Source organism: Crotalus tigris, unplaced genomic scaffold, assembly GCF_016545835.1.
Source record: "Crotalus tigris isolate CLP2741 ecotype Arizona unplaced genomic scaffold, ASM1654583v1 scf7180000017596.1218436, whole genome shotgun sequence".
Lineage (NCBI taxonomy): Eukaryota > Metazoa > Chordata > Lepidosauria > Squamata > Viperidae > Crotalus > Crotalus tigris.
This window is the reverse complement of record NW_024096501.1, coordinates 1,095,554-1,218,436: the sequence shown is the minus strand read 5'-3', so window position 1 is coordinate 1,218,436 and position 122,883 is coordinate 1,095,554. Positions and strand designations below refer to the sequence as shown.

The 122,883-nt window shown below is 41.9% G+C and overlaps 1 protein-coding gene across 1 annotated transcript; it reads right to left on the bottom strand.

Annotated features, from left to right (window-relative positions):
• Positions 1-5,163: 5,163 nt before the first annotated feature.
• Positions 5,164-70,262, bottom strand: KLF12 (Kruppel like factor 12). The gene is made up of 3 exons (XM_039365907.1): positions 70,088-70,262; positions 25,220-25,757; positions 5,164-5,363 (listed from the first exon to the last, which is right to left on the bottom strand). Exons 1-3 carry the CDS (start codon positions 70,241-70,243, stop codon positions 5,224-5,226), a joined length of 834 nt encoding a protein of 277 aa, XP_039221841.1. The 5' UTR covers positions 70,244-70,262; the 3' UTR covers positions 5,164-5,223.
• Positions 70,263-122,883: the final 52,621 nt, after the last annotated feature.

The following is a 122,883-nucleotide window of genomic DNA, read 5'->3' as shown; positions in this document are numbered from 1 at the left end:
CCCATGTATTTTACCAGGAAACATAGAAAGGGCAGCCTAGAAAAGTCAGTGCCCTCCTAACCATACCCAAGCACTCCGAGTTTGTTGGCGATGTCCATCTTGCTCTAGGAGTTCATGGTGACGTAACCCTAACCCTAAGTGGAATTTTCCTCCAATGGGATTTTCCCATGTATTTTACCAGAAAACATAGATAGGGCAGCCTAAAAAAGTCAGTGGCCTCCTAACCGTACCCAAGCACTCCGAGTTTGTTGGTGATGTCCATCTTGCTCTAGGAGTTCATGGTGACGTAACCCTATCGCTAATTGGAATTTTCCTCCATTTGGGTTTTCCCATGTATTTTACCAGGAAACATAAATAGGGCAGCCTAGAAAAGTCAGTGCCCTCTTAACCATACCCAAGCACTCCGAGTTTGTTGGCGATGTCCATCTTGCTCTAGGAGTTCATGGTGACGTAACCCTATCCCTAATTGGAATTTTCCTCCATTGGGGTTTTCCCATGTATTTTACCAGGAAACATAAATAGGGCAGCCTAGAAAAGTCCGTGCCCTCCTAACCATACCCAAGCACTCCGAGTTTGTTGGCGATGTCCATTTTGCTCTGAGAGTTCACGGTGACGTAACCCTAACCCTAAGTTGAATTTTCCTCCAATGGGATTTTCCCATGTATTTTACCAGGAAACATACATAGGGCACCCTAGAAAAGTCAGTGCCCTCCTAACCATACCCAAGCACTCCGAGTTTGTTGGCAATGTCCATATTGCTCTAGGAGTTCATGGTGATGTAACCCTAACCCTAATTGGAATTTTCCTCCATTGGGATTTTCCCATGTATTTTACCAGGAAACATAGATAAGGCGGCCTAGAAAAGTCAGTGCCCTCCTAACCATACCCAAGCACTCCTAGTTTGTTGGCGATGTCCATTTTGCTCTAAGAGTTCACAGTGACGTAACCCTAACCCTAATTGGAATTTTCCTCCATTGGGATTTTCCCATGTATTTTACCAGGAAACATAGATAGGGCCGGCTAGAAAAGTCAGTGCCCTCCTAACCATACCCAAGCACTCCTAGTTTGTTGCGATGTCCATTTTGCTCTAAGAGTTCCAGTGACGTACCCCCACTAACCTAATTGAATTTTCGTCCAATGGGGATTTTTCCCATGTATTTACCAGGAAACCTAGAAAGGGCAGCCTAGGAAAAGTCAGTGCCCTCCTAACCATAGACAAGCACTCCGAGTTAGTTGTCGATGTCCATTTTGCTGTAGGAGTTCACGGTGACGTAACCCTAACCCTAAGTGGAATTTTCCTACAATGGGATTTTCCCATGTATTTTACCAGGAAACCTAGAAAGGGCAGCCTAGAAAAGTCAGTGCCCTCCTAACCATACCCACGCACACCTAGTTTGTTGTCGATGTCCATTTTGCTCTAGGAGTTCACGGTGACGTAACCCTAAGTGGAATTTTCCTCCAATGAGATTTTCCCATGTATTTTACCAGGAAACATAGGGCAGCCTAGAAAAGTCAGTGCCCTCCTAACGATACCCGAGAACTCCGAGTTTGTTGGCGATGTCCATTTTCCTCTAGGAGTTCATGGAGACGTAACCCTAACCCTAAGTGGAATTTTCCTCCAATGGGATTTTCCCATGAATTTTACCAGGAAACATACATAGGGCAGCCTAGAAAAGTCAGTGCCCTCCTAACCTTACCCAAGCACTCCGAGTTTCTTGGTGATGTCCATTTTGCACTAGGAGTTCACGGTGACGTAACCCTAACCCACAGGTCGGCAACCTGCGGCTCCGGAGCCGCATGCGGCTCTTTGAGCCTTCCCCAGTGGCTCCCAGCCTCCTCTGCCTTTGCAGAGAGAGACAGAGACAGAGAGGCAATTGCGCTTCCCTGCCTCTCTCTCTCTCTCTCTCTCTCTCTCTCTCTCTCTCTCTCTCTCTCTCTGTGTGTGTGTGTGTGTGTGTGTAAAAGATTGCACTCACAGTGTTCTCCGAGGAGCTGAAAAGCTTTCTGGACGGAGCTCCTCCCTTTGCTGCGTCTCTGCAGGAAGCAGGAAGCAGGAAGGGCAGGAGAGAGCTAGCTAGCCCAGCTAGGCTGACTCAGGAATTCTGGGAGTTGAAGTCCATGAGTCATAAAAGAGACGAGGTTGCCTACCCTGATCTTGTTGGACAACAGTGTGAAGCTTTCCAGGTGAGCAGCAGATAGGAGAGAGAGAAAGAGAGAGAGAGAGAGAGGGAGGGAGGGAGAGAGAGAGAGAGAGAGAGAGAGGAAAGAGAGAGAGAGAGAAAGAAAAAGAGTGGGGTAAGAGGAGTGGCAGGCCGACCAAGGGCAGATAGAGAGGGAGCGAGAGAGAGAGACAGAGACAGAGAGAGACCCTTTTGACATCTAAAATGAAGATAACACTGCATATATCCTTTTTTTACCTGTATGTGTATGTGTATGTATGTGTATATATATGTGTGTGTGTATACATACATACATACACACACACACACACACACACACACACACACACACACACACCTATAATAAAGGTAAAAAAGGATATATGCAGTATTATCTTCATTTTAGATATCAAAAGGATTTCGCAGCTCCCGGTGTTTTGTTTTTGGTGGGAAACAGGTCCAAGTGGCTCTTTGAGTGTTTTGGGTTGCCTACCCCTGCTCTAGATCAGTGTTTCTCAACCTTGACAATTTTAAGGCATGTGGACTTCAACTCCCAGAATTCCACAGCCAGCATTGCTGGATTTCTGGGAGTTGAAGTCCACATGCCTTAAAATTGTCAAGGTTGAGAAACACTGCTCTATATTCGTATTGATTTTCAGCAGACACATTCCTGCCTTTGTTCCTTGAGGAATATTTGTTAGCATAAGCGTTTTAATGTCTGTGATCATGCACTGAATTAAACACACATGCAAGGCAAGAGGAGGTCATCCATAGTTCAGCAGTATTGCATGCTGATGCATAAGAATAGCTATTTTTAAACTAGGAAGGAAACACGAAAAAGCGATTCCACAGATGGGGAAGTCGAAGAGGCAGAAAACGGCACTTGGAGAAATTTAATTCTATCCAGTTCTCTGCAGAGTTTTGTTGATATATAGCCACATGTCATCATAACTCTTAGCAGTTCGCCACAATTACCAAGTACAATATTTCAGCTTTCACCATTCTTTGTGCTTTTCGTGAGCTTCTTCAAGTCCTATGTTTAGTTGATTTGGATTCTCTCTATCACAAAACATGGTTTATTAAGAGGTTTTCCAACTTTTTTTAAGCTGTGGAACCCCCTGATCAACATTTTAGCTGCTAAGACCATGTTAGTCCTGGATTTTGTCCAGCTCTGATTTAGAGACTCCGCTCCAAGATCTGGCTGTCAAGTTCACCTTCATTCCTAAAGACATATCTTGGAGAAAGACACCTTCACCCTGTGTAACGACAAGAAGGCAGGCCAAACTAGCATGGCTGATGATCCTAGCAAAAGCACCCAGAACTGGCGCAGCAGTTAGAGTGCAGTACTCCAGGCCACTTTAGCTGACTGTGTTCAGCAGGTCAGTGGTTCAAATCTTACCGGCTCAAGGTTGACTCAGCCTTCCATCCTTCCGGGGTAGGTAAAATGAGGACCCAGATTGTTGGGGGCAATGTAAATATATATATACATTGCTTACTGGTGTACACCGCTTAGAGAGTGCTTGCACTTAAAAAGCGGTATATAAGTCTCATAAATAAATAAATAAATTTAATTAACTTTATTTATACTTCCACTTTCTTACCACCTTCGTGTATTCCAGTGATGGTGAACCTTTTAGAGACTGAGTGCCCAAACTGCAACCCAAAACCCACTTATTTATCGCTGGGTGCCAGGTGGGTGTGGCCCACTGGGTGGGTGTGGCTGTGGTGATCATGGCAGACTGGGTGGGTGTGGCCAAGGTGGGTATGGTCACCTCAATGTTGCTCGTGGGGAGGGACACCTGTGGGGGCCGGGCAGGGCTGGGGGAGATCCAGGGGGTCTCTGGCAGGTGGTGGGCAGGAGGCTTGTCCTTCGGGGTGAGGTGAGGCAGGGCAGGGGTGTCATTATTGGAGGGCAAGGCAAGGCAGGGGCCGGGGCGGCTACTGCCTGACACCATCGCCCCCCACACACAGAGGCCAGCGAGTGCATGGGGGCCAACTGTCTGTCAGCAGCCACAGCCTGCTGGCCCCTCAACCAGTACACTCTGGGGCTCCGCAGCCTGCCACCAGCAGTTTAGAGAAGTGCCCACAGAGAGGGCTCTGAGTTGTGCCTCTGGCACGCGTGCCATAGGTTCGACACCACTGGTGTATTCCTTCAAGATACTGAGAAGTTGATTTTTCATGGGACTGATTTTTGATGTCACAAACAAGCAAAAATTCAATTCTCTGCCCACTCACAAAGCATTACACAGAACCCCCCAAATATAGGCAATCCTCATCTGTTTGACTGAACAGAAAGGGTGTGTGAGAGAAAGAGAGTTAACACACTTGCAGACAAAACTATCCTCTACTGATTTTAACAGTTTTTCAAAACCAGATGGGTGCTGACCAAACAAACAGAGATGAAAGGAGCTAGAAATTGCCTAAGCAACTATGACTATTTTGTCTGCTTCAAAGACTCATTTTGGCTTGCTCAATACAAGATGGTTAAAAGAAATCAGACTTAAGTGCAAAGCAGTACAAAACGTCCCTAATAATCTCTTATTATTGTGTTCAGAAAGGTCTCTTTTCTTTTCTGCTACTAAAATAAGCTGATGGTAAATCAGTGTTTGAAGCCTCCCTGAGTATTTGCACTATCTATCGAGCAGGAACTATGGATAAGACTTCAAGAAAGAATGGACTTCCTTTGCAATGAATCCAATCAATTGCTCAGACAGATGCACAGAAAAATCTTCTCCCCAACCGACAAGTGCAATTTTGAAAAAGCCTTTGTATTCTGGAAAAGTTACATTTCATTTCCAATAAACAACTCAAAACAAAGAAGAAGAAAGAAATAAACCCAGAATGTTTCCTTGCAAAGCAGAATAAAAAGGATCCACCAGAAGACACTTTTAAGTCGGTCCAGACAATAAAGACTTCTTTAAAACACAGTATCTTCAATTGAGTTTCCTCTGTCATCTTAGCTAACCCCACCTCTAACCAAGCCCGGCCAATCAGAAATTGGCTGTCTAGTAAATGCCACATGATGAGGTCTTCCCACCTTGACATCAGCCTGGAGACTCCATACTTACTCTTGAACTGCTCTGGCTATTGAGAGGGCTGTGGATCCAGTCTCATTCACACTATCCAAAGTCACATTGGGCAGGTCATCATCATCACTGTCACTTTTAATCTGTCTGGGAGACAGGCCACGAGGGTCCATTTGTGCTGGGAATAAGGAGACACAATTGGTTAATTACAGCAACTGTGACATTAATATCACTCTGCAACAACATTTGGATGGGCATGGTCCTTCTGTTCTGCATATGCCATCAATGTATTTCTTATTCTTGTTTAGATCTCAAGAACAGCTCCCAAGAATTTATTAAAAGGACACATAGTTTAAACAATGAAGTGTGTGTGTGTGTGTGTGTCTATAGCCATAAGTTACAATCTACTCCAGGGTTTCACAATCTCAGCATTGACAATATTATGATCTAGATCAGGGGTCTCCAAACTTGGCAAGTTTAAGACTTGTGGACTTATGATCTAGATCAGGGGTCTCCAAACTTGGCAAGTTTAAGACTTGTGGACTTCAACCCCCAGAATTCCCCACCTTCACACTTCAAACGTTTCATTGGCTGAAATTTGGGAATCAGAGAAACAACACCCTGGAATTTGTTGTCAGACATTAATAAGAAAAATTAGGTGGACATAGAGGCAAATGACCTATATAAGACCAGTTACCTACCCAGTGCTATATGGAATGATGAGATTTATCTCTGTTCTCCAGTAACAAGCTGAGATCCATTAAATCAGAGTGGTTCCATATTGCAAAATAGCTTAACAATCTATAAACTTTGCACAAATGAAGCTGCTAGTGCCTGTGTGGCAGTGCTACTGCAAGTGGGGTGAAGCTCACCAGCTATTCCTGGGGTCTGGTGGCCAACAGGCCACGGACCAGTACCGGGCCACAGACCATAGGTTGGGGACCCCTGCCTTAGACCATTTCAGACAAGACGCTATCCAATCTCTTCTTCAAAACCTCAAGCGATGCAGCACCCATAACGTCTGGAGGCAAGCTGTTCCACTGGTTTATTGTTCTCACTGTTGGGAAGTTTCTCCTTAATTCCAGGTTGCTTCTCTCCTGGATTAGTTTCCATCCATTGTTTCTTGTCTTTCCTTCTGGTGCTTTGGAAAATAATTTGACCCCCTCTTCTTTGTGGCAGCCCCTCAAATACTGGATTACTGCTATCATGTCACCCCTAGTCCTTCTTTTCTCTGGACTGGCCAAACCCAAATCCTGCAACCGTTCTTCACATATTAAATATTAATATTTAATAAATATTAAATTTAATTAATATGAAACAACCAGGCTACCTTTCCAGTAAGGGGGGGGGATGACTTCAGGATCAGGAAGTGGCCCAACACAATGGCTGCAACACCCACCTGAGGGGTATCACTTTCTACTGTGCCTCAGAGAGGAGGTAACAGACTTCACTCAAGTGACTGATATGTTAATACAGTGTTTCTCAACCTTGACAATTTTAAGGCATGTGGACTTCAACTCCCAGAATTCCACAGCCAGCATTGCTGGCTGTGGAATTCTGGGAATTGAAGTCGACATGCCTTAAAATTGTCAAGGTTGAGAAACACTGTGTTAACACATCTGCAATCAGACAAAAATGTGTGCAGGTCCACAATAGTAGTTGCACAATGCAAATATTCAAGCCACACAAATATTAGAGTAGTTGATCTAAATAATGAATCAGTCACCCTGCAAAGGGTCAAAAAAAATTCTAGAAGTTGAACGTCAGACTTTGACTCAGTGTTCCTATTTCTCTTTCCTTTGTCAACTCTTAGCATAATGTGCTCCTCCGTAAGCACTATCAAATAGCAAATCCTGAGTCCTCCCCCCCCCATTTTTAGCAAATATCTAAATGGCATGGAATGAGACTCTAAGCAGCAAAGTTTGTGCGTCATTCTCACGGCATGTCACTGCTGCCTTGGAATTAAAACACAACAAACAAACAAATAAAAATGTCCTGTCTTTTTGTTAAGTGTCTAAACCAGCTGTCTACAAATGCAACTGCTCCTCCTGTTCTTGAGCAAATCCTCAATCTGAGATCCTCTCTCTGTTTAATTGATGAAGATAATAATATTGAAGGGGTAAATGGTGTGGTTCCCAGAAAGCCTGTCTATTTGGGTAGAAAAATACAACTGATATACATAAGGGGGAGGAAACAGGAGAAAAAGCTTCATAACAGTTCCTCAAAGCTGTGATGAAGATTTGGTAAGGAGGGTTACCCTTGGGACAACACAAAGGGGATGCAGTGGTCTAGCATAGGGGTCCTCAACCCCCAGTCTATGGACTGGTAAAGGGCCGTGGCATGCCAGTAACCGGACTGCACAAACAAGCAAAGCCCCATCAGCAGGATACAGGCAGCACACAAAACCACGCACTCTCCGGTCCATGGAAAAAGCTCTCTCCATGGAACTAGTCCCTGGTGCCCAAAAGGTAGGGGACCTCTGGTCTAGCATATAAGACAGTGGAGTGGTCAACCAAAAGGTTGGCAGTTCGAGACCTAAGTACATCTATGCGACAGGGTTGAGCTCCCATTTTTTTTTTATCTAGCTCCTGTCAACCTAGTAGTTCAAAATCATGAAAATGAAAATAGATAAATAGGTATCACTTCAATGGGAAGTGCACCTCGGCATATAGTCATGCTGGCTGCATGACCACAGAAGCATCTTTGGACAATTCTGTCTTCCTAAGCTAGGAAATGGAGATGAGTCATACATGACTCACACAGAAACTTTTACCTTTTCAAAACAACAGAAAGAAGCCTCAATTGTAACTAAAAACTCCCTCTGTGTTTGCTTTTCTCCCCAATATTTTATCCTGGGTTTCTGTCACTTGAGAACATCAGATAGCTATCTTAAAACTCAGCTCTTACTTAGAAGGAAAAAATTTCCCACCAAGCCAACCTTGAAGGTTAAAACTTACATTTTAAAGACAATCTCAATATTTTTTTTAATAGGTTGGGTCAATAATGTCAATTACCTAAACTAACCTCCAAACAAATCATGGATTTTTAGATTTGTTGGGGTTTCCCCCCCCCATGTCCTATTGTGGAATGTGGTTAGAAACCCTTGATTCATAGCAAGATGAGGGCATCAATTTTCAATATTCTGTTAGCAAATTAAAGACAAAGAGCAACCTTTAGCATTGAGGTCTGTTTGCAAACAATATTCCATCAACTTCATCATTTAGCTGTGACTTCAAAATGGCAGCTATATTATCTTGCCCTTTCCGAATTATGCAACTAATTATGCAGTAAGCTTGTTAATGCTGCAGGATTATCATTTCTTGGACCTGAATGCTGAATATTAACCTTCTGTGGTTCAGAAAGAAAGGGAGAAAAGAAGAAAATTGCTGGGAGGTTCTGGCACAACTCTAATGTTGTGCTGTGTGAACAGGAGTCTACTTCAGATGTTACAGTATGTAAGAGCAACCTTAGCCACTTTGAGATGTGTGGACTTCAATTCCTAGAATTCCCCACATTGAGGTTTACATATCCCCAAGTGGCCAAGATTGAAAAATACTGTCCCAAAGCTTCTAATGGAATGGCCCCACCAAAGAAGACCAAGTTCTTCATGGTTCTCCTAAAGAGAATGACCAGGTAGAACACAGAACATCAGAGTGGAAGGTAACTTAGAGGTCTTCTAGTCCAACCCCTTACTCAAGCAGGAGATCCTATACCATTTCAGATAAAATGGCTGTTCAGTCTCTTCTTAAAGGCCCCCAGTGATGGAGCACCCACAACTTTTGAAGGTGAAGTTTTGAGGTACATTGGGGCTGTCCTATTTAGGAGGGGAGGGGAAGCAAGGAGAAAGAAGGAGAATGATTGACCTATGAAAAGCACATCAGGAAAAAAAATTCAGTGCTGGAAGAATCTCAGATGGCTTCATGATTTGTCTTCTGTTGGATGTTTTGTGAGAAAGTTCTCATCCTCATAAAAATTTCTAACCAGTTAGTGCTCCAGAATAGGTAGACAGCAGCAGACTCTGGATCAGACACTTTTGCGTGGGACCTCCATAGCTAATATTCTACACATGAAGAATCTTGAGAAGATGGCCACATTTCTAGTTTTCCTTGCACAGCTTTTTAAATCTTCTCCATCTGGCTGGGAATTCAAATTCTGGTCAAACTTCCCCAGTCTATAAGTTGGCTGAGGCAGCTTTTTGTGAACAATGTTCCGTGCCACACAGCCTGGGCACAATGCTTCCTGCTTGCTGTGCTCTTCAGTTCCTCTGCCTTAAACTCTGGCTTATGTCTTGCCATATTCCTTCTGCACTTTAGTGCCCCCTTTGCCCCTTTCAGATCTCCTACTAATAGGAGGACCGTATGCCTGCTTATTTACAAAGAAGATTCTCTGTAAATGTAAACACTCTGTCCAGGCCGAATTCCAAATTGTCAGGGTTTAAGATGCAGATAGAAAAAAAAAATTGGAATGCAACATTGTCTGGATGCATTATTTGGGTGGACTTGGGAAGAAAAAAAATTGCATCACTTCTCATTCATTTTTGTTTTTTGAATTTATTTTTCATTTAGCCTCATTAAAGGTAAAAGGGTCTAAAGGCTTAGTAGCTAAAGATGCTGAGTTTGTCAGCTGAAAAGCTGACAGCCCAGTTTTGAAACCTGAGTGCCACATGACAGCGTGAGTTCCTGTTTCTTGGTTCAGCTCCTGCCCACCTAGCAGTTCTAAAGCATGTAAATCTGAGTAGATAAATAAGTGCCAGTTTGGTGGGAAGGTAACAGCATTCTGTGTGCCTTGGTGTATTAGTCTGCCATCCACATGACTATGGAATATGTCTTTGGATAACGCTGGGTCTCAGCTAAGAAATAAAGATGAGCATGGACATGACAGGACAGGGGAAACTTTACCTTTACCGGTGCCTGCTTATTCACAAAGAAGATTCTTTTTAAATGTAAACACTGTGTCCAGAGAGAATTACAAAATCTATCCAAATAGTCAGGGTTTAAGAAGTAGGAAGAAAAATAAAATCAGAGTACATTATTTGGGTGGCTTTGGGAAGAACAGAAATTGCATCAGTTCTCACTCATTTTTGGGGATTTATGTTTGGTTTACTAATGTCTTATTCTATGAAGCCCTTCAGGTTTGAGAAACAGCACACATGTGGTATGTACAATATGTATGTATGTGTGGAGAGAGCATATTTTTTTTAAAAAAATGCAGACCGTATAATATGCAACACATTGGTAAACAACATTCTCCCCACAGCATCCTCTTTTTAAAAATTTCAAACGTGGCAATCACAAATACCTTCAGGACCAACTCTGATTTTACAGAGCCTGTAGAAACATCACCCTAAATTCATATGCATCTCTCACAGCTGTATCCAAGTATAATATAAATCTTGCTGCTTTCCTCTTTGGAACCCATGATGTTCTCTGGGGCGGGGGAAGACTCCGAGGTATTTTGTAGACTTTAAAATCACATCTATTGACTTGAGCAGAACAATAGGCTTGTTCCATGCATAGCTTGCTAGATCAAGTAGAAAATGGCAATTTTTGCATGGCTGTGCTGCTCTCCCTCTCCCCCCCCCCCTCTCTCTGTGTGTATGTGATTAGGTGGCACATAATGTGTAAATACACACAATCTCCTACTGTAGTGCAAATTAAAAAAAATGGGTGGGGCAGCTGATAAGGGATTAGGGATTACCATTTATCATGCTTCAGATTCCTTAGCTCAAAGTGCTGTGCAGATGGTTCTGTTTGCAAAGTTCTTTGAAAGTTGTTTTAGTGAACAAAGGTGAAGAGGTCTTGCTCCCTACATACTACTGAAGCAATTATCCTAGTTGCATGCCCAAACACACACACACACACAACACACACAAACAAACACCCTGCTGAGAAAGCTTACCAAACTGCTGTTATATTGCACTCCATAATTTGTACCTGAGTTGCATCTCAAACTGTTTACATGACAAAGGGGAAACTGTAAAGGAGGCAGAGATTATAACCCATAAACACAGATCTGAGACCTGGATGATAACAGTCAAACAAACCGATCAGCCTAAGATTTTAAATAACCAATAGCCACATAAACAACTCAACCTAAAACACAATGATTTCATCTTCAGTAAAAACCCAAAGTTTAAATTGCTGACAGGTTTTGATCTTAATTCCAGCTGAGGTCCTAGCGGAGATCAGAAAAGTTGCCAATTTCTGTAGCTCTGCTTGCCAGAAATTCCTCAGACAAAGCATATTAAAAAGCTCCGAATCCTGCAGAATTGGAAATTCTAACTTTTCCATCCCAAAATGAGTTACTTGTGGAGATGGAAGAAAGTGTGTTGGGAGAGTGGGGATATCTCTGGATTTTAGGTGAGCAGGTTTCTAGCAGGTACAAGCAAGAAATAAAAACATTAATCTAAACAATTATCCAAATCAATGTATGAACGGGGAGAAAAATAACAGCATTTGCTTCTACTAAAATTATTAAGTAAACTTTTTTCTGATTATTTTTTTTTTTGCCAAAGTGAGCAGCTTGAAGAATCTTGAATTTTTAATACAGCTTAACAGGTTTGAAAGTTAATGTAAAGTGTTTTTTCTAATGACTTCCCAAGTAGGAAGGTATTAAGTATTAAGGGAGGCATTAAGTATTAAGAAAGGTGTTAAGTATTAAGGAAGGTACTAATCAAAGACAGGTCCAACCTAGAACTAAGGAGGAATTTTCTGACAGTGAGAGCAATCAACCAGTAGAACAGCTTGCCTTTAGAAGTTGTGGGTGCCCCATCGCTGGACGGTTTTAGGACTGGACATGGTATAGGGCAGGGGTAGACAACCTTGGCTCTTTTATGACTCGTGGATTTCAACTCCCAGAATTCCTGAGCCAGCATGGCTCAGCATGGAAACCTCTCCCTTTCCCCTCAGCATGGCTGAGTCAGGAATTCTGGGAGTTGAAGTCCATGAGTCTTATAAAAGAGCAAAGGTTGCCTACCCCTGGTATAGGGTCTCCTGCATGAAATGGTGTGAAATGGTACAGGGTCTGCTGCTTGAGCAGTGGTTTGGACTAGAAGACCTACAAGATCTTTTCTAACTCTGATATTCTATGTTCTGTTCTAAGTGATATGTTTTGACCAAGTGATGGGACCAGAACATCATATTTCAGGGACTTCATATGCACAGGTTTTTCTTTTCTTACGTTAGGATCAGGTCAAGATGATCTAGCTGTGCCTCTGATTTATTCTGATGTATCATTCTGCATTGGTCAACCTGGTGCCAGCAGACAGCCCATGTGCCAAATTGAATGGGATTGTTCTCTTGCCCCTTTACAGCCCTGAGCGATACCCATTTCCTCCACTGGGACGCAGACCTCCTATGAAAAAGGTCAATGATATCCTTCTAAAACTCTCCAAATTGTGGCCATTACAATATTTTACATTTGCCAGTTCTACTTTCCAAAGAAGCGCTTCCTAGATTCATCTGTACTGGCTGACCCTGTACATTGAGAGAAATTAGAACTTCACTTTCTATTTGATGTGTGGCCAGGGTGCCTTTCATTGTGCTTTTTTACTCTTCCTGCACTCCTTTTCTTCTGAACAGAATAATAGAGTTGAAAGGGACCTTGGAGGTCTTCTAGTCCAATCCCCTGCTCAGGCTGGAAACCCTAAACCAAAGGTCACCAACCTTTCTCGGTTGGCAGACCGGAGGGAAAGGGAGGGGAAGTATTTTAAACATGCGCATGCATGGGGCTCTGTGCATGTGCATGATGCAAATGGGGCAGAGCTAGCGCCTATGTGATACTCACTAGCCCTGCCCTGTTCTTGCACAGTGCAATGCCCCATTTCTGCACCCCATGGCGGTGCCCGTTTTTGCACCCCGCAAAAACAGCAGCCCATTTTCACGCCCTGTGCGGTGTCATCCTGTTTTTGCATGGCAGTGTCCCGTTTTCACATGTGGCAGCACAGTAGCATCCCATTTTCGTGTTCTGCGGCACACTGGTGTCACATTTTCATGCCCCGAGACATGGCAGTGGCCCGGTTTTGTGTGCTGCAGTGCAGTGGCAGCCCATTTTTGTGCCCTGTGGCATGGTATCCTATTTGAGCACTCCACGGCTGCAGAGCTAGCATGAGTAGGGGTGTGTGTGCACTGGCCAGCCTGTCCTGTGGCCAAGACAAATGGTTGCCCAATCTCTTCTTTAAAACCTCCAGTGTTGGAGCACCCATAACTTTTGGAGGCAAGTCATTCCACTGATTACATGTTCTCACTGTTAGAAAATTTCTTCTTAGTTCTAAGTTGGATCTCTCCTTGATTAGTTTCCATCCATTGTTTCTTGTTTTGCCTTCTAGTTCTTTGGAGAATAGGCTGACTCCCTCTTCTTTGTGGCAACCCCTGAGATATTGGAACACTGCTATTCTGTCACTTATTTTCATTAAACTAGAAATACCTAATTCTTGCAACCATTCTTCGTATGTTTTAGTCTTCAGTTCCCTAATCATCTTTGTTGCTCTTCTCTGCACTCTTTCTAGAGTCTCAATATTTATATATATTTATATATATCACATGATCTTGATTCGATCCCTTTGTTAATGCAGCCTAGGATTGCATTGCTGTTCTAGTTTTGGCAGCTGCAGGACTTTTGACATGGTAAAAAAAAATCTACCTTCCTAAAATCCAAGGAATCCCTCATTTCTAAGAGGAAAAATTCAAGCATTCCAGAGCAATTGTTTCCTATCTCTGGAAAATGTCCCCCATATCTCCTTAGCTGGATAGTTGCTCATAGATTGCACCAGTGACAATACCTTCATTCATTCTTCCTTTTATTTTAACCTTGATTCTCCAAGAATCCCATCCCATCATCTCCTTGGATGTCTGGGGTAAGTGTGGGCCTTTTTTCCTAACACAGAACACAAGTCTCCATCAGCATTTCTATTGCTTTTGTTTCCTTGTAAGTTGGTTCTCAAGTCGGTCATCATTAGCTCAGACCCCGTTTCAGCTGTTTCTCCTCAATGTACATACTTCTTTTCACCACACCATATTTGCCAACCTCATGTTCACTGCATTGTCATTGTTTTGAATTCTATTTTGTCCCCTTCTCGTTTTAACACCTATAATTGACGTGGGATTACATTACCTCGGTTCTATACTCCAGAATATTTATGAAGTTAAAAAACACAGATCCCTAGTGGGCTCCATTGTTTATACCTTTCTACATTACCAAGAGGGGAAAAAATACATGTGAAAATTTTAAACATCTACCTTTAATCCTCCATAATGGATTGTGCCTGTGATATTTATACATGATATAAATATCAATAAGCTACCTTGTGAAATGACACTGAAGTTTCTAATTAAGCTACTAATAAGCAGATTCAGCTGACAGAACATGATGAACTGGCTATGCATAATTGGATTTTTCTACTCTCCCAGCACCATCCTTGGAGTGGTCTGCACACTCCTGATTGGTGTTCTTCCAACAGCATCCAATCTTTTCCACTACTACTTTTATGGGTAGTAAGAAAAGGATATGCTGGAGGACACAGGAGTCTGCTGGAGAACACAGGAGTTCTGCCAGCATTGCTTTTATGACTTCCAAGGTCCCTCTCAGTAGGTGAGCCCAAATATTTTGGGGATGCAGAGGTGATTAGGAGAAGAAGTGGCAGAACCTGGTGGAGGAGTCAAGAGAGAAATCAGCCTAGAGTCTTGACATAGCCACAAATGGGCTGAATCCAACCCCTCTTGAATTCCAGTGATCCATATTTAACACCAAGTAGTGCTAACTATTAGTTGAACAGTTTTCTGTGCATATGCATGGTTAGTAATAAATTAATTTAATTGAAACTTCATGTGTGATTTGATATTTTTCACCAGAGAAGTATAGGACAAAAAAAAGCACTTTTATCTTGTAAACACCCCATTCTCTCCTCCCCCAAATGGACACCTGCCTCACTCTTTGGGGGATATGGTCTCATGCAATGCCACCCTTGGCAATCAGGGTGTCAGGCCATTAGGTGATAAGTGACACTTCCTAGTACTGCTCTTTCCATGGTATTTTTTTGAATGGTCAAATGTTTGCAAAATTTAGGATAAGAACATAAAAGTCAGAAGCCTAAAGCTAAGATGTCACAGGAAGAAATTAACTGAGGCAAAAGAAGAGTTTTCCTAAATCACTCTTATTGCCTCATCCATTTTCAGCTAAGAGACAGCAGATTCAAGCTCACCTACACAGCTTGCAAAAAGAGATTTCTGGGAAATATTCATGCCTATAAGTACAGCCTTACATTGTACACAGATACAGAAGGAAACATCAAAGCAATTCTGGAGCCAAATTAAAAGTGTTGTGAAACATGAACCCCTGGCTGGAACCCGCAGCTCTGATGCTACCTTCACTTTCTCCCATCTCCATATACTGAACATCAATCACGACCAAGGACTGTTGTCACTTTGTGGAGCTCTGCTATAGCTCTGGCCCCTATCACTGGCTATTGATGTCAGGAACTGAGTAAGGAAAGTCATATCAGGTGAGACACCAATAAAGTTGGAAGGGGGTAGCATTATAAAGATCTAGGATGTGTAAATCCTCAGAGGAATGCTTTGCTGACCATCTGAACAGAAGTATCTTCTGGGGATGTTTCTCCTTCAAGAAGACCACAGAACTTTTTGAGATGATTGTGCTGAGGATGGCAGCTCTGCTGTTGGAGAAGATTTGGAGAGAGAATTCATGAAACCCCTCTGAAAGAAGGATGAAGCAACAAGCTGCTCTACTTAACACAGCCTGGGTTCAAGAACTGCAAATTAGCCCACTGCACTTTATCTTCATAGCGTGTATAAACCTGGTTTCTGCAGATAGTTTCTAGTTCAGAATAATGTACCTGCCAAGAACACCAAATAGGTCAGGTTTAAGACTATCTTAAGGGCCAAAATCAAAAACCCCTCTAGTCTCAGTTGTTTTATGTGTGATTAATGCAAAGATTCTGAGAAATCTTTTATCTAGAGAAAATTATCCTTTGGACATACTCCTCAGGCAAGCAGAGACCAGCTGTCCACTCAGTCTGGTCCTCTAGCCCAGCTTGTCTTTTCTCTTTTCATACCTCCCTCAGGGTTTAATTCTCTTTCTACAGCAGATAAAGTGGGAAAACTGAGGCAGGCTATGCCATGGCTACCTTCCTATCCCTTGACTCGCCACTATTGCAGAATTTCTTTCAACTTATCTGCTTTTTAGTAGGAGAGCACAACATAATAAAAGATACCAAATGATGGAAGAGAGGAGACTCCTTAATTTCAGAAGCAGAAGATGGCTTTGCTCAGAATGAGTGGAGGAACCTTACCTTTAAGAAAGGAAGAAGGGGACGTTATAAATGGGCTGCACAGATCTATACAGTCAGTAGGTGGCAGAAAAGGGATCCCGAGCAGATCTTTGGTGCCATCTGGTGGTCAGCTAACTCTACAACTACAAATCTAACCCTAACCTGGCAACATAGGTTTTTTATATTCTAGGCCAGCCATAACCTTTTATATATTTCTTGTATCACAATTTCCAGCATTTTGTTCACTCTCAGTGGAACTTCTGGGATTTGTAGTATTACATCCCTCCTCCCACCCTCTCCAGTAGACAAAGCTTTGGCATTTAGGTTATAAAGGACAAAAATACTATTTTTTTCCCTGTTTTCAGAGAAAAGAATTCTGTTCAGGAATACTTATTTCAGATTTCTTTTTCAAAAAATTGAAAGTGTCCCTCTCTTTTTATATATACTTCTCTTCAATCCTCTGGGTATTATTAAAAATTAAGATAAACAGCTTTGATTTGTATTTGGATAGTTTGATTAATCTTTGAGCTTGCAAGTTTTTCAGATATCCACTAAAGTTATCATGAATAGGATTTACAACCTATGGGAAATCTTCTATTTCTTGCACTGAGAAAATAATGAGAGGAGACATTCTATAAAGTGCTTGGGCTATTTTTTCCTCACTAAATTAATAATGGCAGTATTGGAGTACTAATCAAGAACTAAGCACAAGAGGAAAAGTATAACCAGAAAAGGAGGCTGCTTCAATGGTGAACACTCATTATCCACAATATCTTGGAGATAGTCTGCTGGGGTCCATCCACAAACAGTGGGTTTCAGTTTAACTGCAATGGTTGAACTTCTTGAGAAGATCTTGAGAACTTCACCCTTTTATCCTCAGGCTATATTCCTCATCTATAGAAAGGAAATAATTATTCTCTGAATAATTTTTATACAGAGAAAACTTTTAAATGATAATTTATTTCATATAGTAGATTGAAAAGAAAGCAATATTTGCCCAAGGACCTTTATTTGGAAGACAGAAGATCCATCTTGTAGTTCTTAGAATCCAGATATAATAGGAAGCTGCTTAACCCATTGAGAATCTCCATAGGCATTTTGCTTAACCAGTTCTTGGGCAACATCTCCAGATCATTCCATTGGTCTCATTTATGTAATTATGGAATCCAAAGCAACTTAGGAAGGTGATAGGATGCCCACCTCTTAAGGTGCTGCATTAATATAACCACTGCCCTAGGAAATTCCATGATACATGCAAGTATGAATGATCCCTCAAAAACCACACTTTCCAAAGAAAAGTTTCATACCACCTCAGACACATGAACAACAATGCTTTCAGCTACAAAAAAAAATGTGTAAATTGTACAAAGCATGGCAAAAATTGTTCTGCAGACCTAGATACATTATTGTCTCCTGTTGATCTGCAGAAAATCTAAGGACATTCAAACCATTAATTGAGCACTTCCCCCCCCCCCTTAGATCTTCAAGCAGGACTACACTCTAAGTAGCTCTGTCTTGCCATGGGTGAGTTTTTAGGTAGGACTTGATCTCTCAGCAAAAATCAGTAGAATAAGCTCTGGAATATAGAAACAAAGTAAGGTACTCCCAAACCTTGAATGTTAAAATTAGCATGACTGTGGTGAATCAGATATGATGAATGCTAATGAACTTAAGGCATCAAAATGCTTAATACATCATTATGGACATCACTAACAGCCATTGTGGATGATTAATTCTCACAAACTGCCTCGGCATTACCAAATAGAATGGAAGCAAATCTTATCCAGGAGTTCTTCTGATGAAATTCAAGATGTTAATTATCAGCTTTAAACCTTAAATGGCACGGGGAAAGTTTATTTGCAGGGCTGCCTCTCCTTGAAGATATTTGGCTATCCTACCAGGTCAGAAGGGAATGGTGGTGGCCAACTTGCTGAAGCCAATTCTCCACAGCCAACTCATCATGGCCAACTTGCCATGGGACATCTCACTGCAGAACAGTTTAACAATTCTATTTAATTATTTAAAATAATTTTTAAAAAGAGGTGGCCATGGCGAGTTGGCTACGGTGAATTGTCATAGACCCGGTCAGACAAGGGAGATGCACTCAAGATCCCTTCCCTTAAATATTGTTATCTGTTGGGACTTCAGAGATACACAACCAGGGAGGGAGGGAGGGAGGGAGGGAGGGAGGGAGGGAGGGAGGGAGGGAGGAAGGAAGGAAGGAAGGAAGGAAGGAAGGAAGGAAGGAAGGAAGGAAGGAAGGAAGGAAGGAAGGAAGGAAGGAAGGAAGATGCAAAACAGAAGGCTCTAAAATTTTATTTCAGAAGTATGCCCCAAAGATGGAGAAGAATGACATTCTTCATCATCAGAGTGCTCACGCAGGTGTTTAATATCTACTTTCCCTAAACTGATAGATCCACCCTATGACACAAAAGTACATGTTTTTCTGAACTAGCAACCAATTTCATTCTTAAATCTTGGAATCTCTATGCATTCTTCCACTCAGATCTCCAACCAGGCTGATGGACTTCCTTTTGGCTGTGATATCAGAGAAACAATCTGCTTCCCTGCATTTTTCTCTTTGTTCATTCAGAAGGGATGAGTAAGATGGTGCTTTCTGGGCATTGTTCCTAAAATTCCTCAATGCTGGTCAGTTGTAATTCAGGTAACATTGATTGGGATGAGGCTCTGGGCCCACCAGTTGGCAAGGAAAGGGTATCCATGCTTAACCACCTACCTAGGCAAAATCTGATCTGCTCGTGAGCCAATAAAGCTTCTCTGCTTGGATGTCAGGCCAGATGGTGTCTTAATAAGCTAGGAGATCTTTGCCAAGGTTGAACTTCCAAAATAAGAAAAAAAAGGTTGAGCTCATCACTATGATGAGTTTTTATCCAAGAAGATATCTGAATTAAAAACCTCAATAAATACATAATTCTAAGAACTAAAATTCACTTCATTGTCTTTTAAGAAACTATGATGTAGGGTCTTGGAACCCTGAGGTCCTTGAGAACTTTATAAAGGCCACCTAAATTAAAAGATAAGCTTAGTAACCAAGATACCGAGAAAATAGACAGATACCATACTTGCAGCTCAAAAGAAGAATACTGGATAGACTAGTATGGAAGGCTCTTTGACTTTATATGTTGCTAGTGACTCTTTCTCCCTCTACTCCCCCTCAGCTTAACCAGTATCTTAACAAAATCTTTGAAGCATTCAAATTATGCATCCAAATTCCCCATATGCACAGGTCCCTCTGTATTCAAATCGAGATTGGACATTTTCTGGAAGTTAAGCAGTGCAAATCCATTACTTTAGCACAGAACAAAAAAATATACCATCACTTTGGTAGTAAATTTCTTGGTCTTCTTCATTTTTTCACCAAGAAAATAAAGGCAGAATTTTATTACTAGGCTCAGAGGGATAATGCAGAAAAAAGGATAAAATTAATGTTCTTTGCAACCCATTCTGCCAGGAGTCCCTGAGGAGCATAGCAGATTAAGATCATAATAAACAGACAAACATTTCCTTAAAATATCTACAAAGAGAGACAAAGTATCCTGACTAAACTCAGTGAGAGTAGATGCCATGCTGAGGTACAACTAATATAACGTGTGAGAGATCAGGTGCTTTGGAGACACGCAAACAACATCTCTTTTATCATCCTCTTTTCTTTGTTAAGACTCCTTCTGTTACTTTGTAGAGTGTGTCCACGCATGCCCCTTAACTCCCAAACATTTAGATTAATAGAATTAATCAATGAAATCTTCCAAAGTGAGGAAAATGGGTAGCCGTTGACTATACTAGAGAAGATTTTGATCAAATATTTCGGGAGAGAGGGAAGAGATATAAGAGCAGAGATTAAGGTATAAGAGCTCCATCACTGGACAGCCACCTGTCTGAAATGGTATAGAGTCTCCTGTTCAAGCAAGGGGTTGGACTAGAACAGTGATGGTGAACCTTTTAGAGACTGAGTGCCCCAAAACTGCCCCTGCCCCCTCTCTGCCCCCCACCCACCCACAGAGCCACCCACTGCCTCCATGGCCCACCGCAGATCACCCAGGCGGGCCAGCAGCACCATGGCAGCCATGCCCTCCGCCCATGCCCCGCAGCATCATCTGTGTGTGACAGGACACAAGGGTGGAGTCTTATCCCCACTGCCCGGCTGCCATGTCCTTGGCTGCGCTGCTCTGCACAGGCCGCGCTGGGGGGTGACTATCCTCCAGGGGGACTGCTGGTGAGGAGGGACTGCGGGGGGAGGCGAGGCTGGGGTGACGGCACGCGTGCCCACAGAGAGGGCTCTGAGTGCCACCCCTGGCACGTGTGCCATAGGTTCGCCACCACTGAACTAGACGAACTCCAAGGTCCCTTCCAGCTATATTTTGATTCTGATCTTCTTATAGCCGAAAAATGTGTGCAGCTTTTCTTTGTGCTTCAACATGGAGAAAAGACTCAGAGCTTTCTTCCCTTCCCTTCTTCTTTTTTTTTTCTTACTGAATGTCACGATGAATGATCTTGCTCTTAGGAAAATGGTTGACAATCACCAATCAAAGTTTAAATCAAAAGCAGCTTGCTTCAGAACGGGGAGAAAAAACGCTCAATTTATTCCATAAAACTTTATGTACACAGCAGCAATGGCCGTGAACTTAATGGCCATAATACCGTGTCTACCGAATAATTTTTATTACAATTTATAGCAAGATTACACATACTCTAGTTTTCAGGCCTTTATGGAGATTTAACAGGACATTGCAGCTTAGCAATGTGCTCTGGTGCAACCTCCGAAAAGAGGGCTCAGCCCCTAGGCCAGTGGTTCTCAACCTTTCTAATGCCGTGACCTCATAATACAGTTCCCCATGTTGTGGTGACCCCCAAGTGGGTGTGGCCAGCAATAAGAGGGAGTAGGACAGCTAGGAAAAAGGGAAAAAAATGGCGGACAGCGTGGTTTGGCGACCCCCGTGAAATGGTCGTTCGACCCCAAATGGGGTCCCGACCCACAGGTTGAGAACCACTGCCCTAGGCTTACATTTTGTCACTTTCCACCTTAGCCTTCTGAAATTCAGGACATCATCCATATCCTTCTCTCCATCAGCCTGCATTTGCAGTACCTCTGAACCAAGGCATTGTTTGTAGATGTCCTGGGTTCCTATCAGCCATAAAGACACATAGAAAAAGGATAGCCTACACATAATTCAAACACACATCTACGGAGATCATTTTTACTCCACAAAAATCTGAAGCCTTTTTCATTTTGAGTGGAATACTGCTGAATTCACACTTATTTACAGGAAGCTGAATTCTTGAGAGTGTCAAGACCTAAATCACATCAAGTATCTAATTTATAACCGATTCACCCTGGAACATAAAGCAAAGCCAGAGGGAAGAAAAGCAATTACAGCTTTGAGCAGCACACGATGTAGGGACTCAACGTGCAGCTTTTCAGCCAAGACTTTCCTAAAAATATCTAACAAAAACCTGGCTGCTTTTTCTGTCTCTAAGACTTGCAGATATTTTGTCAGCTGAAGTCACTCCCAGTTCTCAAAGCTAATCTTTGTGAGTATCGCCACCACAAGTGCGAGATTAGTAAACATTCTGTGACATCACATCATCTGGGCCAATAGGGATCACTTCCCCTTTTATGGAACTAAGTCTTTAGCCCAGATGTATGATCTGCCTCAAAAGAGTTTCCGAAGTGTCAAATGCAAATGAGAAGAACATGACTGTGCTGGTTATATTTCTGTTCCCTTGGGAGAAGCTCATATAGATGCCTATAAAAGGCTACAATAGAAAAAAAGATTAGCCAAGGTCTCAATATAAATTGAATATCTGTGGATGGCAGTCAGAATGCAAAGTTTATCCTGGGGAAAATAAAATTTCAGAGGGTCTTCTAGAGGTAAACACTGGCCTTTAAGAGGCATGCCTGTGATCAGAACTTTTGCATTTAAGAGGAACTAAGAAAATTCAGACTTGAGTCTTCATTCAGCTCATGGGATAATTTTGGACAAATTCTAATGGGATGTCACAGCGTACCGGTGATCTCAACACAAATGTTCTACTGCCCATTATAAAGTCAGGATTATACATCCAGAGACCAGAAGGAATTAAAATAATCTTTGCACATTATAGAGTTGCACTTCACAAAGACATCCAGGAATTGAAAAGGAAAATAAATTCTGAAGATTTAGGAATATGTTTACAAAATTCACAACTAGTAGTAGAAGCAAGAGCAGCAGTACATAATTATCATCACAGTGAAAATTAATGTGAAGGCAAATGAAAAATAACTTCAAGATTGTTACATATACCTTTTGTTTTGGTGGATACTCTTAGAGCAGATTTGTATCTCCCCTTTTCTTGGGAGTGCTGGATTTTATTGAAAAATATAGCAAGAAATCATGGTTGAAATTACTTTATTTTCTACTCCTGGATGGTGCTCACAGTGAGAAAAAATAAAGAAAGGTATGGAAATATACTTCTGAATTTCTATATATACCAGGAAGGAAGGAAGGAAGGAAGGAAGGAAGGAAGGAAGGAAGGAAGGAAGGAAGGAAGGAAGGAAGGAAGGAAGGAAGGAAGGAAGGAAGATCTAATAAAGCACAAGGAAGAAGCAGGATCTAATAAAAAACCTCTAACAGCAATCCAAAGGTGCTTTTTCCAAAAGGCAATTGGATCTTCTTGGTTTGTTTCTTCTTAGAAAATGTTTTGCTTCTCATCCAAGAAGCTCTTTGGGTGAGAAGGAAAACATTTTCAAAGAGGAAAAAAACCCCAAGAAAGCCCAGTTGCCTTTTGGAAAAAAGCAGCTGTGGCACAATCGTGACCTGGATGATTGAGAATCTCCATAGATTCTTAGAGCGACACATCTGGAATCACATCAAAACCAGCAGGCCTACAAATGTCTTACTTCAATGTTCATCTATTTTGTGAAACACAGAAATGTTCAATAAAATGTCCATCTGATTTTTCTCCTAACATCTGGTGGACTGCATACTGTACATGTGTAAGTCCTTTCTGTAATGGTAAAGCAGATAAAGGCTGTACGTTCAGATCTCCTTGTTCCGTTCTAGAATCCGCTAAGCCAGTCTCAGAATTCCGTATTCTCCCTGTCATTTGGTGTTTTCCTACCCAGGTGAAGGATCTGACATCATTAGTTACCATGTTAGATTTGGTCAAATGTTCAAAACTGTTGAAGTCATTTTGATTATTATTATTATTTGCTGCTTAGACAATAGGCCTAAATTTCCATCTTCAAACCTGATGACAATTCCTTCCATCTACCAGGCAATTTTAAAAGATATTCCACAGGCATTCTACACCAAGTGCATGGTGACATTGTGGTGTAAACTCCACACTTCTATTCTTGCAGCAAACACATTTGGCCTCCCCACTCTTCCAATAGAGGGGCGGTGCAAGGGCTCGGTGGTTAAGACACTGGGCTTATCACCGGCAAGCCACTAGCCCAGGTTTGAGTCCCAAATACCACATGATGGGTGAGCTCCTGTCCTTGCCCCAGCTCCTGCCAACACAGCAGTTTGAAAGCAAGTAGATAAATAGGTACCACTTCAGTGGGAAAGTAACTCCGTGTTTCATCGCATGCTCTGTACTGCGGCATGATGTCATGCTGGCCACAGGATTGCGAAAATGTCTTTGGACAGTGCTGGCTCAATGATCTAGAAACAGAGACGAGCACTGCCCCTAAAATTGGCTATGACTAGCAGAGTAAAACTTGCTTACACTCCCACTATTCCGAAAGTACTGCTAATCACAATTTATTTCTTATAAAGACTACATTGTGACCAGGCATGCACATGCATTTTCTTACAACAATTCTCACCACAAACCTGTAAGATAAATCAATTCTATTAGCCCCAATGTAGAGGCAAGAAGGTGGCGCAGCAGTTAGAGTGCAGTACTGCAGGCCACTTTAGCTGACTGTGTTCAGCAGGTCAGCGGTTCAAATCTCACCGGCTCAAGGTTGACTCAGCCTTCCATCCTTCCGAGGTAGGTAAAATGAGGACCCAGATTGTTGGGGGCAATGTAAATATATATATACATTGCTTACTGGTGTACACCGCTTAGAGAGTGCTTGCACTTAAAGCGGTATATAAGTCTCATAAATAAATAAAGAAAGGCACAAGCCAGGAATTTATCTAAAGCACCAAGGGAATTCATAGCAATGGCAGCACATGAATTCAAAAAATTCCACTTGGAAACCGAGTTATAAATACTCTGGTAGATCATCTGTGTGGCTCATTAGCTAGTCTCTCCAATAACTGGCTCAAAGAGCAGTTAATACACATTCATCTTTGGTTGGTGAACAAAATTGAGAATCAAGAACAAAACTGAATAAAAAGATGGAGGAAGGAGGATATGGCTGAAAAATCGATCTTCCTTATACTTCTTGGAGGACCCTGACTACGTTGAGATTTGGAGTGCCTAAATATAAAACTAATATACTCAAGTGGAGGCTCTTAGTGGATAACAACACACTACAGTATGTGAATGTGTAGAAACCCAGAGCCTGGCCCATCTGCTGGTATGTCAGTTACTATCAGAAACATGGACTGATAATGACTTATTTGCGGCCAATAACAAAGCCAAGAAGGTGGCTTCACTCTGACAGCTTAAAGTTGATCTAGACATGGAAGAAGAAGACTCTTTGGTTGGTTTTCAAATCATGAGTAAATGGGAATGATTCAGGAGGCTTTCTTCCATTGTGCTTCTCTAGAAGCCTATTTTGTAAGAGATCTTCTTACCTTTGATATGACTTCTCCCATCCTCTAGTACTGGTACTACTATAGTGTTATTGACATTCCCTGGTGATCTCACCGCAGTGTAGACCACCGGTACCGACTGCACCACCACAGGAATGCGGTGGACGTGACTCATTTTGTTGGTCTGTAGGTTCATGGGGCTGGAAGGTGGAACTGGGTGGATTATGTGCAAAAACTGCTGCCCTCCAACACCCGAGGCAGATGCCACAAGCGGACCTGGAGTTAATACTGATGGTGCCGATGCTGCTGATGCCACCGAGGTTATCACCGTTGGGGACGAAGCTGGCCGACTAGAAGACGTTGAAGTGGAAGAGGGGGACAGCGCAGAGGCTGTGATGGATACTGGTGAAGATGAGGTGGCAAGAGGGGAGGATCGTGCTTTGTTGATGGACAAGTCCACCGGCTCCGTCTGCGTCTGGAAATGATCCGTGCACAAGGCATCTTCTTCTGGATCTGCCTTCATGGTGTTCAGCAAGAGGGGCACGGCTTCCATATCTGGGTAGTTATGAACGTTGGGAGACTGTGGAGAGAAAAAGAAGGAAAACAGGTCATCCCACCTGAACAAGCTTGGGAGATATCAGAACATTTGGTCACCGTGACACACCTTATATGTTTTTGCCAACTGAAGCTGTGAGCCATTATTTTTCAACTTTGCGTCTTCTCCGTTTCAACAGAAGCTTAATTCACAAGTAACCAGAAATCTTAAGCCGTTACTACAGAGAGTCCTCAACTCATGACAATGGAGCCCAACTTTTCTGTTGCTAAACAAGACAGTTAGGTAAATTTTGCCCCATTTTTATGACCTGTCTTGCCACAATTGTTAAATGAATCACTGCAGTTGATAAGTGAACCTGGCTTCCCCACTGACTTTTCTTGTCAGACAGTCGCAATAGGGGATCACATGACCCTGAGACACGGCAACCATCATAAATATATGCCAAGCAGTTGCCAAGCATCTGAAGTTTGATCATGTGACAATGGGGATGCTGCAACAGTTATAAGTGTAAAAAAAGGTCATAAGTCACTTTTTTCAGTGGCCTTGTACCTCAGAACAGGGGTTCCCAACCCCTGGTCCGTGGACTGGCACTGAGCCATGGCATGCCAGAAACCGGTCCGCTCAAACAAGCAAAGCCCCATCCGCATGATGCAGGCAGCAGGCAGCACACAAAACCACGCCCCCTCTGGTCCTCAGAAAATCTTTCTCCACAGAACCGGTGCCTGGTGCCCAAAGTTTAGGGACCTCTGCCTTAGAATGGCTACTGAAGGAACTGATGTAAGTCAATACATTTTTTTGCACAGAGAAGTCTCAAATGATCTGAAATTACTGCAGTGCTAGGAACTAGAAGACCTTCAAGGTCCCTTCCAGCTCTATTCTGATTATTATTATTATGGATCATCGCACAGTCAGCCAGATGTTCAGACTGGATTTGGCATTTTGTCTACCTATCGAGTCCTTACCCAGGACCTGGGATAGGCAGACGTGGATGTTTGATGGTATTACAGATATTGTTGCAGGATGGAAGCAGTTCCTAGTAAGGCCGCCTTTTGCAATTGACTAATACTGAATTTGTCAATGCCAATGGGGTTCGAGTGGTGCTCCAGTTGTTTTGGGATTGCACCCAAGGAGCCTATGACTATTGGTACTACCCTTGCTTGCTTTTGCCACAGTCTTTCTATTTCTATTTGTAGGTCTTTGTATTTTGTTATCTTCTCCAGTTCTTTCTATTATTATTTTAATTTAACTATCTTTAAAGTCATGTTATGCTTCTTATTGTCCTGTAGGTTTACAGCCCAGGCCTTGTTATCTAGATCTCTAAAATTCTCTGCAGCTCCACTGAATATGAGACTCATTTTACTTTCACTCCGATCTGACCAGCCTATTGAAGCGGAATCACTTTGTCCTGTTCAGGATGAGGCCAATCCCTTATTTGATATTGCAGCTGTTGAGCGTCCACCCAAGGCAAATGCTTTGCAAGTTGGAAAGAAAGAAATCTGGGACCAGGTTTTCATTAGAGAAAAATGCAATGAAGGCGTCAATCACAAACCACTTAAATTGTCTGGCCTTGTCCTCTGCACAACCCAAAGCTTACCTCAAAAATGTCAGTAAAAATGACAGTCAGAGGTGGAAGGAGATAGGGATGGGCCCTTTAGCTTTCACATCAGGGATGTAGCAAATTTCATTGCCTAAGCCCAATGAATGTCTATGGAGATTGTCAATCATCCAGGCCATAGTTGTCCCAAAGGTGTTTTTTCCAAAAGGCAACCAGACTTTCTTGCTTTTTTCCCCCTTAAAAATCTTTCACTTCTCATCCAAAAAACGTCTTCAGTTTTGTAGAAGCTTTTTTTGGATGAGAAGAGAAACATTTCCAAAGAAAAAGAACAAGAAAGTCCAGTTGCCTTTTGAAAAGCACCTTTGGGACAATTATGACCTGGATGATTGAGAATCTCCATAGGCATTCATGAACTAAGATGCAATGAAGGGAGTTTATCCAACCCAAAAAATGGACAGGAAGACAGAAGAGTGGTTCAGAAGAATTGACAAAGTATGGTTTTATATCATGATGGAGGACTGGAAATCAGAATTTGTAAATACTCAAAGTACTATCCCACATTCTGGCACGGAGCACAGGACCTTTCTTCAACCTCAGCTTCCCAGATACCCACCAAACATCTGAAAACCAAATCCAATAAATTCCAGATGTGTTATGTCTTATTTCCTTAGGATAAAGCAAAGATGCTATGTACAATGAGAGAATCAAATGCTTCATCAGGAAACTTCCCCTTTTGCTAAGAAATCTGGGGAGAGGGAGAAGAATGATGATCCTATTTCTTTGCTCCCTGAGTGGAGCAAATTGTCAGGAGAAGAAAAGGCAGGTTTCATAAATTATCATTATTGGGTCAAAAATGAAGATGAGCACATCAGCTGTATCTGCAACTAGACAGATTTAAGCCCGGCTCCCCAGAGACCCAGCTGCAGTTACTTTTCATGTTGACATATGCTTCTGATGTCCAAATTACTTTGCAGTGCAAATTAGTACTGTCAAACCTGAATATATTACAAATTAAAGGGGAGAAATTTATACTTCCTTTTTGCCTACATCGAAAATAATATCTTAACTTTGAGTATACACATAATTGCATATTACAGAGTTGAAATTTTAATGGGATAAAGCCGAAAGCCGTGAAATGCAGCTATTTGACCAAAATGATTTAGTGGCTCACGAATTGGCTTCAATAAATCAAGCTCTTTATGACCCAACAAGATACAATATGATTACTTTCAAAGGAAAGCAGAGATGAAAGGCGGTAGCTTGCATTTGGCATGATGACTTGATGGTCTAAGGGCTTCCTGACCTACCGTTTTCTGGGAAGGTGATCCTCCTGCTTGCCCGGGGTCTCTTTTGTGGGCTGGATCTTGCCCATCATGAGAAAAAACATATACCAGATACATTTTTGCATGGCTTAAATGGAGCTGATGTATCCAGTAGACACTCTGTCAATTCCTTCCAAATTTGGCATGCCAACCTTGCAGTGATGTGAGCGGTATCTGCTCAAACCTCAGCTGCAGCCCAGACAGTGGAGCCCACTCACAGCAGGAGCAACTAGGACTTTCAGAAATTCCTATTCCAGCATCCAGAAGCCATATGTCTCTATGCTAAGTCTTAAATCAGCTATCCAATAAAGAAAGCCTGCACTTCAATATGACTTGTATGATTTATTAGCTAATTATAAATTGGATTTGCCTCCCCAACACATGCTACTTGTACATAACCGTAGAGGATTGAGCCAAGTATCCTATAATCTGCTATTGTCTGCTAAATTAGCACATTAAAAAAAAAAAAAGAATGCTGGTTTGCTGATGCTTCTTGGTGCATTTGGAAAAGTATTATTATTTGTCCTTGGGTCATTTCCATCTGAATGTCGGTTGCTAATGACCTTGACTTGGCTTCCATAATGTTATCTGCCAACTGCTGGCCATGGTCTCATCCTTCTGTTTGCTTAAGAGCCAAGAAGAAATGTCCAAGGAGAGCCTGAAGAATTGGATAAGAAGGGGGAATCATCCAAGCATCCAAGAAAGATGATCCGGGGAGTAGACAGGAAGCAAGAAGATATGATTTTCTATCACAAGGAAGCATGGCATTATACGGTTTCAACCCCACAGCCAAGAAGCTTGGTTTTGCACACAGGTCCTTAGTGGCTGGCAATTAAAATGACACTTTGATGCAGTTTCATTCTCTAAGAAAGGAAGCTGCAATTTTAATCCCTTCAGACTGCAGTTTTATCAACTAATGTTTCAGTGGATTAATTGACAGGATAATTTAAGCCATCAAGGGCAACTTTAAATTAGAGAAGTGAGAGAAAATGGTAACTTAATTTATTGAAGCTATTACGTTGTGTTTTTATAACACAGATAATTTTTTCTATAATAAATAAGTGATGGCTTATCTTCATACTGAAATAATACATTTATCTCACTCTGCAGTCAATGCCTTAACAAAAAAAAATCTTAGTATCATTTTTGCATCTTACCAATGTTTTGGTAAGATGCAAAAATATGGAAATTGCAACCCTTCTCGAAACTTGTTGAATTTACAGATGTTGTCAATTCAGCTTTAAATGCTGAATTGGAGTTCCTTCTACAATACAAAAAGATGGATGGATTTAAATGAATTTTAATTGATCAGCCATGTTCTTATAGCCAATTAATGAACAATTTTTGTTCCAGTTGTAGAGAAATCTCAGAGCTGTTACATAAAAATTCATCTCATGCTCAGTTCTGATTTTCAAGAATCATAAATCTTACACTGAGGCACCTAGAATCATTGTCGATTGGATATTTATTGATGAAACACTCAAACCTTTGAAACCACCAGTTCAGTTCATTCCCATGGCAAAGAAACGACAGCCACAGAAGGATATATTTGTCACTGCAATCAAGAAATCACCACATGTGACCTCTCCCTCTTTCTCTTCTCTTCCAGAGATATGGAATAGTACCTCTGAAGGATGTCAGGCCTCTTGAATAGCTTCTACATCAATGTGACAACAGTCCTATCACCCAGTCTTCTTGGAAGCCATCTTGAAATTCACGTGAAATTTAATAAGACTCCTGATTGAAAGATTACGAACGAGACTAGATTTTATCTTAATAGCAATTGTTCCTGGATGAACCTCACCAAAGAAATTACTAACTGTGATCAGTGAATAAGGAGGTCCAGCAGATGGTTTCTGGGAAATGTCATCATTAATCTAAAAGACAGGTGTTTGATTGTTCTTCCAGCAAGCATCCACCATTCTAGTCTGACATCTCAAGAACGGCACCTCCATGGGGCCCTACCAGATTTCTGGCTACCCTTGGTTTTCCATCTGGGAAATAAAGCAAAAATAAAAGAAATGCTGCAAAAGCAAAGATCAGCCTCTAGCATTATCTTTATTTCTTTAGATAAAACACACTGAGAGAAGAAAAACCACTGGACACAATTCTTTTGAAATGCTACAAAATGTTTATAGGTAGTCCTCAAATTACAACGGTTTGTTTGGTGAGCATTCGAAGTCACAACAGCACTGAAAAAAGTGACTTTGGGGCATTTTTCACATTTACACCTGTTGTAGCATTCCCACAGTCACAGGGTCAAAATTCAAATGCTTGGCAACTGGCTCATATTTATGACCGTTGCATTGTCCCAAGGTCATGTAATCCTCTTTGTCAACCTTCTGACAAGCAAAGTCAATGGGGAAGCCAGTTTCACTTAACAACCAAGTTACTAACTTAACAATGGCAGTGATTCACGTACCAACTGTAGCAAGAAAGGTGTAACATGGAGCAAAACTCTGTTAATAACTGTCTCACTTAGAAAAGGAAATTTTGGGCTTAAGTCAAGGACTACCTATATATGTATCTCAATCAGTGATATATCTTTGCACCATTCAAAATGTGAGCATCCTGCATTCATGCAATGCACAGGACTCAGCCCAAGCCTGTGAAAGACCTTCCATAAGCTGGAGGTTTTGCACACACATGTCCCTGAGAATTACATTTATCTAAACCCCATTAGATTTGCAGAGAGCTCTTCCAGAACAAAAAACACATCAGCTAAATTGCTTATGTTTGTCAACATGTTTGGTGGGAAAGGAAGCTAGGAGGTCAAGTCCTTCTCAACCCTAAGAGATATAGAGTAGGCTCATTTGGCCTGTGTTGAAATCTGTCTCATCCCCAATCATCCCCAGAACAAGTGACAATGGAGAACAAGCAAAGAAGCAACAGCATAGAAATGGAAGATACATGCAACTGATATAAAATGTAATATCTAATGTGCCCCAAAGCATAATCTAGATTTTATCAGCACAGGAATTTCAAAGATCATTAAAGACTTGAAAGAACAGCATGGATAGCACCTGGCACTGAAAAAAAAACCCATAGCAATAGAATTGATGCTCCAGAAATTAGGATGCTGCTACATAAAAAGTTCTCTCGCTGATCTCAAGAGACAGACTGAGATTAACTTGCTTAGTGAATTCAGTTAGGCCAGGGATGTCAAACTGCTGACATGCGGGTTGGATGCATCATAGCGAAACTGCACCCATCCCATTGCCAGCAATGGCAAAAAAGTCACGATACATCATGACATGTCACGTGACGTTGAAAGTTTGACATCCCTGAGTTAGGCATTCATACATCTGGGCTTGAAGATCAACCAAGGTCAAACCAGGTCTTTCCTTCTAGAGAAGTCCTTCACAGATGCTGTCCTTGTCCTAGTCCCCCTCCCCATGGTATACCCTCATGGCTAATAGAAAGAATAATTAGCCTTGAAAGATGCGGCTAGTGCTAAGCCTATCTGAGAATTTAGGAGATCTGAAGAATTCCCAAGTAGGCTTAGCAAGAGCCGCTAATTTTCTCTATTGGAGAATAAACTCTAAAACTAGGCCTAAGAGAATAGTCTATTCTGAGTTAAGACTATCTGAAGTGCTGGACAACTGTCAGGGAGACATGAAAAAAGACCTGTTCTGAAGGACTTTTCCAAAACCTCAGTATCACACATGCCTCATGTAGGAGTTCATCTGAGAGCCAAGTTCTTCGGGTTGGAGATGTCAGCTATGTCAACTCCCAACAACCACTCAACTGCAAAGTCATGAAACAAAGAGCAATGAAATGGCTGAAAACTAGACAGAGTGGGTAGCAGCAGCAGTAGGCTTTAGCTATGGCTACAGATATTTTAACTTAATTTCTATAAGCCATCATGATTCTGTTTGGATTTAGCAACAAATAAAGCCAAATGAACACCTTGGTATTAAGTAGAAGAGGGAGAATGATGCCCTCACACTAAAGGAGATGGCATCAAAGGCTTTATGAGTCTTCAGTCTCTTTTGCAGCGAAGTTTCTTATCAATCACAATATGCCAAGAAAGGAGAGACGTTTTCTGGTTGAAGCTCAAGCCATGAATGAAGTTGTGGCTCTGAATTTTACTGCCCAATCCTGGTCTGTTAGCATGACATATGATCTGGCCGTCAGCTCCCCAAATGTAAAAGGCAGCCCACCACTGCCTAAATTTTCCTTGCTCCTTGATATCTGACAGTCAAGAAGAGATTGCTACTCAGGTTTACTCTGAGTCTTGGTTGACCTGCAAATTTTTAGTGGGAGACGTTCAGATGAATTTTTTTCCAGGAAATCACACTGGGATCACACCCTTCAGGTGTTGAACATGTGTACAGCAGCCATTTCAGTGAGTCCACCGTGCAACTACAGTAAAAGGCACTACGTTTGGAACAACAGCCTCAGGTATTAATTCTGTTTTCATGGAAGATCTTCCTGGTACCAAGTACCAAGATAGATAGAATGAAACATAAATGAAAAGTCCATACAAGATCCATGAAATGTAATATATTTATGCCTAGAAAATTATGCATTTAGACAACACAGAGTGCATTTATCAGGAAATATGTTAATAAATCCAGCAATGTTTTTTTTTTTCACTTCAGACCATTCTTGTTTTGGAAAACTTAGTCAAGCAATAAACATTTATGCAGAAGAAGACAGCGATGTGGCTTCACTCTCGGCCTGCTCTCATGGCATAGCAACAATTTTGCGGTCATGGCATAGCAACAATTTTGCGGAATGATTAATTTCTTTTTATCGCTACCAAAAGGGATGGACACATTCAATCTGCAGGAGAAAAAAAACACTTCTTTTTTTTTCAGATAAATTGAGTGTCCATGCAACTAGCACCTTGCTTTCGAGATCAGGGGGAGACTGCCTTGTAAATGGTTACACAAACAGCACAGAGATGCTTTTAATATTTTTCTGCCTACACATTAACGCTTGTAAACAAGCTGCTTTTACAGATAATGAAACGAGCAGGAGGACCTAACATGAGTCGAGCAAAATACGCCAACAATCCTGACACAAGGATCTTTCGGTATATCTTTCAGCACATTGATTTATTCTGCTGATTTATTAACTGTATTTGTAGTCTTCCTTTTCATGTAGGTTGTTGCTGAAATGGAAGGTCACCCAGCGAGCTCTGTAGCCTCACCAGTGCAAGTCCTACACCTTAACCACAACATTATCCCAACTTTATAGGATGTTTGCGAACAGGAAAAATTCACATATACCTCTGACAAACACGGACTCTACAATGATAAAGAGTCTTGGACCAGTGGTGATTAAGCATCTGGAGGTGCTTAAACCAACCTCACAAATGAGCAAAGAAAGTCTGGTTCATATAGATGGCCACCACTGGCTCACATAAAATCCACTAAACCAGGGATCTTCAAATTTGGCTCTTTTATGACTTGTGGACTTCAACTCCCAGAATTCCTCAGCCAGACAAGTCATAAAAGGGCCAAGTTTGAAGACCCCTGCACTAAACTGTCTAATTAAACTTAAAAAGAGCCATGATCCCTGAGACATTGTAGACTTGAGCTACCTTGTTCTCCTGTGTTTTGCTGAACCTCAAATGTTATTTTGTGAATAAATATGGTTGCCCTGTAAAGAGTAATCTGGGCTCCTTTGGAAGTGAAGTGGAAAACTTTAGTGATGTGTCTGGTTTGCTTAGGTTTCTTCAGTTTGAAAATGAAGGGGGGGGGCATGATGGCTCAGCAATTAAAGACATTGAGCTTGTTAACTGGAAAACTGACAGTCCAGGTTAGAGACCCAAGTGCCATACAATGGGATGAGCGCCTGTTATTTGCCTCAGCTCCTGCCAACTTAGCAGTTCAAAAGCGTGCAAATGCGAGGAGATAATTAGGTACCACTTTGGTGGGAAGATAGCAGTGTTCTGTGTGCCTTGGCATATAGTCATTCTGGCCACCCAACCAAAGAAATGTCTTTGTACAATGCTGGATCCTAGAGTAATTTCTTCCTAGAGTCGGACACAACCGGACAGGTGAAACCTTAATCTTTACCTTTACGCTTTAGTTTGCAGATGTGACCTCCTCCTTCATGCCCTTCCAAGGACACTGGACAAGAGGTTTATCTGTGCTATATCAAGACACATCCCCACCCATGGAAATCAAGGCCTCATTACAACAAGAGGTCTACAAAATGGCCACCCAAGATTTTCAAAACCCAATGATTTTGGTTATTGCTTGTTGTGAATCTCCCAAAGATTAAAACTGTGTGCTTTGGACAAAATACATTTTTCCCCCTGTTGCAAATCTACCGCTTTATGCCTCATCATTCTGTCCTTCAACAAACTGGGCATAAATGCATCATTTCATTCTGAGCAGCCTTTGGCGCTAAAAGCTTTTGGGTCTTCTTGACAAGGAATCAGAAGAAGGAGAGATTCATTATCCTTTCTGGTCAGATGGACTCTATGTTTATTCCAGAAGATAAACTAATTCTGAATCTGGCTAAAAGGGACCAAAATGATGAAAAGGAAAATTTTTTATCTCCTGTTGTTGTCAACTCTGGATCTGTATGTTTAAAAGAAGTTATATTTCACAGAGAAGGATCTTTTTGAGCAGTGGGCTGCCTTCTCTTTATATATATATATATATATATATATATATATATATATATATATATATATATATATATATATATAATGTATATACTGTATATACTGTATATACTGTATATACTGTATATACTGTATATATATATATATATATATATATATATATATGAACACAGAACTATTTTGCTGTCTTGAAAAAAATGCATATTGTCTAAACAAGGAGCCATTCTATAACAGTCGGAGATGATTTATTCTAGAAATGTTCATGGCCATGAACATTTGCTGATTGTATAATGAAGCCAATTTTGCTTCCAATTCACATTCAACTGAGTCACATATATCTCAGCCACAGCCACAGCCTGATCTTCTACATTTTTAACAATATCAGTGCCGGCATCCTACACACTCTGAGACAGTTAATGGGTCACTAAAGTTCTACTGATTTGGCAGGTTGGTTTGTAAGGGACCAATGAGTTCTTCTTCAAGGTCAAAAGTTCCCCTCTACATCTTCCACAGATATGTTCAGGTTGATGGGGAGTTGCAGTGCACCTCAATCTAAAAACATCCCCCTCAGATTTTCAGATTCTACTCAAGTTCTTTCTACCTTCTCAGAGCAAACTTAGAGAAGTTCTGACATTACTGCAAACAATCTGTGTTACATATACTCTAGCAGTGGTGTCAGAAGTCTGCTTATTGATTTAGATCCCTATGGGACAATTAATTGTATCTCCCCCAGTTTAATCAGATAAAAGATCTTTGAAAATGTCATTGTGCAGATTTTGAGATGCCAGAGTCAGATCTGTTATCAAAAGCAAAAGAATTCAGTTGTGAAACTTTTTCTGTGAATGTTGTATTGGCCATAAGTGTGTGTGTGTGTGTGTGTGTGTGTGTGTGTGTGTGTGTGTGTGTGAGGGGGCTGTTACAGATGGCTTAGTCCAGCACTACTGGGCTTCAAAGGAGTGAAACATCTAACCTTCATCAAAGGGCTGGTTTTTGGAAATATAATTCCCTTGGTAACCTTTTGCCACACTCAGTGATCAATATGAACAAGTCTAGGTAGACAACCATGGAAGCTTTTCCAATATATTAAAAGAAAACATGACCTCATAAATTAAACAGTATAAAATTCTCAAAAGCACCTGAAGTCTGGACAAGAAACAATGGATGGAATTTAACAAAGGGGAAGAAAACCTAGAACTAAGGAGAAATTTCCTGACCAGGAGAACAATTAATCAGTGGAACAAATTGCCTCCAGATGTTATGGGTGCTCCAAAACTGGAGGTTTTTAAGAAGACATTAGATAACCATTTGTCTGGAATGGTATAGAATCTCCTGCTTGAGCAGGGGGCTGGACTAGAAGACCTCCAAAGCCCTTCCAAGTCTGCATTCTGTTAAAAAAAGAAGTAAAACATACTCAAACAACAGTAATGACATTAAAAAGGCAACAAGAATACAACCATGAGCTAAAGAAGATCAGAAAAATTGCTAAAGAAAATTTTAGAGCAACTAAATTTTAGAGCAAAATTTTAGAGCAAATTTTAGGGCAAAAATTGCTAAAGAAAATTTTAGAGCAACTACTGGAGAAAGCAATTGTTCAAAGTTTATCTTGAATTTAATCTTGGGCAGTGTCCCTCTTCTGCTATCCCTTCCCAACCACAGCTGAGATACCTAGATGACACGGCTCATAGGATCCCAGATGCATTAGAGAAGTACCCAATCAAGCTGACTTCTAGAGGCTGGATGATGGCAATGGAAACATCTCAGCATCCTTAGCAGAGCCATTACGCCTTCTTGATGCACATCCCTTTGGCACATGTAACATATTCTGTACCAATAAATGAGAATATTTGTAGTTTAGGGTTGAAATGGGGATTCCTGAATGTTCTCTGAGCTTGGTTGTTTTCTTGCTGATATTCCATTACCCAAACTGGGTAACTCCATTAGTGTTAGTTAATCTGTTATTCTGATTATGTTATCAAATTTGGGTAACGAAACATCTGGAACAAAACAAATAAGCTCAGAGAGCACCAAGACCTAACATATTCTATGTTTATCTACTGTATAGCAAGGGAAACTGGTGAAAAAAAAATTCTTACCCAAATCCATAAAACATGAGCATATAATTAATGTTGGAGCAATGTTTAAAACAAAGAAAGAAAACATGTTTATGAACATGGCAGATTGTAGTTAAATTTATACTTTACATTTATTTTTTATTTACAGTGTTTTATATGATTGCAACGATGGTATGCCATATTTACAAAACAAAGTAATTTAAAAAGAGTTAGAAAGATATATATTTCACAGGGCTTTTTCCCCCCTAAGCATTCCAAATTCTTTGGTAAGGAAAATTAAAGTTCCATACTCCTTAAATTATTCAAATTAAGCATATTTGCACATTTTATCATGCACAATTTACCCTGATTTTGCTAACCACTAAAGAGAAAGGCCACTGCAAAAATGTCCCAGCTCCATTTCAGTCACAACGGGCTTCTGAAAGTTTAGCAAGCATCAATCTCTCAGTAAAATATATCTAAAAGCTAGAAAATAGCTTGGAAAACCAAATAGAATGGGGGGGGGGAATGATATTTTTCCAGAATCTAAATTCTTTAGACAACACTGACCTACAGTATTGCATTATAGAATCGAGGCAGACATTGCAGATCTTATGTCAATTCAAACAATATGGAAGACCAACTGCTGGTGTAGAAATCATATGACCTGGGTCTTGAATTCACACATTTTGGATGCTTGTGATAAGAGCTAGGCAGAGAAACTTGATGCCAAAGGTTATCTTTCTTGTCTACTCCTAGGCCATAAATTAGAAGTCTCTGAAGAGATATGAGCAGGCCCTTCACTGCCATGTGCAAGAAACTCTGAAGCCTGAAGACCTAAGGATAATGGATGGAACAGGGAAGAGAAGGAAGAAGAAGATACAGAAAGAAATCAGTGAAAGATGTCAGGAGCTATGAGTGATCTATTCCTGGGGTCATAGGAAGGTTTCAGCTCAGTAGGTGTACAACAGCTGTTAGTTGTATATTCCAAGAAACTCTCTCTCTCTCTTTCTCTCTCGCTCTCTTTCCCTCCCCACTCTCTCTCCCCACCTCCTCCAGTGTGTATGAGATCAACCTAAGCATTTATAATTTTATACAGCTTGCTTGATAGCACCAGAAGGATTTCGAACAAAGTGTTATCAATTTGCCTCAATGAAAGACCAGTCCTGGCACAGCTCCAGTAAAACCTTCTGAACTCTTCCTGACTCCAACACAACAAGGTGCCAGGATATATCTTGGCAATGTGTGTTCCCCTTTCCAGCTCCTTCTGCCTACAGGTATGTAAATCAGACGTCCATCCGGTGCCCTGCTGTCATCTCTGGAAACTTACTGAAGCTTATCAGTGGAATTTATGCTGTTGCTAGAGGAGGAATTGTCACAACATGGCTGTTACAGTATTCCTTTGAAAAGCAATCATGTCAGTTTTTAAATTAGAATAAACCTCCATTACTTTGGCCACCTAATGAGAAGAAAGAACTCACTGGAGAAGAGCCTAATGCTGGGAAAGATTGAGGGCAATAGAAGAAGGGTACGACAGAGAATGATGTGGCTGGATGGAGTCACTGAAGCAATAGGCCTTAGCTTAAATGGACTCCAGAAGATGGTAGAGGACAGGAAGGCCTGGAGGAACGTTGTCCATGGGATTGCGATGGATTGAACACGACTTCGCAACTAACAGCAACAACAAGCACGATTTTTATTTTTCAGTTTCTCCATTTATCAAATGTAAGGTATACATTTTTTTTCTTTCCCTCCCTCAAAAATCCAGTGTCTTGTTTTCCAGGGTTCCTTATATAAAATACAATATTATTCAATTTTTCCAAAGATCTTTGAAATGCAGCACAGATTAACTGAAGTAATCAATATCCATTTAAATTCCTTAAAAAGAGAAGACTACATTTAGCAATTCACTTTGCTTTGTAGCTGGAAAGAGTAGGCCATTCAAACTTACTAGAAAACTCAAGCAGAAATTTGGAGGTTATAGGGATAAATTTAACTGATGTTCACAAAAATCAATCTAGTTTTCTAAGATGTGCATTATAGTCACTCTATGCTTAGGAAAGATATAAAGGTATAAACAAACTTGGAATTTTCTGTGCATATTTAAGCGTACTTTAAAACTAGTACATTTGCAACCATCGGATAAAATTTGGAAACTCCGAGATAAAATACAGCTTTCTTCCAAGTCATCTTGACGGAAGCAAGCTCAGATCAATTAGTTGTTGATTAATACTGGGAGATAGATGTCAAGTTATAATTGATTGACTTATGTCATATGCGTACTTTGCATGTACTGTACCTCCCAGTATTAATTTGTATGGCATTCACATTACTTTAGGGTAAAGTTCCCTCTGCAGAAGCATCAAACCTAAGAATTAATATCACATAAAGGGATAATATATGAACTCAATGTTTTTTTAAAAAAAATATTTACCTCAAACTCTGTTACCCATAAGTGTCAGATTAAACCAACATACATTATGAATCTTGTAAAATTTTGGGGCTCACAATTCCATATAAAAACTTATCTTATGTCTGTGGTTCTGTCTGTGGTTTGTCCTGTCTGTAGGTAGGACAGGAAACAATGGATTGAAACTAATCAAGGAGAGAAGAAGCCTGGAACTAAGGAGAAACTTCCTAACAGTGAGGACAATTAACCAGTGGAACAGCTTGCCTTCAGAAGTTGTAGGTGCTTCATCACTGGAGGTTTTTAAGAAGAGACTTGACAGCCACTTGTCTGAAATGGTATGGGGTCTCCTGCTTGAGCAGGGGGCTGGACTAAAACTCCAGGGTCCCTTCCAGCTCTAGTTTGATGGATTGCCACCAGTTTTAAAAATCATCTTTGGCAATTGTCTATTAATTGCTTTAACGAAGTTAGATGCCTTTAAACTGACAAGACTGGAAACACCAAGTGAGTCCCTCAATCCTTAATATAAGAAAATGAAACTGTTATCTTTATGAGCTGTAAGAATTCAAAATAAACAGCAAAAAGCAAGGCGAGGTTTTAGCTTCAGAAAGTTTGAAACAGGTTAAGGGAACAGAAAAGGTTGGAATGTTTGATCTTGAATATTAAGACTTTGACATTAATTTTAAAGATCAAATATATCTTGTGAGACACAACAATTATTTTGATATTGCAGACATAACAAGAAAAGCAACTTAGAGTGGTGTTTAGAGACATTGTTGAGGAATGGGACTTTGAATCAACAATGTCAGCTATGCTGTGTATTTTTATGAGCACCTTGTTCCCAGAAGAAGCTGTTCCTCCCGAACGTGCTGTTACAGAAAAAGATTTCCAACAAAACCTATCTGACATGATTACAAACAACATGAACAAGAATTTATCACTGGATATAGCAATCGCAATAGCACTTAGACTTATACACTGCTTTGTAGCATTTTCTGAGCAGTTTATAATGTCGGTATCATTTGCATATTGCCCCTAACAATCTGGTCCTCATTTTATCAATCTTGGAAGGATGGAAGGCTGAACAACCTTGAGCCCGTCAGGATCAAATTCCAGGCTGTGGGCAGAGTTTGCCTGCAATACTGCATTCCAACCACTGTGCCACCAGGGCTGATATACAAAGCCAGAAATACAGTTGAGGCTCTAAAAATTAAGAACAAAATAACAATGCCAATTCCAGAGAATAATTGGAATAATTTTTTCCTGCTGGATTTACAAAAGAGACTTGTTTAAGATTTGAAAGATCATTTGAAGGGATTAAAGAGCAAGGTTGTTTTATGTAAAAAGAGGGAACATAAAGTTGGCTTACTTGATCAGGGTTAAAATAGGATGTATTGTCATTTTTGGACATCTGGACTGGAAAAGACATCTATTGGATTGAACTGAGATATGGAATGTTGAGTTTTATATTTATTAATGAATGTGGTTATTTTACGGTTCTGTTTGGATTTTTTGCTGACACCTGTATTAAAAAAAATATGTTTATTGATTTTCTCCATAGTTAAGAGTTGAGTTATGAGAAGAAGAGTTTTATATTTGTTATAGTAGGAGGTGAAGAAGTGATGAAATTGTTTATACTCATGATGGAGAGTGGAAAGTTGCTTTCTGGGTTTTTTTTCCCTCTCTTTCTATTTTCTCTTTTTTTTCTTTTTCTTTTTTTATTTTCTTGTACCATTTATTTTATTTTCCTTTTTTTAGTCCCTATTATCTTTTATTATTGTGGTTAAAAACAATCTTACCATGTTTTGCTCTTGAAATAGAGTAGAATAGCAGTCCTAAATTGTGGGCGGGATGAGCCAAGGCTGAAGCTGGGGGCAGTGTTTTCCTCTACAGGTAAAAAATACCTGTTTTGGTCTTAAACCCGACTGGCTTGCTAACTTGCAAAGGAGATTTCTGAAGCTTACTACTTTCTGGGGTAGATGACGGGCTTCCCTCTTTCAGAGTTGCTGAGTAAGATCTGATCTAATGGATGCTAAATTTACACTACCCTGCTTTAAGACACCTGCTCCAGAGAGCTTCACTCCTGGAAGCGTTATTAGTAATAGACTTTGGCCAAAAGTGATCTACTTGGGGACTCAATTCCAGGTGCTCGCTAAGTTATACAAAGCCTGAATTGGCTTAACCCATAATTATCTTCCTAGCTGCCTCTTCCTGCACACGATGCTCCATCGCTAAGCTCTCAGTGGAAAACCTTTTGGAAGTTTAGCCATGAATAATCCAACACCAAAAACAAAGGCTCCTTTCTCTGCAGCAAGGCTTCAGAGGTAGAATAGGCCTCCTGCCGTTTAGGACAAAGTTTAAAGACATATTTATTTACCCAGGCCTTTTAATGTTATTGTTTTAGTGTGTGCTTTATATCTCTTATGGTCTTAATGTTGTTTTTATGGATGTTTTTATGGTTTCTTTGTAAGCCTCTCAGAGCCGTTAAGGAGATGGGTGGCATATAAAATTTCTCAACAGATAAATAAATGATGAGCTGGGTAAATGTATTGCTACCTGATCTGCCTCTATGACCTCAACCTTGACTAAAGATATAATGATGGAAGAGCTTCACAAGAAAACAAAGAGGGGCTCTGCTTTACATTCTTCCTCGGGAGAAGGAAACTGGGCACAGGGTCTGAATTTGTGGCTAGCACACAGCACCTTCTTTGCAACTTCTCCCAGAACATGGAATGTGGCAGATGTTTTGCGTTCCAAACTCTTCCATTTTGAGCGCAACATTCTCCCCTTAGTGCAGGGGTATCAATTTCATTGAGGGCTGCATTAGCATTGCGGTTGCCCTCAGGGGGCCGGGTGGGTGTGGCCAGGATGGGTGCAGCCTACTGGATGGGCATGGATGGAGTGGGTATGGCCAGCTCTACACCATTCGTGTCAAGGGTGCCTGTGGGGCCCTGGGCAGGAGTGGGATAGATCTGAGGGTCTCCGGCAGAAGGGGGTGGGACCAGGGCAAGTGCCAAGGCATGGTCCACTGGAGGAGCCTCACTGTTCCTCTCAGGCCATGTGGGGGGGGGGGTGGCTTATGGAGCTAAGACTGAATGCGTTTCAGCATAGATAGCCACCACAAAATTGTACATTGGTTCCCGGCTGGCCTGGGCCAGGGCCAAGGCAGAGGGGGCCGTTCCCTCACTATTTCCAGGGTGGCTTTGTGGGCCACATGAAACCACTTTGTGGGCCGCATCCGGCCCCTGGGCCTTGTGTTTGAAATGTCTGCCTTAGTGTGTGAAACTGTTGATTTCAACCAGGAACAAGTTGTCTTGAAGACCTTAGACCTGAAGGACTTCTCAGGTGCTCCATGGAGCCCATTTTGTTCTTGAAAAAAGCAGCTGTGCACTTAAATATATGAGACCATTACATTTTGGAATAGGCTAGTCAACAAACAGGGACTGAGGGAGGATGCCATGCCAGTGGAGTGAGAGATGCCACGATCAACCCTAACCCAGTTGCTCTGGAAGAGACCTATAATAAGTCCAAGTCTCAGGATGGAATGGAGCTGGAAGTTCTAGTTTTTCTAGTCTAACCCCCTGCTCAAGCTGGGGACCCTAAACCAGTGGTGGTGAACCTCTGGGAACTCAGAGCCCTCTCTGTGGGCACGTATGCTGTTGCCCAGCCCCACCTCCCCCATGCCGCCCTCCAGAAGAGAGTCACCTCCGGGCACAGCCCATGGGGAGCAGCACAGCCAAGGACATGGCAGATGGGCAGTGGGGACAAGACTCCGCCCTTGCACCCCGTCCTGCGCAAATGATGCTGCAGGGCGCAGGTGGAGGGCATGGCCACCATGGTGCTGCTGGGCCACCTGGGCAATCTGCAGCAGGCCATGGAGGCGGTGGTTGGTCCTGCGGGCGGGCGGGGTGGGGGGGCTTGGGGGCACTCAGTCTCTAAAATGTTTGCCATCACTGCCCTATACCATTTCAGATAAGTGCCAGTTCAGTCTCTTCTTAAAAAAAACTCCAGTGATGAAGCACCCACAACTTAAGAAGGCAAGCTGTTGCACTGGTTAATTGTTCTCACTGTTAGGAAGTTTCTCCTTAATTCCAGGTTGCTTCTCTCCTTGATTAGTTTCCATCCATTGTTTCTTGTCCTGCCTTCAGGCACTTTGGAAAGTAAGTTGACCCCCTCTTCTTTGTGGCAGCCCCTCAAATATTGGAACCCTGCTATCATGTCTCCCTTAGTCCTTCTTTTCTCTGGACTAGACAAACCCAATTTCCGCAACTGTTCTTCATATGTTTATGTCAGGCCTTTAATCATCTCAGTTATTGTTCTCTGCCCTTTTCCAAATGTTTCAATGTCTTTTTTGTAATGTGGCGACATTACATTACATTACCGTCTCAGTTGAGATGAGTTTGGCCTCTGGAGACAGTGTGGACATGTCCATTCTGTTCCTGTAGAAATGGCTTCCTCTAGGACATTTGGTTTACAGACCTGGGACTTCCCAACAAGTACAAACCACTTGGCATTTTTTTTTTAAAGAACAGCCCTGACCATCTGCGGAGGGAGATAGAAATTATGACTTTGCAGTGAACATTTTCACACCTGGTTCTTGATCTATTAGCTGTGTGTCTCGTCTGCATGTCTGGACATTTTCCTGTTCAAGTTTTTTTTCCTTTTGAGGATGGATGGGGTGGGGGAGGCAAGTGCTAAGCTTTCCAAGTCACACATCAGTTATTTTTACGTAAAAAATATGTTTTCTAGATTTAGCTTAATGCAACTTTGGTTGAGTAGGATAAATAGAAGGATAACATCCAACGAAGTTCTGGGAGGTTTAATTTCTTCTAGTCTTTCTATCTGAAGCAATTTGGTTTCTAGTCTTCTCAAGCTACAATCAAATCACATCTTTAAAAAAACTTTTTTAAAAGTGCTGTTTTACAAGAATATCTATTTTAATCTATTTTTACGGCAAGGTTACTAGTAGGTTCATATTGGAAGAAAGACTCCTTGCGTACCTTAGAAGAATGGATATTTAAAGTTTCTAGTTTTGCAGAAATGGCAAAAATTTCTGCTTATTTGAAGGATCATACACAAGAAAGATATATTATTGTATGGAGAAGATGGATAGATTATATTCAGAAAAAGTATGGAACTATAAAGTTTCATTTACTTTATGAGTGAATTTTATAGTAAATGTTATAGAGATTTGTTTATGATGTTATTATAAGGTTAAGTATGATATTTTTTTTCTCTTTCTTTTTTTTCTTTTTCTTTTTTACTTTCAACTTTGTCATTAATAACCCTGTATTCTGCTCTGGGAAGTGAGGCGAGGGGGGTTGGGGGTGGGTGGGTGGAAGAGTGGGTGGGTAAGGATCATATAGATGTGGTAGTTTATAAGAAAGGTGCGGCCTGGGCATTTCCCCTATGCTGCGTTCATGTGTTTGAGAGGGATGAGAGGAGAAGAAGGTGTAGGGAGGAAGTAGGACGGTAAGAGGAGAGGGGGAGGGGAAGAGAGTAGGAGGGGAGGAGAGAAAGAGGAGGGAAGTAGGGAAGGTTTTAGAGAGGGTGGACGCGGCCTGGGGGGAATGGGCAGGCGGTAACAATGGTTATGAATTTATTTTATTCCAAAATTGTATTTTGTATGATGCACAAATGGAAAAAAAAATATTTTTTAATAATAATAAAAAAAAGAATATCTATTTTAAAAATGCAGACGATGACAAGCTATTTGTCACCTTCAGTTAGCAAGGCCAGACATCCCTCTAGTTCACAGGTGTCAAACTCGCCACGTCACGTGACGTGTCGAGATGTATTGCAACATTTTTTTTTGCATTGCCGGACCTGGGATGGGTGTGGTCTCCGTATGATGCAACCGGCTCGCAGGCCGGCAGTTTGATACCCCTGCTCTAGTTCCTTACAGGTCCCACTTCATTATTACCTGATGCTTGGTCAGTTCCTAGAGAGCAAATTAACTTTTCCATCTCTTTTTTTTAATGTAACAATTTCAATAAACGGCTCTTTAATCATCACAGAAATGGAACCACAAAAGCTGATCTCTCATTTAAAGAAAAACGTTTATGAGCCACCAACTGTTAAAGAGAAAAAAATCTGCAGGGACTCTGCATCTACAGTCAAGCCATCCTGCAGAATGAAAGTGTGCTGGGACATGTCAAAAATTGATGCCAACAAGTCAATGAGAAATATGGATTCTTTAATTTCAGTGGTTAATTATCCTGACTTGAGTTCAACTGTGTTTCCAGTTTATTTCGAAATTTTGTGCACATTCAGATTTTTTGGGGGGTGGGTGGGTGGGTGTGAGGGTGGGTGGGGGTTTCTAAGGACAGCCAAGAATCACCTTAAATCAGTGGTTCTCAACCTTTTTAATGCCGCGACCCCCAACCGGTCGTAAGTCAAGGACTACTCAGCCAGTCGTAAGTCAAGGACTACTCAACTGGTGCAGCACCATTTGCAGAATGGGACTTTTGGCGGGCTCAGCAGAGCAGAGACAGCCTGGACCATTCCTATTGGCTTTTGAAAGCCAATAGAATTAGACTCTATTCAAGAGAATCTATTCTATTGGCTTTCAAAAGCCAATAGAATAAAAGGGAGTAGCACAGCTAAGAAAAAGGGGGAAAAAATGGAGGACTGCGTTGTTTGGCGACCCCCATGAAATGGTCGTTCGACCCCAAATGGGGTCCCGACCCACAGGTTGAGAACCACTGCCTTAAATGAAAATGACGCTTGCTTATAATACTGTTTTCCAGAAGGTTCGTGACAAGAGACTTTCAGTGTGGCTTACAATTAACAAGGCCTTTGAGGGAAAAAAATTGGCCTCTGCTGCTAATCAAAGCATCTGAAGGCAACTCCCAGCAGGCATAATTCTGCCCCTTTTTTGTTTCGGAAAATCTTGACAAGAGCAGAATGGTTTCCTCCATTCCCTTTCTTCTCTGACAATTAACGAGGGAAAGGTTATTCTGCATGACTCCCCTAAAGATTTTGGCATTAATTAGAGAAAGACCACACACATCCATGGCCAAATGGTGCCCCCAATTTGTACCTTTGCTAGTTTCCCACACAGGAAAAAAAAAGAATCTTCCTCCTGAACTGGTCTTGTGCTCCCTTAACTTTCCTTCCTCCTCAACGGAGCAATCTTTCATCCTAACCTAATCCAAATTTAATACAATGCAAGCAGTCTGAGCACTCCAGCTGTAAAATACCACAAAAGGGCGATGGGAGTTAAAGATTTAAATCAATTTGCATTCTCAACTCACCCCCAGGAAGAAACTCAAAACACAAGAGAAGCTGAATTAAGGAATACACAGATTACAAATGTCATCAGTCTATACGACAATCCAGTTACTCTGAGACATCGCCTCATTTAACATTTCTGCTTTACCCAACTTGCTGCCCTGAGCTTCTCAAAACCTCAGCCTCTGGGATGTCTGGACAGCAGTGACATCTGGGAGTTGAAATCCAAAGTATTCAGAGGACACTGGATGAAGAAACCTACTCATTTTGAGATAAGATGTACCTGCCAGATGCAATAAATCAGGAAACAAGATGGGTCAAATGAATACAGGTTAATGAGAACTGAACACGGAACCACTGATTGATTCAAAATTGGAAAAGGAGTCTGGCAAGGCTGTATTCTGTCACCCTGCCTATTTAACTTATATGCAGAACACATCATGAGAAAGGTAGGGCTAGATGAATCAAAAGTTGGAATTAAGATTGCCGGAAGAAATATCAACAACCTAAGATATGCATATGATACCTCTTGATGCGGGTGAAGAAGGAGAGTGCAAAAGTTGGCTTGAAACTCAACATTAAGAAAACCAAGATCATGGCATCCAGCCCTCTCAATTCCTGGCAAATACAGTAGATGGGGAAGAAATGGAGGTAGTGACAGATTTTATCTTCCTGTGCTCCAAGATCACCACAGATGGGGACTGCATCCAAGAAATTAAAAGATGCTTGCTCCTGGGGAGGAAAGCTATGGCAAATCTAGACAGCATACTAAAAAGCAGAGACATCACCCTGCCAACAAAAGTACGTATAGTCAAGGCCGTGGTTTTCCCAGTTGCAATGTATGGCTGTGAAAGTTGGACAATAAGAAAGGCTGAGTGCAAAAGAATTGAGGCCTTTGAACTATGGTGCTGGAGAAGACTCCTACGAGTCCCCTGGACTGCAAGAAGATCAAACCGGTCAGTCCTAGAGGAGATCAATCCTGACTGCTCTTTAGAAGGCCAGATCCTGAAGTTGAAACTCAAGTACTTTGGCCACCTAATGAGAAGGAAGGACTCACTGGAGAAGAGACTAATGCTGGGAAAGATTGAGGGCAATAGAAGAAGAGGACGACAGAGAATGAGGTGGCTGGATGGAGTCACTGAAGCAGTAGGCATGAGCTTAAAGGGACTCCAGAAGATGGTAGAGGACAGGAAGGCCTGGAGAAACATTATCCATGGGGTCGCGATGGGTTGGATATGACTTTGCAACTAACAACAACAACAACAACACTGTCTACCAGAATCCAAACTACTAACATGCTTAGGACACTGGCTGATGATCAGCAAGTCCATGTTCGAGACCCAAGTGCTGCTCTGTGACAGGGTGAGCTCCCATCATTCGCTCTAATTCCTACAGTTCCAACCTAGCAGTTGGAAAGTGTGCATCTGCAAGTAGATAGATAGGACCCACTTCAGGAGGCATATTAATGGCGACATGAAAGGAGCCACCAAACAGGCGTCCCCCAGGCAATGGTAATGTCACCAGCTAATTCTTTCAACCTGGAAGTGCCCTGGTGCTTCTGACATAAACGACTAACAGTCAAAGCACATTGCTGGTAGATAAGAGTCAATGGAATTCAAGGTGGATTGCATTTAGATCTCTTGGGAGCACAAAGGGACTTGAGACTTTGCACTTGATCCCTTTTCGGGCTCACCCTGGTCATCTCTTACATATCACCTTCCAACTACTTAGTGACATTATTTGGGGAAGTAGCACACCAATGTCTCATGGTTTTCTTGTGCAAATTTGGAACTAGATACCACAGAAGAAAAGGTTCAATAACCACCAAAATCAAGTTTGCATGTCTGATTCTTTCATACCTTGTTAAACTTGAGTAAACTTGACAAATTTTATTCCTTCTCCAAGAGCAATTACAATGGAGTTGTGGAAGAAGGTAAAAAGTGTCATTACATTATCACACAAACATCTGAGCACACAGGCAAGAACCCAACTTTTCAGCCCAATGTTCACATTGGAAGTTTTGAGTTCTAGTCAGGAAGATATTCACAAAATGGCTTCCACAGTAAGTATTGCCAGCAAAAAAAATATCAGTTGGCCTGAAGGCAAACTAGTATTTTTTCTAAACCAGTCCTTCTCAGAATATTCTTTGTTATTTTTGCACTTTGCAACACAATAGCTTCCTATTTCACTTGTTTCTAAATTGGAGAATCTTGACATATGAAAGTTAAAGCTGGCAAACACTGTGGTAAAAAGTTTGTAGGAATTTCTGGATCACAATATCTTTGACACTTTGTCCTAAGATTGTCAGAATCCTAGGATAGCCATAGTCCTAGCAGAAGAAGCATGAATTATAAAAGCCTTAAAGAACATACCTCTTTCTTTTCCTGGTTCTGCTTCATTAAAAGGTCAACAGATGCAATGAGGGCCATGAGGGAAACTTTACAATGACACATAAGTCCTGTGAGAATCTGAAAGCTCATGAGAATGTTGACCCAAGCATTGACCAAGGTTCAAGGACAGGTTCACACTCATTTAGCTGATAATGACACGGAGAAGAAAATGACAATGTAGAAATACATCCAGAAAGGGTTCAGGACTCTTCTCATCTGCACAACCCGTTAGTGCGTGCACTTTTCTTTAGACACAAAAATGTGAGCAATGTCATATTCTATATTCCACTGAGAATCCCACACAGCTTTCCTATGTAACAAGGAATCTGTTCCCCAGAATTCTAACTGAAAATGTGCCTACTCATTTAAAGGGTTGTATGAAACACATGAGTGAGGTGCACATACAAATATTTTTTATGTGGTTGAAAATTGGATTTTAAAAAGCCAGTATTCTAGATTCAATTTTTTTTTCATCCATAAGTATATGTATAATGGAACTGTAAAAAGGTCTCCAGTCACATCCAACTCTAGGAAGCAGTGCTCATCTTTGCTTCTTGCTCAAGGGAGCCAGCACTGTCTGAAGACACTCTGTGTGGTCATATTGCTGGCATAACTATACACACCAAGGTGCATGGAACACTATTACCTTCCCACTGAAGTGGTACCTATTAATCTACTTGCACTTGCATGCTTTCAAACTGCTAGATGGTCAGGAGCTGGGGCAAGGAATGGAAGCTCATCTCATTGCATGGTGCTCAGACCCGGGCTGTAAATTTTCTAGCTGACAAGCTCAGCATCTTTAACCATTGCACCATTGTGCCCCTATGTTGTTGTTGTTGTTGTTAGTTGCGAAGTCATGTTTGACCCATCACAACCCATGGACAAGTTTCCTCCAGGCCTTCCTGTCCTCTACCATATTCTGGAGTCCATTTAAGTTCACACCTACTGCTTCAGTGACTCCATCCAGCCACCTCATTCTCTGTCGTCCCATTCTTCTATTGCCCTCAAACTTTCCCAGCATTAGTCTCTTCTCCAGTGAGTCCTTCCTTCTCATTAGGTGGCCAAAGTACTTGAGTTTCAACTTCAGGATCTGGCCTTCTAAAGAGCAGTCAGCGTTGATCTCCTCTAGGACTGACCGGTTTGATCGCCTTGCAGTCCAGGGGACTCGTAGGAGTCTTCTCCAGCACCGTAGTTCAAAGACCTCAATTCTTTTGCGCTCAGCCTTTCTTATGGTGTAACTTTCACAGCCATACATTGTAACTGGGAAAACCATGGCCTTGACTATATGTACTTTTGTGGCAGGTGATGCCTCTGCTTTTTCCACAGTCTACATAGATTAATTTAAAGAAAATTCAAATAAAGCTTAGAGTTTACTGTTGTAACATATAAGGAGAACAGGTCCTCTCTGTCCTGTAATGTGCAGTTGCACTCCCAGAAGTAGTTGGGACTCAGACTGAAAATGTAGGTGTTGACAATTAATTAATGCAATCTCATTAAGACTCTTACATGCACTGTAAATACTTTCCAATTAATTCCCCTGTTTTTCAGTCAATAAAAGTGTTTCCTCGCTCACTTCAAAGACAATCCACCCTGATTGGAACAATCTGCTTCTCTACCTGTTCTGAAATAAATTGCTTGCCATTAAAGTACAAGAATTAAGTTTTGAATCTTGTTTGTTTGTTTGTTTGTTGTATTTCAAGAGCTTCCCAGGTGGTGTAGCATACTTAAAAAGCATCCAGGTGGTGTAGCATACTTAAAACAATTCTAGGTTTTACAACAATTGCTCTCAAGATAATCAAGAAAGCTGGAACATAAAGGAGTCCAAAGGCCGTCAGAAGGCAGGAAAGCAAAAGCCAGGCAGCAGTGACTGGACCATAGGAAGAAACAGACCAAAAGAAGGATAAAGAGACGAAAGGACTTTCCCCCCAAGAAGAAGTCAGAAAGCCTGGTTCCTCCATCATGGCAAAAAATGTCTTTCCTTTCAGCCTACTTGATTGGGTGAGTTCCTGGACTCCCCCGACCTTCCCCCTTATCCTTGCGTATAACAGATGGTGGATTAGAGAGACTTTGTTCCAGTCATCTTGCCAGCTTCAGTGTGGCAGCTGTTAGAAGGCCCTGGAATGGCTGTTCCCTTCTTGAAAGGCCTATTCTGAAGCCCCGTTAGGTTGCTGAAGCTTCTTGCTTGAAATGGGATGAACCTCTGACATTTCCATCCTCACAAAGAAGAGGAGGAAGGAGGAAAAAGAATGTGTGCAGCTGAAGGGGAGGCAAAATGGACTCGGCAGCATCTTTGTCAATGCTGCTAATATTGGATGTTCTTGATTTGACAACAGATGGAAATGCAGCCATTTTTCGCTATTGCTTTTAGAGTTAGTTGATGCTGGGAGGGGGAATGTGGATGAGAGTCCAGCTAGTCATAACAATAATAACTCAGCCGTGGGAACCCAAGGTCATTGGGCTCAGAGTTGATAGTTTTGGCGGTCAGGACAGCTGGGGAGAAAGCCCGCACTTCAAGCTAATGGGGAATGTGATTTATGACTATTTATTGGAGGAGGGAATTGTATTTTGTTATTTTGTATCCAGGGGAGGGGAATTTAGTTTTTGGTTTCGACTATGTAGTGCCAATACTTTGTTTCTTGAATAAAAAATTCTTTAAGGTAAACAATGCCTCAAAGTTCTTTTGAAGATAGTCGGAACCATGACACTTGTCCTGAACAGCTCCACAGTTTGAGGAACTCCTTACAACAGAGGTCCCCAACCTATGGGTTGCAACCCACTGGTGGGCCATAAGGGGTTTGCAACCGGGCCACAGAAATGGATGGTGAGTGAACGCGCACAAATGTGCATCCTCACTTGTGCAAGCATTGGCATGCCACTTGCACAAATGGAATTGCACATGCATTTGCCAGCCACTCAAGCAGAATCACCTCTCCCCCCCCCCGATCAACAAAGCCAGAAATGTTGAGGAATTCTGCCTTACTAGATCACCAAACTGCCTAGCCCAGTGGTGGCGAACCTATGGCACGTGTGCCAGAGGTGGCACTCAGAGCCCTCTCTATGGGCACGCGCGCTGTTGCCCCAGCAGAGTTCGCCAGAGTAGCGAGCACGTGGCATTTTGAAGCGACAGGGCAGGAAGTGAGCAAGTAAGCGGCGTTGGCCCCCCAGGGATGCACCAGAGATGGCAAGGAACTGGCCCCGGCCACACTCAACCAGTTTGCCATGATCACTGCAGCCATGCCCCACCCAGTGGGCCATGCCCCCTTGCCCCCCCCAAGGGCACCACAATGCTGATGCAGCCCTGGCACTTTGTGATAAATAGGTGGGTTTTGGGTTGCAGTTTGGGTACTCGGTCTCTAAAAGGTTTGCCATTACTGTCCTAGCCCTTGTGAGTCAGTGCAATATTTGAGCTATCTGATTTCTAACTAAGTTATATACTACTAAAACTTGCATCTTGTTTATCTGTTCATACTCTTAAGTAAGCCCAAACAGTGCATTATAATACCACAATAATTTTTGAATCAAGGAACCTGCTAACTTAAAAGAATAAATTAAAAAAATCCAGAACCCAGTACACTGTGGAACTGAAATTTCCATGATGTTCAAATCAGTTTTATTCACAAAGATGTGGCCATTGCAGTGTACCTGCAATCATGTGATCCTGATGTACAATGTTCCCAGCCATCTTCGCACAAGCAAAGTCAATTGGAAAGACGGCAGGATGTTGAAAGTTGCTCCTATTTCCCTATTATTTTAATATATATAACATATCCTCTTAGATGATCATGGAACCGTCCACAATTGGGATAAAAAAATATGGTCAGTCTAAAATCTAATTTTCTTTCTGGTCACTTCAAATTGCACTACCTTTCTATCGAAGAATGATCCAACAGGTCACAGGGTTGTCTAGTTCCAATTAAATGTCTTACAAGGATCAAAGTTACCCAAAACAGAACAGATTGCTCAGAAGGAAACAGAACTGGATTCCTGTCTCCATGGCTGTTCAGAAATGGAGAGGGAATATTTCAGATCTTTTTCAAGCACCGTTAGGATAGTGCTTTGATACTTGGCCTATTAAAAGAACATCCTTCTTTTAAAAATAAATTGCAGAAAAAGGAAGTCTGGACAATCCATTCAGAAACAGACTGTTCCAAAAAAAAAAAAAAAAAAAAGAGGTCATCTAATCCAACCCTAATTTACAGCTCATTTCATGCAAAGTGTTTTGCAGCCTTAAAAGATGTCAACGTGAGTATTACATTCATTTGCCTCTCCACGTTTCTCCAGGATTTTCAGAGAAATATATTATGGTTTTACTGATGGTCACACTTTACACCTCCTCCTTCAAGGTGCATCATATTCTTCTTCAATGATAGGAACCTATTTTTATTCTCCCTTTTAGGTGCCCCGAAAATGTTTTGAATTTGACATGATCTCAAAGCATCTCAGGCTGAATGAAAAGCAGACCAGCTGAAGTACAAAACCAGCCATTTAAAAGAGCTTTGAGCTTGAAACATTTTCAGAACACTCCCCCTCTCAGAGGTCAAAATACTTAAAACAGTCAGTTTTACACTCTAAAGAGCAGGGTGTTTTGAACCAGAAATCTTGAATCTGAAACTTTTACACATCCCTGTTCTCTATGCGTTCACTTTACAGACCAACGTAAGACTCACCTTAGAACAAAAGAATAAACCAGCCCATTTTAAGACAATAATTAAGGGTCTCGCAGACAGCATTTCCAGGTATTCTTTTAAGCAGGGCAGGTAAAATGAGAGCTGGGGCATTGTAATTCTCCACAGTCACTTCAGATAGTCACCATATAAATCAAGGAATTAAACTGCTGTAGAGGAAATGCCCAAAGCAGATGCAATCCTAAACTGAGAGGAAAACTCTTTTCCCAGCTCCAAAGAATGGCCTTTTCAGAATAAAGGGCTGTCCTAAAACTGTTGAGAATATCCTGACAGAGGTGGAAAAATGTTATGTCTAAGACACCTTTTTTGGGGGGAGAGAGTCCGTTAAATTTAAGGAGGGCCACTTGGGAGGATCAGATGATATTATCATGGGCTTTATGCGAAGAAATAGGAGTGGCCGCCTTTGGATAAGGCAAACGGTAAACTGAGACAATTTCTAGCTTAAAATTCTCAGAAGCTTACCAGGATAATATAAAGCTAGAAACAGAGCACAGAGCTTTCTTCCTGACCCTCTTGTCCTGTGCTTATGACTGTAATCCTGCCATTTTAGGATGGGGACATGGGTAATTATGAACTGGTTTCTATGGAACCCTAGATAGATGGAACAGGAATCTGGTTCATGATAAAATATTGGTGGTGTGCCTTATTGACAAGTTTGCAGTAGTCTCTTTAGAATAGCACATTCCAGTCAAACCGGAGCAAATTCCTTGCATGAGTACCAGGTGGTGGCAGGCTGAACGGTCTTGGTGCTGCAGAATTAAAGGGACTTCAGAAAGTAAGGAATGTGGACAAGTCAGCTGCCATGGTCCAACATTCCACCAGGTAAAGCTCTACCAAGCGAAAGTGATGGATGGGCGTGGCAAATTTGGCTGACTTGGTCTAATGGGCAGGAAGGCAGAGTTAACCCATTGGTGGATTCTCCATCTCCGGTGCTGGAGAATGACTAGCTCTGGCAGACGCTTTTCAGAAAAATATGTCCAAAGGAGGCAAAAGAGTGGGGAGGAGATAGCTGGTTGCACATACTGTCTAACTGCCTGATCCTTAAGTCCCAATTACAAAGGTGCCTCGTTTGGAAGACAACTTTTCTAACAGAGCAAACAGGTTCATCCCTTGTTCACTTTTACAGGATCCCAAGATAGGGCCCTTCCCAGACTCTCCAACCTTCCTTGGCTTCTGTTATTTCACATAACCTGGAACATCATCAGAGGTCTCTCCGATCATCTGGATCTTCTTGAGGAAATTCTACAGTGCAGTTTGGAGTTCTGTTGTTATTTGATGAGTGACAAGAATTTATCTCTGTCAGTGGACACCAGATTACAGCAAAGGTTCCCTTCTTGCCTCTTCTCAGCATCCATAAGGTGAGGATCTCAGCACAGACCCAGCTATAAAACTGTCTACACCAGAGTAGGCAGCCTTGGCTCTTTTATGACTCGTGGACTGAGCTATGCTGGCTCAGGAATTCTGGGAGTTGAAGTCCATGAATCATAAAAGAGCCAGGGTTGCCTACCCCGGTCTACACCATCTGAAAGTTGAAAGCTGGCTCCCAAATAGCATCTGACAGTCTCCTCTTACCTGCTCATTTCATGTTCTATTTTATTTCCTTACAATGATAAATCATCATGTGGCATTTTGCAAACCACAAATTAACATTTGTTTTGACAGTTCCACTAAAGGAATTGTGTTGGCGATGTATCCCTTAATTAAAAGAAATCCTGAAAAATTATATTTCACTTCCAAAGAACTGGTGGAAATGATCTGAACTCATTTATCGCTCCAAGAAATACATCTGTTTATGGAGCTGCTGAATTTAGATGAGGTTAGTTATTCAGTATTTCTATCCAAGGGAAAAAAATATAAATAATAAGAGCAGGCCATTACCAAGTCTAAATCCATAATAGTAAGAGAGTAGTCTTCATTAATGAAATCTAATGTATTCCACGTTAAGGCGGAGTCTTCCTCAAATACATCTTATCTGTTCAAATGATGTTATTATTCAGGTCTGGTGAAATCCAATTTCAGATAAATCCAATTTCATTAAAGAGCCCGGGTGGTACAGTGGTTAAAGTACAATATTGCAGGCTAACTCTGCCTACAATTTGGAGTTCAGTCCTGTTGGGACTCAAGGCTGACTCAGCCTTCCATCATTCTGAGCTCAGTAAAATGAGGAGCAAGATTTTTGAGGGCAATATGCAAATAATGCTGACATTATAAACTGCCCAGAGTGCTATGGGGTGGTATATAAGCCTAAATGCTATTGGTATTCTATAAGTCTGTATGTGTGTGTATGTACCCTGTGTGTGTGTGTGTGTGTGTGTGAGAGAGAGAGAGAGAGAGAGAGAGAGGGAGGGAGGGAGGGAGGAGGGAGGGAAGGAGGGAGGGAGGGAGAGAGAGAGAGAGAGAGAGAGAGAGAGAGAGAGAGAGAGAGAGAGAGAGAGAGAGAGAGAGAGAGAGTGTCTTGGTGTGTTGTATTTGCAAAGGCTTCTGCTTCTCATACTATCGATCTATTAGAACCAGGCTCAATAAAAGCAATACCATTTAAAGTAGAAATTCACTTCAGGATAACACCTTTAAATCAGCTCCACCTGTAATCACATCCAAACCTTTTTATTTACAAACCTATCAGGTTAAGGGGGGGGGGGAATGGAGCTTGTGCTCCCTTGCTTGAAAACTCTGTGTTCAATAAAACATTTGCAAAGGGCACCCATAAATTATTTTCTTTGCAATGACTGGCATTCCCTTGCACAGAGCTTCCGACTCAGCACAGAAGTATTTGGAGCCCTGTAAAACTCCATGGAAATTTATTGCTGCTCTCCAGGAACACGGGAGTTGCCCCTGTGGCGGGCATTCCCAATTTAAATGCTCTGTAAGAGGATGCAAGATTTATTATCTTTGCTACTTCTGCTGCAAACAGGCCTTGACGTGGTTCCCTTTTCCAACAAAGCAATTAAAGCAACCTCTAGTAGTAAGTTGTCCCTTTTCTGCTTTATAATACTCTCCAATCACTTCTGAAATGGGACATTGTTGAGAGCAAGCTGCAGGTGTTCTTGAGGAATGACTGCTGTGGTCATTGGCCCCAAACATCTCTTCACCCAAGAACGAACTATTGAGGATCCTTCCTAGGACAGTGATGGTAAACCTATGACACGGGTGCCAGAGGCGGCACTTGGAGCCCTCTGTGGGCACATGTGCCGTTGCCCCAGCCTTGCCTCCCCCCATGACCCCCTCCTCTCCAGCAGTCCCCCTGAAGGAGAGTTGCCCCCAAGCGTGGTCCACACAGAGCAGCGAAGCCAAGGACATGGCAGCCAGGCAGCATAGACAAGACTTTGCCCTCACACCCCATCATGCATAGTTGATGCTGCAGGCACGGGCAGAGGGTGTGACCGCAATAGCGCTGCTGGATTGCCTGGAGGCAGTGAGTGGCCCTGCGGGCAGGCGGGGCAGAGGATGGGGCACGGGGCAGGGGGTGGAGCAGGGCGGGGCCAGTTTTTGGGCACTCGGTCTCTAAAAGGTTCACCATCACTGTCCTCGGATATCCATTCCATCAGCCCACCCAGTTTTCATCATTTTCTCAAAATGTCTTAGTGCAACAAGATGTATCCTTGCAAATAAAGGTGGTTGGCATTACGCCCCATAGCCTGTTGGCTTCTCAAGTCAGTTTTGTCTTCTACTCTCTCTCCAATTTATTCTGGAGAACTCCCCAATCCTCCAAATGGAATGGGACAACTTGCTGCAGCCAGCTCACCATGGCCAACTCAACAGGGCCAACTCGTTGCGGGGCAATTCAACAATTACATTTAATTGATTTTCACCAGCTCAAGGTTGACTCAGCCTTCCATCGTTCCAAAGTTGGTAAAATGAGGACCCAGATTATTGGGGAGCAAGAGGCTGACTCTGCTTAGAGAGTGCTGATATATTACTATCTGTTTCTTCCAATTTTATTCTTTTTTTTACTTTTCTTTTTTATATTAAATCAATAAAAAATGAGAATTAAAAATAAAATCAGCTGTTAATTTCTAGAAAAATCCTTCAATTTTAAATTAGTTATATCTTCATAATAAGCACAAAATTTTCTTCAAATAAGAATATGAAGTCAACACTTCTCAGTAAAATAGCTAAACAATTTTTAAAAAAAGACAAAATTGTTTTTTGCATTCAATGCACACACAACTCAGAAATATAGCAAAGAAATAGAAGAATCATAAAGTTAAATTTAAATATTAAATACGTGTGGCTGAAGGGAAAGGTTGCTTCAAGTTTCAAGGCAGTCTTGAGAGTTTTTGGCAGATGGGCTAAATTCTCTGAAGATTTTTTCTCTATGCTTAGTTTAAATCAGCCATAAAACACCCAAAGGAAAGATCTACAAAATAGCACATTCGCTAGTCTAAGCTGACCTGCTGATATTAAATAACTAGAGGACATACAGACGGTTGGGCCCACTGCCTATGAGTCCCAAGGGTTCTGAGCATCTCCTTTGATCCTTTGATTCTATCTCACTTTCCACTTTCTCAATATCTTCTCTCTCTCTTCCATTCCAACATTTCCAGAGGATTTTGACTTAGCTATGAGAACTTTAACATTAAGAAAACCAAAATCATGGCATCCGGCCCTCTCAATTCCTGGCAAATAGATGGGGAAGAAATGGAGGTAGTGACAGATTTTATCTTCCTGTGCTCCAAGATCACCTCAGATGGGGACTGCAGTCAAGAAATTAAAAGACGCTTGCTCCTGGGGAGGAAAGCTATGGCAAATCTAGACAGCATACTAAAAAGCAGAGACATCACCCTGCAAACAAAACTGCATATAGTCAAGACCATAGTTTTCCTAGTTGCAGTGAATGGCTGTGAAAGTTGGACCATAAGAAAGGCTGAGTGCCAAAGAATTGAGGCCTTTGAACTATGGTGCTGAGGAAGACTCCTGCGAGTCCCTTGGACTGCAAGGCGATCAAACCGGTCAGTCCTAGAGGAGATCAACGCTGACTGCTCTTTAGAAGGCCAGATCCTGAAGTTGAAACTCAAGTACTTTGGCCACCTAATGAGAAGGAAGGACTCACTGGAGAAGAGACTAATGCTGGGAAAGTTTGAGGGCAATAGAAGAATGGGACGACAGAGAATGAGATGGCTGGATGGAGTCACTGAAGCAGTAGGTGTGAACTTAAATGGACTCCAGAAGATGGTAGAGGACAGGAAGACCTGGAGGAACGTTGTCCATGGGGTCGCGATAGGTCGGACATGACTTCACAATTAACAACAACAACAATGAGAACTTTGTAGGGCCAACTTCAATGGATGCTTTTGTGCTCCTGCTTCAGAGATGTTGGAGACCATAAGCTTGAAAATCAGGGACAGAATTCCTCCTGTCTGTCTCACCTGCATCCAAGGTACATTCACCTGGAACGGAGATGAAGGTCTTCTATTCAGTGGCACCAAGGTGATGAACTTCTAATCCTTCTCTATCATTCTCTTTAGAGCAGATTTTATTACCATCTAATTCAATTGCATTTTTAAAATTGACTTGATTTGGTCAATGGGCTTGCCATTTAGATATTTATAGTGTATTTCAACCATGATAATTGAAGATATTTCCACTTTATTTTTCCCTGCTATTGCAGAGGAAAGAGGAAACAGCCTTGAAGGACAGGAGGAAGAAGTCAAAATTCAGATAAGAGGAGTCTAAGCCCAGACTCAGAAAGTAGCATGAGTAATTGGTTCAAACCAGACCCTAGTTCACAGAAAGATGAAGAGGGGGAAAATTGTGAAATTATATTACTATTCTCTTACACTAAAAGTGGTACTAACCTACATTGCATTGATTTCCTAGTCTTGGCTGACAGCTACCTTGTTAGCCAATCTGAACTTTGACAAATAGAAAAGTGGAGTGTATATTTATTAAATATGGAAAAGGGAATACTGAAGTGCCTTGGGAATGGAATCTCAAGATCAGTTCCCTTTCTCAGTTACTGATGTTTGTAGACTATGTTTTGTGGTCCACATGACATATGGCTTAAATCAGTCCTTGGGAGCTCAGCATTATGGCCTGCAGAAAAGGTCAATAAATTAAAGTAGATACTCTCAGGTCAAACCTTGATCCTGGCAGTAGCATCCATATGGCAAATATTACAGAAGTGGTTTGCCAGTGTCTTCTGAGTATCCCATATATCCTGTAACCTTGGAGGATCAAGTAGCCACCCAGCCTTGTGCTACCTAGGGCCAATCCTAATTAGTTTCTTAGTTAATTAAGGATGGTTCGTTCTGTCTTGGGCTAGAGAATTTTGGAAGACATGAGGTTGGTGCAAACTAACTGTGTGAAAGGACGGTCAGAACCTTTCAGGGGGCATTTTTAGTCACAGGAAAAAACAACTCATTATATATGATCAGGATCACTTACAAGCAGATATAGTCTAGTTCAGGGATAGGCAACCTTGACTCTTTTATGACTCGTGGACTTCAACTCCCAGAGTTCCTGAGCCAGCCAACCTCTCCCTTTCCCCTCAGCATGGCTGGCTCAGGAATTCTGGGAGCTGAAGTCCATGAATCATAAAAGGGCCAAGGTTGCCTACCTCTGGCCTAGGCCTAGGCTGCTTTATAACTTGTGGACTTCAACTCCCAGAATTCCTGAGCCAGCATGGCTCAGCTTGGAAACCTCTCCATTTCCCCTCAGCATGGCTGGCTCAGGAATTCTGGGAGTTGAAGTCCACGAGTCATAAAAGAGCCAAGGTTGCCTACCCCTGGTCTAGTTTCTATTCTCAGTCTCATTATTATTGTTTCTTAGGAGATTTTGTTCATAGAGATAAGCATATATGTGAGGTATTCTCATATATCATTATAAAGAGAAGCAATTGGCCAACTGTGCTTCATCTGAAAAGCTAAGCAAGGTTGAATCTGGTGAGCATTTGGACTGGAGGCACCAAGATATTTTAATGACTTTCCAGTCCAAGCTACAGTCCTGTTTCTGGTGATCACCTGTCAACCAGATCCGTCCTTACTTTTTTATTCTGAGATCGGTTGCCATAATGTTACATTATGTATTTCAGTCCTGCCCTCATATAATGTTTCCTTCAAGACATATTGCACTGTGTCATCTTTCTCCATTTTATACTACTGGACTATTTTTATTAGAAGCTGCAGAAAAGGACCAAGAAAAGCAACAGGGTTCACCTTGCCCTGCTCCAGGATGGTCACCAAGACAGCTATAAATAAATGCAGAATGCCTGTTGCCCTCAAATGTGATGATGGCTTCAAGGCTGGTTTTGATTTCAACTTCCAGGCCCAGATTAGGTTTCTTCACCAGCAGTTTGATCATGCCACTGTTAAAAATGTGCCAATACTGCTTTAAAGTGCCACTAACAACTTCCTAGGCCTCACCAGATACCATCTCCCTAAAACAACCTCAAGGCGAAAAACACCAGGATCCAAGAAAAATGCTGAACATACCTGCTCCCCCCCCCCAGTCATGATTGATATGAACAACCTTTATACTCAAAGTATTCTGCAAACTTATCACTCCAAGCCACCTATGTGGCAACTAAACTCTCCTGTCTTTTTGAGAATCTCCCTCAGTGCCAGAAAGAAACACCATTGGATGACTCCGCAAAACGCCACAGAAACAGAGATGGGAAATCCTTCTTCTTGGCCACACTTGCTGCCATAGCATGGTGGTAATATCAACAGTGATCTGGAACTTGCACCGCTCACATTCAGACAAACCTAACCCTGTACTTAAGATTTAAAGCAAGGGTCCCTAACCCTCAGTCCGCGGACCAGTACCCAGTCCATGGCCCATTGGAAACCGGGCCATGCAAGCAGCTGGCAAGTGTGTGAAGCTCCATTTGCACATTGATGGGATTAGGTTGTGTCGTGTGCTTTACGTTCGTATGCTGGACAACTGACTCATATTTATGATGGTTGCAATGTCCCAGAGTCATGTGATCATCTTTTGCGACCTCTCCTGCCACCACTGCTAGTTTGCAAAGCTACAGAAGTTGGGGACCATTGATCTAAAGCAGGGGTCTTCAAACTTGGCCCTTTTATGACTTGTGGACTTCAACTCCCAGAATTCCTTAGCCAGGCACGCTGGCTGAGGAATTCTGGGACTTGAAGTCCACAAGTCATAAAAGGGCCAAGTTTGAAGACCCCTGATCTAAAGGAACTATCTTGAAGTGACGTACCTCAAGTGAAAGCAGCTCCAAAACATATTCATCCCCTACTAGTAACTTTCAGTTGGAAATATTTGTTCATGCCATCTTCCAGGTCAGTTTGGACTCCTATTGTCAGTAATCACCATTAATATCAAGGCATAAGAGCTGCCTCAGAAGCAAAGCTATTATCACCCCATCAGTCAAGTGAGGCTGAGAGTTATTTATACTGCTCTGCAAAGTTTGTTTTGGATTTCATTGTACTGAATCATTATTCAGCTTTCAGCATCTTTCATTACTTTATTGATGGTTGGAATTTCAAACAGAGAACAGGCATGCTTTAAAAAAAAATGGGAGGGAATTACGGCCAAAACAAAATATTTCAGACCCACAAGTAAAACAATTTTCATAGAGAACATTCACGATTTGATGGTGCTCCCACAAGGATGTCAGAGACAGATACAAACATTTTATATTATCTGCAAAGAAAGCTTTTAAAAAAAAGTTAATAGTGAGATTTTTAAGTATTGAGACTGTAAAGAAGACACTGAATTCTCATATGAATTCCTGATTCCTGGGTTGGACCAAGGGCTTCCCAAGTGGAGCCCTGTTGAGAATCCGTTTCTGCTGGGTTCTAGATCTGTTTCAGAACTATGCCACTAGTGAAGTCTAGCACAACTTGCACATGGGCTTAAAGGCCAAGACATTCTCAGATCGACTCCAACCTTGATGAGCAGGGAAGATTTTCCTTGGCTGAAGTATGGAAATATCACTGCTAACTTTTTTCTGGTGGTGGTGTTGTTTTTAATTCCTACTCTATACTGCTGTTTACAGGCCCAATGTAGAATAGGATTTTTTTTTTTAAAAAAAAAAAACCTTTCAAAATACATAACATTGTCACACAGAAAGACTCCAACTTGCAAGTCATATTCTCCGCATGGAGAACAATCAAATCCTTAAGATGGCAATGAGATGGGCCCCACTTGATGCCAAACAACCAAGAGGACACCCTCAAAGTACTTGGTGAAGAACATTCATGGAAGACTTAAAGCAGGGGTTCTCAACCTTGGCAACTTTAAGACTTGTGGACTTCAACTCCCCGAATTCCTCAGCCAGCTGCTGGCTGAGGAATTCTGGGAGTTGAAGTCCACAAGTCTTAAAGTTGCCAAGGTTGAGAACCCCTGACTTAAAGGCTCTAAACATCACATGGTTGATATTTAGAGTCTCATCCAAGACCAAAAATGCTGGAGATCCTTTGCAGCCCAATATACTACATTAGCATGGGAGGATCTAATGTTAATATACTCCACACTGTTAGTAATTGTTACTAATCTCTCATTCACATACAAAGCATCTTAGTTTTTTTGGAATCAGCCAAAAAAACTAGGACCTAATAAAGAAGAATATTTGTAGCTCAGGGTTGATATGACAGGTCCTTGATGCTCTCTCAGCTTGCTGAAACGTTTCATTACCCAAACTAGGTAACATCATCAGTGCTAGTCCTGATGATGTTACCTAGTTTGGGTAATGGAATGTCTGCAAGAAAACAAGCAAGCAAGCTCAAGAGAATACCAAGGACCCCTCGACTAGGACCGTTCCCAGCCCAGGGCAGATACCTGCCTAGGCCAGTGGTTCTCAACCTTTTTAATGCTGCGACCCCCAACCGGTCGTAAGTCGAGGACTACCCAACTGGTCGTAAGCTGAGGACTACCCAACCGGTCATACGTCGAGGACTTTCCCTGCCTGGGAGCGCCGCGCATGCGTGGTGCCGCCCCCTGCGCCGGCCGAGGCGTAGCTGGCAAGCAGACAACTTGCAGCACCATTTGCAGAATGGGACTTTTGGCAGGGTCAGCAGGGCAGAGACAGCCTGGACAATTCCTATTGGCTTTTGAAAGCCAATAGAATTAGACTCTATTCAAGAGAGGCTATTCAAAAGCCAATAGAATAAAAGGGAGTAGCACAGCTAAGGAAAAGGGGGAAAAAATGGCAGACTGCGCTTTTTGGCGACCCCCGTGAAATGGTCGTTCGACCCCAAATGGGGTCCCGACCCACAGGTTGAGAACCACTGGCCTAGGCTATCTTTAAAAAAAAAAACAAGTTTTATTAGTTTTTTTCATTTTACAAACCAGTGCTTAAGAATCACTGTGGCGGCAGGGCAATCAATTGTCCAAATACACAATCATACTCGTAAAGATCAAATTAAATCATTTTTTTAAAAAAATGCACCCCTCTCTATTCCCTCTAGTAGTATATTATATTCAAGTTAATATATTTCAGTACAACTAAGTCAGTCAAAACAGTCATCAATAAGATTTCAGCTAAATAAATCCAAATCCTATATTAAGCTTTACTATTTCAATTGCTATATTCCATATTGGTAACATAAATACATAATTAACACTTCAAATGTCTCTCCATACCTTTTTTTTCCCATTAACACAATCAATATTCATTTATTAATAACATTCCTTCTTTTTTTCTTAATCAGTAACATTTCATCTAAATAAGTCCAAATCCTGTATAAAGCTTTACTATTTCAGTTACTATCTAAATACATAATTAACACTCTCCCCATTCCCTTTTTCCATAACATAATCAATAAACATTTGTTCACTCCCTCAATATCTGTGTCAAACTCCTTTAACCTCCTCCCAATATTGCTATTACCACAACAAGCCTATTAATATATAGACAAACGTCTTCTTATTAAATTCAAATCTTAAATTAATTTTTATTCAATCTAACATCTTATTTAACCATCTTAAGCCATAAATCAATCCCTATCTAGTAAGCCTTAAAATCCAATATATACAGCCTTAGATCAAAACTCTTAAATCTTATTTTAGGTTTCCTTTTATGCCAAACAGGTTTCCATAACACCGCCTCTATATCAATGAATAAATCACTTTTTATGCCTTGTAGTATCCTTTGAGTCAAACAAGAGTGTCTCCTTTTCTGTTTTAAAGACTTAGCTCGTTTGTAAGTAATCCCTTGTTTTTTTAAAGAGTCAAGTCTCCACATTTGAAACTGTTGAATAACAGGCTCAATTATGTCCAATTTTGTAGTTAATAGATGCTTATTCAAGCTACCATAGTTTTCAGTTAGTTGAGCTTGTCTGTTCATTTCTGTTAATTTTAAAATTGTAAGTGGTTCAGTTACAGTTCTTTTTGGTTCCTTGGAGATCTCATCAGCATGCGTATAAAATAAGGTAGAATCTTCTTTAATCTTAGTTGCTTCCGCTTATGTTGTTTTTTGATCTATAAAATACTCAGATGTAGTCTGGGGGTCAGTTTGTAAGTTCAAAGCAAAATGTCTGTTTTTTATTGCCACAGTACACTCTTTTATTTGGAAACGTATTTGGTCAGTAGCTTCATAAAATTTTTCCAGTATAAGTTTATAGTCAAGTTGAACATTAGATTTCTCCATTTCAAGGAAAGTTAGAAACAATCTGTATCTTTAGTAGAGGCTGCATTCAAAGAACATTTAATCAGTATCCACCCCCACAAATACAGCTGTTGAATTTCTTTGTCTTTTCCTTTTTATAGTAGTCTGAAGGTCAAAGCCAATCTCACCAACAGAAAAAGAAATAGTGCAACTTTAACTTTATCCACAAAGTGTCCTCAGTAGAATATAAAATCTCCTCCCAGACACCAGAAATATCATTAACAAGATCAGAAAACGTAGAAAAAAATAGAGTTCTTCAGATGTAGACAAAGTCCAATAGTAAATAATATTCAATATTAAAAAGATTTTCCAGGACCCCAAAGTGAATAAAAAATAAAGTAAAAATAGAGAGAAAAAAAGTCACTTTAAATTAATTAAATCCATAAGCTTCTTTTTCCCACACTCACCAACGCCGCCTTCTCAGAGCAGGGAAATGATTTCAAAAGTGCTTTTTACAGGCACACACACACAAAAAAAAGGAGAACCAAGAGAGGAAGAGAAAAAAGTCTCACCCGGCTCAGCCACGGTGGTTCCTGTGCTTAGATGTTCTTCTGACTTCTGGTTTCAGTGGCTAGGTGAGCGACCATTTTACTGGCCGCTCTTTCCACCGTTGGCCCAAAGGAGCAATCTCGGTCCTTGGAAGAAGCTGCTGCTCTCCCAAGGACGACGAGGACCTCCTCCCTGGTAGCCGCCCCTCCAAGGCGGCTTTTCAACTCGATTAAGGGTCTACCGGCAGCGGAGAATCAGCTGGTGAGGAGAGCAGTCTCCTCACACAGCTGCAAGCGCCGCGATCCGGAACCGGAAGTCCCTGCCTAGCCTCTCTTAACAGGTTGTTCTCAGAAGCCTTGAGATTTCCACCATGACACAAATGGGATGCCTTTCTAACATTCAGAGATGTTTTTGGTGCCCCATGACCTCACCTATGCCTGAGAGAAAAATTCAGACTCAAGGCTGCTCTGTGATATAACAACCCAAATTGTCCATTGATCCGCACAGATCTTATCCTTCTTTTGCTCCGAGGTTTGGAGTAAACAGCCTTCCATGGCTATAATGAGGCACCAAGGGAACTCCCCCCACCCCCATCCCCACCCAAAATAATCTCCTTACTTCCCCCTCCCAGTATGAAACTAAAGACAAAGTCAAGGAAGATAATTTATGTGAGCTACATAACAAGAAACCTCAGTAAGGTTATAAAAGGGAGATGCATCTTCCCTTTCTCCTAGAAAAAATTGAAGTTTATATATGGACCTCAAAAGAACAGTAAAGTGAAACTGCAGCACTTAAAAACCTAAGAAAAAGAACCCAAAATAAAAATAAACAGTTTAGCACTTTTATTGGCCGCAGGAGGTAATTTATTATCTACACTCGACCAGCTTTCTGTAGAGCGCAAAAGAACCCTGTCCACCCCATACCTCTCCAGGACCATTGCTGCAGAACTGTGAAAAGCTATATAAGACGCCCAGGAGAAGAAGATCAGGAGTTATTAATGGTGAATGAAAGTATTTCATGGCTGTGTTGCGTTACTTCATTCCAGGAGCTTCTGGACAGAAAATCCAGCTCTTCTGACTTTTTTTGGGGGGGGGGGGAAGGGGGAATGGGAAGTTGCCAAAAGACTGCAACATTAGCATTTGTTGCTCTTTCTTACAAAAGTAGGATCACATGGTGACTTTTAGATAATTCCACAATGATGGAAAGGCACGCATGGCAGGCAAGGCATGTTTTTAATAAGAAGCATGCCAAGTTTGTTTGTTTTTTTAATGTCACCAGAAATTCTGATTCTTGCTTTCTTTTCTTACAGCCAGCCAAGTAGCCTTGAAGGAGCTGGACTTCAGACTCCAAGACAGCAATGATGGGATAAGGATCCCAGCCTCTAGCTAAAAAGACTGGTCAGGGAATGTGCAGGCTTGATGATCTCTGAAGCTCTCTTTCATGGAGCACAGAGGAGAGGAAGCATGAAGGAATACTCCACATTTATACGCAAAACAGTATCTTATTCCCTTTGGGGACCAGAAACATTAGACAAATTGTGGAAAGCGAGTGAAAGAAATGGCCCAAAAATGAAGACCCAAAGAACATACAGGAGGAAAGAAAAAGAGATAGCTTAATCTAGTTTACATCAAGATCCTCCACTCTCTCTCTCTCTCTCCGTACTTTCTGTCCTTGCAGACTATTGTTGCTTTCAGCACATTCATAAACCAATTCATAGTCTGTTCTTCGTTAAGCTTCTCACTGCTTGCCTATGAAGATTCTCCGTCATCCAGGTCATGGTTGCCTCAAAGGCGCTTTCTTTCAAAAGGCAACTGGACTTTCTAGTTTTGCTTGAAGATGTTTCGCTTCTCACCTAGGAAGCTTCTTCAGTTCTGACTGAATGGTGGAGAATGGAAGGAGTTATATTCTTTATACATTTATAGTGCTAATGACCTCATGACAGCGAGGGATATAAATCCTTACATTCTCCACCATCCTGTCAGAACTAAAGAGGCTTCTTGGATGAGAAGCAAAACGTCTTCAAGAAAAACAAGAAACTCCAGTTGCCTTTTGGAAAGAAAGCACTTTGGGGACTTCTCACTGCTTGGCCTTCTGCTCCAGAAAAGCCTTGCCAGGAAAACCAATTCCCTCCTTCAATTTTGCATTCACTTTGGGTAACTCTCCTTTGATATAACGGAGCACTAATGGCAGATAAAGGAGGTAGAATAAGCTAGTGGACAAGGCGTTGGCTTTAGAAATCACCATGAGGAGCGACGATAAGGAGAAAACGGCACAAAGTCATTTGTGAGGAAAATGTTCCAAAGGTGCTTTTCAAAAGACAACTGGACCTTCTTGGCTTTCTTCCTTGTAGATCAGTGGTTCTCAACTTTTTTAATGCTGCGACCCCCCCCAACCGGTCGTAAGTCGAGGACTACTCAACCGGTCGTAAGTTGAGGACTACTCAATTGGTACAGCACTGTTTGCAGAATGGGACTTTTGGCGGGCTCAGCAGGGCAGAGACAGCCTGGAGAATTCCTATTGGCTTTTGAAAGCCAATAGAATTAGACTTTATTGAAGAGAGTCTATTCTATTGACTTTCAAAAGCCAATAGAATAAAAGGGAGTAGCAAAGCTAAGGAAAAGGGGGGAAAAATGGCGGACTGTGTTGTTTGGCAACCCCCGTGAAATGGTCGTTTGACCCCAAATGGGGTCCCGACCCACAGGTTGAGAACCACTGTTGTAGATGTTTCAGTTCTCATCCAAGAAGCTTCTTCAGTTCAGAAAGTCCAGTTGCCTTTTGAAGGTCTAGTTGCCTTTTGAAAAGCACCTTTGGGACAGCCATGTTTGAGAATCTCCATAGTGAAGAAAACATTTTGAAGGGTTAACCTGTTAGCTAAGATAAGATAACCTTTATTGTCATTTTTTTTTTTACTGTGGGCACAACGGCACACATCAAAAATGAAATTTAGTTGCCCGCTCTCAAAGTGAAACACATACATGACACACACCTAAAACATACTATGTACAACATATGTATAGGCCCACACCCCTACATATACATAGCAGATAAATATCAAATATTGTCCATCTTGAATATGTAACGGAAGGAGGAAGCTTGAGAGTTTACAAGGTTAATGCTGTATGGAATGAAACTATGGCTGAATCTGGATGTTCTGCTGTGGATACCATGAAGCCTCCTCCCAGAAGGTAACAAGGAAAACAGGTCATGAAGAGGATGTGTAGTGTCCCAGATAATCTTATGGACCCTGCTCAAGCAACGCTTCTGTGCTATGTCCTTGATGGGAGGGAGGGAGCTACCAATGATCTTTTCGGCTGTTCTCACCACTCTCTGCACTGCCTTCCTGTCTGAAGCAGGGATGCTTCCAAACCAGACTGTGATGCCGTATGACAGGATACTCTCGATCGTCCCCCTGTAGAGAGTGGTCAGGACAGGGGAAGGAAGATGTTCAGCGCAAAGTAGGGATCAGGAAATCTGGATTCTCTTTCTGGACACAAGATCTCTTACACCACCACTGCAGGGTTGACTCTGCTCGTATTTCACCTTCATAATCTCTCCAGGCAAGGTTACAGCTTCAGGAAAGGTTCTACTAGTTCCAACATCACTCAAAGAATGCTTCTTCCTCTGAATTTTTGTTTACCAACTAGGTAGCTTTACTTCCATGGTTGCAAGGAAACATGTACTACTAGGATTATTCTAATGGTTGAAGAAAACAAAATGATTCTCCCCACTTTCTTCACCAACAAATACTAAGAAACTGCTCGAGTGGCTGCATCTCTACTTGAAAGTATGGCTATGCCTTGTTCCTTCTCTCAAAACAGTTTCCTGGACTCCCTTCACTGTTTCCCACAAGCTTGTAGATGACAATTTCAGAGCAAGAGTCAAGAGTACATTCACTCTACCAGGTGACACTGAAGGTGAGAAGAAACTGGATGGAGAATTGCACCCATTTGTGCCAAAATCATCCACCCTACTGGAAAGGGAAGCCTAGGGGTACTTCCCCAGGGATTAAACAAGCAGGAATATCTGAGCGGGATGGAGAAGAACGGAAGACTGACACTCACCCCTTGTTCTGATTCCAGCAGCTCCGTTTTGACTCTGACTGCAGGCATCCCATCAAGCATTAACATTCTGTTCTTCAATGTGTTAATAGCCTTGAAGAGGAGAAGAAGAAGAAGAAAAGTAAAGATGAGCCCAGGAGAAAGAAAGCAATGGAACATTCTGGTTTGTAAAGAAAAAGTGCAAGGATTTGTCTGTTGATCAGGTCTATCTCCAAGAACTTCCAGGCAAGTATTTTCCAACACTTTGACATCAGTTCTGGACCCAACTGATCTCAAACCTTTCCTGTTTCAATGAATGGGGTTCAGTCTATTCCCGACTCTCTCCTTTATTGGAAACAGGAACAAAGACAACATTGCCCTTGAACTTACAAAAAAGCAGGAGTTTGTAATCGCTGTAAACGTGGCAGTAGCTATGTGGCATTTCTCTCTCTCTTTTTGATGTGTCTAAGACAGTTTTTTGACTCCTGTGATCACCTGGGCCAGTCCCTATAGTTTTCTTGGCAAGGTTTTTCAGAATTGGTTTGCCATTGTCTCCTTCCTAGGGCTGAGGGAAAGGGACTGGCCCAAGATCACCCAGCTGGCTTCAACCCTAAGGTGCAATTAAAACTCACAGTCTTCCAGTTAGTCTGGTCATTTAACAACAACAACAACAACAACAACAACAACAAACTAGCCCTCCCCAGCCTTATGGTTGGTTCGTTTTCCCTCTGGCAGGACTTCTTGCTTCAATGCCAACTCCATTCGCTGACAAGAGGTTCAGAGTCCTTTTCCCAAAGTCTTTTTGCTTCTGCTTCCCCTCTCCAAATCCCAGGGCCACAGCTCTTGGCAGACATGGTCAAGGACAGGGGAAAGTGTCCTGGGATGGACTGCTGGCAGACCGTGGCTTTCCCTTCATAACTCCTGATAGGAGGTTAAGCCTTGGAGAATCTTTTTTTAGATCTTCTTCACAATGGTCCTCCCATGCAAAACTTCCTTTAATGTCACCTGGCTCTTTCAGGGATCAGATTTGAGCTTTGTCTTAGTCTACATTCTTCCACAAATACCATACATATTGAAAAATGGGATCTGCAGCAATGGAGAAGGCTTGGGGAAGACTACAAGCCATGCAGTCTAATGGTGATACTTCAGAGACCAGCCCTGATTGGCTCTGGACTCTTCCCTTGGTCAGTAGAAGTCTGCATGGTTTGTAGTCTTCCCCAAGCCTTCTGTGATGACCCAGGGCAGAGCACAGAGGCAATGCAGTCAGCTGGCAATTCAAACCACCCTTTAATTGCTCCAAATTTTCCCCAAATGCTCCCACATTTCTGGTAAGCCTCCAAACAAAGGAAGACATACACACCTTCAGCCACCTCTGACTGCAAGTTGTTTCACATACAGTCTGATTAGGAGAGGAATTTATTCAAGGCCATGGAGATAACAAGGAATGACACATACATCATAAACCTAAGGAGTCTGTGTGAATACACGCTTGCCTGAGCAGTCTCAGAAGGGAAGCCAAAATACAGTCTGAGTTCTTTAAACATCCAAGCAATGTTGTCAGCCAGTCCAATGGTCAGAGTTTCCGGGTTTCCAAGCAGAAGTCACAGAACAAGAGATCAGCAACAATACACACAAAACTCCAAGGAATCAGCGTTTGTTCCCAACAAATGCCTCTCCCTACAGCATCTCCTTAAGTCTCAGTCTCCAGGTGTGCCTTGTGGAGAGGGGCGGGATGCTCTCCTCCTAAGTAGTTGAGCCTGCCTGCATTGTTCCCTCTTTCTCTCCACTCTCCGTGCTCTAGGATCAGGTGGGGGAGGCCCTTGCTCATCACCTGAACTCTGTCTTTCCTGTTCCTCCTGTCCCAATCCTGAAGGGCCCTGGCCTGCCTCGGCCTGCTCTTCCCCACATTCCTCTGAAACCACAGACACCTCTCCCTTGGCCTCCATAGGGTCCCGTTCCAGCTCATTTTCCTCTGAAGATTCAGGCTCCAATAGAGACATGACACCTTCTCCAAGACAATCAGAGCTGTTTCCCTCTGCATTATAAAGGACTGCTAGATGGACAAGCTGAATATCCTCCTGGAGGACCAACATTAGCACCTTCAAGTATAAATATGTAATTTGTTTTAGAATTATGTACAGGTTGTCCTCAACTCACAACAATTGAGCCCAAAATTTGTGTTGCTAAACCAGACAGTTATTAAGTGAATCTTGTCCCATTTCATGACCATTCTTGCCACAGTTGTTAACTGAATTGCTGCAGTTGTTAAGTTAACAACACAGTTAAGTTAATAACACATAATCTGACTTCCCCATTGACTTTGTTAGTCAAAGGTCGCAAAAGGTGAACACATGACCTCAGGACACTGCAACACTCATGAATATGAGTCAGTTGCCAAGCGTCAAAATTTTGATCATGTGACCATGGGGATGCCACAATACCCGCAAGTATGAAAAACAATCATAAGTCGCTTTTTTCAGTGCTGTTGTAACCTTGAACAGTCCCTAAATTAATTGTTGTAAGTCGAGGATTAGCTACAATTCAGATCCATGCAAGCGTCATCATGGAAAAATGCTTCAGGCACAGAATTTGGGTTTGCTTTCTGTTATAGTTTAAGTTTTATGTGATGGAAAAAAACCAAAGTTTTATTTATTTATTTATTTATGAGACTTATATACTGCCCCCAACAATCTGGGTCCTCATTTTACCTACCCCGGAAGGATGGAAGGCTGAGTCAACCTTGAGCCGGTGAGATTTGAACCGCTGACCTGCTGAATACAGTCAGCTAAAGTGGCCTGCAGTACTGCACTCTAACTGCTGCGCCACCTCGGCTCCTAGCCCTCGTGTTTTCAACCCAATAAGACCACCAAATAAGCTCTTCTGCTTGCTGAGCCAGAAAAGGCCCCCAAATCATTTTCCAGGCAGAACTTCCCAAACTGAGCTCTGTGATACACAGATTATGCAAACATTACAAATTACCCCGGGTGCAAAACTCCACTTTTCCTGGGGTAGGATTTGGGCTGTTTGAATGCAAATGGGAATCATATCCAAGCTCGGGGAATAACATGCGATTCCATAATTTTTTTTTTTTAAAAAAGCTGCCATTTCTTGGGAGAAGCTGAAACCCTTTTAATAGAAAGACTCACAAGGGAGGTGATGGTTCACTTTCACTTCCTAAGACCAGTGTTTCCCAAACTTGACAATTTTAAGGCATGAGGACTTCAACTCCCAGAATTCCACAGCCAGCAACGCTGGCTGTGGAATTCTGGGAGTTGAAGTCCACATGCCTTAAAATTGTCAAGTTTGGGAAACACTGCCTAAGACGCACCCCTTCCCCCTCTGAGCCGTAGGAACGGGAGGACTTTCTAGCAACCAGGCAATGCTCAAAACAATAAAGGGGGGGGGGAATGATGCCAGGCCAGACGCTTTCCAGGAGGGTGTGGGCTGACCAGGCCTGCCTTTCATATCCAAGGGTGTCACCAGCAGTGGCGGTTTGGCCATCCGCCTCAGGGTGGAACAGAAAGCACAGCCAGACTGTCTCTGCAGTCAGCCCTTCCTTCCCTCTTTCTGCCTGGCATAGCTTAGGCCTCCTTTTCCATCCCCGAGCTCCAAGAAGGCCAGCTACTGCAAGGCTGCAATGGACAATGGGGTCATAAATCTCCCTGAGGCGAGGGATCTCGCCTGGGGGCCCTTCTGCACAGAGGGAGAAGCAACTGCCGGATGGATTGGGGGGAGGGGGCTGCGCTGTCTGCCTGGAAGGCTCTGCTCTGCTGGGAGGGTCTCCAGCTGTGACAGGCGCCTGGGGCTGCTCGCAGGGAAGAAAGACGAGAGCCGAAGCTGGATCTGGCCCAAACAGGGCCTGCCTCTGAGCAGACAAAGGACGGTGCTCAGACTGGCAGGTTTAATGAACTGTTGGAATCTGATTAGAGGCTAATGTCCCTTTTCCGTGCCTTGCACCAATTTACAACTGATACTTTAACCATCTCCCCCCACCCTGAACTCGTTATTCAACAGAAGGAGAAGCCATGTAGGCAAATGAGAACTTTTTTTTTTCAGAGCCATAAATCGGCAGATCCCAAGCAGGTCATGCCCCATTTAGCACATTGACACCTTCTTGCTATTTGGGTCAATTCTGCCACTGCCCCTCTCCCTTTCCTGAGTGTCCCAAAGCTGATTTCCCCACGAGAGGGACTGAGAACAAAAGAGCAGGACACAGAGAAGAAGGCTATGAATGTGGGCAGAAATGTATTCAAGGTTTTTCCGCGTTGTTCATTTATGGAACTGAAGGGACTGCAAGAGGGATCTCGGAGTCCTAAAGGATAATCACTTAAATATGAGGCCAGCAAAATGCTGCAGCTGCCAAAAAAAGCCAATGCAGTCCTGGACTGCATTAACGGATGGACAGAATCAAGATCACGGGAAGTGATATTGCCGCTTTATAAGACCACACTTGGAATGCTTCGAATTTTGGGCACCACAATATAAAAAAGATGTTGAGACTCTGGAAAGAGTGCAGAAAAGAGCAACAAAGAGGATTGGGGGGCTGAAGGCTAAAACATACAAGAACGGTTGCAGGAATTGGGTGTTTAGTCTAGTGAAAAGAAGAACTAGGGGTGACATGATAGCAGGATTCCAATATTTGAGAGGTGCCTAAAAAGATGAGGAGGTCAACATATTTTCCAGAGTTCCAGAAAACAAGACAAGAAGCAATGGATGGAATCGAATTAAAGAGAGAAGCAACCTAGAACTAAGGAAAAATTTTCTGACAGTAAGAATAATTGATCAGTGGATCTGCTTGCCTTCAGAGGTTGTAGGTGTTCCAACACTGGAGACTTTTAAGAAAGGACTGGACAACCATATGTCTAAAATTATCTAGGGCAGGGGTAGGCAACCTTGGCTCTTTTATGACTCATGGACTTCAACTCCCAGAATTCCTGAGCCAGCATGGCTAAGCATGGAAACCTATCCCGTTCCCCTCAGCATGACTGGCTCAGGAATTCTGGGAGTTGACGTCCAGGAGTCATAAAAGAGCCAAGGTTGCCTACCCCTGGCCTAGGCCTAGGCCGCTTTATGACTCGTGGACTTCAACTCCCAGAAATCCTGAGCCAGCATGGCTCAGCTTGGAAACCTCTCTCTTTCACCTCAGCATGGCTGGCTCAGGAATTCTGGAAGTTGGAGTCCATGAGTCATAAAAGGGCCAATGTTAACTATCTCTGGCCTAGACCTAGGCCGCTTTATGACTCAGGACTTCAACTCCCAGAATTCCTGAGCCAGCATGGCTAAGCATGGAAACCTATCCCGTTCCCCTCAGCATGGCTGGCTCAGGAATTCTGGGAGTTGACGTCCAGGAGTCATAAAAGAGCCAAGGTTGCCTACCCCTGATCTAGGGTCTCTTGCTTGAGCAGGGGTTGGACTAGAAGACCTCCAAGGTCCCTTCAACTCTGTTATTCTGTATTGCAGGGGTCCCCAACCCCCAGGCCGTGGACTGGCACCAGGCCGCAGCATGCCAGAAACCGGTCTGCTCAAATCAGTGAAGCCTCATCTGCAGGATGCCGGCAGCATGTGAAACCACGCCTACTCTGATCCACGGGAAAACCCTCTCTCCAAAGAACCCATCCCTTGTGCCCAAAAGGATGAGGGACACTGCTGTATTGGACTGTGCAATGAATCCAATGGGATGTTCAGAAAGATACTTCACCTCTTACCAACCATTAAAGCAACCTTATCTTTCAGAAGGACTGGACAGTTGCTTCAAAAGCTATCTTTACCCAGGTCTGCTTGCTCAGGACTTGGATCTGCAGTTGGTCCCCCCAAAATGCAGTCTCGGGGTACGTGCAATCAGGAATAGCCTTCAAATCAGCTGGGCGTGCCTTCCAATGGTGGCTGAGTCCATGATTCAAAAGGGGGAAATTAATGGGTATCATCACACTTTCTGAAGCACCCTGCTGCTTTCAAATGTGCACCTCATCGTATTAAATGGAGGCACCATGTATCCATTAGAGATTAGAGTGCCACTTGGATATATGCAATCATGGGCCAAACATTCAACAACCTCTCCTAACAAAGGATGACCAACATCTGCTATGTACTACAGCCAATCCAAACTGATTAGTGAACCTCTGCAATCTGCTGGATGAGTAGTAAGTTGTCTGGAAGGGAGAAAAATCTGCTTAATGCTTCTCAGGCTAGTCCCAATGCAGCCTCTTAGCCCACCACTAAGAAGGATCAGACCTGGTTATTCCTTGGATTGGAACTACTAAGAAATTCAAGGTATTTAGCCTAGATGTGAGTAGTTAAGAAGACCCTGAAAGAGTAGCACCAATCTTCTCCTGAGGCATTGTTAAAAAAAATGATATGGATATGTTTTCTATGTAGTCAACTGGGACTGAGCTAAATTCAAAGATGACTTTATCTTTTTTTTTAATTTTAGTTTCATTTTTCAATACATTTAATACTTTCAATACAGTATATAAAAAGAATAAAAAAGAAAAATACCTTTAAGATAAGACCTTGGGTGTCGCTCGTCTATCCCCCCCCAACTGCGTCCGCCCTCTCAACCTTCCTTCCCTACTTCCCTACTTCCTCTCTCCTCTCACCCTTCATCCCTTCCTCCCATCCAACTTCCTTCCATCCCTTCCTAGATGACTTTATCTTTAACACAAGATAAGTCCACCTTTCCGTGTTTTTGTTGTTGTTAGTTGCGAAGTCGTGTCTGACCCATCGCGACCCCATGGACAACGTTCCTCCAGGCCTTCCTGTCCTCTACCACCTGTTTAAGGCAGGACAAGAACCCCATTGAATTAAACTCAGTCCTTCTATACATCCATTATGAATGCTGTTCATCTCTTTTATAATTGTGTCCTTTTGTCTCATTCAGTTTAGCAGAAATGTTCTTGTAGCACCTGACCCAATCTGAGGCCCACACTGTGCAGGTTAGACCTTGATGTATTACTAGGTTTGTTGATTTTTAATGACAGAATCCACAAGTTGACAACATGTAAAAAAAAGACACTATAAATTCCACCATCCCTGCTCTATATCTCTTCAGAGATCTTTGAAGATTTTGACTTCTGAAGAATCAACATAATTATTACCCAAAGGGAGGGGGAAAAAAAATCTCAGCCATTCCTTTGAATCTGCGCTGCAGGGGTGATTTAAAGAGGAAGATTTTTAGACTTGGCTGTGTAAAGTGAAGGCAAGCGCTGCACCCTTCAAAATTTCCTTGGAAGCAGAAAGTTCAGCTCCAGTTTCCTGCTGGGCCTCTGTGCTGCCTTGCTATTGAATCAGGTTGACTAGCCATTGTCTGGAAGTGAATTCAGTCTTTCTTTGGCTAGAATATCTGTTGGAAACATCACAGGAGCAAGGAAGAAATGGAGTGGATGAGCTTCTCATTAGGAACAGAACCCAGAAGGTGGGACAGGAAGAAAGCCGGATGAATGCTTTGGGAAAATGTTTCCCTGTCAAAGGAGGGTCACGGAGGGAAGATCTAGGAGGGGACAGAAACAAAGGCACAGTTGGCATGGAAAATGCCTTATAGTCTTCTTCGCCCTCTCTTTTCTCCTTAAGGACTTCAAAAATCGGCCTTTCCGTTTAGTTTAACCACAGCTTCAAATCCATCACTGCACAGTGAATCTCAATTCTCTTTCATCTGAAACAAGTCAGATTCAATTCACCCAGCTGCCATCATCATAACTTGCATTCCTTGGAATTCTGGTTTATTATAACTGAGGAGACACGGATTCAGATCACTCCCGTTACAGCTGTGATTATCGCTTAGATTTATATCTTGACTTTTCTCCAAGAACCTCAGGTAGCTTAAAGGGGGATGATTTTGTGGACTTCTTCATGCTCTCTGAACGTGGTTGTTCAGAAAGGGGTCTAGGGCAGGGATAGGCAACCTTGGCTCTTTTATGACTGGTGGACTTCAACTCCCAGAATTCCTGAGTCAGCAAGGCTCAGCATGGAAACCTCTCCCTTTCCCCTCAGCATGGCTGGCTCAGGAATTCTGGGAGTTGAAGTCCACAAGTCATAAAAGAACCAAGGTTGCCTACCCCTGGTTTAAGACAACTCAGCATGGCCAACTTGGACAATTCAGTGCTGTATTAATTTTTTCATTTATATACTCTTATTATTAGCGACCACACTTTCCTCAAAATTATTGTAACTTGTATATCCGGATTGACTTTATTTTATTATTATTGGCCACAGTTCAGTAAAAAATTAATTTAACTTTTGCATTTATTGAATTGTTCCATGGAGACTTGTTCCATGGTGAGTTGGCTGGGGTGAGTTGGCCCCTTCCACTCAGAAAGCACCAAGGACCCCCACAGTTCAACCCTGAGCTACAGAGCCTCTTTTATCCCCACAACTACAACTCTGGAGAGACTTCTATTAAGAGGGGTGTCTGGTCCAATGTCATCCAACGGGGTCATGGATGTGGAAGTGGATTTGATTCTGGGCCTCTCAGCTTAACTGTAACACCTAGACAGCCTTGGCCTGCTCCAGTGTCTTCCCTGCTTCTCCATACCACAGGAGCTAAAAAAATAATAACTATGTAAGACATTTCTATGGTTTACTTATCACACTTCTACTGTTTGCAGGATCTGATTAACAGCCATCAATCTGTCTTCTTATTCAGAATGTTCACAACTACAATGTTCTTTATTCCAACAAAACATTATTATCCTTTTGGGGTAACTGTTAAAATGAGCCACCTAAGAATAATTAAAAATGGAAAGAAAAGCTTCAATTCTTCCTGCATTGGGACTGGGAAAGGTGAAGGGTAAGAATAAGGTTTGCATCATGGTTTGTTGTGACATTCAAATGCAGTCATTATCACTCCTATCTTGAACACTAATAATGAAAAGTAGAAACTGGGCGATGTGACCATATACAAATGCACTGTCCTAGACAAAATGTTCAAGTGAAAAAAATCTCATTATACTCAGGATGGACCTAACGTATTTTGGATTCATCTTTATTCAGCATAAGTTCTCAACCTTTTTAAGAAGGTGTGTTTTAAAAAGTGCTTGATAGAAACCCAGCAGTCTATTTATACAAGGAGATGGCCTCAATGCATGAACCTTTTCTGTGAGAGACAGCTTCTGAAATCTTTACTAATGAATTGTTTGCTAAGCCTCCTTAGTGCATTTTAGCAAGGCTACCAGGCTGTACCTACAGCCATATGATAATCTGACACAGCTCCATTCCCTGAAGGACAGCATTTTTTTGCAAACACATGTGATTTATTTCATGGGCTCAAAATGACAGTGGTTGATCTGTCCTCTACTCAACATTCTTATCATGGAGGAGAAAGGAACAAGAAAGTGGGAAAAAAATCATCTTTCAAGTCAAACCCTGAGAACAGCTGGTCACATGAGGGATCCTCTGTGAGCTTGGCTGTTTTCTTGCAGACATTTTATTACCCAAACTAGGTAACATCATCAGGGCTAATACTGATAGCACTGATGACATTATCTAGTTTGGGTAATGAAACGTCTGCAAGAAAACAACCAAGCTCAGAGACCAATCACCAGGGACCCCTCATTTCAGCCCTGAGGTACAAATATTCTCCTTTAAGCTAGTCAGACACCATCTCTTCCTTGGGCTACTCCAGCCAGAGGACTTTTAAAGGAGATTAACATACTCTGTCATTGACCAGCTGGGAATTGGACTCCCCAACCATTCAGCCAGCAGGACCATTGTTTGGGCTGAAGTGAAATTCAGGAAAGAGGTCTTACCAGGTTAGGCCTGACCTGACCCTGGAGAAGAAGACATGGATCTCAAGGGCAGGAAACATTCAGTCTTACTCCTCCTGGGTTCATTCTGGCTGGTGAAGCACTTCTCGCTGGAGATGTTTCTCTTCCAGGAAGGCTGTCAAACTTTGAACTCTTAGCAATTTCTCCAGTGGTGGAGAAATATGTGAACAACCATCATTTGTCTTTTTAGTGCCTCATTTCAAAAAGCTGAATAAATATGGTTACTTAGCAAGATATGTCTTGCTTTAAATGCAAGTAATGTTCCTATTCTGTATATAATATTCCTGCCTGAGCAGAGGGTTGGTGGTATTGTTGTTGTTGTTGTTGTTGTTATTATGGATCATCGCACAGTCAGCCAGATGTTCAGACTGGATTTGGCATTTTGTCTACCTATCGAGTCCTTACCCAGGACCTGGGATAGGCAGATGTGGATGTTTGATGGTATTACAGATATCGTCGCAGGATGGAAGCAGTTCCTAATAAGGCCGCCTTTTGCAATTGACTAATAGCGAATTTGTCAATGCCAATGGTGTTCAACTGGTGCTCCAGTTGTTTTGGGATTGCACCCAAGGAGCCTATACTATTGGTACTACCCTTGCTTGCTTTTGCCACAGTCTTTCTATTTCTATTTGTAGGTCTTTGTATTTTGTTATCTTCTCCAGTTCTTTCTCTTCTATTCTGCTATCTCCAGGCACTGCCACGTCCACTATCCAGACTTTTTTGTCTTTCTTATCGACAATTGTTAAGTCTGGGGTGTTATGTTGCAGGTGCTTGTCTGTTTGAATTCTGAAGTCCCAGAGCAGTTTAATTTTATCATTTTCTATGACTTTCTCTATTTTATGATCCCACCAGTTTTTGCTTACAGGCAAATGATATTTTTTGCAGATCTTCCAATGCACCATTGTTGCTACTTTGTCATGCCGCTGCTTGTAATCAGTCTGTGCAATCTTCTTGCAACAGCTTACCAAGTGGTCCACTGTTTCTTCAGCTTCTTTGCATAGGCGGCACTTACTGTCTGTTGCTGTCTTCTCAATTTTGACTTTGTATGCATTTGTCCTTAAGGCTTGGTCTTGTGCAGCCAGAATTAGTCCCTCGGTCTCTTTCTTCAATTTTCCTGCTCTTAGCCATTGCCAGGTTTTATTATTATCTGCTTTCCCAGCTATTTTTTTCATGTATTGGCCATGTAGTGCTTTGTCTTCCCATGCCTCTATTCTGTTCTTCATTTGGTCTTTCTTGTAGGCCAGTTTGGTCTCTCCAGTAGTTAGTAAGCCTTCCTGATATACTAATTTCAGTGCATCTTCATCATTGTTCTTCAGATATTCTTCCAAAGCCATTTTTTCTTCTTCAACCATCTGATGTACTTGTAGCATTCCACGCCCACCTATTTGCCTTGGTAGATAAAGTCTATCAATGTCACTGCGTGGATGAAGGGCATGATTCATTGTCATTATTTTTCTGGTCTGCCTATCCATTGCTTTTAGTTCTGCTTGAGTCCAGTCCACTATTCCAGCTGTGTACCTAATGACTGGGATTGCCCAGGTGTTGATTGCCTTTATGGTATTTCCTCCATTGAGTTTGGACTTTAAGATCTTCTTCACTCTCTTGATGTATTCACCTCTAATCTTTTTCTTGACTTCAGTGTGCTTGATGTTGTCAGCTTGAAGGATACCCAAGTATTTGTAGTACTCTTCCTCATCCAGACTCTTAATGTTATTTTCGTGGGGCATCTTGATTCCTTCAGTTTTCACTATTTTTCCTTGTTTGATAGTAAGTGTGGCACATTTGTCCAAGCCAAACTCCATTACAATATCTTGGCTATATATACGGACAGTGTTGAGCAGCGATTCTATTTCAGATGATGTTTTTCCATACAGCTTCAGATCATCCATATAAAGGAGGTGGGATAGTCTGGCAGATGTTTTTGATGTTTGATAGCCATGTCCTGAGTTATTCAGTATTGTTGACAGAGGAAACAGTGCAATAACAAATAGTAATGGTGATAATGAATCTCCTTGAAATATTCCTCTCTTGATATTAACCTCTCCCAGCCTCTCACCATTGATCTGCAACTGTGTCTTCCATTGTGCCATCGATCTTTGCACAAATTTTCTGATGTTTCTACTGACTCCTGTTATTTCTAGGCACTTTATTATCCAATCATGTGGCAGAGAGTCAAATGCCTTTTTGTAGTCAATCCATGCCACATTCAGGTTGGTCTTCCTTCTCTTGCAGTTTTCCAAGATCATTTTGTCTATTAGGAGTTGATCTTTTGTTCCTCTGCTATTGGGGCGGTTTCCTTTCTGCTCAGGTGGAAAGAGATTGTTTTCAACTAGATGCTGTTGTACTGCATCAGCTACCACACCAGTTAGTAATTTGAAAGTTGTTGGTAAGCAGGTAATTGGCCTGTAGTTACCTGGTGTTGCCCCTTTTGCTGGATTTTTCATTATTAGGTAGGTTTTCCCAGTTGTTAGCCACTTTTCAATTTCTCCTCCTTGTAGTATATTGTTGAACTGCTTGGCAATGAGTGGGTGTATAACAGTTAGATGTTTCAACCAAAACCCATGCAGTTCATCTTCACCTGGTGCTGACCAATTTTTGATTTTCTTTGCTCTTTTTTCTACCATTTTTGTTGTTATTACTAGTTCTTTCATTTCAACTTCTGTTTTATTTGCATCCACCTCTTTTAACCAAGCCGCATCCTTGTTGTATTTCTTTGGGTTATCCCATATCTGCTTCCAGAACTGCACTGTTTCTTCCTTGTCAGGTACTGACTGATTCCTTGCAGTTTCTCCATTGATGGATTGGTAGAAACGTTTCTGATTGGATTGAAATTGGAGGTTCTGCCTATAGTTTGCAATTCGAGCTTCATATCTACTGATTTTCCTGGCTATAGCTGTTATTTGTTGCTTTATTATTTCCAGTGCTTCCTTGATCTTCCTTGTTTCTAAGTGGTATTTCTTGATTAGGTATTCTTTGGTCTTCTTGTTCTTCAGCTTCTTTTCTTTCATCTGTTCTAGCTTGCTTGCATGTGATCTTAACTTGCTGATCTTATTTTCCAGTCTAACCTTCCATTTTTGTGGTGCACTGTTTGTTTGTTTTTCTTTTTTGTTGATTTTGCATCCCAGGTATTCTGTTATAACTGCAGCTGTGCTGTACATTAGTTGGTTTGTTTCTTGCAGTGAATTGGTGCTTATACTTGCTATTGCAGTATTTGCATCTTTTAATGCTTGTGCTAGCTGTTTCTTTGAAACAAGCTTCAATGCAGGCAGCCTTATTCTGTTGTTTTTGTGCTGTTCTAGATGCTCAGTTATTCTTTGTTTCAATTCTTTTATTTCTTTAGTTAGAGGGTTTTGTTCTTCCTGAGGAAGAGGTGCCTGGTTTCCAAATGAGAACAGTTGTATATCTCTGCTGGATTCCTTCACTGCCAACTCCCCCTGGTTTGCCTCTACATTCTGAATTACTTCTGGTAAGGCTTTGATTTCTTTGCCCTGGGTAAACCTTTGCAGTTCGTCCAATTCTGTTTCTGTGAATACTTTATTTCGTGTTATAAATCGGCGTTGATCTGCTAGTCTCTGTTCTGTTATTTCTGATTCTGGATGTTGTTCTTTCCAGAACTGGTGCATTCGTTTTAGATATCCTCTTCTTGTTGGACTTGATCTGTAGTAACAGATCATTATTTCTTTGTTTTCCATCACTGTGTATCTGCGACGGGTAAACACCTTTTCTTCCAGTAGTTCTGCAGCTGCTGGCCCTGGTTGCTCAGCCAACAGTCCTGAGTCCTGTAACCCATTTTTCACCAGATATCCAGGAACTCCAATATCTAGTGCGGACCTTGTTAACCCGGGCGACGTCCGAGCCGGTATGGCATTCTGAAATTTACGTCTCACCATATTTTTTATGGGAGAGACACTCTTTGTCTGACTCCTCTGATGAGACCTGTCCAGTATGGTTGAACCTCTGGCATAGCTCTCATCTTCCTCAGAGTACACAAGCCCCACAACCACGTCAAGGTAGTGCCTCACTGGAGGTTGTTATTATTATTATTATTATTATTATTATTATTGATCATCGCATAGTCAGCCAGATGTTCAGACTGGATTTGACATTTTGTCTACCTATCGAGTCCTTACCCAGGACCTGGGATAGGCAGATGTGGATGTTTGATGGTATTACAGATATCGTCGCAGGATGGAAGCAGTTCCTAATAAGGCCGCCTTTTGCAATTGACTAATAGCGAATTTGTCAATGCCAATTGTGTTCAAGTGGTGCTCCAGTTGTTTTGGGATTATTATTATTATTATTATTATTATTATTGATCATTGCACAGTCAGCCAGATGTTCAGACTGGATTTGGCATTTTGTCTACCTATCGAGTCCTTACCCCGGACCTGGGATAGGCAGATGTGGATGTTTGATGGTATTACAGATATCGTCGTAGGATGAAGGTGGTTCCTAGTAAGGCTGCCTTTTGCAATTGACTATATTATTATTATTACTATTATTACTATTACTATTATTATTATTATTATTATTATTATTATTATTATTATTATTACTACTATATATGCTTCTTGTACAAATCAGAAGTTGGGCCATTCCCTAGCCACACTTCCTAACTATGGTGGGGTCATGTACATCCTCATTCCTGACCAAAATCCAAAGATTGCATGTAGCAACATCTCAGTTCCATGCACCAAGCTCTGTTCTTAAGTGCTGCATTATATGCAACATTTGTTGCATCAGACCCAACTCTTAGCTACTGATTGCCTCCAGTCACAGCCACCCAGATGTTTCACATAATCAACAACAAGGTACTGTATCCTGGTGACCCTCCTCTCAGCCTGCAAACCCCATGACTTCTCACCTCAGCAGAAACCTCCAGCAATGAATTTGCAGGATCAGGCCTGGCTACTCCCTGGATGGAGACCACCAAGGAATCCCAAGAGAGTAGGCTAATATACGTGTCCCAGGATAATGTTTCAGGATCCAATCTGGGTCAATCACCAGGACCAAAAGTTTAGTCTTTCAGATTCATGCTGTAGACTATCCTCAGGGAACTTCTCTCTAGCAGAGTGTGTACTTAGGACACACACAGAGAACAGGCATGCTGGCTGAGGAATTCTGGGAGTTGAAGTCCACAAATCATAAAAGGGCCAAGTTTGAAGACCCTTGGGCTACAGCATGCTCTGAAACCTGGAAGATTAAAACTCTGGTCCCAGTGACCGATCCAGATTGGATCCTGCAGAGTAGTCTAGACAGGAAAATCAAAGATCCATCCTGGGATGGCCTGTAGCCACCTTATTGCTGGTAAAAAAAATGGCAGTTATGTCCACAGAGTCCCACTGAGCCAAGCTCATCTTGAAGAAGAATCCATAGTTCCCTTACTGATCTCAAGCTCACTTGCTTCATGTACATTAATTAAATCAAAATGACGATCTCTTGTACAAAGGCGGCTATGACATCTCATGCTTGGCTTCTCAGCATTAGGTGCATATTGTCTTATTATCTTTGCTATTTGTAGCAAGCGAAGTATTAAAACAACGTACATGCTACATACACCGAACTGGAATAAACCATGTCTGTTGTGGAGGCTGCAACATTTATCTTTCATCCATTATGCAAATCTCAAAAGAGCAGCTAAGCAGCAGCAGACTTAATGCAGTCAATAAGATTAGCCACTCATCTAAGTTAATTTTCACTTTAGGGAAACAACACGCTTTCAGTTTTTTTTTAATTTGAAGGATATGTAGCTTGGGTGCTACTGCAAAGGATTCTTTTAGCTCTGAACCCCACATGTCTGAGACAAAAGGATCCCCCCCCCAACTTATTTAATGTTTAATTATGCTGTCTTTTTTTCTGGGAGGTTCAGCAGAGCAAGGGAAGGGCAAGGAATTTTCCCATGTTTAATCCACTTTTCCTTCATGTGGAGCCCAACAGGGATCAGACTATTGTTTACAGTCTTGTAAAGCCCCAGAGAGAACAGGGAATTAATGCAGAATGACAGGAATAAATGGGATATAATGAGAATGAAGGGATGTAAGAACTGAGATTCCACCAGGCTACTGTTCTATTTAACTTTTTAATAAATGATGAGGTGTACAAGTTTGTGCATCAAACCCATCTTGCTGGATGTACAAACAAACAACAATGGCTACAATCTTTCCCAACAATGTGAATAGACAATAAACGATTAAGGGCTAGACCAGTGGTTCTCAACCTGTGGGTCGGGACCCCATTTGGGGTCGAATGACCATTTCACGGGGGTCACCGAACCACGCTGTCCGCCATTTTTTTCCCTTTTCCCTAGCTGTCCTACTCCCTCTTATTGGTGGCCACACCCACTTGGGGGTCACCACAACATGGGGAACTGTATTATGGGGTCACGGCATTAGAAAGGTTGAGAACCACTGGGCTAGACAGAACTCCTCTACAAGAACCATAACACTGGGGTTGTTCTAAGTCTGGAAATGGCAGCGAAGGCTGGACGTTAAGACACAACATTCTCACATAAATACAAAACAAGAAAGTAGATAGATCCCCACAAGCTGTGGACTGAAGACAATCATTAAGAACAGTCTGAATGGTGAGAAGAAACACACATTCAGTCTTGGACTATATAATGACCAGCTGCTCTCTTGGGACAGCAGCCAAAATTCACATATTGGTCTGGAGGAGGAGGGGCATCTGAGGAAAGTAGACGAGGGGACAAGATAAATTGGAAAGGCAGGACCTATAAGAGGACAGGAATGTCCTTAGAAAGCAAGGAGTTACTACAGGAAGCAAATCAAAACGATGAGTGTTTTTCTCATGTTTGTCCATCAGATGTCAAACCCCAAGAGATGACATCTAGCTAACCTCTTTGATTCATATAAACAATCAGGATGCAGTGTATATACCAAGAGGCAGAGTTTCTTCCCCTCCCACCAAAATGTGGACTTTTCTGATGAAGAAGAAGAGTGAGATGCTCAAGGTAGATGCATGAATCTACCTTGAGCATCTCACTCTAAATACTTCAGAATCAGGACAGATTCAGACATCCCACAGTTGAGTGATGGACCCAACATCCACTCCAACATTTTCTGCACAACATTCTCACATAAATATGGGAGGATTCCTTCAGGTGAATGGCTTTTGAACAGATTCTTTGGCACTTTCTAGATGTCCTTGTCTGATCTCAGAAAGTAACTAGGTCAGTCCTGGTCACTCTGCATGGGAATCTAAGATGATGGTTAGCCTGGGATGAATATGAAAATATTCCGAGAGAAGGCAATAGCAAACCACTTTCAGTATGTTGTTGAGAAAACATAGTGAGAAAGTATAGCTTGTAGAAATTCAGCTTGATTCAAGAGTCTTTGTTATGCCTCAATTTAAGACCCTCCCTACTTTTTTTGTTTCAGTTTTGTGCTTTTATTTTCTTTCTTTGTCTTCTATGTGTCACCTCAGCCAACTTCCCTTTTCCGCATAGTGATGTATTTCTTCCAAAAGGTCTTTTGGTTCCATTTCACTTGTGGTTTATGTCCTCCAGGGCAGGTTGCATTAGCTCGGACTGCTAAACCAGCTTTCTTGATGGTGGTAAGTAAGTCTCGGTGATCCTCTGATTTAGAGAACTGCCCGTGTGTTATTACGGAGGCTATTTTTTAAAGGGTTTCTGAAAAATTCAGCTTGCACAATCTGTGGTGCAAGGGATATTGGATGGAACTGGGTGGTTACAGTCATGCTCTGCCAGCACTGGACTCGGGAGTTGTTTTGTATGCCTTTCTATCCAATTTTCTCAATTTAAGAAAAAATTCAAAAAAAGAAAAGGTTGCACGGTATTTTATTTGCACAGTTTTCTCTAATGCACACATTTTTTTTACTTATCTTTCCCTGGTGTATATCTATCATTTTCTAGTGTATGCTCATTTTTGTATTTATCTTTCCTGAGCATACTAATTTTATATGCAATATTTGAGCCAAGAGCTACATCAAAGGGTTAGGAAAAGTGAATACAGTAATCCAAAGAATGTTTGCGTTCTGATCGCTGTGTTAGTTTGGGAATTGCACATTAATCTGTTTGTTTCCAAATGCAAACCAAACCAAGTTATGTCCCATCCTCCCTGGTCAGCTGAGTCATGCATTTCCAAAAGAGTCCTGCTTGGCCCCTCCCTTGTAGATAGTTCAGGGCCAAGGAAAAGATATATTGACATCTCAAAGTCCTTTAGGGTGCTGGATACTTAATTGTCAAGATGTATTTTAAAGCTGGTCTTGAAATTCCTTTTACTTCCACGGATATTTTGTCAATCTCTTTAGTATCTGTACATTTTCTTTTGTGTTTCAAACTGTGTGCATGTTGCTGTTCACTATCTGCTGTGGAGTATGCAGAAGTCAAATAAGAAATGAACCCAGAAAATGACAAACTGTTAAATACTGTATGTTTTATTGGAAAGCTTAGTGTGATGCCTACCATTTTATGTTTGCTTTAACTTCAAAAGTTACAGTAACTTAACTTTAACTTTAACTGATGATCACCTAATTCCCACAGCACTGTCTTACATCTAACAATATTTACCCATGTAGTATGACTGTATTGCTTTTATCCTTCTCATTTGTTTCACTACTTCTCTTATTGGTATCATTATTATGACTATTATTTCTTTGATATTATGATTATTATTACTTTGTTGTTTTGCATGTACATTAAGCAGTTATGCACCGGAAATATAGTCCTTGTGTGCCTATCACATTTGGTCAATAAATCTATTCTATTCTATTCTATTCTATTCTATTCTATTCTATTCTATTCTATTCTATTCTATTCTATTCTATTCCACTCATGTTCTTAAAGTGAAACTGTACTTTAAGTTAAAAAAAAATATCTCAAATCTTTTTAAATTAAAAAAAAAACACAAGATATATCATTGGGATAATCCCTAGTTTTAACATGGCCCAACCCAACTGGATACCTGATGAGTTTCCCAAATCAGTGGAATTTAGCTTTTCTTTCCATAGTCCCGTTTGTGCAAAGATGAAACCCAAGATGTACTATTCTTTTATACTTCCATGAAAGATCATTAAGAAGGCCAGCTTAATCTCTAGATAAATTCCACCAGGAAAATAGGCATGGACATTCTATATTGGACAAATGAAAAGTCCTATCTCTAAAAAGGGTATTTTCTTGTGCAGTGTCCTTCACATATACTACCAACTCTAAGTGCATAAAGTTCATCATGATAAACATCACTATCCATGATGGAGGAATGGTTTGTGATTTTTTTTTAAAAAAAGGATGAAAAATCAAGATAAAATCAAGATCATGTGAAGTATTAATACCGCTTTACAATGCCTTGGTAAGGCCACACTTGGAATACTGCACCCAGTTTTGGTCACCACGATGTAAAAAAGATGCTGAGACTCCAGAAAGAGTACAGAGAAGAGCAACAAAGATGATTAGGGGACTGGAGGCTAAAACATATAAGGAACGGTTGCTGGAATTGGGTATGTCTAGTTTAATGAAGAGAAGGATGAGGGGGGACATGATAGCAGTGTTCCAGTATCTCAGGGGCTGCCACAAAGAAGAGGGAGTCAAGCTATTCTCCAAAGCGCCTGAAGGCAGGACAAGAAGCAATGGATGAAAACTAATCAAAGAGAGAAGCAACCTAGAACTAAAGAGGAATTTCCTGACAGTGAGAACAATTAATCAGTGGAACAACCTGCCTCCAGAAGCGGTGAATGCTCCAACACTAGAAGTTTTTAAGAAGAGACTGGACAGCCATTTGTCTGAAATGGTATAGGGCAGGGGTGAGCAACCTTGGCTCTTTTATGACTCATGGACTTCAACTCCTAGAATTCCTGAGCCAGCATAAAAGAGCCAAGGTTGCCTATCCCTGGTATAGGGTTTCCTGCCTGAGCAGGGGATTGGACTAGATGACCTCCAAGGTCCCTTTCAACTTTATTATTATTATTATTGTTATTGTTATTCAATATTATTGTTGTTGTTGTTATTATTGTTATTGTTATTCAATATCAAAGCAACCCAAAGAGAATGTTTTCACCAACTATTTTCTAGGTTAGTTGTACCACCTTCTCACCATCCAAAGACGCTTTGGAAAGTAGAGCCCAGCAAGGTATTTGCTCATATTTGAATTCCAACCATGCTTAACAGAGGAGACAGGACTAGATGTTCCTCAGGTCATCATCCTGACTAGCAAAGCGGTGGTAATCAGAAGTCCTCCCTTTCAGAACAGCCATTATTTTAATCTTACCCTTGCTGACATTCCTTGTTCTCTGGATTTTGCTTTTGTTTGTAACTAATTGGGACAAGGCCCCAAGCAGGCACAATTTAGAGGCCAACCAGTTCCAGATGCCTCTGGCAACTGTATTTATTTATCCTTCAGACTGATATCATGGCTCATCTCACAAAACAAGTCACTCTACTCCTGAAAATAAACTTACTTCTTAAAAGCAAGAGGAGATCTCAAGCATACAAAACCGGAAGAAAAAAAAAATCAAGCATAATAAAAAGGAAAAGCAACAAAGGCTTGGTAACCATCCTGCCCCAAGATCTAGCCAAGGATACATGGACTTTTTGAACATCCTTAGGATGGGGTCCACAGGGACCTCTGGGAGAGGGGATGCTGTCCGGAAGACATCCCAAAAGAGACACCTCCCTAGATCCTGCTAGATGGATGCTTTGATCGAAAGGACCTGGAGCTAATCCATTCTGCCCAGTCTTAGCTGACAATGGAAACCATTGGAGTTGGCAGTCTCTCCAATAACCAAACCCCAGGAGCCATGGCTGGCACAGTGGTTAGAATGCAGTATTGCAAGCTAATTTTGCTGATTCAGATGATAACGCATTTTGGAATTGTTCTAACTGCTCAGATTATGGAAATTAGGTTATGTCTTCTTTCTCAAGGTTCTAATCTAAGATTTGGGGTTTTTTTTCCTGGAGAGATTCTAAATAACTTAATTTAACCTTTTAGGGAAACTCAAAAAAGAATATTATATGTCCCACTTCTCTTCCAGAACTAAATAAGGCTAGACTGGGAAGTCAACCAAACCCCTTTCTTGTTCTTGTCAAGAAATTATATGGATGTAGCCATGTAGTTATCCCAAGTTAAGATCAATATAAGGGAGATGTTGGTTTTTGTTTTGTTTAATCAGTTTCATAACTGATTAAACAAGAGTTGTGGTGGCGCAGTGGCTAGAATGCAGTATTGCAGGCTAACTCTGCCCACAGCCAGGAATTCAATCCTGACCGGCTCAAGGTTGACTCAGCCTTCCATCCTTCCCAGGTCGGTAAAATGAGGACCCAGATTGTTGGGGGCAATATGTTGACTCTGTAAATTACTTAGAGAGGGCTGTAAAGCACTGTGAAGCAGTATAAAAGTCTAAATGCTATTGCTATGCCATACAAAACTTTACAGGTAACCTTCACCTGTAAAGTACACTGGTGGCCAATGCAGCTTGCAAAGCAACTATGAGACCTGAGCACATGGCGAATCCTCCATAACTGCCTGCCCCATTGCATTCTGGAACAGCTGGAGTTCCTGAGTTGCCTTCAAGGGCTGTTCCCACCAATTGCACTTCAAGGTGACTAGAGGGCAAGGGACTCTCTGAAACAAGGCAGACACTATTTTAGTACAGATATTTTTTTTTCCCACACAGCAAGGAGAGACTGCATAGAAGCCATAGCAGTCAGGCCTCTTGCTCCGCATTTGCTAGACGTTTGGAAAATAAATCAAGTATAAACAGTCATGCAGGCTCAAGGGATTATGGTTTTTTTTTATGGAAAAAGAGAGATAGGAAATTGCATTAACCAGACATACATCATTATTCTGGTTATCAGGAGAAAAAGCTATTCAATCATTTCACAGCAAAGCTGTGTTGCCATTTGGATAGTTCAGGCAGAAAAGCCCATCGCCATCAGAACAATGAATGTGGCTTTCCTAAAAGCGTGTCCAGGTTGCCCAATTTTCTAGAAATGGCTGTTTTCCACCTGCATGTGGGAAAACCCTGGCTCTAGCTTGTTTGCATTCTTGAATATTCAGCCATTTTTTTCATCCAAGTCTCTAGAATTTCTTTTTTAACCCCTTTCCAGGGCCACCCAGGGTCAGAAGAGATATTCAGCAGCTCTCTCCAGAACAAACTTGGACTGAGCGCATCTGATAGCCAGAGTTAAAATACAAATCTGAATTTAAAAAAAAAAAGAAGCTTCAGGAAAGAGAGAATTTAGAGAGGAAGCAAAGAAAACAGGTGGATAAGCAAAAACAACAACTGGAAATTGAATCCAGACCAGAAAGCTTCTACAAATATTGCTCTATTTCCTACATCAATGTTTTTTTTCTTTCAAAAACACTCCCTTCCTCAAGGGAAATTGTTCATCCTAAAATTTCAGGAGAAGCAAAGGACCTTTGTTTCCATTCAAAGTTCAAAACAAATATACTCGGAGTAAGTCTATTGGAAGTTTCAGAGATTAGTAACTTTCCCCCGAGAAAGCCAGTTTGCTCCCATTTCAGCCAGGACAGTAATTGGACAGCAAGATACTTTCCATCAGGATACTTGATGGTGTCAAGCTCCCCCTCAAAGAGTTGTTCAATTCTCCAGGAAGCTCCTTCCCAGTATGGGAAATTTCCCGGGGGCACCTTCTGGCTGGGACCAGCATCGCATCTACCCCGTGAGGAGAGGGGAGATCTGAGCCTACACAGATTGGAAAGAAGGAGCCCATTTTCAGCTACTTGGGTAAGAAGAAGAACCCTGGTGGCGCTGTGGTTAAAGTGCAATATTGCAGGCTAACTCTGCCCACCGCCTGGAGTTCGATCCTGATGGAGCTCAAGGTTGACTCAGCCTTCCCTCCTTCGGTAAAATGAGGACCCAGATTGTTGAGAGCAATATGCAAATAATGCTTCTACCTTGTAAACCCGCCCAGAGACTGCTGGAAAGGGTGGGGTGGTATAAACTGCTATTGCTATTCTTGGGTAAGGCCACACGTCCACTGCGCCTTGGAAACATCATGGAAACAAGGGGCTCTGTTCCTCTCCATTTCCCCTTTTTTGGCATCATCTCTGCTGCTTCAGAATTTCCATTTCATAACGCAAATTTTCTTTGGCACACGAGTCCTGCCTTGGGCGTCTTTGCTTCCCCCTCCTCCTGACCTGGGAAGCTCTTGAGACAAGGGATGCTTTTCAGCAGCTACCAACCCTTCAGCCTCCACCAACCTCCCCACTAGTCCCCTCGGCCAAGTTTCCAGAAGAAAGCATGTGAAACATCTGCATTTTCATGGCATGACAAAGCCCTGCTGGGAAGGGCAGCTGGGGAGGGCCAAGATCCCGTGAAATGAATGACAGGAACACTACATTTACAAGACTCCGTGAAGTGTCTCACAAAGGCCACCCTTTCTGACCTGTAATTGCTTCCAGATCTCAACGTTTTCTCCACTGAGTTCCCCAGCACACACTCACACCTAGACGGGCACACACAAAATACTGGTAGTCTTTTACCCACGACTGTAATTGAGCCCCAAAATTTCTGTTGCCAAGCAAGAAAGCTGTTAAGTGAGTTTTGCCCCATTTTTACAATCTTCCTTGCCACCGTTGTTTGGTGCAGAGGCCCCCAACGTTTTGGGCACCAGGGACCAGTTCTATGGAGAGAGATTTTTCCCGCAGACCGGAGAGGGTGTGGTTTTGCCTACTGCCTGCCTCCAGCAGATGGGGCTTTGCTTTTTTGCACGGCCCAGTTGCTGGCATGCCACAGCCCGGCGCTGGTCCACGGACCAGGGGTTGGGGACCCCTGGTTAAATGAATCACATTTAACATATGGATGTTAAATAAATCTGGATTCCCCACTGACTTTGCTTGTCAGAAGGTGGCAAAAATGGGATCATGTGACCCCAGGACAGTGCAACTGTCATAAATGTGAATCAGTCGCCAAGCGTCTGAATTTTGATCACGTGACCATGGGGTTGCTACAACGTTCATAAGAGTGAAAAATGGTCACAGGTCCCGTAACTTCGAACGGTCACTAAATGAATTGCATACCACTCCTTCCCTATCCTGATTCTCCCAGCCGTTCTCACAAGGCACAGTCAAATATACCTGGCAACCTTTTCTTTGCACCAGTTAACAGAGTTGTCCAATGTTGATTGAGACGCCTCTCTTTCAGATTGCCCCAGAATTACTCTTATTCCACATGTGTGTTTGCATACTTCCTGTAACTCACTCATCACTGCAGTCCTTGTTTAAGTTAGAGCTCAGCCAACTTTATATCCTAACATGTCTGTGTTCACCTAGGACAGGGATAGGCAACCTTGGCTCTTTTATGACTCATGGACTTCAACTCCCAGAATTCCTGAGCCAGCATGGCTCAGCTTGGAAACCTCTCCCGTTCCCCTCAGCATGGCTGGCTCAGGAATTCTGGGAGCTGAAGTCCACGAGTCACAAAAGAGCCAAGGTTGCCTACCCCTGACTTAAGAGGTTCTTCCATCAAGGTCCTAACAGACGGAGAAAGAGCCTTTGCATCTTGAAAGGTTGTGCATGATAGCCTCCGCCCTTCATTTTATTTCCTACAAATTTGGGCTGTGTGTCCCAGGGCCATTTTTGTTGTTGTTGTTAATTGCAAAGTTGTGTCCGACCCATCGTGACCCCATGGACAATGTTACTCCAGCTCTTCCTGTCCTCTACCATCTTCTGGAGTCCATTTAAGCTCACGCCTACTGCTTCAGTGACTCCATCCAGCCCCTTCATTCTCTGTCATCCCCTTCTTCTATTGCCCTCAAACTTTCCCAGCATTAGGCTCTTATCCAGTGAGTCCTTCCTTCTCATCCCAGGGCCATGAGGTTGCTCTGTAGACCAAGCCAGCCTCATCTGGTTCAGGAATTTCTACCCTTCTTAACTAGGGTGGCACCTGGGAAAGGTATTTTGTTTTAAGCTCAGAACAAAACAAGGCCACCTGAAAGATTCCTTTGGAGTTGTGTGGGACAAAACTTGAAAGAGACGGGAAGGTTTTGTCCAGCTTCAAAACCGAATTCTTGAAACACACAAACGTTAATGTTGTGCTCAGAATGCTCAAATGCAACATGTGTTTTCTATGACGGATGGCATTAGATGTTAAGTGTGCAGGTTTTGTTCTTGAAACAAAACTCTCAGAATCTTGAGAGGGCTTAAAATGGCAAAGGAGGTGCCAAATGTCCCTTACACCTTTACATTTAATTCCACACAGATGTGAACACGTATTAGGAAGAATGCATTTTTATTCATTCTGTTTATACTTAAATATTACTTTCAAGAGTAAATTTGAGGATATTAAATTTCAGCACCAGTCTTCCCTCTCAGCAATGTCTCATCAGGCAGCGCAACCCATCTGGAGTTGGGGGCTGCCCCACAGAGGGTAAGCTTAAAGTCCTCTATTTCCAATATCCCAGTGAGGCAGAATTCACATCTGGCTTTGTGGATTTTCAGTGAGCACCTTGGCTAATATAAAAAGGCTTCACCACATACAACCTGTTCTCCTTACCAGATTCTACCCAAAGACATGAAGTATCTTATTTCTTTTGGAAACTGCGGCAAATGGTCCAGCCAACTTTTACCAATGTCCATTTAGGGATTTCTGAGTGGTGCCAGAAAGGATATGTGGGGCTGGTTATTTCTTTTAAATCAGTCTTCATTCCTGGTGAACTCACAACCATGTAATCCTGGCAAACAGCTGCCATATTCTCTGGGGATAATTCTTTACTTCCCCAGTCTGGCCTACAACCCTGGAATTTTCTGATGGTTTCCCCTCAAATATGAACCAGATCTATCCCTCCTAAGACTTTGAGAACAACCAAAATCTATGGAGTTCAAAATCAAGAAGATGCCTGTTGTCCATTGAAGGGGAAGGGAGTAATCTCTCTCTCTCTCTCTCTCTCTCTCTCTCTCTCTCTCTCTCTCTCTCTCTCTCTCTCTCTCTCCCTGTGTGTGTCTCTCTCTCACACTCACTCACAAACACACACGTAGTTACCTCATACATAGAAGCCTAACAGAGGGAAAATCCAAACAAATCATGTACAAACAATCAAACAAAGAGGTACACAACTACAAATTTAAATACTGATCCCAAGGGAAATTTTCAAAGGCGTGGGCTACAAAGCATAGCAAGATCTTACAAAATTTCTAACAGAGGCACATATTTGATGAAAAGCTGTATTTTCATTCTAAGCCAGTTCTTCCTAACTTCCCCAAATGAACCCTTTTTCAGAAATATCTTTTTTGGCAATGAGTTTATGTTCAATGATGTCCAGTGGGTCTTCAGTCAAAAGAGATGAAAGGTACCATTCAGGGACATTTGGGGTCTCTGAACAATCTGGAAACAGCCTTTGGGCAAAAGAAGGATTGGGAGAGCAAAAATATAAAAACAATGTTTATGGCAAATGTTTATCTGCAGCTCCCTTCTCCCTGATGTCACTTTGATGAAGGCATTCAGAAGTGACTCGGAAGATAATCAAATGTGTGTTAAATGTGCCTCAGAGCTTTCACTGAGAACTTTGCCCCACGTGAAAGGCAGATTTGAATGAGAAATAAAACACAGAGCAGTTAACTTACTGCTTGCTCCCATTCATTTGCATGGCTTACTCTGTTTAAATAAGAGGTCATTTTTAAATGACTCATTCATTGCCTTAAGACAAGAACAGAAAATGGTATAGTTCAGTTGGCTGAAAGCCAAAGGAAGAAAAATAATGAAATGTATGTCTGATGCCAGGATGCCATGCATGGAGGCAAGCTGCCCAGGTGAGGTCACCTTCGCTTGCTGGTCAGTGCATCTTAATTTCCGGTCCCTTCACCGAGAGTTATTAATTTGATTAATTTATCTCAGCAATAGCAATTGTACAGACTTATATACCACTTCACAGTGTTTTACAGCCCTCTCTAAGCAGTTTACAGAGTCAGCCTAATGCCCACCAAAATCTGGGTCCTCATTTTACCGACCTTGGAAGGATGGAAGGCTGAGTCAATCTTGAGCTGGTGAGACTTGAACTGTCGAACTGCTGGCAGCCGGCAGTCAGCAGAAGTAGCCTGCAGTATTGCATTCTAACCACTGCACCACCACAACTCTTACTCTCTCTCTTCCTCTATCCCTTCAATTCTTCTTCTACCAATAGGAACACTGAGGACAGTTGAGATTAATTTAGTTCCAGCATCTACTCAGGATCTCAAGAGCCCCTACATAAAACATTGTTTCTGATGCAGTAGGACAACTAACTATTCCTTCTACAGCTGCTGAAATCCTGGGTGTGGGCATTTGTACCATGGCAGGCACCCCTAGCCCATTGGCATGTTTCAATGAATGACATATCCTCTACATCAGGGGTCCCCAACCCCCGGTCTGTGGACCAGTACCGGGCCACGGCATGCCAGCAACCGGTCAGCACAAACAAGCAAAGCCCCATCAGCAGAATGCGGGCAGCACACAAAAACACACACCCTCCAGTCTACGGAATAACCTCTCTCCACAGAACTGGTCCCTGGTACCCAAAAGGTTGGGGACCTCTGCTCTACATGGGACAACATTCAACACAAAAAATGTCCATATGGGCAGTCCTTTACAGATTCAAAGAAAGAAAACAGTAATCTGTTCACTGAAAGATATTCAGAGAGGAAGTTTTGTTTCATAAACTTGAGTAGATGTAGGGGGGAAAGCAGGACAATTTTGGCATTGATTGCTTACTGTCTCCAGAGAGCCTTATTCAAAAAGTTGTGGATCTAGAACAGTGGTTCTCAACCTGTGGGTCGGGACCCCATTTGGGGTTGAACAACCATTTCATGGGGGTCGCCAAACAATGCAGTCCGCCATTTTTCCCCCTTTTCCTTAGCTGTGCTACTCCCTTTTATTCTATTGGCTTTTGAAAGCCAATAGAATAGACTCTCTTGAATAGAGTCTAATTCTATTGGCTTTCAAAAGCCAATAGGAATTGTCCAGGCTGTCTCTGCCCTGCTGAGCCCGCCAAAAGTCCCATTCTGCAAACGGTGCTGCACCAGTTGAGTAGTCCCCGACTTACGACCGGTTGAGTAGTCCTCGACTTACGACCGGTTGGGGGGTCGCAGCATTAAAAAGGTTGAGAACCACTGATCTAGAATATCCTAAGGGACTATCTCAAGAGAAGAATATACGTCCAAACCATAAATAGCTCTAGAATGATTCCAGAATAGGCCAGCAGTTTTCCACTTGAAGTCTCTACTACAGAAAGACAAAACAAGGGATGGGAAGATACCCAGATCAGCTCTGACAAACTCCTATCTTAAGCCAGGTTTTTATCTCCTATCCCAGATGCTAAGAGTATTGGCAGCAGCCAAAAAAGCCAATGCCATCCTAGGCTGCACTAATAGGAGGATAGAATCAAGATCACAGGAAATTCTAGTGCCGCTTTACAAAGCCTTGGTAAGATCACACTTGGAATACTGCATCCAGTTTTGGTCACCACAATATAAAAAGATGTTGAGACTTTGGAAAGAGTGCAAAGAAGAGCAACAAGGATGATTAGAGAGCCAGAGGCTTAAAGATATAAAGAACAGTTTCAGGAATTTGGTATATCTGGTCGAATGAAAAGAAGAAGAACTAGGGGTGACATGATAGCAGTGTTCTCATATTTAAGGGGTTCCTACAAAGACGAGGGGGTCAAGCTATTTTCCAAAGCACCAAAGGCAAGATGAAAAAGAATGGATGGAAACTAACCAAGAAGAGGAGCAATGTAGAACTAAGGAGAAATTTTCTAACGGTGAAAGCAATCAACCGATGGAACAACTTGCCTTCCAGGATTGTGAGTGCTCCATCACTGAAAACTTTCACAAAGAGACTGGGAAATCATTTATCTGAAAGGACATAGTGCTTCCTGCTCAGGTAAGAGGTTGGACTAGAAAGTGTTTCTCAATCTTGACAATTTTAAGGCATGTGGACTTCAACTCCCAGAATTCCACAGCCAGCATTGCTGGCTGTGGAATTCTGGGAGTTGAAGTCCACATGCCTTAAAATTGTCAAGGTTGAGAAACACTGGTCACTAGAAGACCTCCGAGGTCTCTTCCCAACTCTATTATTCTGTATTCTGTGCTTCCTAGATTCTCCCCACCACCAACACCCCTAATTTGTGGAGGAAAGATCCCTTCAAAAAGAATGGACCAAACCTCTTGATGCTACTCCATTGATTTACTCCTCCTTCAAAGTTTATTGATCTTAGCAACGTCACAGAAACAATGAGTTCGGGGGCAGCTTCACATGAAATGCAGGGTTTTCGGCTAAGCACATGGATATCATATGCACGCTAAATTGACCTATGTCCTATTCACTTAAGACCATCTCTGAGATGCAGAGTGGAAGTGGTCTTGTGGGAGATGATTTCAAAAACTTTACCTAATCTCTGAATCACCCCTCTTGTCCTCAAGCTCTTCTAATTAATTGGCTTAATTCTCAGTCTTTCATAATTGTTCCAACAAGCACAGAGACTACCACAGACTCTGACTTTTTTAAAGCATTAATCGACACGGTTTTCTGAACAAGCTTGCGCTAAGGGCTTTTTAAAGTTCATTATAACCTACGTTAAATATCAAAGAAAGAGGGAAATGGATTAAGCAAATTAAGTATTTTGAACTTAAAAAGAATGCCATTAGACAAGCAGAGAAACACATTCCTGGAGTTGAAATTCTTGGATTGCTGATAATATATTTGTCTTTGTTTCGCTATTTGCTTTTATAATATTAAGTAAATGGATAGTAAACATTTCCAATATCCCACTTCTGTGCTCAAAACAGCCCTCCATCATTTCCCATTGGAGTCATGCTCTGAGGAGAGTAACAAAAGAATAGCAATTGCAATAACACTTAGATTTATATATTACTCCATATCGCTCTATAGTCCTCTCTAAGCGGTTTAAGGAGTCAGCCTATTGCCCCCAACAATCTGAGTCCTCATTTTACCAACCTCGGAAGGATGGAAGGCTGAGTCAACCTTGAGCTTAGTCAGGATCGAACTCCTGGCTGTGGGCAGAGTTAGCCTGCAATACTCCAGTCTAACCACTACACCACCATGGCTCCTTTTAAAAAAAGGACTTATTTGCCTGTTTGTCTTCTTCCACCACACTACAAGCACAACAGGCCTTTGTCTTTGACTCATATCTGATGTCTGGGCTACAGAAGATCAATCTTAACCCAAAAGAGATGTGGCTAGGAAACACTATAAGCAGTTGTGGATCCTTGACCTCCCTGATGAAATATCACAGTCTGGAACTTTTGGAGGGATAGCAGTGCCAGGGCAAACTTCTTTGTTACAGGTGTTATTACTTACTTTTCACTGAAGATGCCAGTGCTGATTCTATTTCAGTTAGGATGAACAGGTCATTACGGAAATGATAACTAACTGATAATTATCAGTTGTTCTAGATTCAGAAATGGGATATCGCAGAGAAAGAAGCACTACTAACACAAACACACACACACACCATTTTTCATACTGTATGTTCTGGGGTCAAATGTATCCTTCTCAAAGAACCACCAAAGAGTAACATTTACTATTAATTTAACAGACTAATAGAACAACAGTGTTGGAAGGCACCTTGGAGAACTTCTGGTCTAACTCCCTCCTTGAGCAGGAGATCCTATGCCATTTCAGACAAATGACCGTCCAATCTCTTCTTAAAAACCTCCATAAATGAAGAAGCCACAACTTCTGGAGGCCAGTCATTCCACTGGTTAATTGTTCTCACTGTTAGGAAATTTGCACTGGTTGCCTACTGGTCTCCAGGTCCAATTCAAGGTGTTGGTTATTACCTTTAAAGCCCTATATGGCTCAGGGCCAGGCTATTTGCGAGACCGCCTACTACCTCATAGTTCCCTTCGTCCGGTTAGATCCCACAGGCTGGGCCTCCTTCAGGTCCCGTCGGCCAAGCAGTGCCATTTGGCGGGGCCGCAGAGGAGGGCTTTCTCTGTGATGGCGCCCACGTCTTGGAACCAGCTCCCCCCCGGAGATTAGGACCGCTCCCACCCTGTTGGTTTTCCGTAAGTTGCTTAAGACCTGGCTTTTCCGGCAGGCCTGGGGTTTATAAAACCTGACTCCTGGATGACTGTAATTGTACTGTTTTGTTTGTCATGTTTTATGTTGTTTTTATTGTTAGCCGCCCAGAGTCCTACGGGAGTGGGGCGGTTTATAAATTTTAAAAATAAAATAAATAAATAAAATTTCTCCTTAGTTCTAGGTTGCTTCTCTCCTTGATTAGTTCCCATCCATTGCTTCTTGTCCTGCCTTCTGGTGCGTTGGAGAATAGGTTGACCCCTGTTTTGCTTTCCTTATGTCCTCAGTAAGACCATGAAAGCTTGTTATAAACTAACTTTTTTATGGTTATCTTTTATCTTTCAACTTTTATTGAAAGCTTAGTATTGTTGCAATACTTCATTTATTTATAAGCTAGAAAGATTGAATGGTCACCTTCAATTTGCTACTCTATGCCTCTGAATTCACCTATCCATCAGAGCATTCTTCTAGTCCAGGGTTTTTCAACCAGTGGTAGGGGTACCACCTGTGGTACATTGGCACCTGGCAGGTGGTACGCGACCATCCTAGAAAAGTGGTAGCGGGGGAGGGGAATGAGCTGAACTGGTGGCAGCATCGCACAAGCCTGAGCGAGAGATGGCTGGAGCTGCAGGGCTGTCAGGACTTAGCGGAAGTGCCAGGATCAGTGCCGCTTTCCAGCTGAGCTGTGCTTCTTCGGGGTTGTCAGGGCTCAGCGGAAGTCCCAGGATCAGCGCAAGGCTCCAGCTGCAGCTCGGCACTGATCCTGGTACTTCTGCTGAGCCCTGAAGAAGCACCAATCAGCTGGAATGTTGCAGCATCTCCAGGGTCTTGTGATTTATATTCAGATGCTTGGCAACTGATTCATATTTATGACGGTCACAGTGTCCCAGGGTCATGTGAATTGACCAAAATCTGCTGCAACCACCCAGCAGACAGGGGGAATAAAAACCAAACACCCCCCTCACCCCACCCCCACTGTCAATCCTCAACAGAAATGCCCACAACAATGAAAACCTCAGACAGGAGGAAGAGCGCCGCTGGGTGGGCAGGCAGGTGTCTTGCTCGGCTTTGGCTTGGGAGGCACTTTTTTCAGTGCCATTGTAACTTCGAACAGTCACTAAACGAACTTTTGTTAGTCGAGGACTACATGCACTTTATCCCTTTTTTCTGTTTTTCTTTTTTGGGTCATCAAGTTTTTGACACCTTGCTAGGTGACTGGTGGTACTCGGATGTTGCCATATCCTAAAAGTGGTACAATGGGTGAAAAGGTTGAAAAGCCCTGCTCTAGTCCAGGGGTAGGCAACCTTGGCTCTTTTATGACTCGTGGACTTCAGCTCCCAGAATTCCTGAGCCAGCCATGCTGAGGGGAAAGGGAGAGGTTTCCAAGCTGAGCCATGCTGGCTCAGGAATTCTGGGAGTTGAAGTCCACGAGTCAGAAAGTGGCTTAGGCCTAGGCCAGAAGTAGGCAACCTTGGCTCTTTTATGACTTGTGGACTTCAACTCCCAGAATTCCTGAGCCAGCCATGCTGAGGGGAAAGGGAGAGGTTTCCAAGCTGAGCCATGCTGGCTCAGGAATTCTGGGAGTTGAAGTCCACGAGTCATAAAAGAGCCAAGGTTGCCTACCCACTGGGGAATCCTCCCAAATCATGCCATTGTCCCAGGGAAGAGTCTCCCCACTAGCTGGGCTGACCATTTAACCTATAGAGAATCCAGGGCTAGCCAAATACAGCTTCTGCAACAGAAAAGAGCCCAAGACAAGCCATTCCACTTTTGGTTTTCCTAAAACAAAGGAAAGTCCAACTTTCAGAAATTGAAATGTCCATAGTATGACATGATGCAAAAGAAGTATTTCTACTATTATTGTTGGTTGCACATTCAGCCAGAAGTTTAGACTGGATTGGTCTTTTTTATCCAGCTATATTATTATGGTTTGTTGCACAGTCTGCCATATGTTCAATTTTTATCCATCTATCTAGTCCTTTCCAAGGACCTGGGATAGGCAGATGCAGATGGGCGTTACAGTTATCATCACAGAATGTAAGCTGTCCCAAGTAAAGCTGCCTTTGCAATTGATTGATGGTGAATTTGTCAATGCCGATGGTCTTTGGGTGTTGCTTCAGTTGTTTTTGGGATTGCACCCAGGGCACCTATTACTATTAATGCTACCTTTGCTTTATTTTGCCACAGTAATTTATTATTATTTTGAGAGAAGTAAATTGGCAAAGGAAGGCACCTGTGAGTGCAACAAACTGATCTAGGCAGCAGTTTCTCCATCACAGGCGGAGTGTGACCTGCACCCCTAATCTACAGCTGTGTTCCTGTTAGAAGTTTTTTTTTTTTTTAGGCGTCGGGTGCAGGAAATCACCTATCTCCAAATTCAACTGCCAGTGTGATTTTCTGGAATGAGTCGGGAACCTTCATCCACAACCTATGCAAAGCCTGATTCACCCACAAGTCCATTTCCCACTGAGCAGGAGGACGGGCAGGTGGACGGACAGACAGACAGACAGACAAATAAATAAATAAATAACCGATGGCCCTCTTTGTCTTCCAAATTTTGCAATCAGGAACTGCCCCAGGCAAACCAACTTTGGTAAATTAGAAAAGGAGGTGGCACTTGTTTTAACCCCCTCAATCTCTCATCAATAAATTTTAATTAACAACCAGGCAGCTGAATTAGTTTTTTTTTAAAGGGTGTTAGACAGATTTTAAAAAAATTACCTGTCAGCCCATATTCAGATCTTCCTAAAGGCGTGGTTTTTTGTTTTGTTTGTTTGCTTTTTGCTATTATTCTTGTCTTCTTCTCATCCTTCTCGTCCTTCTTGCATCTCGTTTTTCCTACTACCTTCTCCCATGGATATATTATGATTAAGCAATTGTTGTTGTATCTTATGATTTCAGGGTTGTATCTTATGATTTATGATCTATGACTTATCACTTTGTTGTTTGTAGGTAACACCGAGAGCTTCTGCACCGGAGACCAATTCCTTGTGTGTCCAACCACACTCGTCTGATAAAGAATTCTATTCTATTTAAAAAAAAATTAAAGGCCAGTGTTCCGGGCAATTTCCAAAAAGTCTTCCCATCTTGCAGCATCTAAATTAGAAACAAGAGCAAGAGTAAAGAAGGCACGAGTTAACCTCTCCCTCAACCTGTCCCCAAATAGGAGCCAACAGAAGCTCCTGGATGCAAATGTCACATCCGCCACAAAAGCTATTTTCTGACATGAGGAAACATCAGTGCTAATCCTGTTCATCTACAGTTTCCGGACACAGCTCCGGAGCAGGGCTGGGACATAAGGTCAGCTAGATGGGGGAGATGGTGGGAAAAAGCTGCATTTCCACCACCCCCTCCCTCCACCCTGCTTTCTCCTTACTCTGGAAAGAAATCCAGGGATAATAGGGGAGACATAAGGCCCCCATTTCAACAAGAGCAATGAAGAAAGCATTATGGGTTCTCTTTCACGCTAGTCCGGGATGTACGCAAAACCTTGGAAACTGTCAGAGAAAAGCCGTCCCTCCTTTTATGTGATTTAATTAAGGCACTTTGAACTGTCTCGAGACTCTGCAGATTTCTCTCTGAGTTATGAAATAAGCTGCCGATTGGCTTCTGTCTCTTGATTGCCTAGGTCTAATCTCACAGCTTCTTATAGTTAGCAATATGATGATGAACACCCCATAAAACCTTCAGTCCAAACAAGATGATTCAAGTCCTTCCTATCGGATTCTCAGTATGATAGGTGAAAGACAAAAAAGCCAGGATCACACACCGAAAGACAAAACGAAAGCATCTCAAACTATTCTCCAAAACACCAGAGGGCAAGACAAGAAACAACAATTGGAAACTGACCAAAGAGAAAAGCAAACTGGAATTAAGGAGAAACTTCCTAACAGTAAGGACAATTAATGAGTGGAACAGCTTGCCTTCAGACGTTGTAGGTGCTCCATCACTGGAGATTTTTAAGAAGAGACTAGATAGTCACTTGTCTGAAATGGTATAGATTCTCCTGCTCGAGCAGGGGGCTGGACTAGAAGACCTCCAAGGTCCCTTTCAGCTCTATTCTATTCTATTCTATTCTATTCTATTCTATTCTATTCTATTCTATTCTATTCTATTCTATTCTATTCTACTCTACTCTACTTTACTCTACTCTACATTCTATTCTACTTTACTCTACAGTCTAAGGGAAAATTTCCTGACAGTTAAAAAAATAATCAGTGGAACAACCTGCCTCCAGAAGTTGTGAATGCTCTAACACTGGAAAATTTTAAGAAGAGATTGGATGGTCATTTGTCTGAAATGGTATAGTGATTCCTGAGAAGGGGTTTGGACTAGAAGATCTTCAAGGTCCCTTCCAACTATTACTATTATTACTATTATTACTATTATTATTATTATTATTATTATTATTATTATTATTATTATTATTATTATTATTAATCATCGCACAGTCAACCAGATGTTCAGACTGGATTTGGCATTTTGTCTACTTATCGAGTCCTTACCCAGGACCTGGGATAGGCAGATGTGGATGTTTGATGGTATTACAGATATCGTCGCAGGATAGAAGCAGTTCCTAGTAAGGCTGCCTTTTGCAACTGACTAATGGTGAATTTCTCAATGCCAATGGTGTTCAAGTGATGCTCCAGTTGTTTTGGGATTGCACCCAAGACGCCTATTACTATTGGTACTGCCCTTGCTTGCCTTTGCCACAGTCTTTCCATTTCTATTTGTAGGTCTTTGTATTTTGTTATCTTCTCCAGTTCTTTCTCGTCTATTCTGCTATCTTCAGGTACTGCCACGTCCACTATCCAGACTTTTTTGCCTTTCTTATGGACAATTGTTAAGTCCAGGGTGTTATGTTGCAGGTGCTTCTTACAGCAGTTTACCAGATGGACCAATGTTTCTTCAGCTTCTTTGCATAGGCGGCACTTACTGTCTGTTGCTGTCTTCTCTATTTTGACTTTGTTTGCATTTATCTTTAAGGCTTGGTCTTGTGCAGCCAGAATTAGTCCCTCCATCTCTTTCTTCAATTTTCCTGTCTTAGCCATTGCCAGGTCTTGTTATTATCTGCTTTCCCAGCTATTTTTTTAATGTGCTGGCCATGTAGTGCTTTGTCTTCCCATCCCTATATTCTGTTCTTCATTTGGTCTTTCTTGTAGGCCAGTTTGGTCTCTCCAGTAGTCAGTAAGCCTTCCTGATATATTAATTTCAGTACATCTTCATCATTGTCCTTCAGATATTCTTCCAAAGCCACTTTTTCTTCTTTGACCATCTGATGTACTTGCAGCCACGCCCACCTATTTGCCTTGGTAGATAAAGTCTGTCAATGTCACTGTGTGGATGAAGGGTGTGATTCATTGTCATTATTTTTCTGGTCTGCCTATCCATTGCATTTAGTTCTGCTTGAGTCCAGTCCACTATTCCAGCTGTGTATCTAATAACTGGAATTGTCCAGGTGTTGATTGTCTTCATGGTATTTCCTCCACTGAGTTTGGGCTTTAAGATCTTCTTCAGTCTCTTGATATATTCACCTCTAATCTTTTTCTTGACTTCAGTGTGCTTGATGTTCTCAGCTTGAAGGATACTGAAATATTTGTAGTAATCTTCCTCATCCAGACTCTTAATGTTATTTTCGTGGGATATCTTGATAATTCCAGCTGGGTAGCGTATCACTGGGACTGTCCATGTATTAATGGCTTTAATTATGTTTTCAGCATTCAGCTTTGATTTTAATATTTTGCAGAATCTCCTGATGTATTCCTTTTGGGTTGACTCAGTCATGTGGCAGAGAATCTAATTATTATTATTATTATTATTATTATTATTATTATTATTATTATTATTATTATATGCTCCCCACACCCCTGGATACCAGCCTGTGTTCTCGAGGCATGAAAGAAGGGGAACAAACCACCATATCAACTTGGAACAAAAAGATGCCAGAGAAAAAGAATCATCTCCTAATTTATCTCTCCAAATTACACTTCCAAAACTTTCTGTTAATACTCAGATTAAAGTTGCCTCTGGTTGGTGTCCATGTCCAATTAACATGCAAACTTGTTTAGTATTCATTATTTTTATACTCTTCATTTACTTCTCTATCTCATGCAGGTGTGGATCTGAAGGAAAAAGCATGAGCTTTTTAACCACCCAGTTTATTGCTGGCACTCATCATTGATTGTCAATCATTGTTATTGTTATTAAAAATACAAAGTAAGTCACCGAGACCTATTTAAAAGCAAAAAAATGGATTAAGCATATCAGTGAGCGGGAAATTATAGAACATCAACCAATAAAAACCCATTCAACTTGCAAAGTATGGGAATGTAAATGAAATTCATTATTTTGTGCCATAGGTAATTAACGGGCCAGGAGTCTGGTAGTGAAACCTTAAACTTGGTCTAATTAAATGAACAATTGTGGCAAAATAAACATCAATTTTCCCCAAATGCATTTTGAGATGGGAACATTCAGGGAAGGTAAAATTGATACTGATGCTGATGATTATTTTGGAGGGCTTTAAAGGGTATTAGAAAAGCTTCGACACTTCAGCATTTATAGAAGTCTGCTATTGCTTGGAAACGAATGGCAAAAGTCTGAAATAACAGAATTTTAATTAAAATCATACCACACAGACATAATCTATAGGCTGGACTGCTTAATCCCTGCAGCTGGAAAATTATAAAGCTACAAAAGGTTTCAGATGTTTAAAAAGAACTCTTTTTTTTCCTTCCGGGGATATCAAGTTTTCCAACCAAGCCTGTGTGACTTAGCATCTTTCATTTCAGGTGCTTTCAGAAATTAAGCCTCAAAGTAGATGGTCTAGGTAACAGGGCTGTGTGTGAAGCTTTTCAGATTCAGTTGCCAAAATGGGCTCCAGAGCACCTTCTGCAATTCTTTAAAGCTGGAGCAACTTTTCAAAAGGCAGATTGAATTATTTTCAAGATTGCATCCATCTCAATTTGCTGCAGAGAAATCCTACAGGTAGCATTGTGGCTCCCTTTGCCAACGGAAGTTGAGACCTTCCCAGTTCCAATGGAGATAGTATTTCTTCATCGTTTACAGCACTTTCTTGTTAGAAAGTAATTTGATCTTACCGTAGCAACAGCCCGATCGCCTTCCCCAGGGACAGAAAGAAAAGTCAACATAGGCCAGGTAAAAGAAGAATAGACCTAACCTGGATTCCATCACATCCTGGACCTACCCACAGTCAACCATAATTCCAGGGACTATGCAATGATAAAAGTACAAACTGGAGGAGGTAATCCAGCTACTTGGATTAAAATGTCCATATTTACTTCTTTTCAGAAAATTCCATTTGACTGGACGAGGGAGAACAATATGAAACACACAGCTTAAGGTAGAGATTTCACTGGAGCCAAAATGACCCAGGTCCTCTTTCAGCTTCTCCATGAAAGAGCACTAGATAATCTGTTGTGCACCAGATGCTTTGCTCTACAATTCCCATGGAAAGCTACCATCCCAAAGGCATGAAACGTCTTTCCCCAGCTATACTCCCCTTAGCAGATATGCCCTGTCTAAAGTTGTCTACGTTCCTTAAAACATCCCACTTTGTTGCAAAGTTTTTGATTTGAGCCTTTGAAGTGTTGTACTGAGGTACAAGTGTTGTAACTCAGCCACACAGACTAATATTATCAACTTGATAGACTTGTGGAACCTAAGCATTAATGACATATTTCTACCAAGGAATGAGTTGCAGAAACTGGGTATGTCTAGTCTAGTGAAAAGAAGGGCCAGGGATGACATGATAGCAGTATCCCAATATCTGAGAGACTGCCACAAAGAAGAAGGGGGTCAACCTATTCTCCAAAGAACCTGAAGGCAGGACAAGAAGCAACAGATGGAAACTAATCAAGGAGAGAAGCAACCTAGAACTAAGGAGAAATTTTCTGACAGTGAGAACAATCAACCAGTGGAACGACTTGCCTTCAGAAATTGTGAGTGCTCCACCACTGGAGGCTTTTAAGAGACAGCCACTTGTCAGATATGGTAGAGGGCCTCCTGCTTGAGCATGGGATTGGACTAGAAGACCCTGAAAGTCCGTTTCAACTCTGTTATTCTGCTCTGTTCTGTTCTTTTGAGCCCTTCAGATTACATATCTTTTTTTGTTGTTGTTAATTGCGAAGTCGTGTCCGACCCATCGCGACCCCATGGACAACGTTCCTCCAGGTCTTCCTGTCCTCTACCATCTTCTGGAGTCCATTTAAGTTCACACCTACTGCTTCAGTTACTCCATCCAGCCATCTCATTCTCTGTCATCCCCTTCTTCTATTCCCCTCAATCTTTCCCAGCATTAGGCTCTTCTCCAGTGAGTCCTTCCTTCTCATTAGATGGCCAAAGTATTTGAGTTTCAACTTCAGGATCTGGCCTTCTAAAGAACAGTCAGGGTTGATTTCTTCTAGGACTGACTGGTTTTCCCATCCATTCAGGCTAGATCTGGTGGGATTTTGGTCTCAGGTGAAAATCCAGATAAGAGTGCAACTTTCAACACTCTCTAACAGACCCTCTGTACATAAATCTAAGGCTTATTTAATCCTTCATTTGCACATGAGCTGATCATGATATATTTCAGTTGCTTTCCATTTTAGCGTGTTTTATACTATTCTAGATCTAATGGGAGCTTTTATTCCCTTTTAAAAGGTTCCTAGATGCTCTGACACTCGTTGGCCTGAAAAATAAATTACAGCCACTGCAAATAAATATTGGGATGTAAGTATAATTCAGTGTGATTTAATTGCTGACTAAAGATGTTTCAGATCACGCTTAGGAATTTCTACAGAACCTAGCAGGACTTACTGGGGAGTTAAACCCATTTGCTAGTCTCATTCCTCAGAAAGCAACACGAGTCTTTTAAAAACACGTTTATAGGAAACAAGACACCAATACAAACATTTAATAACAGATTAGCAGCAAAATAAAACCTTAAAATGCTTGCGTGAACTGAGAAGTCTAAGCCAAATAGGAAACAGCAAGCTGAAACAATGACTGATAGGCATTATCGAGAAGGGAAAAAAAATCATAAAAAAAGAAAAAAATTCAGCTATACACCCTGACCATTTTTACAACACAGCAGCAGAAAGGAAGAGGCAGGTTTAACCTGTAAAATATAAGACTTGGGGCCATTTGTGAGTGGAAAATGCACTGGAGATATGCAGTTTAAAAAAAAAAATTCTGCTGATAGCTGTCATGTTTGCTATTGCCGAACATAGATCCAGAATTCAGAATCTATGTAGATCCAGAATCCGTATTAGTAGCTTGATTACTCCTCCCAGCTGTGGGATTTAGATAGCAATTTGCTCACTTGCAAGGTAGTGCATCTAGATCAGTGGTTCTCAACCTGTGGGTCGGGACCCCATTTGGGGTCGAACGACCATTTCATGGGGGTCGCCAAACAACGCAGTCTGCCATTTTTTTCCCCTTTTCCTTAGCTGTGCTACTCCCTTTTATTCTATTGGCTTTTGAAAGCCAATAGAATAGACTCTCTTGAATAGAGTCTAATTCTATTGGCTTTCAAAAGCCAATAGGAATTGTCCAGGCTGTCTCTGCCCTGCTGAGCCCGCCAAAAGTCCCATTCTGCAAACGGTGCTGCACCAGTTGAGTAGTCCTCGACTTACGACCGATTGGGAGTCACGGCATTAAAAAGGTTGAGAACCACTGATCTAGATTAAAGATCCAGGCTTGCGTAGACAGCTTGAGCATCCTTGGAATGCACCACTAGCATAGGATCCTAACTTAGTCTAGAATGGCTATCACTGTGTCCTTAGAGCAGGCAATGGTGCCTTCGGACAATTGGTCTTCCCTTTCTCTACATTACTAAAAGAGATTAAGAGGGAGATTTGACCAAGATAGGCACCAACAGGCCCATCTGGTAAAGACCTCAACTTATGGAAGACTGCAGCTTAGAGGAGAGGAGAGGAGAGGAGAGGGGAGGGGAGGGGAGAGGAGGGGAGGAGGAGAGGAAGGGGAGGGGAGGAGAAGAGGAGAGGGGAGGGGAGGGGAGGAGGAGAGGAGAGGAAGGGAAGGGGAGGGGAGGAGGAGAGGAGCTGTTTGTATTCTCCTAAATTTCTCTATTTTAGGATTTTTTTTGTCTTTACTTAAAATTCTTTATTTTATAGTATTTGTCTCCTTTTATCTGACAATGATCACTGCTTGGCCTCTAACCTAACCTGGTCAAACTAGTCTGGTCAATTTGTAGGCCAGAATACACAAAGTGCATATACTCCTTTGGTCCCTTCTTTGTGATTCCAAGACAGCCCAAATTACAAAACTGAAATTCGGTGGTCTGATTTTTCCTTATTTTTAGCATATAAGAAGGAAACCGGCTACACTCAACACCCTAATAATCAATGGAAGGAAGCACCCCATTTCTTCTTGGTAAGGCCACACTTAGAATACTGCATTCAGTTTTGATCATCATGATGTAAAAAAACATCATGCGATGTTTGAGACTCTAGGAAGAGTGCAGAGAAGAGCAACAAAGATGATCAGGGGACTGGAGGCTAAAGCATATAAGGAATGGTTGCTGGAATTGGTTTAATGAAAAGAAGGACTTGGGGTGACATGATAAAAATGTGCCAATGTCTGAGGAGCTGCCACAAAGAAGAGGGAGTCAAGTTATGCTCCAAAGTACCTGAAGGCAGGACAAGAAGCAGTGGATGGAAACTAATCAAGGAGAGAAGCAACCTAGAACTAAGAAGAATTTTCCTGACAGTTAGAACAATTACTGTAATCAGTGGAACAACTTGCCTCCAAAAGTTGTAATGCTCCAACACTGGACATTTTTGTCTGAAATGGTATAGGGTTACCTGCCTAAGCAGGGGGTTGGACTAGAAGACCTCCAAGATCCCTTCCAACTCTGTTATTCTATTCTATTCTATTCTATTCTATTCTATTCTATTCTATTCTATTCTATTCTGTTCTGTTCTGTTCTGTTCTGCTCTGCTCTGCTCTGCTCTGCTCTACTCTACTCTATCATTGCTGGGTTTGCCAAAGGTCCATATGGAATCAGACATAGAATATGACTCCCTGATCCAAGCCAGTCTGGTAAAGTAACCACAGTTCAAAGATGGGCTGTACAGGACAGTGTTTATTTGGAGAATGGGCTGGATTCGACCTGGAATGTCAATATTCCTGCAAGCAGAAAAGTCAGGATGAGCTTATTCAAATTGCTGCCCATGGCAACTTTTCATGGCTGTAGGGAATTCTGGTTCTAAAAATGATGGTCAATGTTCTTGATAAATTCTGGTGTCTGTGAAGTGCCTTTAAGGAAAACGGAATGTAAAAACCAAACAGCTAGCTATTCAGTTCAAGGAAATCTCAAATTGCCAAACCAACGTTCATGTTTCGGCTTTAAGCACCGTTAATGCTACGGGGAGACATTCCTACCATCAGGCAGACAGATGGAGCTCGGGTGTGTTAGAAAGAAACAAAACGTCAAACAGTAACTGTAACATGAGTTTGGAGCTTCAAATATTGTCAAAACACTGTACTCCAGAAGTCTGGTGGCTCTCAAAAAGAATGGTTAATGAATGTAAACACTTTTGATGGTACCTTAATGGCGATGGCAGCTATATTCATAAGTATATATACTTACAGAAAAAACCATTCAAGTGAACACAGTATAACCCATTGGAAAGTTCTCCTGCTATGTTCCTGGGCACTTCCCATTAATTTCAGTAGGTTTGTAATTCAAACTCCAAAGCACTTTTAGGACCCAAAGAATCCTCCAGATCCTGCTCTTGACATCACCTCTGGAAAAAAAGTTAATAAATACCGAGCTTTCGTTGGAAACTACCAACATCATCAGGGTTCAGTTTAGTCAATGTGAGAAACCTATATAGGATTAATCAGTGCTTGCATCCGGCTCCTGGACCTCGTTACGGGTCCCAGCTGATTGGGCTGTATTCTGAAAGTATCCACAGTACCAATATCCACCCTCTTCCTGCTTCCCTTTCTTGTTTTAAGAAACAGCTATGATCACACATTGCTCCTAGAAGCACGAAGCCGAAAACACCAGCCTGAAGATGACGAATGGGAGTCTGTCAAAACATCGCCAAGACACTTCCAATTTTATGCGGGAGAAAACCCGAATAACCAAAGACCTACACACAGACACACACACAGACACACACACACACACACACACACACACACACACATGTATATTCTTCCTCTCGCTAAAATATATAGGTCATTTTTCCTCCACTGAACTTTGCACTGTTGTCATTTAAAAGCGAGGAAGGAGGCATGTAAAATAATGCAATCTGAAGCATCTGACTGTGGTTCCTTCTTTTTCCAACAACTGTCTATATGAAGAAAGGAAATGTCAATTAATCTGGAGGGGGAGGGATGTGGTACATCTTGATAATAAAGGGGGAATTAATGCGAGGTAACCTGCCACTTAAGTGACACCCTTTTAATTATTACTTTTTGCTTCCTTTCATTTACTATTTTGTTTTAGCTTACTTCATTTGTACTAATTGCTTTGCTAGCATAATAGCATATTGTTAATATAATAAAAGATATGCTGGAGACGTGAAGGAGAGATTAAAGACTTCCGTGCATTTGGTCAATTTCATGGTGGTCCTAAAGGTGTTTTTTTTTCCAAAAGGCAACTAGATTTTGTTTTTCCTTGAAGACGTTTCGCTTCTCATCCAAGAAGCTTCTTCAGTTCTGACTGAATGGTGGAGAATGGAAGGATTTATTTTTCCTTGCCATCATCTGGTCGTTAGCACTCTTTCTGAGAGTCGTTGAGGCCACTTGGAGGTTTATCTGTGCCCTCAGGGTCACCTGAATAGTGTAAATGGGTGTGGAACCTTCCATAAATAGTAGAAGTTTCCACACCCTAAAGAAGCTTCTTGGATGAGAAGCGAAACATCTTCAAGGAAAAACAAAGTCCAACTGGCTTTTGAAAAAGCATCTTTAGGACAACCATGAACTGGATGGCTAAGAATCTCCATAGCCAATTTTATGGTGGATTGCTATATTCAAAGAATGGCTTTATCTGTTTCTCAGTATATCCAAAATAAAACTGTATTTATTTATTTATTTATTTATTTATGAGACTTATATACCGCTTTAAGTGCAAGCACTCTCTAAGCGGTGTACACCAGTAAGCAATGTATATATATATTTACATTGCCCCCAACAATCTGGGTCCTCAGTTTACCTACCTCGGAAGGATGAAAGGCTGTGTCAACCTTGAGCCGGTGAGATTTGAACCGCTGACCTGTTGAACATAGTCAGCTAAAGTGGCCTGCAGTACTGCACTCTAACTGCTGCGCCACCTCGGCTCATCTTCAGCAAGAATGTATCCCTCTTCAGCAAGATTCCCAAGCAAAATAGCCAACTTTTGAGAACATTATTATCTACTGGTTCTGTCAAAGTTAAGAATGGAAGTAGGGTTTATGGTCTGAACCGTAATCTCTGCTCTCCTCTGCTTGTTTGCAAACTAGAGTTTTTATCAGACAGCCCTCTCTAAGAAATAAGCTTGAGGAAAATGCCCATATCCCCCTGGGATGTGGCAATCCTGCTATTTCGTGGTACTTATTTTAAGAAGATGATGGGAGAATGGGCTTCTAGGAAGAGCAACTAGGTATTGGGAGTATAAAAACCCATAAACATTGAGCACTGAATGTAGGAGATGACCTGGCTGAGCCGAAGGGAAGGGTCAAATACATCATCAATCATGAATCTCTGTGTACCCACTAAGAGATCTAACTCCAGCCCACCTTGAATGTCTTCTTAATTCCCACTCATTTCCCTTGGCTGTTAGTAGTACAGATTCTTGTAGAAACCTTAAGCTTGCAATGAATCTTTATACTTATTTGAACTGCCTAAATCTCTGATTCCCCCAGCGCTTGACACTGAGTCCATGAACTGTTCATACACATATGTACAGTCCACAAGTTACTGTGGGAGAAACTCTGACCAATGTCCTGATTTTGATCGAGTGGTACCTCAGTGCTAATCAATAATTGGTTCTTGGAAGTGGGGACATATACCAGAAACGACGAGTACCGAACAAATTTTTCCCCTAAGGAATAATGTAAATAAATTTAATGCAAGGCAATGCACATTTTTAAGACAATATATACATAAAAATTGGGCTGTATATCATTACAGGAGAAATAAACCTAAAAATTAATAAATATTTAGATTAAATAAAACATTTGCTTTACTGATGAAGAAAAAAAACCCACAAAAATGCACAAAATGACCACAGAAGCTAAGATAAGACTGCAAAGGGATGTGCGCAGAACACCTACTGCGTGACTCACACGTGACCCTTTGTTTCAACTGGAAAGGGTAGCAAGTCACAAGGCCATTGACACCGACAAATTCTAGCTTGCAAGTCAAGTATCAAACAAACGAGTACCGGGACAAAATTTTCTTGTCAAAATGCATTGAGTATCAATCAGACAAGTTTCAGAGCACCAAGGCATGATTCTCATTACTTTCCTTAAATCTAACTTTCCCGTAGGACTGTTGTTTGAAACTTAGCAGGGCTACGTAGTGATATTGTACATTCAAACCTAAATAAAACTGATAATATGAAATATATAAGGCAAGACCACATCACGCAAGAGACTTATCTGAATCATAAATAAGGGCATAGAGCTATGTTGTCGAGATGAGACATTGCCTAATAGGGTACTGGCAAGCCCAGAGCATGCATATTGCATCAAGGGAGTCTTCTGGCTGAGTAAATGTATTTAACAAGTAGGCTAATGATTTAAGGTAATAAAATATACAGTAACAAATTCACACAGAACAGAGCAAGTATTTTTCACAAACAATGGGAGTGAAGTTTTAAACGGCAGGAAAACTGTCCTCAGGAACTGAATCTACAGCCGTGTCATAAAATGCAAAGTTTATAGAGAAACATGACAAATGAGCTACAATTAAAGTTACACAAAGAAATTAGCGTTGACCCTTCTAAAGGGTATAAATTGTTGTGCCAGGCCTCCTTCAGCACCACTGGCAGCAGGCGGGTGAGCAATTACCCATTTATGGAACATGCACACACACATACACACATTCAAACACACACAAGTCATTTCTACATGAAGATTCTGCACCGTTTCAAAAAATGTCTCAGTTTTATGAACTCATATTGTCTTTGAGATCTCTCTGCCGTATATCTAAAGTACAGTAAAACCAAAATTTTGGGAGAAGAAGAATCTATATCAGGGGTCTTCAGACTTGGCCCTTTTATGACTTGTAGACTTCAACTCCCAGAATTCCTCAGCCAGGCACGCTGGCTGAGGAATTCTGGGAGTTGAAGTCCACAAGTCATAAAAGGGCCAAGTTTGAAGACCCCTGATTTATATTATCTTCTAGATCTGCTTTCTCATTTGCAAGAACTCCTATCTTACCATATCTCCTGGATCCTGAGTTTCAGGTCCTTGAAGGTGAAAGGTGGTTTGACGCATTTTTGGTTTCACCTCAAGAGCGATTGCTGAGATTATGTGTGCATCCATGCTACTGGACAAGTAGCTCACAGTTTGGAGGAAGACCATGGAAGAGGGACTGGAGTGGAAATCATTTTTCTTACTGCAAGGTCTTCATCAATTTGATGAGGAACATTTCAAGGTCATCAGGGTAGAAGATGGTTGTAAATCCCTGCTTTTGAAACTTTGGAGATTCCCCCCTGAATTCTGATCCTTTGGCAGTTGAGAAACAAATGACTTGCCACAAAAGGTTTGAGAAATGAAAACTGTAAGTGGCGAAAACATTTTCTAAGCCCATCATCAAAGATTATAGGCATCTGGGAGAGGATTGAGGAGGTCCTAAATGGAGTAGACTTTCTTTTCTCCATCCATGGAGGACTCTAGGCACATACAGCTCTTTCTAAATATGTAGTTGGTGGATATGAACCACAGGGTGGATCTGAAGTCAGTACAGTACTGAGCACAATCCTCTCCTTTCCTCTTCTTTGCATCTGGAAATTTGAGATGGTAAGTGCAACTCCTCATAAGTACATACTGTGTGATGTTGTGGTGGTTAGAATGCAGTACTGCAGGCTACTTCTGCTGCCTGCTGGCTGCCTGCAGTTTAGCAGTTCGATTCTCACCAACTCAAGGTTGACTCAGCCTTCCATCCTTCCAAGGTCAGTAAAATGAGGACCCAGATTGTTGGGAGGCAATATGCTGACTTTGTAAACAGCTTAGATAGGGCTGTAAAACACTGTGAAGCGGTATATAAGTGCTATTGCTATATTCCCTGCTCAAATGGGAAACAGCACAGATGCTATCTGCCTAGCAGAAAAGATGGATTTTGACCTGACTTTCCAGCCACTCCTACTGGGAATGGCAATCTTCTAGATTCTTCTTTCTAGGTAGGTTCACAGTCATCCAAAAGTCATCTTTAACCATTCAAATCCAGGGAGCATTACTGCCAAAGAACCAGCTTTGGCAGCAAAATCAGCAGATAGTCAGCAGGAGAGAAAAATCTTCCTACTGTTCAGTAGTCATCTTGGAAGAGAATCAGATACTCTCAATCAAGGAACCATCAACTTATTTGTTTCCCAAATAAACCTGGACTTTGGGGGAAAATAGAAATGGCAAATGGCTGCTCTCTCTCTCTCTCTCTCTCTCTCTCTCTCTCTCTCTCTCTCTCTCTCTCTCTCCCTCCCTCCCTCCCTCCCTCCCTCCCTCCCTCCCTCCCTCCCTCCCTCCCTCTTTCTCTCTCCTCTTGCCCTCAAAAAAAAGGGAAGGGGAAATCTCCTGTTTTAGAGCATTTTGAGGCAAAACGATGCCTGATGAAAAGTTCCAGGGCTGCATTTTCCCCATGTGCTAAGGAAGCACCACCATGAAGAATCAATTCTTAGAAGACCCAAAAGAAAGACCTCTTCATTTTGTTCTCCTTCATCCTCTGCAGCCATTTTGCACCACCAGGAGAGACATCACAAATGACCACGGTAGCCCTTCAAATCCCACAAAAAAAGAACACTCCAAAAATACCTGTATTTCATCTATGAAATGGCATCAAAGTGATAATGTCCAAGTCAGATTTAGTGCCCTTGCTCTTATATGAGATGCTCTGGAAGATGCAGTGGCTGGCATTTCTGAGAACTAGATGGAGGAAATCCCTGAGCATCAAAAATTAGAAAGGCAAAGCCAGCATGTAGAGATAAAGCAATGTAAGGATCGGGGGTATCAGTAGGAAAGGACCATTCTAGTCCTTTTCTTGGATTTCCAGATTTCTCCTTGAAAACCAAAACCAGAAATAAATTTCTGGTAACAGAGGAGGATGAAGGGAGAAACCGTGTGAAATGAAGATCACGTGAAGTGTTAATACCACTTTACAATGCCTTAGTTAGGCCACACTTGGAATACTGCATCCAGTTTTGGTCATCATGATGTAAAAAAGATGCTGAGACTCTAGAAAGAGTACAGAGAAGAGCAACAAAGATGATTAGGGGACTGGAGGCTAAAACATATAAGGAACGGTTGCTGGAATTGGGTATGTCTAAGCTAAGAGAAGGACGAGAGGGTACATGATAGCAGTGTTCCAATATCTCAGGGGTTGCCACAAAGAAGAGGGAGCAAAGCTATTATCCAAAGCACCAGAGGGCAGGACAAGAAGCAATGGATGGAAACTAGTCAAGGAGAGAAGCAACCTAGAATTGAAAAGAAATTTCCTGACAGTGAGAACAATTAACCAGTGGAAGAACTTGCCTCCAGAAGTTGTGAATGCTCCAACACTGGAAGTTTTTAAGAAGAGATTGGAAAACCATTAGTCTGAAATGGTATAGGGTTTCCTGCCTGAACAGAGGGTTCGATTAGAAGACCTCCAATGTCCCTTCCAATTCTATTATTATTATTATTAAACACCCAGAGCACCCAAGCTAGCAGAATGCTGTCCAAAATCAGGTCAAAATCAGGTCCCCTGTAAATCTGCTCAAACCTACTAAAATACCTTATTGAAGCAGCCCATGAAGCTAATCTGACTTGATGCTTTTTTAAAAAAAATGGTTGGACTTTTCGTGTTTGCCAGGTTGTGTTGTCTTCTCACATAAATAGTTTGCAGGGTGCTGCCATGGGCCCCATCCTCAGATTTATTCCTTGTGAACAGCTGTTGACAGCCTCGCCAAAATAAATAAACCGAAATACCTTTGAAAAATAAAAAAGAATCAATATTGCCATAGCTAAAGCTGCCGTCTTGATCAGGGGAACTTTAACTTGATTAAGTTTAATTGACTTCAAAATTTATTTTCAATAAGCCTGATCACTGAGAAGAGACAGAACCTACCAGGGCAGCTAACAGTCAACCATCATACAGACAGAAATATTTCTGGAACAGAAATAGCCATTTCTGGGATCCTTCCCAAAGGACAGTCAGAGGAAGGGAAAGTCTGGTTGAGCAGGCTTCTAAGGTGGCCTCCCTCTGCAGTCTTCTTCTCTGTCCACAGCTCCTCTCACAGAGATGTAATTAGACTAGTACAGAGACTGCAGCCTTAATAAAAGCTCCTGATTTAGCAAAATGTCTGGAACCCTTTTCCTAATTCCCACAGCTGATCATCTTCAAAACAATTGGAGAAAGAAGGGAAGGAAAAGCTGACTTCAGAAGGAATGAGCAACAGTTTAGCTCAGGGGTCTTCAAACTTGGCCCTTTTATGACTTGTGGACTTCAACTCCCAGAATTCCTCTGCCAGGCACACTGGCTGAGGAATTCTGGGAGTTGAAGTCCACAAGTCATTAAAAGGGCCAAGTCTGAAGACCCCTGAGCTAGATTGTCGTGCTCCAAAAAGGTCAGATGAGCGAAGGCGCCTCTAACTCCTTCTTCTTTCTGAGAAGTTCACCCTGGGATCAGCTTCAGCAGAGTGTTTATAGGTCAGTAGCATGGAAAAGACTCACTTCGGTGGATTACTCATGATTATTTCATTAGGCTATTTTTACAGCCTGGTGCTATAAATGTGTTTGATGCATCCAGTTGGCCAAACTCAGCCTCCGCATATGACAAACCTCTGCACTTTCTTGCATATGTTTTGAGACGGCGAGGAAAGCAAACTCAATATTTGGCAGGGTACCAAACCGTACAGCACAGGTAGTTTTTGGCAGCTTCGTTGCAGGTGGTCTACCATGCCATGGATTTGGGGAGGTAGAGCCCAGAAGCATAAGAGGGCTTCAGGTTGGGGAGGAGGCCTAACCTCTGCTTCCTTACCTCTTGTATCTGTTCTTTAGCGTCATCTAAATATTCTGTAGTCAGCAAGGACGCACAACTAAACTCTGATCTAGCAAATCATATGCATCAACGAGCCATTTGAGAGTGTGTGAACAGCTGAAAACACACTGAGTCCCATGTTTGAAGCAGACAAATATCTCTTTGAACATGGCACATTTGAGATTCCCTCTTGGCTCAGAGTTCTCGCAATTTTCATGTCCAACCAATACTGTTGATTGATTTCTATTCTATAGCAATCCAAGCTTGAATCTTTGACTGCAATGCCCCACTTACTAATGTGGGAAGTCAGCCCTCCAGAGAAGGAAATATTAAAAGGGCAGAAAAATATATTTCCTCAAAGAGGCAGAAAAGCATACCCAGTTTTCTTAATAGCCCCAAGTCTCCCTCCCCAACCAGCTCTGTAGAAATGCAGGTGTAAATTCAGGAAGGTTGGAGGCCCCCAGATAGAAGATTAAGAAGACAAAGACACCTAAAATCTACATACCCCACACAAACTCTAAGACAGGACATAATAGGATTAACCCACAGATACCAAAAGGCACACTCAGACACAGGTCAATGTTCATGCCACAGGAACAACTCCAAACAAAAGACTCCAGAAGGTATAAAAACCCACTCCCTACATGTGCTCACTCTGTTTTTCTTCCAGAGCCATCTTTTTGTCTGGCTCTCCTCTTCAGTAAACTGCAACCTTCTTTCTAAAGCAGTCGCCATGTTGTTTATTCCCAGCTTGGACTGAACCACGATGAAGGCTTTTCCTTCAACACTAACTACAGCAAAGAATGACATCGTGCCCTACAAGAGTTTGCCCAATGTCCGTTAGGCAGCTGCATCACTTGGGGCAGCATCGTCATGACCCATCTAGGGAGCAGCTGCCAATCCCAGGGAGAACACACTTTTCACCTAAACTGGGGAGGACCGAGAAGATTCCTTTCCAGACCAGTAGATCCCAAACTAAACGCTCTGCTGCTGCTTTGTCCTTTTCTGCACTGGCGAGTGATTTGTTTGACATTCTAAGCTGCCACAAAAAAAAAAAAAATGTTTTGCTCAAATCTGCAGCTTGCTCCATGGCACTTTCATTGTGATGTGCAGTTAAACTGCGACCAAGGAAAAGTCATCCGTTTCCACGTGTGTGAAAAGGGCTATACCCAGAATGGATCGAAGCAGTCAGGAAACTCAAAAGTCTCCAGAAAGTAAATGTGGCTGATTGACAGCATAAGCTTTGTTCTGCTTAGTTTTAAAAATCCAGAACCAGATTTTGACTCCAGCCAGCAGCAAATGACTTTCGCTTCTATTTTAAAGAAAGAAAGAAAAAATATATAGTCTTTGACCTCATCCCATTCTGCCAAACTAACCTCAATTATACAACTGGCTTCTTTCTCAAAACCAACCTAAGATTTAAACCCTAGAATTTCACAATTTGGATTCGAAAATGGTCCACTTGAAACGTTGAAATATGTTTGTGTACCTCCTGGCTGCAGCCGACAAGGGGGGGGGAGTGAAAGCTTTTCAATCCTCTTACTGCTCAATGTCAAGGACAAACTGGACCCTTGACCACTCTTTGCACTCCCACACCCACAACCTCTGAAGGCAAGTTGTTCCATTGGTTGACTGCTCTCAATGTTAAGAAATTTCTCCTTACTTCTAGGTTATTCCTCTTCTTGGTTACTTTCCATCCATTGTTTCTCATCTTGCCTGCTGGTGCTTTGGAAAATAGTTTGACCCTCTCGTCTTTGTAGGGGGCCCTTAAATATTGGAACACTGCTATCAGATCACCCCTGGCCCTTCTTTTCATTAAACTACACCAGGGGTCTTCAAACATGGCCCTTTTTATGACTTGTGGACTTCAACTCCAAGAATTCCTCAGCCAGCGTGCCTGGCTGAGGAATTCTGGGAGTTGAAATCCAGAAGTCATAAAAGGACCAGGTTTGAAAACCTCTGGACTAGATATACCAAGTTCTTGTAACCATTCTTCACATGTTTTAGCCTCCAGCCCCCTAATTATTCTTGTTGCTTTTCTCTGCCCTCTTTCCAGAGTCTCAACATCTTTTTTTATATTGTGGTAACCTGAACTGGATGCAGTATTCCATGTGTGGTCTTACTAAAGCGGCATTAGAACTTCACGTGATCTTGATTCTATCCCTCTATTAATGCAGCCCAGGACTGCATTGGCTTTCACAGTCATACACTGTTGGCTTATATTTAAGAGTTTGTCCACTAGGACTCCAAGATCCCTCTCACAATGACTGGCATTAAGTTTCACCTAGCCTGTACCTGTACAGTTGGGTTTTTTTTGCCCAAGTGTAAAAACCTTACTTTTATCTTTGCTGAATTTCAACATGGGCAAGGGAGCTTCACTCTGCGCCCATCAGAGAAATAAAGAGTTGTGGGATCCTGCAGGACAGAATCTGGTAGATCCTCAGGAACAGAAAGGATCTAATTCTGTAACTCCATGACCCAACCCCACCAGCTGCTTCTCCAGTGTGTGTTGGGCTCTTTCCAACCTCTCCTCTTGAGAAGGGTCCAGCCCAGCCTCTACAACTTCACATTGGCTGAGTCCCCATTACTTGAAATAAACCGGACAGAAGGGAAAAAATCTCTGCTGTCAATTTGCACAACTGAACAGTGAATCCTACAAAACGTTTTGGATTTCAGGTTCCACTTTGGCATCTTAAATTCTCTCAAATGTGATGGCCGGGGAAAAAAATGTAGTGGAATGAAATTGTTTAAACGTTTCATTAAAACTTTACAAAACCAAGGGAAGCTTTCATGCTCTCTGCCATCGGCTTTTTCACCGAGAGTCTGTCTCTGTCAGCACGGCATTTCCCAGGCAGTTCATCT

Excerpts from the sequence above, each read along its gene's own strand:
- KLF12 (XM_039365907.1), bottom strand. The coding sequence starts at position 70,243 with ATGTTCCATTGCTTTCTTTCTCCTGGGCTCATCTTTACTTTTCTTCTT. Across the intron at positions 25,758-70,087 it reads TGCTGGAATCAGAACAAGGG|TCTCCCAACGTTCATAACTA; the intron begins GTGAGTGTCAGT and ends TTCTCTCCACAG. Across the intron at positions 5,364-25,219 it reads TGGGAGAAGTCATATCAAAG|CACAAATGGACCCTCGTGGC; the intron begins GTAAGAAGATCT and ends CCTTATTCCCAG.